This window comes from Mytilus galloprovincialis, chromosome 7 (genome assembly GCF_965363235.1).
Source record: "Mytilus galloprovincialis chromosome 7, xbMytGall1.hap1.1, whole genome shotgun sequence".
Classification (NCBI taxonomy): domain Eukaryota; kingdom Metazoa; phylum Mollusca; class Bivalvia; order Mytilida; family Mytilidae; genus Mytilus; species Mytilus galloprovincialis.
The window spans coordinates 40,634,020-40,752,562 of NC_134844.1; the positions used below are offsets into that span (position 1 = coordinate 40,634,020).

A 118,543-nucleotide genomic window follows, 5' to 3' on the forward strand; every position below is an offset into this window, starting at 1 on the left:
GGAGTTCCGAATGCTATACCAGATATATTCATACTCCAAAATCAACGATTAAGCAAGCCCAGCTAGCTTTGATATCCGATTAGTCTAGTTTTACTATTCAACTGTTTTCTTTGTAGAGTTCATGGAAAATATGTGCGCGATTCTACAGTGGCATAATAATCCACTGTTTAGAATGAGTGTTTTCTTGTCAAATACATTTAGACTACAATTCTATATAATGAAATTTCAATTTGATTAACAGGGGCATAATAATCCCCGTCGACTGCAGTGTGTTGCTTTATTATTGGAAATAACATCTTCATTGGATATGTGGTTTATTAGTTTCACTTGTGCATTAGAAACATATCTGCATGCTATGACGGGACACAGTAATCCCCTTTCTATGAGCTTGAAGATACTCATCATTGGAGCTTAACAATCCATAGTTATATAATATGTTACTGAACTAAAAAAGTGGTGTACTTTTCCTGATATGATTTGAATATATTCTATTTTGAGCATCATGATAGCGTAGTATGATCATGTATATACTTCAGATTGTCAAAGTCATATGCTTTTTATTTTTTTAAACTATACTTCGTGTTAAGACTAGTTATTACCTTTAATGAGTTATAATTTTCTTACTTGAAAACTGAATATTATGAATATGAAATTACTGACAACATCGAGAACAATTTCTTTAACAGTCAAAGAACTTCTTATATGCTATTCTTGCTGTTTTTGGTTCCAAAAACACTTTAATCGGAAGTGCTGGCAACTTCATTTCATAGTTACCATAATCTTATTTTTCATACTCCCTTCAATTTGGGGTCCATCTGTCTCATCAGCCTAATCAAAATATTCAACATCTGTTTTTGGGGTCATTTCGAGTTTTCACTCAAATCACAAATTTACGGGGTATTCAGTGGTCACTTACATCCTAACTTTAGCATAAGTCTTGCCAATATTTTCTGGCTAGAAAGCTCAGACAAAGGCTTATGCTAATTGTTTCGCAGATCGGCTCTCTCTGGCTTTCTACTATATCTTTGGCTACTTATCTGAATCACAGTTCAGATGCTTATCAATCACATGCTTTGGAACCAGGAGAGCGAAATTGTGCATAATATAGTGTTTCTGTAGTAGCTTTAAACTAGATTAGACACTGGGCACTAACCAGCCGATCTGACTACTTTAAAGTTATGTTTGCAAGCAAACCGCAGTTTGCCTACAACTACACTATTTCTATTTGTTTTTCAAAAGATTCGGATAAAGTGACCATGCACGCTAAATTGCTGAGACAGCCGTACGCCAAAAAAAAAAGAAAAAAAAAAAATATTGTATGTAATTGTATATTATATTAGTTAATATGTTTTGTAGTTTAGCAATAAAATTATATTCCTAGCTTGTCTTGTGTATAAATGAAGAAAAATGTAAAATTACTAAAATACTGAACTCACATAAAATACAAAACGGATTGTCCGTACTCAAATGGCAAAGTCAAAAGTTAAAACACATCAAACGAATGAACAACAACTGTCGTATTTCTGACCTGGAACAGGCATTTTTAAAGTAGAAAAGGTTAAACAAATCTGGTTTTATAGCTAACTAAAGATCTAACTTGTATAACAGTTGCATAAAATCCATTATATTGACAGCGACGTGTGAACAAAACAAACAGACATAATAGGAAGACATATCAAAAAAAGAGATACATACCAACTATAATGAAATGAATGCCGGTTTTATTTCTTTACCATTTTGCTGCAGTAATGATTAACTCTTTATTTAGTCTAATACTTAAATAAGACATGACATTGATAAAACATGGATTTTGAATGCATCTACAGTATTGAATAACAGAATAGAAGATGTCAGGAGAGTCTTACAGACTGAGAAAATGTGTCAATACAATTTACACTGTAGGTAACTCATGTTTGATAATGCTGTTTTTCGCTTACTCGACTTTTTGGGTAGTACTTGTCTTTTTTTCTGAGCTTTGGTCATTTATAGTTTTGCAGATCAAGTGAATACAATAATGTGGTCCATAACTAGAATATAAAGCATTAACTAAAGACTGCTGTGCCCATATTTTGACTATTTACCTATTATGCCTATTTTGTTCACGCAACGTTGTAAATATAATGGAATTTGATGCGACTGTCATACAGGTGAGAGGTTTAGCGCTATAGAACAATGTTCAATCCACCATTTTCTACATTTGTAAATGCCTGTTCTAAGTCAGGAATATGACAGTTTTTGTCCATTCGTTTGATGTGTTTTATCATCTGATTTTGCCATTTCTCTAGGGACTTTCCGTTTTGAATTTTCCTTGGAGTTGAATATTTTTGTGATTTTACTTTTTATCAAAACAAATAAGTGAAATTGGTTAGGTATACAAATTATTTAACCTTATTCAATTCGCTATCTTCTAGTAATAAGTTCATTAGACATTGGTAAAGTAATAGTCCCCTTTATGCATAGCTTTAAATCATGGACGTCTTCATATATATTTTTTTGCGATTTGTGTGTAATGAAAGGGAGGCGGAGGATCACAAAAGAACATTTATACTCATACAAGGAAGCCAAACAAAAAAAAAACATCATGATAAATTAAGTGCAGGATCAAGACACAAGACCTGACTAATCATTAAACTCTTTTGTACAAATCATGCATATTCTTTCTATTGTATCCGTTTATATATACTTGTAGTATTATACATACTATAGTCGCTTAGAAAATTGACAAAAGTTCATTATAACGTATCCAGTCTTTAAAATGTGTTTAATCTTTTAGGTTTTGTCCAATGACTGTGTAGAACGTTCAATGCATTTTAATGTGTAACATATCAAATCTGCTCTCTGATGCTTCTTGTTTTACTGTTTTAACCTTTGAAATTCAGTTTAATCGTTTTCTGAGTAAGTTGAATTATTTCATCAATCATCCTTCATTTAGGTCAAATTTTACATTTTATAGGCATACATAATTATTGTAGTTTTTGTTAACTTTAAAAAAATTGTTTTTGTAATGATTCTTAGTCAACTGTGATATCATACATGTATATGTTGGTTTTTTCCAAACTGCATTATGATAAACTTTATGGTATATTTGTGTTCACATATAACTGAAACTGAAACTTGAAAATAAATTGTTTTAAAATATCTACTTATACTTTTGTACAATGTATTCTTAAATTGATCTTCAAACGATAATGAGTTCGGTATATGAAAAGTAAATGCATCCATATTATATATATATATATTTGTATAGCGTGTGTCAGTAAATTGTATCCTACTGTAATTTGATCAGGCAAATTTCGAAGTAAATATAATATTACATTTTTTTTGGAAGGATCCCATATTTTTTTAATTTTGTTTGTGTATCAAAATATGTTCTTTTCAATAGTGGTGTCAGGTAGTCATTCAATTGGGACTATAACATTTTTTTTTTATAAATATTCCTTCAAACGACAACACCTGATTATATCTCCTACCTGCACGAAGGCGCCAAATTCAAAGAAACTATTTCTTTTACATGCACATTGCTAAACATTAAGTGTACCATTCAAATGACACGACAAATCGAACAAGGGATGGTTTTCATTTCCAATGTATGTGGAAAACATTTAATGTCAAATGGATAATTTAAATTTTGTTTCTTGAAATGCCTGAAAACGGAGTCAGTTTGAATCTATCGAATCAGAAAAAGTTGAATGTCATTTTGACTCCTATGAAATCAAATCATGTATTCTATATATTATAAAATTTAATCAAAAAAAAAAAATTGAAGCATATATACCAACTGTTGTTTACGGACTAAACTACTCCATATTTACTTTAATTATAGATAACTAATTCATAAAGTGTATAATAGAATAGAAAGATTAGACATACTATTTGCAATAATGGAAAAAAAGTATGAAGATGACTTGATTTGTCATCAAACAATTATATCGGCTTAAAAATTACGCCTCGCTGCAAATGATATTCAAACTATCAACCTTATAGCCCCATACACACATCGTTATAATCCAGATAAACGCCATGCATTACAGTTATGTTATAATGAAATTAATGAACCAGATAACATTAAACAATTATAAAATATCATGACAAGAACTATTTCAGCTATACGATTGACAGTGGTAAACAGGAATTTTGTAAAATAGTTAGGAAACACACATTTGGGGAATCTTATGATGATGTCAAAACGTTGTGAGTTTGTTACTTAATGCATATTTAATTACTTAGACTTCATAAAACAGAACATATTAAAAAAAATTGCGGACAATGAGGAAAAACACCTGATCTGCACATTACATGTTTTACAGTAACCATCACGGATTACTTGAACAGTTCAAAACATATGTGTGTCCGAAAATACGAAATACATGTAGACTAAGTATAATATCTGATGATACTACTGTAATGGGATATTAATAGACCAAATCCACGCTGAAATTCTTATATACTTTGACAATATAGGACCATTATCTCCTTGCTTATATTATTGTTATATATAACCCATTATTTCAAGAATAATGTTTAAATTTTCTATGGAGAAGAAATTGAAATGCTACAATGTAAAATAGCACTTGATAACTTCGTGCGCTTATGATTTACCTCCATAAGGAACTCTAAAATCTAAATATTTGAACGACAAGAATTTATAATTACTTGAATGCGGTATATACAATATAAGCAAAAGGGATATACAAAGAACATCAATATCGATCTCTGATCAGTTTTACTTTAGGAAGTCAAATTCCTATTTCTTAAAGTCATATGAAACGAGTGACTGGTGAAAACAAATGTTTATCTAATTCTTGAACCAATGCATGTATATATCATAAACTTAGTCATCTTTGCACGACTTTATTATTTTTTTACGCAAACATATCGTATAATCGTCAATGATTTTTTCTCTCTATCTGTTATAATGTGAAAATATGGCAGCTCATCTATTGTCGTGTTTTGAAGAATTAGTTTACCGATTGTCACGTGCACCTTATAGTAAACAATCAACAAAGAAGCATGGCTATTGAGCACGTTTATAACATGTACAATCAGATAATAGTTTATTTCACTGACAGATCCATGTGTATTGCGATCACCGGATTTTCACGAAAAGAGTCACGCTAAGGTTACTTGCATACGGAAAATATTTCGGCGAATTGCTTCCAGGAAGCAAGCAATTAAAAAAGAGTAAACTTCTTCTAAATGTGGACAAATTGAAGTATTTTCTTCAGAAAAATGTATATGTACATAAGTTAAATAATGAAAACTATCCATTTTGTAATAAAAAAAACATATGTATCATTTTTTTTTAATTTGAGGTTTCATATGACTTTAATGATTTCTCCTTTTATCGAAGAATTCATGAACGGTATGTTAAAAATCAAGAATATAATGAAACAACATGCAACTGTCATTAAAGTGAGAGGTTTAGACACCTATAAAACGAACATGAGTCCACTATTTTCTGCAGAAGGAAATGCCTGTACCAGGTTAGGAATATGATAATTGTTTTCAATTCGTTTAACATGTTTCAGCTTTTGACTTTGCAATTGAAGAAGGTGCTTTCCTTTGTGACAGATTTTGGTGTTCAATTTTGAAAAAAAAACAACTGAAAGGACAAGGTATGATAAGGGGCATTTTTGACCCCCTCTTCGAATGACTTCATATTCAATCTATCATTAATCTATGCATAGTGACTTAAAAAAATGTTGAACATTTTGTGTTTATGTGATTATTTAGTTGCCTAGCAACGGGTTATATAAAACGAACTATAATATCAATCTTTATTGCAATTGCCCTAGGAAAAGACTTCCGAATCTATCAAAATGAATGGTAATGTGTTACCAAACACTTGAATATTTACTATTGTTGGGTCTATCATTTTAAAAAGTTCTTAATAGTAACCTAGTAACCACAATGTTGCCTAGTGACCACACAAAAGTACTTTTTTATCCAATGTTATCCATAAAAAAATGAAAAATTCAAATGTTTTCATACAACGCATATTAAGTCGACTCCTATATTGATATATTAAGAAACAATGAAAAAAAAAACAATTTGATTTTGTATCTATATAATCCGCCAAATCAACCCGAGTTGTCCTTAGCAACGCATAGTTAGTTTTAAGTTAACAGTTGAAGAACATTTAAAAAGATGTTTAGTATCACTGAGTGTAATTTTTAAGCTTGAAACGTGGAACTAAAGGATATTTATGAGTACCTTTAGTGCAGATGTGCAATTCTAATACAATTCTTAATTCAGTGTTTCCATTATTACACAGGAACGTATCCATGATATAATATTTTGCTTAGCAACCATCGCAAATCAGATAAAATAATTTTTATGCATATCTCAGTATGTATTTTCCTATAATAAACTCATCATAGATACTAAGACTAAATTTAGTATATACGCCAGACGCGGGTTTCGTCTACAAAAGACTCATCAGTGACGCTCGAATATAAAAGAGAGACAGCAGATACATATCTTTTTAGTTTTGCATACTGTATAATAATCTAATATTCTTTGCTGCTAACAACAGCCTTATGACATGTACCCCTCCCCCGTTTTCACAATGTTTATTTTTTTCTCTATTGTTATTTTCAAAACAAAATCAATTGTGAATGAACTGATGAATAGACAATGTTATTTATGACTAAAAGGTTTCAATTAATTTCTATATTTTTTCTCTTCGAACAAGGATTCAATAAGATAACTTAGATAAATGGAGAATATGTCCATTGGCATAGGGACTCAGTTGATTCCCCCGCTAACATATAATCATATCTAACATACAGCGACATATCTCAAGAACTTTAAAAGTGACGCTACTAAAATTTGAACTTAAAATGAGTTTTGTGGGAGTAATCATTGTGTATGCATTTCATAACATTGAATTGAGACAAACTCAAGTTAGAGATCATAAACAAAATATCAGCATTTTTTTTTCATTTGTAAAGGAGCATCACCCTAGAACAGAAAAAAGAAATCACAAAAAAATTCGTACTGGGCCTGTATTTTGTGGTAATAAGCATTGTTTATAAGTTTCATAACATTTGGTTGAAGCAAACTAAAGTTAGAGATCGGAAACGAACAATTCAGCAATTTTGCTTTTTGTGCAGGGGCATAACTCCTGAACTGGAAAAATGGCGCCAACAACATTCAAACTCTATCTGTATTTTGTGGTAATCAACAGTGTATAAGTTTTATATCATTGTCAGTTATGAAAGGCCCAAAATAACAATGTCAAACGATTCAAACGAGATAACCAACGGCCTAATCTATGCAGACAAAAAATAACCAAAAACAAATATGCAACACATAAGCAAACGATAACCACTAAATTAATACAGGAGTCGGTCACAAAAAAACGTACGACTAAGAATGATCGTAAGTATACTGAATTGTTCATGACTTACGATCATTCTTACTCGTAAGTTTTTTTTGTGAAACTGACTCCATGCTCCTAACTTGGGACAGGCACATATATAGAGAATGTGGCAGGTTTAACATGTTAGCGGGATCTGAAATCTCACCATAACCTTGGACAGTGGTGTAACAGTAAAACATAAGAACGAACTTTAAAAATAAGTTTAAAAAAGGCTAAGATCAATAAAAATACAAATAAGTGGACGTGGCCGGGTACTTGTACATTCCAAAAACAAAATGACACTGAATCATTTTGTTTCTCATTATCTAGCAGGTACAAGGTGTGCTTCTCCTGAGTAAGGAAATGTCTTTTCTACATCCCTTGAGAAGATACACAAAATACAAGTGTAATATGCATGTCTAAAATTGGAATGGAATGTGTCAAAAAGACAATTTATTTCTTTAACATAAATTAGTTATGTTATCCTTGTATCGATTAACTAGTCGCACACATAAAATTGAAAATGGAAATGGGGAATGTGTCAAAGAGACAACAACCCAACCATAGAGCAGACAACACCAGAAGGTCACCAACAGGTCTTCAATGGAAGAGAAATTCTCGCACCCGGAGGCGTCCTTCAGCTGGCCCCTAAACAAATATATACTGGTTCAGTGATAATGAACACCATACTAAACTCCAAATTGTACACAAAAAACTAAAAGTTAAAATAATACAAGACTAACAAAGTCCAGAGGCTCCTGACTTGGGACAGGCGGAGAAATGCGGCGGGGTTAAACATGTTTGTGAGATCTCAACCCTCACCCTATACCTCTAGCCAATGCAGAAAAGTAAACGCATAACAATACGCACATTGAAATTCAGTTCAAAAGAAGTCCGAGTCTGATGTCAGAAGATGTAACCAAAGAAAATAAACTAAATGACAATAATACATAAATAACATCAGACTTCTAGCAGTTAACTGACATGCCAGCTCCGGACCTCAATTAAACTGATTGAAAAATTATGTCTTCATCATATGAATATCAGGCACAATCCTCCCCGTGTATCATACCATCATAACATATATGAGAAGGACATAACCCGTGTCATGCCAACAGCATAGCAGCTTCTCTTCTAATTTTGTTTCCACGTGAAATCGATTTAAATTTCCAGTTGCCATTTACGTACTATGTACACGGATAAAAAGGGTTATAATTTTGTAGGATCTTTATTCATTTAGTGTTGTTGGATGAACAGTTTGTTGGTTGTTCTTTGACAACACTGCCACTGTCACTTTAAAAAAAATGGTGCAAAATCACATGTTCCTTTATTTTGCCGACTTAACAAAACCGTAAACATGATAAAGAACGAAAAAGTTTATTTCCTTCCCAGCATTGAAGTTTTGTAACTCAATCAAGATCACCTGAGTCAAAATAAGATACTCGAGCAGATTCGGAAAAGCAAGTTCGTTTCGGTCCTTGGTTCACATAATATTATCGACGTTTCCGTAAAAACAAGCAATTTTCAGTGTAGAAATTTTGAATTTTTAACATGAGCGGACGCGAGTACACGAATATATTTATAACAGTGAATTATTTCCTTACAACAAACAACACATTGAAACATATTCGTGGTACTCGCTTCCGATCATAGTTAAAAATTGCTCAAACGGACGGGAAAACTTCGGATTTTCATAAAATGTACGTTTTTCATGAGAAAGAGAGAGGTATTTAATAATTTTTTCACACGGAAAAAGAAATGTTATATTGATTTTTTGTTAGATGAGACACTATTCTCTTTAGAAATAGCTATGTTTCTTGGATATTATGCATTATAATGTCAACGAGAATAGGGGACCAGTTGCAATAGCTTATCGTAGCATTGATTAGTAGTTTTGAAAATAAGTGAAAAACTGTATGAACAAGAGGGTGCAAAAAGGAATAGCCTACACCATTTATTGTTTGATGTTATGTTCCTTATTCGAATGTACCAGACTTTTAACGAAAGCCACTATTTGAAAGGATATTAAATAGATCTTTCCTAACCAAATCAAGCATGAAGACAAAAACACAATATTACTTTTATTCAGTTTTTTGTACATTCTCAGGTGATAAATTAGGAATTATTTAAAAAAAAAAACACTCAAGTAGCAACTCTCAGCCAAAGTTGATCTTTAATGGAAGAATTTTGCTTTTTTGTTTTCTCTTTCGGTCGTATACTCTTCACATGTTTAGGTTTCATAAATAAATCATTTGCTTTGAAATGTTGTTGTTTGAGCGATTTATATGATTGATAATAAAAGCGCTTATAACAAACACGATTAATGGTTGTTTTTTTAGGGCCTCGGTGGTCGTGTTTTCTAAGTATTCAACTACTATATCACTAGCCAGTCAACACTGAGGTTGTCAGTTCTCGTACAGGGCAGTGCGTTTGACTTAAATATTAGTTACTAAGATTGTAAGTTTTCCTATCGAAGGTCGGTGGTTCTCTCCGGGCACTCCGGCTTGCTCCATCAATAAAATCTTACCGTCACCAAATAGCACAATAGTGTTGAAAGAGGCGTTAAACACCGATCAATTAATCAACCAATTACGTAAATAGCAATCATCAAGTCTTCTTTGATGTGTATGTAAACAAAAGATATATTTTTATACATTGCACTTATCAGCATGTAATTGGTTTATAGCGATTAAAACTAGAAAACAAAAGTTTTGTTGGCAAACTATTTCGTACGTTTTAAGAATTGTCATTATTGATCATTATTTTCTTCTTTTGTATTGCTTGTTCACATCTTTTTATTCGACAGAAAGAACTTATGAATAATTAAACTAATTCAGCGTAAACAAATTGCGTGTTAAATTATGTTTTATTTTGAAATTTATTCAAATGACCATAGATGCCTAAAACGTCCTTTATGTAGTATCGGAAATATTAGAAAAACAAAATTAGACTTTTCTCTTCAATTCTGTAAAACACGCTATTTTGTTAATTTCGCACAGTGATTTCTATAAATATTGTAATGAAAACGTGTCATTTAACAACCTATAGAACACAGACGCAGGAGAACACATCGAAATGAACTTCAATTTTGAAAAAGGTAAAGTTGAGGATTCTAGCAAAGATATCAGTTATTGCTCTTTAAATGTTAAGTAATAATGAATCTAACCAACATGAGCATTGCAATTTATTTCTATAAGAACATGTATGATATGTATGAATGTTGGAATAACAAACTTTATCATCGTTTCACTTAAGGGCATACGATACAGTTTTGAACCTGTATTTACAAGTTGATGAAAATTTGCATATAGGCTATTTTTTACCTGATTAAATCAAATATGTCATAAAAAATATACCTTCATGTGCTACTTTTTTAGTAAAATGAGGTCGAAATTTTGTATATTTGCTCAAAATTCAGATTTGTGTCCGTATTTTCTTTTTCGAAAGAACGACGTTACTTTTTTGTTTTAAAAGATAAACACAAATTGTTTTTTGTTAAATAATTGGTAATTTCTGTATTTTATAACTCTTATTACAAATTATGCAATTTTTATTCCGAAATAACTCTATATTTATCAAATGTTCATGAATAGAGGAAAACACGTCATTTTTTGCTGCATGTTTATTAAAATTAAAAAAATTGCGCTATTTACAGTTTTATAAAATTTGGGTCACATAATCTCCTTGCAAAATGAAACAAATTGCTATTTTACAAAATAGGGGTCCATGCACTCGTTTTCAAATTAAATCAGTTTGAATGATAAAAATCAGTCGAAAAATGCATCTTTTCCCGATATGTCATAGTTTGACGTCGCGAAAATAACATTTTACGTTAGCAACGTCATGACCTCCCCTGTAACTGTATCGTATGCCCTTAATGCCTCACACGATATCCCGGTCACAAAAAGGAGTCTTTCGTTGGAAAGGTCATTAATTAACATATTATGTTAACTGAACAACAACTACTGTGTAGCGTCATGAAATGAGGTTTTCATTAATTCAAATGTGTCTTTTTAAAAACGTCCAGTCAGATATTCATAAAAAGTAACATATTTTTTTTGCCTGTATACTTAGATTTTTGCATTCAAATCAACCATCGAAAACAAACATTGATAGTTTGGATATTCTTCTGAATCAGCAATTTCTACCTGAACAAAAAAGCATGAAACCATTACACTGGATGTTAAGCGAACACAAATCATTCAAATATAAATTTGAGAAATAAATGGTGATTATAGACTTATTGACCAGAAGCTGATTTAATCGATTTATCAGGAATAAACTTGTTTTAGGTATGTGTCATACTATGGACTAAGCATATAATGATCGAGAAAATAAAACTTAAACAACTTTTTGCCCAATCAACTTAATAACAGTTAACAGTATTCTCGATGTTGGCAACAATTAGGTATAGAGATATACATGAATCCAATCTTCAAAATTACTTGATTCTAGAACAAAAATGATGTCTTCAAACTTTTGGCAGGAAATTGATTGTTCATATACTTATCTTACTAGCCGTATTTGGCACAACTTTGTTGGAATTTTGGGTCCTCAATGCACTTCAACTTTTTACTTGTTTGGCTTTGAATTTATTTTGATATGAGTGATATTGATGAGTCTAATGTAGAAGATCGCGAAACACGTGTCTGGCGTATCAAATTATAAGCCTGGTAACTTTGATAACTATTAAATCTGCACAGTTTTATTATGAAAAATATGAAAAATAGCAAGGATTTTATCAGATTTTTAAAAATGGCACTACAGAATAAATAAAAAATAAAATAAAGAAATAGGGGAAAACTTTGTAACAGCATTACCTGAATATAACAAGTTGATTCCGACGTCCAATGTCTGACAAAAAGTTATAAATAGACTCAAAGAATAATATGAATTCGACTAAATGAATAGAAAAAATACCAGTGATTGATAGATATATTAGAACAACTATGAATATTTTTAAACTTGTAGTGTAATGTGTGTTACTTGGGAATGCAATTCGTTGAAGAAGTTATAATTCAGTAGTCGTTGGTTTATCCGAGGTTTACCTATAAGTGCACGCTCGGAAAATAGAATCTCAAAAGTATACCCATCATACTTATTTTGGTCGTTTTCAAATGGTGTAAAATATGTTTTTACTTTTATCAGATAAAAGTCCAAGAAATTTATACCATAATTGATAGAGCTCACAAACATATTAACCTCAACCACATTAGTTTTGTCATTGTCCAAATAATGAGCCTATAGTTCAGTTGTTGTCGTTGGTACTTGTCTGTCAAATTTGTGTGTGGTAAATTGTTTAGTCATTAATTAGGCCGTTAGTTTTCTCAATGAAATTTGTAGCTAATTTTATGGTATGCTCTTTTCTCATTGTTAAAGGCCTAACTATTGCTAATAATAGCTTACATTTAATTCATAAGTACTTTGGTGGATAGCTGTCTCATTGTCAAACATACCTCATCTTTTTTTATATTGATGCAAAGCAGAAAACCTGCCAGGTGGTTGCTCAGCAAGCACAACCAAATCAAAATTGTCAGTCTAAACACACCAAACTTTACATTCAAAGTAAAACCTCCTACACAATATTGAAATGAAGACATGTGTCGCGTACAGTAATTTTAAAGATTACTGTAGATCTTCTCCAGAACTCTCATCAACAAAATATGTTTGATGTTTATGTCCCATTAAATAACGTATTGTTAAAATGTAAAATATAATCATTTCAATCCGAATTAATGGGAACGTTTTCATAAAAGGAAGCCGGAATATTTCAAATGTTACATTCAAAACACAACATAGAATACGAGCAAAATCAAAGTGATTTCGGAAATTTTGGGTGCTCAATACTCTTCAATTTTGTACATGTTTGGCTTTATAACTTTTTTTATCTGAGCGTCACTGAGAAGTCTTATGTAGACGAAACGCGCGTCTGGCGTATTAAATTATAATCCTGGTACCTTTGATAACTTTTAGGAATGGTACGCACATCGGTGAAAATATGTTGCACCCTTCGTGTTGTTTGTGTAAGAGACAATTCAGTGACCAGTTCAATTCGATGATGTCACATGGAAAAAGACGGATTTGTGACTACGACAGTTATATAGTAATTGGAACATATCCGTTGTCAACTACGGAAAAACATTCAATAACGGTCAACAATCTCGTGATTGCGTCCGTAAAATTTTTAAAGGGATGACCTTAACCTCACTACTTGGAACCCTATTTTTAATCAATTATGACATGTGTATGCAAAGACCAATTTAGTTTTTTTTTATAATTTTCTGTATCAACGACCTGAAAGCTTCAACCCTTTGTGAAAAAGTATTGCCGTTTTCTCTCTCGCGTTTAGTCCATTGAGTTTTATAATCCTCTATTTAATTCATCAGTATTCTAAAGGTTGCACTTTGTAAATACAGCTGTTTCTGACAATACGCCTCTTTTGGGGAGAAATTGAATATTCATAGAAAATTAATTTTGTTTACATACTGGTTCCCAGTTATGCTCTCTGTGTTCCATATCGCAGAGACAGAACTTGGGAATGTTACCAGTAAATAAACACGTGCATATTGTTTACATTGAAATCTGTGGTAACCTTTCATTCGAGGTAGGGGTAGTTAAGAAAGTTAGTGTAAGTTTAAACTCTGAGAAGTTCAGGGCATATAAACGTTGAAAATATGCCGCACAGCCCTATATTTTGACCTTTGAAAAAAATTGTGGTGCAAATGAACTTTCAATTCTAGGATAAGATTTTTTTCAAAACTTCATAGTAAAAATGGTACAGTTTTAGCCGTAAAAGGAGTTCCTATGGGAAATTGCATTGTCAATATTTACAGAAATGCAACCTATAGATGATTTTTCAATTGATGGACGAAGGCCGTGTTCATATTGACCTAAACTCAGTGTTGTGTTAATTTAATTCACACGTAGACTAAACGCAATTACGTTTAAATGATAAAACCCAATGTTTACTTATAGGTTAGACAATACGTGGTCATGTTGTATTTGTATTGTATTGTCTGACCAATTTAGAACAAATTCATACTTTCGAGTGACCTGCCATATTATCCTTTTCATTGTAATATTCAATTTGTTTAATGATATAAATGTAAAACATAGGTAATGATCATTTCAATGGATGGAATGAAAAAGCACTTTTTCTTCAGGTAAAATGTAATATTAGATATCTTTTTCTTTTTAAAAAAAAAACCATTCGATGTTATGCATGTTATGTAAATCCCCGTTTTGAAATTTGATTTATTTCTATAATTATCAAACTCACTGTATAAATATTCGAATTCAGACAATTGAACACCAGATGTTAACTTTTTATTGATAATTGTACATATATTGTGTTTTTCGAAAAGAAAAAAAAATCCTTTGCTCTTATATCAGCAGTCTTGCTTTGTTTTCTTGAAAGAAAGAAAAAAAGAATTCACTCAGATGTCATGTATATAAATTAGATATATATTAATTTATCTACATCTTTACCCCCATTTCATTTTTTGTTTATTCTATATATGTGTACCATTACAAAATGTATGAACATTTGCATAATTGAAAATGATTTGTTTTTAATCTTTTGTCTTTCATCTTTAAATGAACGGCTATTCCCAAGGATAATGCCTCAGGGGATTGTACACTTCCTTAGTGCAGTTATTAAGAGTTCCCTTTCAAAATTAATCTACAATGAAAAGTCGTTCATGTATATCATTTAATACTGCATGGAAAGTCATGTACTATGAAAATTAGAAAAAAACTCATTTGGTAGCTTTATTAACCCCTTATCAAGACTCAAATGATCATCATTGCCAAACACATAATTCCTTTGAAAATTTCTCCCTGATTCAAGTGGACATAAACAGAAATATGGGTTGGCTAGTATCTCAGACCTGGTAAAATGCAATTAGTAATAAAACAAAACCTATTTAGCCAAAATCGTAGTTGTTAAGAAGGATCTGCATGGTAGTATTTAGTTATTGCTCTTGTTTCAAACTCGTGACCGTTTTGATTAAGCAAACCTAATGAATTGAGAAAAACGCAAATATGTTTAACAAATGATCAAAGGGGCCTAAATAGTTACTACTGTAATCACTAGCCAATCAACACTGATGTTGTAAGTTCGAACCCCACTTGTGCGGGTCCATTCGACTCCAATCTTAATTGACTAGGATTGTTAATTTTCCTATCGATGGTCGGTTGTTTTTTCTAAGCACTCCGGCTTACTCCACCAATAAAGACTGGCCGCCACGAAATAGCCAACAAAGTTGTGCTTAAAAGTGGCGTTAACAAAATCAAAAATCAAAATCAAACCAAATGATCAACTCGCTATAATACATATCTTTTCAAATATTGCGTCTATCCTATGTATATATGCGATATTTGCAACGACTACTTGCGCAAAACCGTTGATTCGTCGAAATCTTTAAAAAAAAAAAAAAAAAAAAAAAGACGTATTCGTATACACGTCGGCATAAAATGATCAATTCTAATATTTTGTATTGTTTAATCGAGACATCTTTGAAAAACTAAAACTCATCAAAATGGCTTTCATAACTGCTAAAAACAGTTGGACGAGAAATTTTAATTTAATTTTATGTAATGAGCATTTAAACGACATATAGTTTACAATTGTGAACAAATCTCATGTACATGAAATTGAACCAGGTGTATGTGAAACCGGTGTACATTACATAAAACTATTTGTAAACATGTTTACTGTACATGGCGTTCAGTGTGAACACGACCTAAGACTCCCTATATTTCGGGCCTTTTTTAAGAGTTTTTTCAGCGAAGGAATTTTGACAATGCTCCTGTCACCAGTAATAAAGTGATCAGACGCATTATATATGAATGGGAAACATGCGCAGATGCATTTTTTTTCCATTTACACTTGAAGTGGTCAATATAGAGATTTAAAAACACGTAAAAAGAAAATTCACAAATATACTGAACTCCGAGGAAAATTTAAAAAGGAAAATCTCTAATTAAATGTCAAAATCAAACGATCAAACGAATGAATAACAACTGTCATATTCCTGACATTGTGCAGGCATTTTCTTATGTAGGCAATGATGGATTAAGGGTTTTATAGCTAACTAAACCTCTCACTTGTATGACAGTTGCATACAATTCCATTATACTGACAATGATGTTTGAACAAAAACGACAGACTTAATAGGTATAAATGTTAAAAAAACCCAGGAGTACAGCAGTAAACATTGTGTTATTATCTTAATCACTATAAAAACAAACAAAAATACTAACACACAATTACATTTAACAATAACACAATGACGGGATGTATGAGTAAAAAGCCACGTAATATGTAATAAAGAAACACAAAAGGGCATATAGACAAAGCATATTATCAAAATTGAAAGATAATTGTTACAAAAATTATAATAGAATATGACGCGATGAATAATTACAGAGCCATGTTATTGGAATAAGAGACACCGAAAGGCATATAGACAAGGCATATCAACAAAAATGAATGACAGTATTTAAGAAATGATCAAAAACAATATCACAATGACGAGATGTATAAGTACCAAGCCACGTTAAATTGACATAACCACCAAAAACAGTTACAGTAATATTCACAAAGACAAATAAAAGAATACTAAACACGTTTTTAGGATGATAATAAAACGTCAGTACCAAGAATCTATAAGGACCATCGTGTATCATTTGTGAAGTTGAAATGGAATATTTATCAACATGATCTTGATACCTTTCCATGAACTGCTTTTAGAATAGGACGAGACGTTCTTTGACATCATACCCCTGGTTCATTAACTTTCTGCTCTTACTGGTGACGTTTTAAAAAATATCTTCCTTTGACTTAAATGTTTACTCAAATGGCTATATATAATCCATGTGCTTATATATAAATTGATGTTGAGAAAACATAATCGCAATTAAGGGTCATTCCTTGTGGGAGAGATTTCTTCTCGAGGTATGGAAAAAAATAACGTCTCATTTAAACGCAAATTGTTTTAATCTACTGCACCATGACATTATTTATCAGAATGGCATTTCATTTTTTAGAAATTCCTGAACTTTATCACTAGATGAAACTGTTGTCTTGAACCTTAGGGTATTAATTGATATTTACTGTATGGCTTCAATAACATTATTTCTATCCCAGTCACGAGAGCAAAATCTTTGAAGGTGTAATAAAATAGTTCTAAAACCATTGGAGAGTAACTATCAGTACAAATTAGTACATATAAATCTTGAAATATTAGACAAAAACATTGTGCATTGAAATTTTTACACTGAATAGATTATATGCACCGTAACACTTACAATTCTAAATTTAATAGTTATTTTCAAGAAACAAATGCTTACCTTTCTTTGTTTGTGTGATGTAATCAGTTGGTTAATTGTAATTTTTATTGTCTGTACACATGTTCGTTGTTGATAATTTTTCAAGTTTGTTTTATAGATGTGGAAGTTAGTTTGCTTTTGAATATAAATACATACTTGTGGTCTAATCATAAACAGGATTGAACAAGCTATAATTAACAGTAAATTATTTTTAAATTTTCAAACAGTAAGGAATACTTTTATTGAATAAAACAATGATTTATTTATCTAACTTATAATATATATATTAACAAAATTGTAATAGGTGTAAGCATGAGGGATCCCTCCTAATCAATGTGTTGAAAACTATCAGGAAACATAAATGCTATTTGTGTTTTGCTTTATCAATTTTTGCTATCATACAAATATTTCTGCATTATAAAATACCAAAGAAATACGTTTGAAAATGCTTTTTGAAAAATCACTTAGGAATAATACCTGGCAATGAAAAAAAATCAAAGCATTATGTCAACACATGTTTTGTCATATGTTTAATAAAATAGTATCAATTTCTTTCTACATTAAAGGAGCTTTAGCTGCTATTTAGACGGAGAATCAAAATTTTATTTGTGTTTTGTTTTAACAGTTATAAAAGTGGAATAATGAAATGATATTTCGCTGGAAACAGTCAGTATGATCAAAAATAAGATCAAAAACATCACAAATCTACGATTGCCTTGCAAGTCAATAATTCGACCTAAATTTAAGGCGAATTTATGTATCTCTAGCTTGAGCCTAAAGATGGGAAAACTCTTTGTTTTTGACTTAATGAACTCATTATCATTTAAGATAATCACTTCATAATTACAACATACACTTGTTGCGTGTTCAATTTCATATTTGGAAATACATTCAAATGTCCATGGTTTCCTATCACGTCCTTTATGTAGTATCGGAAATATTACAAACACGAAAATAAGACTTTCTCTTCAATTTTGTAAAACACGCTATGTTGTTAATTTATAACATGGATTACTATGAATATAAGAATAACGTGTCATTTAACAATTTATAGAATACAGAGTCAGAAGAACTAAATCGAAATGAATCTCAATACGGAAAAAGAGTGAAGTTGAAAATGCTCATAAAATTTAAATATCGCCTATTGTCTTTTAATTTTTCTATAAATAAAGAATGCAACTAAATAAGATGCACATTGCATTTGAGGTCTGTGAAAATATTAATGCATTGTAACAAATACAAACCTTGTAATAGTTTCCCTTTTTGTCCTAGAATATATCCAATATTAGCAAATGTTTAATAAAAACATATGTTTACACCTTTTATTGTTTGTACAACTGGAATCATTTTAAAATATGCAATGAAGCAAAAGTGTAGTTACAAAATATATGTAGATGAAAAACAGGTTAAAGAAACTAAAATTAAATACTAATTAACAAGCTAGCAGAAAGAATGAACTACTAGTACATAAATCCTGCCAGCTGTCGTGACTACAATTTCGTCCTATATATTTATTTCGAATCCAACATAACCAAACGTAACTATTTACTTTCAATGCGACACCTGCACGTCATCTGTCACTAGAAGAACCGGAACTACTTACTTCAAAGAGCACATTTGCTCACACCTGGAATCTTTACTTGCTTTGTTCCGTTTTGTTGTCATTTTTTGTCTTTCTTTTGACAGGGATCTTGGCTGTGTTATTGGACTTACTGTGGATTCATTAATATTCGTGGGATACCCATTTTCGTGGATTTCGTGATAACATGTGAACCACGAACTTAAATGTTCAACGCAGTCTAAAATTTATTCTGGGTTGTGTGTAGACTTCGGATATAACACGCAATCAAATATCAACGAAAATACAATTATTCCCGAATATTAGTACCCACGAAACCAAATGATTCAACAGTAATATAAAAAAGAAGATGTGGTATAATTACAAACTATATTGAAAAATAATTGTCATTATCATAACCATGAAAGGTGACTCAAATTTAAGTAGGATAGGTTGGGCGTACGTTAGTTTATACGTTATCTTATGTAATTGTGAACAATTATTGTGAAGCTGTCTATTTTAGAGATGGTGTGAATCAGATGTGGATACTAATAAAAAAAAATAGATATTTACGAGAACATACAATTTAAAACTCCTTCATCTTGCAATATTTGTAAAACATTTGATTTTTTTTTTCATTCTACACAAGTATTCCCCATTCCAAACTCAAAGACAAATTGAAAGAATTGGTTTTGCTTTGTTTCATAAAAAAAATGACCAAACGCTGAACAAGTATCTTGTCTTACGAAGGAATTATTCTTGCTTTATAAAGAATCACTTTGATTCAAACAAAAAAATCTATGAAACTGACAATATAAAGATGCTTGATTTCTTGATTGACAACATATTTGTTACGTTTGGAGGACGTGTTTTTCAACAGACTGCCGACAAGATCATGTATTATTATGAGACTGACTCATACAGGAACTCCTTAGGAAAAAGATAGGAAGTTATCAATATCCTTTAACTTTACTTTCCGCTGTAAAGATGATGTTACTCAAAACTTGGTAACTATGTTCAACGCATCTATACCATCGAACTAAATATGAAGGATACAACAGATATAATTAAGTCTGCCTCATATCTCGACTTACTGTGAATTCATTATTATTCGTTGGATACCAGTTTTCGTGGATTTCGTGGGTCCTAGTGAACCACGAAATCGAATGTTAAACGAATGTCATATTTTATATAGGCTTGTATGCAGACATCCACAAAACCACGAAATTAAATATCCACGAACATGCAGGTTTTCCATAATGCACGAAAATTGGTACCCACGAAAATAAATGAATCCACAGTACATCTAGAAATTGACAATGAGGGTCGGTTGAAATCAAAACTTTTCACAAAAGATATGATTTCAGCTTTCAAATTGTGAACTTTCCATTTTTATGTAGCAACATTCCAGCAGCGCCTGAATATGTGAGTATTTATCTCCCAAATGATACGATATTCCCGGGCTTGTATTTCATATCATGTATTTCTGAGATGAACCCCAGTTTTTGGTGGGGTTCGTGTTGTTTAGTCTTTAGTTTTCTATTTTGTGTCTTGTGTACTATTATTTTTCTGTTTGTCTTTTTCGTTTTTACAATAAACTCATCATAGATACCAGGACTAAATTTAGTATATACGCCAGACGCGCGTTTCGTCTACAAAAGACTCATCAGTGACGCTCGAATCCAAAAAAGTTAAAAAGGCCAAATAAAGTACGAAGTTGAAGAGCATTGAGAACCAAAACTCCTAAAAGTTTTACAAATGACATTGTCAGTTTATTTTCGATATATGTGTTTATCTGTCCCTCTGGCATATTTCGCGCCTCTTGTATGTCAGTGGAAATAATGGGGGAGGATTTTTTTCATTTTTCGTCAAGATAAAACTATTTTATATCGGCGTAATTTCAAATGTTGTTTTTTAGATTTATAGTCCTGGGATACTTTGTTATGACTTGAACGACGTTTTATAATAAAAACGTTCAATTGTTGAAAACAACAAGTCCCACTAGGTCCGTACATCAACGTATGTCATTATATTGGAAATATCTAGTGACAGACACTGCTTACCCTTCATTTACACCTGAGTTCAAATTAAGTTTTTTGGGGGACTCGTGTTGCACACATTTGTTACTAATGTTTGACCTGTTGGTTTTATGTTTGATCATGGTGCTATCTGTGTTCAAGTGACACATGATTGTTGAATACCTCATTAGTAAATTCACTCTCTCTTTTAGTTACCCCTAGTTTTTGGCGGGGTTCGTGTGGCATATTCTTTAGTTTTCTGTGTTGTGGACTACTATTTGTTTGTTTGTCTGTTTCACTTTTAGAAATGGCGTTGCCAGTTTATTTTTGATCTATGAGTTTAACTGTCCCTCAGGATCTTTCGCCATCTTTTACAACCGGAATACGCATGAGGGTTCAAATGACAATTATTTTCGGATAACTCTGCAAAAGCGTACACTGCATATCAAAAAACAATTAAAATATAACACACATAGAGAGATAACAACAACGTGTGAATCAAAAGTAAAATAATAAACCAATCTGTAAAGCATGAACAGAATATTTTAGTAGAATTCTTTTTAAATCTTGTTTACTGTTAGTAACTTATCTTTATAGTGTAAATACATGTGTATACGACTGATTAAGAGAACTAATATTGACTTAAAAAGCATAACTGGCGATGACAATAAACAAGGCATAACTTAGTACTATATAAACAAAACATGAGTCTTCAGCTAAACATCGTTCAATTTTAGGATTTTTATTTCCGAAATCAGATCATATATTGTTTGTCGTATCTTTTTGTTTTCTTCATAGATCTCTTAATGGACGGCAGGTATGTGTCTGAAATTAAAACAAACAGCATAAGGAAATAATTTTAAAATTACTAACTGAGATAAGTCATTCCCTTCAACCTCAAATTCGTTGTTTTTATTCATATTTATTAACATATACTGAAATATTTGTTTTTAGATAATTGATATTTTGATTTTTTCATGTATTATTTATTGGTTCCAATTTACTTCTTTGTGATCTTATGTTATTTCTAAAAGTAATGTATTATTGGTTCTATTTGGCATTTTCAAACTTTTTATTTTAAAAATGAATTTCAATTTACTCTAATTATATTTCAATTATGTAGTATACACTTACAATGTGTCTCTTGCAAACAAAAACCGATTTATATTTACACATCCCATCAATCCATTTCCCATTATATTTTTTATAGATCGCGGCACAATTTTCTTTTGTGTAACCATTAGGTTCAGAACTGTGCCAATTAGAATATTTAATAGGTGCAAATGTTGACGACCATATCCATTTGTCCGAATCACAATCGGTTGCACCTATCCATGCACTCATAACATTGTTGGCTGAAAAATATGGTATTATAAAATTATTCCATCAAACTAAATTAAAAATTAAAAATAACAAAACAGCTGTACTAATTACAACATAACTACATGTACATAGCAAACAAACTATGATATCTGAAACAAAAGTATTTATTATGGTTCGTTTGTGCTTCCATAGGTTTGTGGGGAGAGAAATAGAGAGTAATTCAAGTTACCTTTCAACTTTGACATTAACCAGTTGTTCTCATTATCATCATTGATGGTGACGAGTGATGAGTATTCTGTTCGGCAATACCTCTGTAAATTTAAAATAGAAAACTGTTAATCAAAAACATGATACAACATGCCAAAATATATATAAGTTATTATTAATTAACTACTCAGTCATTGGACTATATATGATGAAAACTGTCAATGCAATACAAATGAAGAAACTCGGCCGATACAAATTAACTCGGGCAATATTATTTTTTTCTGAATGCTGATCCAGCCAATTCAAGCTTCGAAACGTCGCGAGTTTTTAGATCGAGAGTCAGGAGAAATAAAAACTTTTTAAAATTTCGTTTAAAGATGCTGGGTTTTTTTTTATTATTATAATCAATATTTAAGGCTGACATTCATTTGTAAGCAGACTTTGGGACCATTTCAGGTTTGTGCAATGAATAGGAGAAAAAGTTTTCAAATCGATTAACTTTTCACCAAAAGAAAGATACCAGAGGGACAGACAAACACACAGATAGCCATGGCTAAAAATGATAAGACAAACAGACATATTAAAGTATACAAAAGCAACATAAACAACTGAAGACTAAGCAACACGAAACCCAATAAAAACTGGAAGTGATCTTAGTAGCTCCGGAAAGGTAAGCATATTATAAGTGTAATTATTTACAACCTGCACCATGCATATGAAATGTTGAACGTTGAACTGTAATTGTTTAGTTTTCGTTCTTCGGTATGTGTATTTTTCGAAAAACTAAGGATTTTCTTATACCAGGCATAGATTACCTTAGCATTTTTGGAATTTTGGATCCCCAATGCTCTTCAACTTTGTACTTGTTTGGCTTTATAAATATTTTGATACGAGCGTCACTGAGAAGTCTTATGTAGACGAAACGCGCGTCTGGCGTACTAAATTATAATCCTGGTACCTTTGATAACTATTATGAGTGTATATTGACATACCTCAGCTTCAAACCAACTTTTCTTTTCTTTACTCAAATAGTAACAGTGATCTTTAAATCTGTACCAGTCCTTTTTACATCCACCATCACTGATTACATGTTTCTCTGGAAATATTCAAGCGAGAAAAATCATTCATGGTCTAGTTTTCCTTATCTAAACTAGTAATTTTAATGAATTTCATTCATTTCATTTACACATTCTCATCCATTTCGGACCTATTAGCTATGTGTTGGTTTTCAGTGTCAATCTGTGTCAATTAAGATTGGAGTCAAACGCATCTGCAACGTCCGTAGCATACGTTTTAACTAACATAGATGTCAACAAAATAGGTATTAAATAAAATTGAGAATGGAAATGGGGAATCTGTCAAAGAGACAACAATCCGACCATAGAAAAGACAACAACAGAGGGTCACCAATAGGTCTTCAATGCAGCGAGAAATTCCCGCACCCGGAGGCGTCCTTCAACTGGCCCTTAAATAAACATAAATACTAGTTCAGTGATACTGAACGCCAAACTTAACTCAAAGATTAAAGACGAAATTTTAAAATGTGTCAGCCAACGTGTAGTTTTCTTGTTTCTTTTTTTTTTTTTTTATTTATTTATTTTTGTTAAAATGCAAGATTTTTATTATTCCTACAGAGTTACAAGAACTAACCCTTGAGTCCCTTTTCCAAGTCACTGATTGTCTTTTCGATTCTTTTCAACTGGTTTCTTAAGATAGTAAAACGATTCTCTTCCTTTTTGGCTAGACATATATCTTTTCCACTAACCTCAGTATACGTAGCCATCAAAATAATCACCAGAGCTATATGTATCATTCTAAATTGAATTTATTGAAAAAAAAAGTAAATCATAGGAATGGGGAATAGTGAGTAAGTAATAATCTTTGAACAAAAAAATATGCCTGAAAATGCAAGTTATATGGTATCAACAGGTGGAAGAAAAGTATGAGACGAATATATGTTTTCTGTTGGCTTTCGTTCATGTATTCGATATCCACACAGATTTTTAAAATTACTACAAAACTATAATCTCAATTATAATCGGATGCACTTATTTTAAAAAGTGCCTGTATTCTGAAGACGCAAATCATATATAAATGAAATATGAACCGAAAGTCCCTGGAAAAACCAGAATGATTTTACGAACAAATATTAACAAATTATTTTAGAGAATATACACAAATGTATCTCATTTAGGAAAATGAAACGATTAGTGATAATTATTTTCGTTTTATTTTTTTAGCGAATTTTGCATTTAAAGAAAAGTGTTATGTTTAGTCTGATTATTTTAATTTGTATTACAAATTTTACCATTGAAATAATTATCTAGAACAAATAACAAAGTTCTGACCATTTTGCGTTTCTGATCGAACTGTATTTATATCTACATTGTATTACTATTGAAAATAAGTTTTTAAAATCCATTCCTTCGTACTTGATAAATATGTGTATCATAAAGTCATGCATATGTTTTAAGATATATGGAGGAAAAACAATATTCATAGCTTCAGTTAAGATTAACTATTTCTTACCTTGATTTTCTAGCAAATAACTATGAATGTCATTGCATTTGGCGCAAACAAAGTATTTTATGTCTACAGTTTAATACATCTGTTGCATGGCATTTTCTTTTTGTGCGAATGCCAATTTTGCAATAGGTATACAATTTCAGTAACCATGACATGTTACATATTGTTAATATCGTTGTATTCGGAACAAACTTGTATTAATTTTAAGATATACGAAAACACCATTATTAATTTTTAAAACCTGTGCATATAGCTGAATCTTATAAACAAATTGGTGTACTAGACTTGTCTCTTCTATTGATTTTTATCTTTACAATTTTGTGTTATTGTATTTAGAGTCAAACTTGTGACATTGGCTTAAAACTGTATGTATAGTAAATATTTCGGCATTTTTCATTGTTTAACTGCAACACTATTCACCATTCAGGACTGTACACTTGTCCTAAATTAGGAGCATGTAGTTCAGTGGTTGTCAAACGGTTTTCCGGTTTTTATTGTGTGTTTCTTTTAGTACCTGAACAGTGGTGAAAGATATAAAAGTCGAACATTAACTAACAACGTCATTGAAAAAAAAAAAAGACCAAAAGACAAATAACTGTATACAAAACACAAAAAAGAAATCTAAAGATCGAGCAACAATCACGCAACCGAAAACTTCTATTTTAGATACGATCTGTTTTTGACTAAATCGTTGATTTGCGTAATAGGGTATATCTCCCGTTAATGGAATCATTCTAACTGTATGACAGGCCGAGATAGTTCACTCCAGTAAGACATAGCTTCAAGTTCGAAAATAGAATACACATAACGTACTGCAAGCCGTATGTGCATTTTCAACCAACTGATCATGAACAAAGGGAAACAACTGTGCTATTCCTGACTAAGTACCGGTATTTGTTGAGGATAATGGTGGATTAAACCTTGTCTAATAGCCAGTTAAAATCATCCATTATAAAGAAAAACAGATATCGAATATACAAAAAAACAATGAAACGACCCTTAGACAAACCTCTCTTCAGAATCTTGACGTTCCATCAGATGCGCCAACATTACTATCGCCTAGAAATAGTAAATAAGTATATTCATTTATTAGTTACAATTGATTTTTAACTAGCGTTCAGTAACTGTGCGAATACGTATTTGGATGTCCGTTATTTTGTTTCTTGTTTTTGTGCTATGTGTCTATTTTGGTACATTACGCCTCTCTTTTGTATTATTGGCAATCATAAGATCTTCTTATTTTCCTATGACTTTATAATCTTCTCTTCTGTCTGCATATTTACAATTTCCACATGTTAAATTTAGTTTGATGTGGATTAAAAAGGAAGACAAATGTCAAATTTAATCCCTATTGAGCTTCATTTTTAGTACGAGATGATCTCTCAAGTATAATGAATACACTTTTTATCTGTCTGATTTGGAAAAAAATATGTTCAGCTTCTGTGCCATGAAATTATTTATCAGAATGGCATTTCATTCTTCAAACATTCCCTAATTCTCTAACTAGATGAAACTGTTGTATTTAACCTTAGGGTATTAATTGATATTTATTTATAGTTTCAATGACATTATTTTTAGCCTAGTTACATGATAAAAAGCTTTGAATGTGTAATAAAATAATCCTAAAATCATCGGAGAATGACATTAGTTTCAACCAGTACATAAAAGTCTTGAAATGCAAGACAAAACAATATTCATTGACATTTTTGAACTAAAGAAATTCGATACCAAGTAACACCAAAACCTTAGAAGAAGCTTAAATATTTGTTCCAATCATAAAACGATAAGCTTACTTGTTATGTCTGATCTTACCCGTTTTTAAATAATCTTCAAACAATAATGAATATTTATATATCAAGAAAAATAATATTCACTGAATTTACTTTCTAATCTGTATTAAGAAATAGATATATAAGCTAAACGGAATCAGCGATGCTTGAACCAATACAAAACCTGTCACAATAAATAAAAATGTCAAAATTAGGGGTACATCAGTCAACATTGTGCAATCATCTTAATCACTATAAAAACAAACAAAAAAGAAGCACAACAAACGCATACTTCAAATTAAACAACCTCATTTTGCTTTTTTATTATACGGTTTTATATAATATATGTAAAATCCACACACAAAAGATTGACAGACTTTAAGTACAGGGACCGAATCCTTATCCTACGTCTTCTTTTAACATTGCTTTGCGAAATGGTTTCCAATGATCGCCTTCAATCCTGCTCCAATTCTAAATATTAAAAAGATTGTTTTAAACGTTGCGTAATGCATGCCTTTAGTGTGTTTAGTTATTAAAAACAAAAGACTGTGAACATTGCAAAAAGTAAATGAAGGGAGCTACCATAAAATAATCTGAACACTAGAAAATGTTTTTAAATCTATGAAATGAAATCAAACAGACTGTGAAAAATCGTTATATCACAACTCCACGTGATTCTCATCCCTATAAATATGCATTAATGGTTTTATCGGGTCGAACGACTATCGGAAGTCCTTTTGTTGGATGGAGTCCATTCTAAAAAACGAATATCAAAAATGTTGTTACACTTTAATGAGTCCATAAAATTGAAAATGGAAATGGGGAATGTGCCATATAGACAACAACATGACCAAAGAGCAGAAATCAGCTAGTTTTGTTTGAACATGTTGTATCTCTCAAAAATGACAAATGGATTAGACACAAGTGTTTCAACAGCTAAAGGCTGCAGTTGGTGTAACATACATTATTAATTATTTCTTTTGGATTTTTTGTTTTTGTTTAATTTTTTAATAAATTATGAATCAAATATGAGAATGAAAGTCAAATCGGTGATCATGAAATGGACATATTTCAGATGCCCCTTTAATGTGAATAGTACCAAATGCAAAGAAACTCCTTGTAAACAACACTGACAGGAAACTCTCAGCTTGTCGATAGTTCAAACAATTTATGGCGAAAGGAAAATGCACTGAGCGCCAGCCATTTGTTACATGTTTTAAAAAATATAATATTCAAATAACTTGCTCTGTCTTTTTATCCTTTTTATCCATTTGCTTTCATCTGTCTGAACCAACTCATATTCATTTCAAAGTCACATCATCAAATAGTACTGAGAAATGCATTCAAATGTTTATGGTTTTCTATGATAGTCTTTATGTGGTATCGGAAACATAAAAAATACAAAAATTAGACTACTCTCTGCAATTTTGTAAAACACGCTATCTTGTTAATTTCGAACATTGATTACTATATATAAAAGAATACCGTGTTATTGAACAATCTAGAGAACACAAAAACAAAGAAAATACAGAAAATAAGTGAAGTTGAAGATACCAGAAAGGTTCAATATCGGTTATTGCCCTTTAGGTATTATTAAAATAATAATATAACTCAAAAATGCACACTGCAGTTAATTTCTGAAATTATCATTCATGCTTTTTATGCAGGCTACAAAAACAATCTTTTTTTGTCTCACAATATGTCCAAATTTAGTCAATGTTTAGGATAACGAAATTTCATAACTGTTTCCCCTTTGCACAACTGGAATAATTTCAAAACATTCAGTGATGCAAAAGGATATGTATAAAACAAACAGATAAGAGACCTTAATCAGGAGCCTGTAAATCAGTGGTTGTCGTTTGTTTATGTGTCACATATTTGTTTTTCGTTCATTTTTTTTATACATAAATAACGCTGTTAGTTTTCTCGTTTGGATTGTTTTACATTGTCTTATCGGGGCCTTTTATAGCTGCCTATACGGTATGGGCTTTGCTCATTGTCGAAGGTCGTACGGTGACCTATAGTTGTTAATGTCTGTGTGATTTTGGTCTTTTGTGGATAGTTGTCTCATTAGCAATCATACCACATCTTCTTTTTTATATTAAAAAAAAACAAATAAAACAAACTTGCATGAACAATTGAACATTATGAAAACTTTCAAATATCGTTACTACAATTCCGTCCTCTTTTCGGTGTACGTGGCGTTACCAAATGCAACTTATTACTGTATTTTCTTACTTTAAATGAGTAACACGCACGTCATATGTCATTAGCGAAGTCAGAACTACTCATTTTCTTGAGCACTGTTTGTTCAATCCTTGGTTTTTCTGGGGGTTTCAATTTGGGCTTTCTGTGAAAGGTTTTGTTATTTTTGTGTGTCTAGTCTTTTGACCGTGTTCTTGCTTTTATGTTTTTGAAAATTGGAAATATTTCATTGGAAGAAATGATTAACAAAAGTGTACAGCTCAGTAAAAGCATCTTAAAGATAACAAAGGAATTTATATTTATTAAGTTAAGTAATTTAGCTAAGAAAAACGTCCATTCGCGGCAATTGTAAGTTTATGTATTATTTTCTATTTTATATGCAACAAAATCGTTTAAATCAAATAGCAAATAGTTTATTACATAACTTGGATTTATAGATTGATTGATTAATGTTAAACATAAATGAGAGCAACAGTAGTATACCGCTCTTCGAAAGTCATAAACGACACTTTCATCAACATTGTTTTTTTGGCTTTAATTGTTGAATAAAAAGTCTAGGTGCCTGAAGATAACCACACACTTTTCGGCAGAAAAACTACGAAAACCTTGTCAAATAATAATGGTGTCGGGTAAAACCTTCCAGATTAGAAGTATTTAGACCACTCGGCCACTGAGGGCCCTGCACTAGATTTGAGTATTATTGCATATTTAAGAGTGGATATTTATAAGCAGATGTTGTACACCGTAAGACTATATTGTAAGGGTGTATACAGTTGTTGAGTGCATTACAGATTTTTTGAAAAAAAGCGATATCCAGATAGAATAATCAAGAACTTGTATTCCTTCACCATAGTTCTTCAAGCATCGCATGTAAACAAACAAAAAATAAAAGATAAAATTATTCCAATGTAGCACACATTTACTGTCAGTTGGACATCAATTCAAAGTGCCATCTGAAATATTCAAATATAATACCTCAGAATGTATACATAAAGGTAAATAAAAAGTTGCTCATAACTGTTTTCCTTGAAAGCATAAAGTTTTTGTCAGAAGATAATTCTGCAAGATAAGCACCAAATTATTTCGGTTTTTCGCGTAACTTTTCTCATAAAAACATGACGTAGAATGTCAGAATAAAATGGTTTTGCAAGATAAACAACACATGCTTTCGCGAATTCGGTTTTCATTGTCTGATATAAGTTAATGAACAAAGTTATTATGTATGACCACATTCGTTAACATGCTTAATATAATTATATAATACAGATTTGTCATTTGAATCAAATTGATCCAGATAATGTTTCATCCAAAAATAACAGTAGAGTGTAACTAAAGCTATCTATTTGCAGTAAATACTTTTAACTTAATATGTTTCAATAATTTGATTTAAATGTGGAGTATATAATGTGCGGGGGAGTTTGGGTTATTGCAGTTTTATTTATATTTCAGAAGATTAAGTCAAATTTACTGTTCTAATTAGGTTATAAAGACATACAATATTTAGTTTTGGTTCATTCAAATTGTAAATATCGTCTAATATATCTTTATACGTTTTGTTGTCGTATTTACAAATAATTAGGCAATTAGCTTAAATAAGGAATATTTTTTCTCTAGTTTATTAACTCTGCATTGCCAATATCAAGTTAACACTGTTTACAATTACAGAAATTAATCCTTCACCATTGCTGTTTAAAACATGCAAAATAAGTGGCAATTATAGTTACCTATGTCCAAAATTCTAACATCTATTTGAAATAAAAAGATAAATACTATGATTGAGAGAATATTTGTATTCCAAAATGAACAACCACGAGACAATTTACTTCTGAATGAAGAAATACATACCCACTATAACTAAATGAATGCCGGTTTTATTTTATTTTATTTTTTTATCATTTTGCTGCAGTAATTATTAGATCTTTATTTTGTCTGATACTTAAATTAGATATGACATTGATATCGGTTAACAGAAAAGGATCCATTTGTCAATTATAGATCAACCCATTACTTTGGAATGTACCTACAGTTCTGTAGAATATGATAGAAGATGTCAGGGAAGTCCTATATACTTAAAAACGTGTAAATACAATTTGTATTGAAGTTAACTCATGGTTTTACTCTATGTTCCATTCCTTGAAATTTTAGGGAGTTCTTGTCTTAATGACGAACATTTTCATTTATGTCGAAAAAAATACGATAAAGCGATTCAACTTCAGATTACAAGAATGCACAGCATTAACTTGATTTTTTAAAATCATGGACGTCTTAAAATATAATTCTTGGTGATTTGTATGTAGTGATAGTTAGGCGGAAAGCTCCAAAGGTAAACTTAAGGATGTTCGCTTATCATGTTTTGGAATTTTTGTCATATTTTCGGAATCCTCTGGTCTTATCAATTGAATGCGTTAAAAAATGCTCATAGACCCCCATTTTTCTTTTTATATATCCTTTACAAGTATAATGACTAGCCATCTGTTAAAGTCTTATTCAAGCTGTCAAAATTTCAATCACTAGTATCTCGAAAACAAGCACATTGACCTATATATTGTTTGATTTTTTTATATCAATATGAACTAGTGTTTTGAAAAGCTTATTATTTTAAAACTGAGAAACAAACTCCCTTAAACCAAATTAAAAACGTCATAGTAAGTCAGACGCAAGATCAAGACTCAAGACATTAAGTGTAAATGAACTCTTTTCTACAAATCATGTATTGTAAATGTTTCTATTTGTGACCTTTCAAGTATGCATACGTATATACATATGTTTTGTTTGCAGTATTAAAGGCGTTGAGAAAATTGACGGTAGTTTGTTTTAGAAACGTTTACGCATCCCATCTTCAAAATGTGTTTAATCATAAAGTTTTTATCCAATGACTGCGTTGAACGTTCAATGTATTTTGATATAAAATATAAAAAATCTACTCTCTGATGTTTCTTGTTTTATTGTTTTAACCTTTTGAATTCAGTCTAATCGTTTTCGGAGTAAGTTTATTTATTTTACAACATTTCACATTCCTCCTATTCCCAGTATACCTTTACAATCGTAAAATTACAAAATCAAAATACAATGTTATTAAATTACAATTCCCTCATTGATCCTATTGTTATATAAAGTATTTAAAAATATTCACTCGACTGGATAAAATGAAAAAAATAGTACTGGTTGATAAATAGATTTGAATAACTATGATGATCTATAAAAGTGTAATAGGAAATGGGTTTTATACTTTGATATAATGCCTATAGATGTCCCACAGTAGGGAAATACATTCAAATATAGAACACTAGGATGTAATTAGTATCATATACTGCTAGAAAATAGAGAAAATGCACTAAATAGGAAATACTTTCTCAAACTAAAACATTTATAAATGATCAGATATTTATTAAGTTCTTCCTTAATTTTGCATAAGCTGAAATCAATAATGATGTGATTATGCCTTTTCAAAGCTTACACACCCTGAACTTAGATATTTTTAATTCAACTCTGATAATTGTTGTCCTATTTGTTTTGTAAATGTTTTAATATCTAATGTGCAACGCAAACTATATTCAAATGGTGCTGAAAAAAATAAGCCAGAACTTTTATTTCGATTAAATCAAACTTATGAACCATATTTAAATATATTGAAAAGCTATATAAATATTTGAATTGGACCTTGCATGATCACAAAAGTCATGTTTTTGTACTGACGTCTTATGCAATACCGCGATGTCCTTCTAGTCGTCCATCAGTCTGACTACATGTTCTGATACATCAAGTACACTTTCTTCAAACAATATTTGATTCCATTGTGCTTTCATGGTGCTCTCTCGTTATCAAACAGCATGAATTTCCTTTAAAACATAGAAAAAAACAAAGAGACGGGGCCAAAGTGTTTCAATTAAACACCTAATTGCTCTGCTTGAAATTTTTAATAGATTCCATGTTTATTCTGTACTTTAATGTTCTTTCTATTACAATGAAGATAGTACATTTTCTATAGAATGTATTTTGTCGCGCACAACACTATCTATATAAAAAACATTGTATTGAAAGTGTTATGAACCGCTCAAAACATTATACACAGCTACTTTTGCATAGGTACTTTTTCTGCACTAAAAATTTGTAGTACTGAAAATCTAGTTTTAATACTGAGTACTATTTTGTTACTCTAAAATTATTGTAATGTTTAGGTACCTGTATTTTACAGTACTTTATTTGTACTTGAAATTTAGGTACTACAGATTTTTGGTTACTACCGTTACATTTTCAGCATTTTGAAAGTTTGTCTATTTCAAATCTCTTAAAGTTATGATTTTCAAACATGGAATATTGTATTATTTCTGTACCAAAATATTTAGTACAAATCAAGTACTGTTAAATACAAGTACCTACATATTACAATAGTTTTAAAGTAAAGAAATAGTACTAAATATCAAAAGTTAATTTCCTGTACTGCATTTTGTTAGTACAGAAATAGTACCTATGCAAAAGTAGATGTGTAACTAAACATTTCCAAATAAACATGGAATTTATTAAAAATTTCAAGCACAATAAATTATGCAAATCCCATAATAAAAAATAATTCCAAGTTCAAATAATAGTCTGTTATGTGCTTCTTCTTTGTTTAAAACACAATGAAAAAATAACAAGGATTTTCGAAAAATTGCTGTTTTAACTATATTAAAAAAAAAATACGAAAAGAAAAGTAGATGATAATGTGCAAAAGAGGGACGAAAGATACCAAAAGGAAATTCAAACTCATCAATCAAAAACAAACTGACAACACCATGGCTAAAAATAAAAAGACAAACAGACAAATAATAGTACACAAGACACAACATAGGTGACTAAAAACTAAGCAACACGAACCCCACCAAAAACTTGGGGTGTTCTCAGGTGCTCAGGAAGGGTAGACCAAATGACACAGAAATTGAATACAGTAAAAAAAAATAGAACATTTATCTTGATAATGGAATATGTAGCTCTCTCACAACAGAAAATCCCCTAAGTTAACTGTGAAAGTATAAGGGCATACACTACAGGCACTGGGACACATTATATTGCATCCACACTGCACGAGTAACAAACTCTGCAGTAAATATAAAAAAAAGGATGTTGTCTTTTATATATTTTTTATTTTTGTGATTGTGCTTTTTATCGATCTGATGAACTGTCAACTGTTTGTCCTTTAAGTTAGATTTTACTGTTATGCTGTCATTCTATAATCCCGGATTTGGAGAGGTTTTGGCTCCCTCAATCATTTTCTGTATGAATACAAATAACAAGATGTGGTTTAATAGCCATAGGGACAACCTTCCACCTGTCCTACAATTTGACCTGTATTTATTTTTTGGCATAACTCAGGTGTTTGTTGGTTTTTTTTTTCTTGAATTTTCCATGGTGTGACCAATTCTTTGAGCATCATATGCGATATGTGTTTCGTTCATTGATGAAACCAGTACAGTAATTTATAGTTGCAAACTTCTATGTCATTTGATGTAAAAGTTTCTCAACGACAGTGATACCATATTTTCTTATTTCAACCAACTAAAAGGGAAAGTGAGTTTTTCGCATCAAGTGATAATCCAGATATAACATGTATAATATGTTTTCTTTTATAATAAATGCTTTATATCAGATACGTACACTTGATCAATCATGCTAAGCGTATTTGGAGCCAATAATGTTGCCTTTTTATATGTATATAAAGGCAACCGTAGTATACCGCTGTTCGAAAGTCATAAAACGTTTGAGAGAAAACAAAGCAAGGTTACAAATTGATATCGAGGAAAACACATCAAACTATAAGAAGATAACAACTGAACTACAAAAAGTGCAACAAAACCAAACGCCAACAAACATAAAAACAATCTATTTGATAACAACTGCCATATTTCTAACTTGGTACAGGACATTTTAGAGAACCAACATGGTGGGTTGAGCCTTGTTTTATGTCTAACCAAACATAATATTTTGATATTTCACGTTTGAAAGAAAAAAACACATTAACATTACATGTAAAACATTTAAGAGCAGCATACTATGCATGATTCTAACTGGTAACAGTATGACTTCAATAATTTTACTTATCAAGGATATATTTTTCCTTTTGAAAATATAAACTGATATCTTTAAAGAATTATTATTACCTTTCTTGCATTAATCATTACATCATTTGCACTTTAATGAAGGAATATACTAAAAGCCTCTTCTATAAACTTATTCTAAAAGGTTAAAAATTCAACAGTGTAATAAGATCTTTGAATATCGTATTTATTGCTATTAATATTGGTAAAATCACGGTATTAACGAATGATATTACGATAATGGCATCACAGTTTTTTAATGTATGTGTTGATGTCATGCATTTTGGATTGTGTAACTGTACACACGCTTCACGTTTTATCGTCGTGTTTCTTTAAATCCGATTGCAACAGTACTAATGAGTTAAAAAAAATGTTAACGACGATTCAAGTTGACAGGAAAAATGATGACATTGTGAAATCCCAACTGATTATTTTCCTTTTTCGACAACTAAATATACATGATTTTTTTTTTGTACTGTATAAGTACATTCTAAAAGTACATGTCACAAGTGATCGGATGAGTTTTAATGTTTCCCGCTTGTATGCATCCGATTTCAACACGTGCTGGTAATATTGGATTACAACACGAATCTGCAAGTAAACTAATAGTACTGTAGTGTAATGGGTAGAAACATTAAAAATACGGATGTGATTACCGTCATAATTTTATACATGTTTTTTTTCTAAATTATATTACCAATTATAGTCATTTACCTTCATGACATCTTTTTAACAAATGTATTTACTGCTGTCGTTTTTTTTTTATCTGTAGAGTTTATTCATCTTATTAAGTTGTTCTTCCATTATTTTTTAGTGCAAAGTCGCTTAATAATATCTTCTAATTCTCTCCGATTATCTTAATATGTCAATATAAGGTATATAACTATTCGTGACTCCAATGAAAATTGCAATGAACACCAAATTGGATGACTTACCTTGTTTGTATTGGATACCTAAGCTTCACAAACTTCCGTACAAACAATGGTGCATTGCTGGCACATCTGCATGTTTGACTTAATAATTAGATTGAGGGCTTTTAGAAATACTATGAAACTGTTTACTCGAATAGTGGAGTTAACTATATGTGGATCCATAAATATATCTCTATAACTAGAAATTAAAGAAACAACAGACACGGCTTCCTCCGCCTTATTTTTAGACTTATACTTCGAGTTCGACATATATGGTCATCTCAGTACCAGAAAGACAAAAGAGACGATTTCAGTATCAATATACCACCTTCACCTACATATGGGATATTCATTTCCCAACGTATTCGGTATTCAAGAGCTTACAGCTCCTACTCAGACTTTGTAAAACGTCCCCAGTATCTGGGCAGAAAGCTGATGAACCAGGGGTATGTCAAGTAACATACCGTCCTTTTTTTAGTAACAACATTCATTGAAAGGTACCGAGACCTTGTTGATAAATATTCCGTATCAACTTCACAAATGATGCACAATGGTCTTGAAGTATAGATTCTGGGTACTGACGTTGTTTATCAACTTAATAACGTGTTATAGTATTCTTTTATTTATCTTTATGAATATTAATTTTACTGTTTAATAAGTCTATTTGATACATATGACGTGGCTGTGTACATCCCGTCAATGTGTTATTGTTCTATGATAATTTTTGTATTCTTGCCTGTAATATTTGCTAATGTTCTTTGTCTATATGCCTTTTTGTGGTTCGTTGATCGTATGGCATCATGGCTCTCTACTTATGAATCCTGTCATTGTGTTATTGTGCTATTGTAAAACATTTTGTATTCTTGTCTTTCATTTTTGCTAATGTGCTTTGTTTCTATGCCTTTTTGTGTTTCTTTGATACATTGTCGTGTCTTTATACATCCCGCCATTATGTTATCGTGCAATGGTACATTTTTGTATTCTTATCTTTAATTTTTGTTAATGTGCTTTGTCTATATTCCTTTTTGTGTTTCGTTGTTACATATTTGTTTGTTTTTAAAGTTATTAAGATTGTAACACAATGTTGACTGCTGTATCCCTATTTTTGACTCTTTTACGTATCATGCTTGTTTCTTTTGTTCATACATCGTTGTCAATATAATGAAATTTGATGCGACTGACATACAAGTGAGAGGTCTAGCTAGGTTTAATCCAGTTTTTCTACAACGCAAATGCCTTTACCAAGTCAGGAATATGACAGTTGCTATCCAATCGTTTGATGTGTATGAGCTTTATTTTTTGCCATTGATTAGGGCATTTCCTTTTAGAATTTTCCTCGGAGTTCAGTATTTTTTACCCATCTGACAAAGTGTCCAGTTCTACTTCTTCTCGTTTAGCCATGCTCTGGCTAAGTTCTCAATAGAATCCATAATTATTTTGTTAAGTTATGGTTCCAACTGATGTGTTGGGGTTTTCTAGATTTAGGATTAATGCTTGTTTATTAATATATACAGTCTGCAAAAAGTTAAGCACCACCTAAATATAACTATCAATATTTTTATGAAGAAAATATGTATGTTTTGTTTTGTGAATTGCTATAACATACACTAAGAAAATTCATCAGGGCAAAAAAAAATAAACTCTGATAAACCCGCCAAGAAACTGTTTATTTAATAAGGTCATGTGCACTTTTACAAATTTACTATTTCGATGCCTTTGAATCATCTTTTACTGTCCCGCGTACAGGTGAAATTTGACCTTCACCAAGTGACTGTGAAATATGGCAAGGTGTAAGTTATCTGTTAATGAACATTGACAAGCAATTGACATGTCAAATGCCGGTAAATAAACTCATCATTGATACCAGGACTAAATTTTGTATATACGCCAGACGCGCGTTTCGTCTATAAAAGACTCATCAGTGTGCACTAGGAACATTGGTAAGCATTTCAATGTTAATTGCACCGTTATTGTCAAGTTTTTACAACGTCATAATGACAAAGGAACTGTAAATGATAGACCTACGCCCGGAAGAACTTGTTTTACTACCTATCGTGATGACATACCGTTTATTGGTTGTGCTAAAGCCAACCCATTTACTCCTGCTCCACAGCTTAGAAACCACTGGCCTCCAGGTGATCGTATTGGTGCTCGAACATTTGTTTTTCGACTTCATAGAGGCTACCTAAGAGCACGTCGTGTCGTCAAGATACCTGCCGTAACAGCCAGGCACCGTATAATCAGGTTTCGTGAATCAGATGTGGATACTTAAAAATTCCAAAGATCTTTTAGAGTACATATAATATAACTCTCGTTTATCTTGCAATAGTATTAAAACATTTGACTTTTCTTCACTTTACACAAGTATTCCACATTCAAAACTAAAAGACAAATTCAAAGAACTGGTATTGCTTTGTTTCATACAAGAAGAATGGCCAACGTAGATACAAGTATCTTGTCTTAGAGAGGGATAAATCCTACTTTGTAAAGGATCACTCTGATTCAAACAAAAAAATCTCTGAAACTGACATTATCCAGATGCTTGATTTCTTGATCGACAACATATTTGTTACGTTCGGAAGACGTGTATTTCAACAGACTGTCGGCATTTCAATGAGAACCAATTGTGTCCCTCTTCTTGACGACTTGTTTCTTCATTATTATGAGGCAGACTTCATACAGGAACTTCTTAGGAAGAAAGATAAGAAGTTAGCAATATCCTGTAACTTTACTTTCCGCTATATAAATGATGTTCTCTCACTAAATAATTCAAAATTTGATGACTATGTTGAACGCATCTATCCCATCGAACTAGAGATAAAGGATACAACAGATACAGTTAAGTCGGCCTCATAACTTGACTTACATTTAGAAATTGACAATGAGGGTCGGTTGAAAACAAAACTTTACGATAAATGAGAGGATTTCGGCTTTCCAATTGTGAATTTTCAATTTCTAAGTAAAAACATTCCACCTGCATACGGGGTATATATCTCCCAATTAATACGATGTTCCCGTGCTTATCAAGAGTTTCTTGATAGAGGGTTGCTGCTCACAAGGAAGCTATTAAACCAAGAGTTCCAAATGGTGAAGTTGAAATCATCCCTTCTTAAATTTTACGGACGCCATGCATATCGTGTTGGTTGACCGTTATGGAATAACCGTTTCACAGATGATATCGGATTTGTTCCTTACGTCGTAACTACAATCCCCTTCCCTTTCATATGTTTATTATATGAAAGGGAAACAACAACAAAAATAGTAGACTGTATCTACGATTCCTAATTTTGTGTCTTCCTTGTGTTGTAACTACAATCCCGTTCCCTTTTCACAAACGTGACGATTATTTACCGTGTTAGCTATAACATGAGCAACATGACGGGTGTCACATGTGGAGCATGATCTGCTTAACCTTCCGGAGAACCTGAGATCACCCCAATTTGTTGGTGAGAAATGAGACGATGAATTCGATCTTTAAATTGAACATGGAGAATAGTACTTTTAATCGTAAGAATAACTATGTTTTGGTATTTCTTTAAAATTGAAAAGAATGTGATTTTACAGTCGATTTTTATAATTTTAAGGAACCGCAACTGATAGACACCGATGTTTGAATACACATTATCACAATATGATATATGTTTTAAATGTCATGGTTTACGATAGAATGGAGGGTAGTAAGCTTGGGCTTTCGAAAATGTTTAGTGGAATATCTTGACGACCCGATTTATTAGATTATTTTAGTAGAATCTTCGTAGAATTTTTTGTGAGTAGGTATCCAGTCAATCTTACAAGTTAACAACGGGTAATTTTCGTCGTCCTTTTTTCGTTTAATATCAACGGATAAATGGACGAATTTGTGAACTTAAATGTTAGATGAAGGGTTATAAAATAAACAGGTATATGCATGCAGACTTCTAATACGTTCAGGTATTTCACATCCAATTTTTTATGGAAGTATTCTTTATAAAGCACAAAGGTGTCAGTATTCACCTCAGAAACTTACAAAACCTTTGAATAGACTTATTAAGATGGGATATAATTACGATACTGTTGTCAAGTCATTAAAGATTGCATATTTTGGCGTTAATATTGAGTCACTGATAAGGTCTTTGCATCGGAACTAAACACATTATTCTAAAAACAGTTGTTGGCATGACACGGGTTATGTTCTTCTCATATATGTTATGATGGTATGATACTAAACCCCTAACGGGAATGATTGTGCCTGATGTTCATATGATGAAATCATAATCTTTCAGTCAGTTTGATTGAAGTCTGGAGCTGGCATGTCAGTTAACTGCTAGTAATCTGTTGTTATTTATATATTATTGTCATTTTGTTTATTTTCTTTGGTTACATCTTCTGACATCAGACTCGGACTTCTTTTGAACTGAATTTTAATGTGCGTATTGTTATACGTTTAATTTTCTACATTGGTTAGAGGTATAGGGGGAGGGTTGAGATCTCACAAACATTTTAACCCCGCCGTATTTTTGCGCCTGTCCCAAGTCAGGAGCCTCTGGCCTTTGTTAGTCTTGTATTATTTTAATTTTAGTTTCTTGTGTACAATTTGGAAATTAGTATGGCGTTCATTATCACTGGACTAGTATATATTTGTTCAGGGGCCAGCTGAAGGACGCCTCCGGGTGCGGGAATTTCTCGCTACATTGAAGACCTGTTGGTGACCCTCTGCTGTTGTTTTTTATTTGGTCGGGTTGTTGTCTCTTTGACACATTCCCCATTTCCATTCTCAATTTTAGGTATATATATGTGGAATAGAACGCTAGAATTTACCACGTGTTATATCAGACTCCCACCGTTCGCAGTGTTTTAAAGTTGTGTAGAAAAATATAACAGATACCATTATAAAAATTCTCCCAACCGGATATTTTATTATTATTATTTCAATCTTTTCATTTCAAACCCCATAACAATTATCAAAAATAGAGCATTTGATAAAAGAAATAACAAATAGAAAACGTTCTTGCTGGGTTTGGTGGTCTTTCAATGAAAAAAATATACGATTATTATTGTTTCCTGTGTTTTGTCAGTATTGATATGAAATTCATTATTAGATTTTCCATGATACAAATGAAAAGAAGTTGAAAGTACATGTATCTGTCAAATATGTTAGAATCTGATTCACCATAAAATAATGAGAAATCGGTTACGTAAGTAAACTACTGGTGCTTTTAAAAATTTACAGCACACATACTGAACAAGGAAGTCTATTTAGAAATTGACGCTGACACCCTGGATAATTACCATTTAGTGGATAAAATTTGATAAAATTACATGTTAAATAAATAATAATTAAAGTTCATGTAACGTTTATAGAATGACACAGTAACAAATTTGCATAAATGAAATGAAATAAATAAGTCAAACTATGAATGAAAAAAAAATCCTATGTGCGGTTTATCGAGGAGCTAAACTGGTAGACATACAGTAGTATATCGAGTAAAAAAATGGCGGCGGAATGATATGAGTAATAAAATATAAAATAATCACCGAAATATTTTTTTTTGGAAATTGATGCAATTTTGAAATGACATACTGTAACTGACAAATAACGAACTAATATGTCTAGGGGGAAAAGCACAGTGCTTGACCAACAGAAGTATACTCATATACTTTTCTCCGTGTCTTTTCGCCAAAAAATATATAAAAATAATCTTCAATCTGATAAATGATTGCAGGTGACTTACGACTTCCACATCAAATTTTTATATTTTTAACAAATTTAAGTAATCTTTTATGAGAATTATATACGTACTGCCACAGTTTTAGAAGTCTTTAAATTCAAATATGATAAGTAATCGCAAACAAACGCATATTATTTCAATTGAAAAATATTTATTTCGGTCATGCAGTTGTCATACCTTGTTTTGTAGCTGAGTCTCATTACTTGTCTTTCAAAAATATACTTGGTGGACATTTTTTTCTAGCAACTGTTTCTCAAAGGCGAGGGAGGCGATTTAGCTAATTAGATTTCCCTGTGTCGTGGCACTGTCATGTTTCTTTGGCAATCTTTGAGAATATGTTTACATCACATGTTCATCGCGATGACCTTGAGGTCATTCTGATGTATTGCTATCGCCTAGATTTCCATTATGTAAATTAGTTTTGGGATTGTAACCGATCTATAAAGACGATAAATACGCGCACATAAACGACTGCAAAATAACATTCCTTATCGTTTGATATAAATACATCTCTTCAATGAATACTGATAAAAATATTTTTGTTTACAACCTAAATTAATAATATAAAAATGTTTTGTAGTTAGATATAAGTAAAATATAATTGATAACATCAATGCACACGTACCGAAAAATTGTATTAAAGCATGTCTCAATGAATGTTTTGCGACAATACCGGCAAGGACCCGTCACTCTGTAACTGTTTTTGCGGGAAAATGTGAATGCCTACTCATATCCAATATTTTAGAAAAATCGATTTTTTATAGAAAAGTATCCATCATGCACTAGCATTGTACTATTATTATAATAGTAGAATAGAATGGAATACAAATGGATGGAAATCATATATACATGTAAATGTTATTTTAATATAATATATAACAACAAATATAACAGTCATTACGGTGAAGTTGAATTTCCTGTCATTCATTCATCATCCACGCACGAACTTGTTTCAGAAAAAAAAATATATCTCTGTACATTAACCTAAGTTTCAGATTCTTTTTTCTGAGACAAGTGCTTTTGACCATCCACAAGAACTTGTGGTCACCTGATGTTCAGTACTTCAGTACTTTGATTATATATCTATAATCAACCGTTCAATGCCATAAGATGTATCAAAAATAGAGTCAATTAGAAAATTGTTTTATTCATGTATATAGTAAAAACATTTCTTACGGTTTATTGAGACAAAAATAGATGTTTTATAGTAAAACTAAATATGTCCCATAGCTTTCAGTTAAATTAACACATTTAATGGGATTTGATTAACGTTAATTCTGTTGTTGATATCAATACGTATTTTTAGAAGAAATAAAAAGATATAATAGATAGATGCTCATGCTCATATTCGAGAGGCAAACTTACTTTTATTATTGTTTTGTGTGTACTGGTGCTTTTCATTTGGGTTTGTTTTTATCTATATTACAAGGCGAAGCTTGTGCTTTTCGGATTAATTATTCAAAGTAATATCATGTATAAACTATCCCTTAATAGAGATTACAAATGGGAAGGTGAATATCTAAAATAGTCGAATTAAACCCTTTTGCACGTGTATGTGCCTTTCTCAAGTCAGGATCATCGTCAGCGGGTTTTTTAAATTATATATTTTGTCTTTTGATGAAATTATTAAATATTATCTAGTGCTTTACATGTGGAATAGAAAACTTACATTTACCACGTGTTGAAGACTGACTGTATGTTGACGAGTGGAATTCTGTTTTTATGTGTGTCGACTCGTCATCCTCGTTCGATTGATGAATACCTACCTCACCGTTTATTTAAAGTGTATGGACTTAGAAAAGTCTGCAGTATGATATAAAACAAAAGGATATGGGGTATTCATTATATTTCTTTATTTTATAAATATATATATAAACATAATATATAATTCGTCTAAATATCAGCCCAACAATGTTATATCTGTAAATTTGCGGAAGCAAATTGTTTGTTCTTTCATGGCCGAGATTCAAACTCATTCTACTGAGATATCGTGGCACCAAATATATATATTTATCTTACTTCCTATACATTCCTAGGAATATGATTGGTTAAAAGCAACCGCGTGGAGACCGTGTATATTCAATATTAGGTTAGTAGGTGGTGCTTATTTCAATGCACGGTTAGTAGTTGTAGTATGTCCCTTTATAAACACAAAACGGTACTGAAAAAAAAATATTTAAAGGTTTCAACAGACGAAAGAATTGATGATTAAAGATTGAAATAAATTCTTTAAACACATTTAAAGCTAACAAGTTATTATTGTTGGCATTTGTTTTTGTATGACCAATGGAAATTTTTTTTTTTAATGCTAACGGTATTTAAGACTTCCTCACTTTGATATGTCACTAGTCTAAATACCACATGTAAAGACAGTCCGTAAGACAAATTCGCCCTATATGGAATTTACTGACCCCATATATACCGTATAAGGTCACTAGCGCACTATTATGACTATGCAACAATTATTACCTCAAGCTCGTGCTTTTCTGAATTACGCGTGTGCTCTTCTGATGATTATTCTATGTTCTTTTATGTATACCGTATCTTCTAATCGAGACTACAAATAGGAGTTAAAAAATTATTAAAACATTTTACATGTGTATTAGCTGCGAAAACGTAGCTCTTAAGGTCCTTTTGATGATTTTGATATTTGCAGACTCAAAGGACAATAGAGCTACGTTTTTGCAGCTAACATGTGTATGTGCCTTTCTTAAGTCGGGATATACAATATCTTTAGTCATATATTGTTTTGTCGTTTCTTTTTAAAGACTGCTATGTTGATGGCAGTTTTTGTTGTGGTCTCGGTTAAAATGTGGAAAAAACTACCTAGTGTTGAAGACCGTATGTTGACGAGTGTAATTTTTCTTTTTATGTGTGTCGTCGGGCTGCTGTTTCATTGACGTAGTACATACCTCATCGTTACCTCACCTGTAAAGTGTGTTCATTTACTTATTTAATCCTCTTCATGTTCTTGAACACATAAGGCATCAACATCATACCCTTTACACCAAACATAAAATATCAGTTTAAATAGGTTTCCATTTATAAATTTGAGAATGGAAATGGGAAATATGCCAAAGGAAAACAAATCGACTAATGAACAGATAACAGCCAAAGGCCACCAATGGGTCTTCAATGCGGCGACATTGGATCTTGGAGTCAATTGGGTCAATGAAGCTACGTATAGGTCTTCAACGCAGCAACATATCTACATTCATTAAAAATGGGATTTCAAAAATTAGGTCTTCAATACGAGACTTCAACGCAGCGATACAGTTACTCTTAAACGAATATTTTTGGAATCAAATAAAACAATATCAATCAAATCATTATCAATTGTAATATTGTTGTCACAAATTATCGTAGATGTGTATATTCTTCTATGCGTTCCATCCATTTATTCATAGTATTTTACTGATTTTATTTGTTTAACATATAATGCGTCACAACAGTCAAACAAGACGTCGTTTTTAACACTGTTTAATTAGCATACTTTATCACTTACCTATTTCAAAAGATATTGCATTGTAAAACAAATGAAGAATCCTATTGTAGGGGAGATAACACTGAATCATTAATATAAAGAATTGGTAAAACCACCTTTATCTTTTCAAATGACTATATTTGGAAGATTTTTTTCTAAACAGTAAACATTCTTATTAAAAAGAAATACCATAATCCGCAGTAGAAACACAAGTTGTATGTTTATTTCATCATAAATAGCACCAACAAATCTATCAAAGCGTGTCTTAAATTGTTATATTTTTTTGTATATAAGGCGAAGTTTCAAATAAAATAAAGTTTGAATATTTATGATTTATGTAGTCAGTGGAACTAAAATATATCCAGAAATTATTCCGTTATAGGTCATCATCCAAAAATTGTTTTGGTGTTTGTAATCTAATGTTTATTTATGCAAAATAAAACTAATTGTCATGAACTGAAAGTGTCAATATCGAAAACCAGAAAGTATCTTAACAATTCGACGAAAGCTTATGATAAATGTACTATACCTAATATGTTAACTTAAATTATTTATAATATAAAACAGTACAAATGCATGTAGTATCCTTATACCAACATCTTGGACTACTGTTGACACAATGTCTTGCATGATTATGATGGAAGCAAGGTCTGTAAGTCATGGACTTATCCTATTTATTGTGAAAAGTTAAGCACATTATGAATTTAAAAGTTAACACATTGTATTTACAAAGTGATATGTGGAAAAACAAACTAGATGTGGCGTCCATTTTTTAAAAACAGAGTCAGTGCGTATAATAATTATTTTAAAAGTCTCTCATAATTCTTAATAAAATGGAACTTGTGAATATTATTTGACAGCTATGATATAACAAGTTTACAATTTTTATAAATACTATCATGTGTTATATATGTGAATGTTTTATGCTATATATAAACAAGTGGCGTGAATGTCCAGTGAAATATATTTACCTTTTCGTAATATTTTATTTGATCCCAAGCTGTTTGTGTTGTTTTTTTTTTGTTTTTTTTTAGGTACTTTGCTTTTGCACCAATCGGCACTTTATTTGGGCCAAATTAATCTTTTATTTGCGCCAAAATAAAACATTTCATTTGAGCCAATAATACAGATAGATAAATACAGGTAAATAAATACAGATAAATAGTATAAAAAATAGTTCAAAAGAGACTTTTAATGAAACTTTTAAACAAAGTATTTGATTGCATAATAATACATATTCCTCCGAAATCGGTGATTAGGAGGAATATGTTTTAGGAAAGCACAGTGACTATACACTGGTCATGAAAAATTACAGATTTATTACCTCTATAAATAAATTAAGAGATGTGGTATGATTTCCAATGAGACATCTATCCACCAAAGTCCAATTGAAGTGGATGAAATAACATTAACGGTACCAATTTTCTGCACCAGATGCGCATTTCGACAAATAATGTCTCTTCATTGATGCTCGTGGCCAAAATATGTAAAATCCAAAGCTTATATAAAAGATGAGCTATAATCCAAAAGTTCCAAAAAGTATAGCCAAATCCGTGAAAGGAATCAAAGCTTTGCATGAGGGAGATACATTCCTTAATTTATAATAATTTTTTATCATTTTGTAACAGCAAATTTAATAACACAAAAAATCCGTATTTTCATGCCAGTACCGGAGTACTGGCTACTGGGCTGGTGATACCCTCGGGGACTAACAGTCCACCAGCAGTGAAAGTTATCAATGACAACCGTACAGCCTTGCCGTTTTCATGAATCAGATTCAGATTGACAAAAGAATAACAAACAGCATTAATATCCTCAATTATCTGAAATGTCCTTTTCATTGCTGTTTTTCTACCGATTGAATCCACATTGGATCCAGATCTTGTCGATTGCGAACCGTTTTTGCCGCAACCGTTCCGGAACAGTCCCGTTATTAGTACGAAATTCGTAAATGATACCAATGTCAGAGTCCCGACAATTACAGAATACAATACGACTGAGACCAGACAAAGCCGTTTGCTATGCGATAGAGCGGACCGTGATAGGATTACGTTCCGACAGTACCTGATCATTCCGAGTATGCCGACAATTTTCGAACGGATAATTCCGTCAGCGTCGTCTCACTGTCTGGTCAATGTTTGATCTCTGTCGGATTACATTATGTAGAATCGGGACGCACTCGTGACAGATTCGGTCGAATTTTACCAGGCGAAAAATACGAATTGGAAAAGAAGCGGATTGATAACGGGATTCTCGGGATAAATTCGCTTGGAAACGGTTGAATATCGACGCTTCCTGAACAATATCTGATTGTTGTCGTGATTAAATTATTTGTTTTACAAATTTTAATAAAAAATTTGAATTTCCATCCACGATTCACTGGATCTTGATCAGACTTTTGACATATTTTAATCGGGAATGGTCCTGTCAAAGACGGCAGTAAAAATCATGAATGTGTGACCCCAGCTTAGCATGATATGATATTATACATTTACAAGTTTACTTGTAAAAGATTTTTCTTTACTCTTTACAACCAAATGACATAAAATACTGTTTCTTCTCAAAACAATATTGTTGCAGTTTTTGCTCTTTAAAGAAGTAACACTTTTATTATTGAATAAAACTTGTCTCGCTAACTGATAACATTTGAAAACTAAAATGTTCACTGACGCTTACAATTTCAATATCATGATTTGCATTGGATCTATTAATCATTTTAAAATGATATGAAATACAGCTTCTATAAGACTGAGAATGGCAGGTTAAACTTTTATTTTCTCTTGCGTTTATGCAGGAAAAGACATGTATCATTCTCTTGGTGCAGTGTGTTTGGTAAATTCTAAATTTAATCATTGCTAATTTTTTTCATTAATGCTAAACTACTGTTAACAAATGTACCTGTTCAATGGTATTGACAAGGGATTTTGTAATAAATAATCAAATATTGATACCCTTTACTCGTTATAAGTAATATGTTCGTAATGAATGTCTTAACTATAGGCATTGTTCATTCCACGATAGTCCAATCAATTATGTATGAATGCTGTGGTTGATTTGTGTTACTATTTGAATGTCAACAATTTGAGATAATTTCACGTAATTGATGTAATTGTAGAAAATTTGACTGGTGACGCGAGTTATTAATTGGTCATTGATTATAAATAAATTAAAAGTTATCAAGTTCAATAAACTATGAAATGTGATACAGTACTCTATTATGATGGAATGTATCGAATGACGATTTCTATAGTAAAACATTATTAATAAAGAAGTCACTGCAAGCAGATTCAAGACAAGACAAATAAACTTCAATAAAACCGACTGTTTCAATACTACGCATAGAAATGAAAGCGTTTAAAAAACAAATACATAATCTCATTTATATTTTATCATTCTTTGGAGATGTAGGAGTACTATGTAATATGAGTAGGATAATTCATCGAATATTCTATTATTACGATATCTTACATCATATTATTTTTAATATCTATTACATAGTTTTCGATTTTAAACTTAGCCAATCTGTTCTTGAATTCATCTTGATAATTAGCAACATTCATGTTTTTTCAAACAGACCTAATAAGTACAGTTGTTAAATTAGTAATTATTTTTTTTTTTAAATATTCTGCCGATAAAATCGTCTATTGTGTGTTAGATTTAGTGTTGTCTCGTGAAGAATCATATGAATTCTCCAGATCTTTATACTAACGACCTGTTGCTGAACATAAAACACGCCTTTTGTACTTTTTTAAAATGATACACCAAACATTCCTGTGGAATAAAATATGCACAAATAAATTCTCAATCATTTGTATCACTTGTGATTGTGTTATCAAAATAAAATTAGATTGTTTCCTTTGTTGTTTGTGTTGTGTAATGTTGAAACTGGAGGAAGAAAATTAAAATAAATTGCAATTTAAGGTGGTACCTAACACTACAGGGAGATAACTCTGTAAAATCAGCCAAACGTTTTAATAACGTTGTGTTGTAAAGGGAATATTAAGCTTCTCAATGATCAAAATTGGTGTTTGTCAATCTGCTATATAACCAGTGTAATTTTTCTGATAAAATGGTTGGTTCAAAATTTTTGAAATTTATGTATTTTGGTTAAAGGTTCAAAGTAAATACTTTGTCAAAATTTCATGAAAATTAAACGAGCCAAATTAATTTTAGTGAAAGTGTTGGGTACCACCTTAATTGCCCGAACAAATAAAATATTTAAAACGTTCCTTGATTGTTTAAATATATCTCATTTATCCAATAGAAAACCAATATTAGACACGTGTCAAGGTCTTTGAGTTTCTATACCACAAACTGTACAAATTTTCCTGCACCAGATGTGCATTTCGTTTATCAGTTTCCCTCCAGTGATGCTCCAGACCAACATGTGTAAAAAGAACTACTAACACCTAACACAAAAAGCTGATCAAATCTCACAATAGAGTCAGATCCGGGTATGGAATCAGAGCTTTGGTTGAGGGAGGTTTATATGATTTAATTTCCGAAAATTGATATAGGCAACAGCAAATTTATGTATGCATTTTCGATGTTGAGATCCAATTGGCAACTTAAAAACCAATCAAATCTTTGAAGATACATTTGCCTTCAACTAGTTTTTTGCACCCCAAAAGTAATACTTATAAATTTGGGGAAAAAGGTTTAGCGGTATATATGTTTATTTATAAAATATAGATATAAGTGATACTCATAAAGCATTATGATAACCAAAATCACAAAATCACAAAATCACAAAATTACAAGCTTGTTTGTACTTACCGTTAGTGGGGAAATCGTGCTTGGCTGATAAAAAGATTGCGTTTTCTAAAATGAGACTCTTTTCTCCATAGTAACAAAATCAAAGCTAAATTGTGTTATGAACAGAACTACATTATAAATTAATGAGCTTTACTACAAGTACTGTGTAAAAATAGTTCGTACTTTAAGACATGAAAAACAAGCACAAACACGAACTATTGAAAATACACATGATACACTTTATGCACATTTATCGAAGTGCACAAAGTATATCCGAGATGCGTTTTGTAATAGAAAAGAGTAAATAGTGCATTAATTTAAGATACAAACTGCTTAAACGCAAATCCTGTTCTGCATTTTAAAGTCACAATGAGGGATTCAACTGCGCGCGAACACTTGTACCTCACAAGACGTTCAAGATCATTGTATGGTAGACATTAAAGACGCTGCTTGAATCACGGAGATTTGCCTTGAAATCTCAATAAAGCAATATTAAACATTTATACTAGATGAAAAAGAAACAGTTATTACAAATATATTTATTGACAAAAAAACAGAAATAATACGCAAAAAATATATTAAAAAAACCAGAAATAATAGAAACAAATGAATCTATTTTCAGATACACAGAAGCGTCGTTTAGGCATTGTTTTGAAATGTTTTAAATAGAAACACGGAAAAAATGATTGATATACAAAATAAATAGCAATTAACAAACTAATAAAATATTTTTTATGCAGAGGGATGTGGTTAATTCTTTCTTTTGAAGATATACGTGTGTGTGCTCGTTTTATTTCAATACTGCAAGCGTTATCTTTCACTCATTATTAAAAGTGTTGTACTTAAAAAAACGATATTAAGGATAGTTAAGTGAAGTTTTATTCCAATAAATCTATCTGAGCAAATATACTCAACTTTTAATAAACTTAGAATAAATGTCAAAGCTAAAACAAATACTTATGTTCTTAATTAAGTTCAACGAAAAAAATCACGAAAATCAAATATATCAAATCGAGGATTGCAGAATGTCGCGTGCATTGAGCTCGTCTGCTTTCGTTGACGAGTGTCGATGTAAATTTCAGTATCTGTTGCATTTACCTTTAAAGTCAGATTAAGCAGATCAATACTGGCCTATTGTTATTACAACGCTCTCTTGAGAATATAATGATAGTGGAATACATTGAAAAACTCATCGCAAACTAAATCAGCTTAGAAAGAACCGTTCCTCCCACTGCAGGAATTGCCTCTGTGAAATTTAATTTACTAATGGACCCACGGGAGTTATATTGTTTTCTACCAATATCCACGAACCGTTTGATTGAATTCCTCTATTTGTGTGAACTAAAAGAAAATAACTATTTTACGAAAACGAATGTAGCGCATGAATATTTTAAAGGTTTTCTCGCATTTTGATTGGATAATTTTCATCGGACTGGAATCATCTTCTCAAATAGAACCAGTAACACCTACAGCGGCGGAAGTTGAATAATTTGATTTTCACTACATCACAAGAGGACTTTATCTGTGACGACATACGTTTGTTTCTTCTTTTTCACATTTTAGCATTTGCTTGCAACTTTTCCTGCTTATAATTATTTGTTATAAAGTTGTGAATATATGAAGTGATGCCGTTTGGAAACTTTCAAACACTCAAGGAAAGAATCATCTACCCAGCAAGAGATGCCGCGTCCTCCGCAAAATCTTCTATTTCGAGGTAAGTCTTTTTTTTTCTTGAATTATTTATTCATGCTAATTTGTAGTTTTTGTGAAAGATACTGCTACTTTGTCCAAAAGAAGTAAGAAAAAAGAAAATATTCGTGGTAATACACTTGATACTATTGAAAACAATATAAACTAACATTTTAATTTTTAATATCCATCATCAAAATCATGGATAATTTGAATTGAATTTAGTTTTGAAGGATGATACAAATGCATCAAAATAAATTTAATATACATACAATGTATATATTGTTTTATTAAAGTGTAACCTGTTATACTATATACTATCACCCAGCTTATGATGGACTATACTTCTTAAGTTATCATAATCACCTGTTGTAATTATCAAATATCAATTCAATTGTACAATAAATAGGTCGTTTTTTCTCCTCAAGATGGTATATGTGGTTTTTTCCCCCAAAAAAATACATATGTATAATAATTTTGAAAATCAATTAAGTTTTTTTTTATTCTTGATTACAAAATAAGAAACAGATGGTTTGAATTTAATCAGTTTAAGATGATAGTATTGAATTTGTAATAATAAATATATGAAATTATTCACCTACGTATTTTTTCTGTGTTTAGATCTTTTTGTAAGTTTTTTTAAACTGCATCCATTCTGAAAGAATGATTGATTATTTGGAATATTGTCATCACTCCCTTATGTTCACATTGTTGTATAAAGAAAAATTAACGAAAATGTAATTGCTTTATCTATTAATTTGCCGTTGATCAACGGAAAAGAAGGGAGCCTGATTTTGTTGTTGTATCATAATTTTTTTTTAATTTTTTTTTGTTGGTTATTTGAAAAATTCGCTTTTTAGTTGCCAGATGATTTAGAGTTTGGTATTAGTTGTTGATATATTTTATAGACATCTATCCATTGTTGAAGACTGCATATTGACCTCTATATATCTTTTTCGTTATTTGTTCTGTTAGGTTGCTGTTAAAATGACGTATACCATCAGTTTGTTTTCATATCAGTTGTTGAATTCCTGCCACTCTTTCACACACAAAATAAAATACATAGTAAACTAAAGAATCATTCAATAGTCACAATGATCCTTAAAATTATGCAAACCTTTACACCTAATTTTAAATTCAAAACGGCCGCCAGGAACGATTTTGGCGCGCTGTGTTAGATGTTACAACGCTACATCTGTGCGTCGACAACACACACAGATTTGGGATAATATGAATAAATTGCAAATCATAATCGCCAAGCACACTTCTGTTTGGTGAAAACATGATATTGTTCAACTTTATAATCAAGTCAAATCAAATCAAATTGTATTTGTGTAACTGAAATCCAAAGATCAAGTTGTTACGAAGACAAACATGACATCAAAGTTAGCCAACATTCATATTATACAAACATTTTTTACATAAATTAGGCCGTCAGTTTTCTCCTTTGAATTGTTTAACATTTGTTATTTCGGGGCCTTGATAGCTGATTATGTTAAACCAGTCTTGCGTGCCCACAAACGCACTCCTTCGCCTATCTAGACCACATGATTGGTTGATTTTTGTACTATATCATAAAGTAACAACTAATAGAGTAATAAATAAAATTTGTAATGAAAAAAAAATATTTAAATTTTTGCTGATCTTTTTTGCACCTTCGAGTCTCCTTAAACCAGTTTTACGTGCACACAAACGCGCTCCTTCTCATTTCCTTAACCACATGAACATACAACTTAGTCTCATGTCAGATATATACAAAAGATTTACAGTGTGTTCCCATTTTGAACCGCCTCTATGTTATAATGTTTTTCCCTATTACATTTTTTCTCATATATAACAGCCTTTTATGAGTAATTGGAGAGACATGTAATCGTCTAAATAAATCAAATTCTTCTGGAAGCTGGTGTTTTGAAAATTATACAATTAATATCCAATGAAAAGCAATACTAGCATTATTCTTTGTTTTATATCTTTGTTGTACAAAAATGTATAAGGAATTGATGTGTAGCATAGTTATGCAAATTTAAGGTTTTGTATTTGATTAAGGATGGCAGTAAGATTAAGTATACTGTCTGATCATAGGGCGAATCAACTTTAAGCCATACCAAACGTTTGTTTTGAAAAAAAAAACATACACTCCTACTGCTGTTTGAAAACTTTAAGAGAAGTGTAGATGCACATCGTAATTATTTAATCCTTGTTTATGTTTTTTCTTCTTACGCAACAATTTGTTGCATGTTATCCCTGCGATGCGTCTTATTGGAGATTCCAACTGTGCTTTACTTTATCACACTTTCTGCTGTGAATAAAACCTTTCAAGATCTTAGACATTCAGTACTTTATAGTCTTTTATACTTTGTACCACCCAGTTCTTCATATTTCACGTCGATTTGAAACTAAAAAGTATTGGGAAAACCATGATTTTGATGTGAAGTTTATCTTTCAACAATATCAATGCATTATTGAAAATAGAGTAGGATTATAAAAAGATTATTGATGTTTTTAAAATCCTCTTTTCAAACACGACGTAAATGTATCTACCCGAGATTTATAAAATCGATCTATTTGTTTAAAACGTGAAGGCGTGAGAGAAGAGTATTATTTCACAATGCATCGACAAATAAGCCGCGGTGGAAAGCTTTTTATCAAGCGCGCATCGATACTTTTACATCTAATTGACTGAGAGAAAAAAATATTTATTAGACACTCAAAAGCTTCTATTATGTAAAAGACATTCTACGTTTTCTCTATATCCGCAGCTTTGTTCTTACAAAAAGTTCAAATGTTTCCGACATTGATAATTTTAACGAATTGATATACGGATTGTGTTCGCACGTTTCTCGTTAATGGTTCTCTATTTTAAGTTAACCGTCCAGTGAATTCTGGCATAAAATGACACATTTCAAATCGATGGAAACATGTATTTTTTATCAGGTAGATTTCATTCTATGTCTGTTCTATTGATTGTTTAAATGATAGATGAGCTAAATCAGGCAGGCTGGAACTCATTAATCGACCAGAGAAGTTAGGTACAACAAGTTAATGACGGTTTATGGGTGTTTTGCCTGTAGCCAGTAATCATCCACGCGCTCTTCAACATGCTCAAGCTAATACGAACACCAGAACCAACATAAAGATGGCACATTAAAATAAATTTGAAACTTTTATTATCTTTTTTTGGCTAAGTTTCCTACAAATTGTTTTAACTGCATCGCTAAAGTGTATGAATTTTAACAGTTCTTTCCTTAAAAAAAGCAGGATGATATAAGTATATGGTGAATAGTTTTATATATCTGTACTACTAGTCGTCGTTCAATAGATAAAAATGTTGTAACAAATAATGATAGATCAAGGTTAAGATTATGATCGAGTGAAGATATAAAATAGAACTTCTCAATGTTTCGAGAATTGTAATGATCAGATAACGTTGTTGTCAAAACACTTATGCAATGCAAAAACAAATTAGATATGTAGAGCCTGTAGTCTGTATTAAAAGCTGTCAATACCATTGTTAAACAATTTCTTCTGAACGAACACTTGTTTTTCTAATTTATTCTTCTTTTCCCCATGGGCAGAGTGAAATCTGATCTAAATATATTTTTTATACAGTCTATTCTGTATGCACAACTGCTTCAGACGCATAATTCTTTAGAAAAGTCAAAGTCGGTACGCATTTTGCGTTGATTGATAAGCTTAGCGTGTATGCCCTTAAACCCATATATGAACATACAAGTTGCACTCGGTATACTGTCCTCTTAGTTTTTGTTTATTAAACTCTTGAGACGTGTCTTCTATTATTGCATATTTATTGTTAGTTATTACTTTTCATACTATTCTAGGTTTTAAATTTTTAAATGCGTACACCGGTCATGTTCAGTTAGTTACAATTAATTTTATTATGAATGCTTAAACAAAAAGACACATTCATGTAGAAACTGTATGTTTATTCACTGATGTGCTCAACCAAATAATAGGAATTTAAGCTTAAAGGATATGCAGAGCAATCACACCAAATATATAACGCAATATATATAATATATTTATAACACCAATAGAAAACAAAAACCAAAAAAACACAAAATAGTACGCAAAAACATAAATATAACACCAAATAGAACGCAAAAAAAAGTGAAAAATTACAAAATTGGATGAAAAACGTAAATTACATTAAATAGTTTTTTTTTCTGTTTCAATATAAAGTTGTATCTAAATTATTTTCTGGTTTCCAGTACATGATTAGTAATAGCTATAAAGGGGCTTGACATCTTTATCTGCAACTTCATGATCATTTCATAGGATTTTTCTTACAACATGACAGTGTTGTTTCCTAGTCTATCATATTTTTTTAAGTTTTAGCTCAGAAAGGTTTAGGCTTTTCATATTTATACAATTCAAATTGGGTAGAATTGGGTTGACTTTCTAAGCCTTATTTTATATAATTTCTCTAGATTAGCTTGTGTCTGTAATTTCATGTTAATTCGTATCTTTTTCAACTGATTTCTTCCCTTTTTCTTCCCCATTTGTTCATTGCTTTTTCTTTGTTCTATTGTGTTTTATGTCCTTTTTTATACTACATTATCCAAAAGAATGCATTTACTTTGTGCATGTTGTGTCATGGTATGTTTTTAAAAGACCTCCAAGACATTGGTCCTCAAGGGTCCTCAATGTCTCATACTGTGTCACCTTTAAATACATTGTCTGTACATTAGCTCTCATTAAATAGTAATTATAAAACTGACAACCAATTATAACTGCTAAAAGATCAAGACCTTTCAATTAAAATGGCAAACTTCGCGACAACACATTGTTAACTAAAGACCAAACTGCGAGATGACTGTCTGAAACCGACAAAGAAATGAATGCTAAATGATTGTAATTCTCAAAGCATCCCTAAGGCACCATATCAACTATGATCTTGAAAAGCAAAATAACTTGGAGGCTTGAATAGGTCTCAGGAGGGTATCTTAATACATCTATTGGTTTCTACATTTAAAAGAAAGCCATTCTGTCACTGGAAATCAATTTCAGGGATCCCTTGTTGAAATAACTATGACATGTTTATTAAGACTAAACAATGGGTTATATGAAGTAATTTCAATACCATCGATGCTAGAGTTTACAAATTTTTGCCAAGTTATTCCCATAAGATGAATTTTTTATACTGCATCCATTTGCACTTTCAAAATTCCGTTTTCGCTTACGTTTATTTCTTCGAAGATTGCTTCCTGAAAATTGATTAGTTGAGTAAGAAAGCTATAAAAGGATAAACAGATTGGCATTAAGTACCGAATAATGCATTAAATTTATTTGATGTATTTTCAGATAGAATGTAAACAAAATTAAATATAAGGCATTGGACTTAATGGGTTAACAAAATTAAATGAAACCATTAATTGTTAAATCTTGTTTCCCGTCTCATTCACGATACAGAGCATTCCAGTCTTAGATACAATGTACAATTATACGATATCGATATTTCGTTAATTTATTCAATGACCAAGCTCTGTAAGAATGTGTCACTGCTCCTAAGACATATGTCGAGTTTGTTGAAACACATGTCACTGTTTCCCAAGACACAAACCATGGTTTTTGAGACACATTGTCGCTGTTCCTTAAGACTCGTGTTTGATTGTTTCTAAGATATTTACCACCATTTAATAGCGATTAGTATCTAAAATAAACATTACTCCCTACTTATTCTTTATTGCAGTTGAATGAATGTGAAAGTATATGATTTTTAAGTTTAAAGTCGAGACAATTTCAAACTTCACAATTGTCCTTCTTCTCATATTTTTTTTCCAAGTTGTATTTCATTTAAATCATTTAAATCTATATCAAATTATTGTCTGCCTAATGTATTTTCATAAGTTCATTAGGATAGTTATGCGCATGATTTTTGATATTCGAGAACTCCGGATTAATAAACAACAGAAGAGCTTTTTAATTTGACACAGCCTTTTTATTTGATTCATTTAATGTTTTTTGATGTCAAAAATTAAATTCATTTAAAAAAAAATAATTTTTTGAAGATTACAATTAAAACAAAATAACAAAAAATATTCTATAAAAACAATAATTTTAGGTTAATTCTGGAAATTTAAGGAAAACAATTTCAAGCCATGAGTACTGTGTATTTTCTGCATTTGTTTTTAACATGAATAAAATATAAGATGTGGTTGTGAACCAGGAAAGATTGTTCCACATGGTTAATTGTGAATTAAAATTTGTGTGACTTTTTTGGATAGAAGGTTGAATACCATTTCCAATTGGTGCCATTCTTAAATATGACAAAACAATTCTAGAATGTAAGAATTATATAATGATGTTGAATACTTTTGATCAAAGCTTACCAACAACAGAGAAATGATAAACTTCAACATATCGATCAAATTGAGGCAATGGTGCATAACCCATACACATACTTAGCATTATACTCTAGGTAATTAACTTTTTACCATTACTCTTAAATACTTGTTGAGTTGTTTCGATGAGCGATGACATTGTAGCGAGACTAGCTCCCAAAAGACTCCAGTTTTGCTTTTTTTCATTTTAATACGTATCATATTTTATTATCTCAGACTTGTATTAATATTCTGAAAACTAATGATCATAAAGTATTGCTTCGAGATATATATTATCATAGCAGAAAAAAAATCAATGAATTTATGAAGCAGCAATATGCATTTAAAAGCATGGAATTTAACTCTTAAACGGAACCGTTAACATTAGTTTACATTTCATTTAACATGAAATTTAACACAACATTTTCTGTTTCATAAAATGTGGACAAATATTAATTTCATGTTTAAAACAGTTCTGTTTCATGAACATTTCCAATTTGCACGATTATTTTATGTTCAAAAATGGCATTTTTTGTTGTGAACTGAATTATAATAATTGTAATAGTGATTGCTCAACAGGGGGTGTTCAGAGCATTCAATAATATTGATAAAATCACTTTATTGCTGAATTAATTGTTCAATATCGATTTCAACGTTTATTAGGTTGTAGTAATTATATAAACCACATGCAATAAATTAGGTTTTTTGAAAGTTTGAAAGATAGGGATCAGGAAAAAGTAACTAATAGTGTTATAAAATGGAGAACACAGAATTACAGAAAATGTAATTTCAAACCGGTACAAGACCCATTATGTCAGATTGATAAATTACAGAATTTAAATTGATCGGAAAGAATACATGAAGCGTTTACATTTACAGTATTGCGTAATTCTATCCGAACGACATATATTTTACAAATTTGTCATAAAAAAACTAGTACAAAATGCACGAGTTATATTAATTTGTCATGATTACTTTGGTACTTATTTGAAAAGGACAGAAATAACCTGTTTACTGTCAATTTCTAGAATAACTTTGACTTTTATAAATAACGACACTGAAACCATAAGACTTGTTTTCTTATTCTTTTTATGGGCTTCGAATAATGTACAGACATGTTATTGCTAATATTGTACTAGTGAGACATCTATTGATTAATAAACGTTCGTCTCCTTTTGAGGAATATATATATATTAAGTTAAGAAATTTGAAAAATAACACAACCAATGAAGTCGTTCGAAATGATTCACATCATTTTATTTTGTAGATTTTTTAAACATTTTAATTAAAATTGATTGGTGTTTACTTTATACAAGTCCAGTTACATGCATGTTCAGAACGAGGTCAAATTTACAGTTTATTCAATATGTGATTTCTGTAAAAGGAGATTGACTGGGAAAATGACAGTCAAATTTGGAATTCAATCGGAAACTGAAGAAATATTGAGAAATAAAATAGATATCATGAGGCTTATCCATGAGGAGGATTGTAATATGGGGAAGCTTTAAATTTCAAATTTAACAAAATAAAGTCTATTCGATAAATACATCAAGTCCAATATATATACCAGACATATATAATATCATGTATTTAAGTAACCCGACAAAGTTTGTCTCTCCCCGTAAAAGATCTCGCCACAACGAGGATTTGTTAATATTGTTATAATAGAGGGCAACGAAATTGAACGACTGAATTATTTGGGATTATATTAAGCAGATATGTGAATTTGAAGATGAACTGACCAAAAAAAATTAGAGATGTCTACCTTAGAGCTGAAAGTTTAAATCTAACAGGCCATGCGATGTCCAGTCTGTTTGTGGTTCTTAATGTTGCATTTAAAGTGGAGAGTTTGCCGTATTTTTTTATATAGATATAGGAAGAAGTGGTATGAGTGCCAATGAGACAACTCTCCATCCAAATAACAATTTATAAGAGTAAACCATTATAGGTCAAGGTACAGCCTTCAACACGGAGCCTTGACTCACACCGAACAACAAGCTATAAATTTAAAATTACTATTGTAAAACCATTCAAACGGGGAAACCAACGGTCTAATACTTATTTAGTCCAATTTAGAAAAAGTCATTAAAAGAACTGCCTGTTCGGGATAATTGTTGCAAAGGTATCAACATAGGACTGATCATGATGAGAAAGGGAAAGTTTTAACACAATGTGTTTTATTAAGACAAATTAAAGTCGTGAAAATGCTTTGTTTCAATTTTAAATGATGGTTTAAATATGTCCCTTTAAAATTTTGTATCCACAATTAATTGTTTTGACAGTGCCCTAGTTATTTTCATCGTGTTCATGACGTCATGCAAAAGTTGTGTAATTTCAGAACTTAACCGGATTGCAATAAATAGCTATATTGTCTATAAGCTGGTTCTCGGCTAAACATCACACTTATGTAATCGTTAAATACAAGCGGATTCCAGTTTTAATGTCTACTTATAATTTGATAACTCCCACATGCATGCATGCACGATTGTAATTGTGTATTCGGTAACACTTTTCATTTTCTGTCATCATTTAAAGCAGATTATTTTGTGTTATTTTCTCATTATTTGTTTTCGTTGACATACTGTATCATGTTTATGAACGAACTGTTTTCTATGACCTTTATATACAAATAAGTGTGATACTTATTTTGCTTATAGCTGTATCAGAACTTTAAATTCCGACATAAGGATGATAAATGATTCAACACTTTTAATCAAATTCTTTTCTGTATTTAAAAAAAAATGCAATTTTATAGATTTTTCTAATTTTGACATTTCATGGCATTGCTTATAAAACTCTTGATAAATATTCAGATGCTTCTGAATTTTAGGCATTTGTTTTACGAATGAGGTAATAAAACAAATACTTCATGTTAAAAATGTTGTCTTGAATATTTCTTGTAATAAGTTATTGATGCTCGTTCTTTAGTTTTCTATGTTATGATTTGTGTGTACAATTGTTTGTCTGATTTCTATTTAGCCATGGCCTTGTCAGTATATTTTTGACTTGTTAGTTTGAACTGATGTCCTTCTGGTATTGGTCGCCTCTCTTTTGGCTAACTAACACCTTCATGTTGCTGATATATCTTCAGAATCGAACTGTAAGACTAATTCATTACTACTCTATAAGCCCCCCCCTTTTTTTCCCTTTATCATGGAATCGATATTCTTCTTCTTTTGAAAGATATTTTTGCAAGATCATGTCTTTCTAATAAAATCCCATCACTTCTTGCAAATTTTGTTTATTAATTTTTTATGACGACCATCATATTAGCTTGAGAGTGTTTGATGTCCAGGGCGACGACGGATATTGTAATTGAATAAGTTCTTATTTGCATAGAAATGTCCTCGTAAAAACGTCTTATCACATAAAATTACCTGATAATTTGGATAGTCCATTAATGGACAAGAAAACACATCTTTTTTCCAGGAAGTACTGTAATATTAATGGAAAGAATGGCTTTAGTAACATCTAAAATAAAGAGAATTAATACCAGGGCTGGTATAGTATGTTTAATGCGTCTATTTTGAGAAAAAGATATATTTTACCAAAACTAAAAGCTAAATACAATCTTGTAATAGTTTTGTGTACTTTTACATTTTGCCAAAAAAAAAAAAATGTTTGTTATTTTCAACCTTGCTGTATGTAATAGTGTGTGTATTGTTAAGGAGTACTTTGTGTTAGTAATTGTCTCTTCTTGGGTTTATTCCCGCCACTTTTCCTTTTATTCATATTGGTAGTGAATGCCATTTAGAAGCCTCAAATGAAAACTGTGTACTTTTTATGACTATGAGTTAACGAAATAAGAAGATGGAGGCTTCGTGAGAAAAAGGATAAAAATAATTAAACCTGATGACTTTTAAATAAGAGTGATCGAACATGAAAATGTTGCGGAAATTGTAATTAAATTAACACTATATGCAAGGGCAATCCCTTAAGACTGCGTCTTGATAAGATATATAGGATAATTTTAGATAGAGCAATTCATTATAGAAAGTTCCATTAAAAGGAAGAATAATTTCTTGTAACGATCAGAGTGTAAACATATATTAATTAGATAGCACTTAAATAAACATTAGAGAGATAGAATGATTCGGATAATAAATTAATCTAGAAGGTCTAACCAGACACCATCATCTTCAAGTGCTACTAACATAAAATTTGGCGGTTATTTCTCATCGATTCTTACAAAAATTGAAATACAAATCATGGCTGATATAAATAAATGAAATTAGTAAAAGTCATAATTATTAAACACTTTTGGAATCACTTGTAACTGTTGATGATTTTACTCGGTATGTGTCCATCTTCTCATACAAGTTTGGTGTTTTGCTATAAAAATCGTCTAAAATAACGTTTTATCTAATAAATATTGCAGAATAAGCATAATGGACACTCCACTCTCCGAATCCAATTAAACTGGGATAGTCCATGTATTTTTTATTATTCCCATATTGCATGTGAACCCACATAAACGTTTATTTATGCAAAAAATCGACAAAAAGACATCAAAAGAATGATGAACGGTATCCCAACTGAACACCTCACCATCTTTTTTTTAACAAAAGCATCAATATAAATTTCTGTTTTCTAACAATTACACATGAGAAAACTTAATATGGCGTCATTATCAATACATTTCTTTATTGTCGATGTTTTGTCATCAGTGGGAAAATTTATTAAACAACGTACAATTCACGCATAGAACTATTAGAATTCGTGCCGATTATTAAAGCTTCGATGCATTTGAAAATTCATTTATAATTCATTAACTTTTAATGCTCAGAGAAGTATTAATTTGTGTAGATGACTTATTATGTTTGTACAAAGATACCAAGAGAATAGATTGAATGACAGAAAGCAAAGAATATTGTCAATCAGTAAACGACATTCGCACATTTAAAAGCAAAACATAATTTGGTCTTTATTAAAATGGTGAATGACACAACAATCAGAATCATATCTGCGCTTTAAATGAACAATATTTCCGGTAGAACATCTTCTCTATTCAGAGTCATAGATAAGCTTTGTTTTGGATTTCTGGCACGTATATTATTTCCCCGTCATTGATGAGTCCATATCAATTTCAACAGAATAAGTCGAATGTAATTGATTTGTTGTCAGTTTCATCCACTGGCCACCGGTCATATTAACATCAATGTTTTTTCACATTGTAATCACGATGCGACATTATTTAAGTAATATCTATGACCAAAAGAGTCAGTCAGTTCGAATGAGAAACAGCCTTATTTATACTGAAAACTTGCCCAGAATATAAGTCAAATGAATTTTATCTTATGTTAGATTATAAGAATTAAAAATGTCAGTTCTAATAAGAAACAGCCTTATTGATACTGAAAGCTTGCCCAGAAAAGAAGTCACTTGAATGAATCTTATCTTAATATCAGATTAAAAGAATTGAAAAGGTCAATTTAAATAAGAAACAGCCTTATTTATACCGAAAACTTGCCCAGAAAAGAAGTTAAATGAATTTTATCTAAATGTTAGATTATAAGAATTAAAAATGTCAGTTCAAATAAGAAACAACCTTATTTATACTGAAAACTTGCCCAGAAAAGAAGTCAAATGAATTTTATCTAAATGTTAGATTATAAGAATTGAAAATGTCAGTTCAAATGAGAAACAGCCTTATTTATACTGAAAGCTTGCCCAGAAAAAAAATCAAATGAATCTTATCTTAATGCTAGAATAAATTATAGTGTTATGCAATTTCCATGGAACTATTTCATCAAAACGTTTTATTAGATGGGTAATGGTCTTTCCTTCGAAGAAGTGTATCCTCAATAACATGTACGGTAATATTCCTGTAGCTTGCTGACACATTTCCTCTCTCAGTATCCTTCAACTATCATCATTTTCGATAAGGTGTTTTATACTATCAAATACTGTTTGTCCAAAAATAACAGCTCTGAATCATCATTGTTTTTTTTTATCAAAGTTTTCAAAAGAAAATGCAGAAAAGGAAGGTAATCGGTGTATTAGAATATGACACACTATTACTAAATACAATTGACACAACCTAAGGCAAGGAAACCGCTTTTTTTGCTGTTCGTCATCTGCATAGCACAGTGAGGTCTTTTTCATGGACATAAAAGGTTCTATGTCACTTCAAGTTAAGACAGCCGTTAATATCGTGTTTTGCTCCATGTTGATAATGGATAATTCTTTGCATTGAACCACTCAATTTTGAGGTCATATGCAAAATATCACCCTAAATGAATGAGCTGTGATTTCTTCTCTAATTTCTTTTTTCATTTAATACTGTAAAAACTAATAGAATACTGATGTAAAGAGAAATTAAAAACCAATTGTTCAGAGAACAATTGAAGGTCTTTCCACCAGTAAATATCTATTTTGATATTAAAATATTAAAAATCAGTCTAAAATGTCAGTTCCTATGGCTTTATGATGTATAGATATGAATTTTAAGCAAAGGTCATAATCTAGAACGTCAAATTTACCTCTGACCTTGACCTCAATTTCAAGGTCACAAACTGAGGATCTCAAATCAAAAGACCCTAGGTCTCTAATATGTATGGTAAATAAGTTATATCACTTTACGCATAATTTTAGATATGATAGGGGCTAAAACTCCTGTTTATTGACTACGCACCCTTTCAACCAAAATTATTAAGTAACGACATGTCGCAACTAACAATTTAGTAAAAATAATTTGTTGATATCTTATAAGGTTAATGAAAATTAGTGAAAATAAGCCAAAATCAAAAATTTAGAATATGACCTTGACCTTTGGCCTTGACCTAATTTTCATTTTTTTGGACCAAGGATCTATAATTGAAAGACCCTAGGTCTCTAATATTAATTTTAATTTTATTTTAATTTTATTAATTTTAATTTTATGGTTAATAAGTTATATCACTTTACGCATAATTTTAGATGTGATAGGGGCTAAAACTCCCATTTATTGTCTACGCACCCTTTCAACCAAAATTATTATGTTACAACATGTCGCAACTAACAATTTAGTAAAAATAATTTGTCGATATCTTATAAGGTTAATGAAAATGAGTGAAAATAAGCCAAAATCAAAATTTAGAATATGACCTTGACCTTTGACCTTGACCTAATTTTCATTTTTTTGGACCAAGGATCTCAAATCAAAAGACCCTAGGTCTCTATCACTTATGGTTTTCCAGTTTAAAATACATTTCAAAATTTCAAATACAAAAGGGGAACTAACTCTCATATGGAATCTCTATACGGCTTCGGTCAAAATGAAACAGAACATTCTGAGGATATAACGAGCAATTTGGTAAAATAAATTTGTCGTAATCTTTTACGGTTGCGAAGGAGAAGTGGACACAAGAAAAACAGATAACTCTTATAAGGGAAAGTATTCAGTTAAGCAGAGTTGGTTTCAAAAGCGTATACCTGTTTGATATCATATTCCAAATATCAAAGCGACATCTTGCGAAACAAAAAAACAGTGAAGGAAAAAAATTAGGCGGAAGAAAAAAAAATAATAATAATCAGAAGAAATCCAATAGGTCTTTCCACGGAAAAGTGGAAAGACCTAATTAAACAATTTCAGGGCGAAAAAAGTCTTCACTAATTTACCTTTTCAGAACATCAATCGAACGCTACCCCTTTATTTCTAAATCTTAATTGTATTTGACTACATGATACATCAATGAACTGACCAAACACTGATATCATCTGAATCATAAATCTATACCAAGCAAACAAGGGTATCTATACTTTTCATTACATTTAACATCACATATAACGTTGAATTGATTCCCTATCCAATACATTTGATTTTCAATAATTAAGTATTGCCTTTTGGATGAACATTACAATCCTCTATCTATAGAGATACATAGAAATTGATACACTCTAAAATGAATCGCAAATAGAAACTCATTAGAAGTTATTTTAATTTTATAAATAAATTAAATGATGTTTCAGTTCTAATGTAATTCATTGATTTGATATTTTAAACCAACCGATTCCTATCCATTAGCAAACATTATGAAATTTATCAATTAAATCAACAGAATTGAACATTAGAAACGTTCATTGCAACTACCAACGTAAATCATGTACTTCCGTTTTCTGTTTCTAAAAACTTTACCTGCTAATGGACAGATTACATTATACATGATTGAAGAATGAAGATACAAATGTTTTAAGAACCAATCTATGAATGCAGGTAAACAATCCACCCACCAGGAAATATTTAAACCAACACAGGTCAGAAGAGTTCAAGGATAAGATTGGTCCATCACATGACAACAAAAGGGGTAACACTCCAGAGTTAACTCTGAGAGAAATGACGTAAGACGACCTCGGCTATTCCGTTTAACCCCATCTGGTAATTTAAACGGTTGTTCTCGAATCACATGTCTTACGCGTTCAAATCACATGTATGTTTATCTGGAAGAAATGTCTGTTAATTTAACATTTTTATTAATTCTGACTAAAGTGTTTCCCCCAATGGTTGTCATGGCATTTTAGAATTAGCATAAAATGTTTATGATTTCGTTTAATCATTTCTTTCACGACCAAAACCATATTATTATTTCAGACATATTAGTGACAAAATGCAAAGCACAAAAAAAATACCATCTTCATCATGTTCGAAAATAGCTGAAGATGTCCCCACATTATAATTCTATGATAATATCACATTGAATTCTGCCTACCTAAGAGGATTATTGCTTTCATTTTGTTTTGATCCCTTGATATGATGATAAGTCTTATATGCTGTCATTTTATATCTCCCAGACTGTATAGAAAGAACATTTTGAATCTTAGTATTCCAGGAGATTTTAATCAGATTGAGTGAACTTATAGTATATATTTGATAAGGTTATTCTTTTGATCAAATTTATCTTCACTTATTTGAGGAATTTGGAACAGTTATCATTAATTATTTTACCTGTATAGCTTTTTCATATATATGTAGTAAAAGAAAACAAAATGAGTTTTGGGTTAATTCAGTGTTTGTACAATTTTGGTCAGGCATTCGAGTCAATAGTTATCAAAGGTACCAGGATTATAATGTAGTACGCCAGACGCGCGTTTTGTCTACACAAGACTCATCAGTGACGCTCATATCAAAATATTTATATGCCACAAAAGTACAAATTTAAAGAGCATTGAGGATTTAAACTTCCAAAAAGTTGTGCCAAATACGGCTAAGGTAATCTATGACTGGGATAAGGAAATCCTTAGTTTTTCGAAAAATTCAGTTTTGTAAACAGGAAATTTATAACAATGACCACCGTATTGATATTCATGTAAACACCGAAGTGTTGACTACTGGGCTGGTGATACCCTCCTGGACTAAACGTCCACCAGCAGTGGCATCGACCCAGTCAATTTAGATCTGTTCATTTTGAGTCCAGACTGCTCAGTAGATGTTATTTACCTGTACACATCAAAATCCTACTGCAATGTCTGAAACGCTTATAAAATTGAGATTGTCTGAATTTACCGCAGTGAATAAGTCTGAAAATTTACTGAAAGGATGAAATATTGATTAGCTGATGATAAAATGAAAATTTCCATTTAAGACTTAATATTTTCTGATTGTGAAAATAATAGAAAAAGAGGGTTTCAACAGGAAAGGATCTTCTGTCCAATGATGCAGGGTATATACAATTCAAAACATTGTTTTATTCTATGCGAATGTCTTACAAGTGAGAGGTTTCGTTAGATACAAAACCAGGTTTAAACCACCATTTTCTACGTAAGGAAATAATTATAGCAAGTCAGGAGTATGAAAGTTATTTTCCATTCGTTTCATGTGATTAAGTTTTCATTTTGTCTTTTGATAAGGGATTATCAGTTTTGAATTTTCCTTTTAGTTCGGGTTTTTGTTATTTTGCTTTTTCATATGTGAATGTGTGTGTAAAACATATTACATCGTTCATTTTTAGAAAAGTAGCTTATTTTCTATAGTAGGCATTATTTTTAAATTTTGAGAAATGGGGATCATTTCGTATTTGAAGAACAATGGCAAATGTTTATGTTATACTGATCACTTATTGCATGTAATAAGTTGTTTGATTTTTTAGGGAAATTTAACAATTTTAACATATTCTATCATATTAGTCTGATTTATAATAACCATAAACAGCTAAACGATCGATATTAAGGACCTCTTGCTAGTTCACTAGTTCCAATTTGCTTAGGGAAATTCAAATGGGAGATTACTTTACATTTGGATGTTTTGAAACACTTTGAATTTACAATAATTATAATTTTCTATACTCCTTCTATCTTACTTTTGTAATAAAAAAAATTGTAAATATACATACATGAAAATACGGATGTTTTGTTTGGTATTTAAGGGGGTAGACCTTGGTTCAGGGAGATAACTCTTTAAATCAGTTAAGCGTTTGTAAAAGTCAAGTTCATCCATGTATTTTAAGCATTTACCTGAAACAGATTTAAAATAATCTATGTAACCTAGAAGCTTAGAATATATTCTTAAAAAATGGTTGACATAAACGTACTGATGATTTTAAGAGTTATTTCCCTTAACCTAGGTCTACCTCCTTAATTCGATTGGTGAATATATGTATAAAGTAAAATAACAAAAATACAAAATTTCAAAAAGGAAAGGTCATTTCCTAAATGACAAAATCAAAAGCTCAAACATATCTAAGAAATGGAAAAACAACTGTCATAATCTTTACTTGGTATAGGTATTTCCTTTTAAGAATGTAGATTCAACTTAGTTTTATTTAATCTAGCTAAGGCCACACCAATTTGATTAATAGTTCTTTGGACAAAAGCTCCAAAAAATATGGGGCGAGCGAGCGAAATATTTTTGGTTGTAATAAATTCTTGAAAATGAGTTTTGTTGAGGCGGGTGCTCTAGTAGTGGAGCGAGCGGTATAATTTTTTTTAAATGTGCATTATAGAAATTTATGTTAAAAGTGGGTAACTTCAAAGAAAAAAGAGCAGAAACATGCTCTTACGCATATAATTTGATGTGTTTGTGCCTGCAGTACAGTCTATACCATACCAAACTTTCTGGTTTGCTTTGGTTTAGTATAATTTTGATTATTTTCGTCAAATAAGCTTAAACTGCGTGAATTTCTATTTAAAATCACACATGTGTATATATTAAGGAGGCAAAGCGGATAAAGTTTAGCTGGAGTAATTATGTTAGTTAGGTAAATATATTGTATGGAATAAAATTAAGCTATGTGTATATATAAAAAAAAGCCCTTTAAAAATATTCAATATCTTTGATACAGTTGTTTTCGTATATACTAGTGATTGTTTATTGGCTGCTTGGCATCTAGTTGGAACTATTTCTCCATAACAGGATCAACATAATGAGCGACTGAGGTGAATATTTCAACAACATCTTGAGTAAAATAGTTATATTGCTATGCATGTAGATCTCAGTGTAATGAAACATTCCCTTAAAATATATTGTACATTAAGTCATTAATCCACATTCACATGCATTATTTTGATTTGGCAAAATACATTTTCCTTTTGCCCCAGTAACCTGAAATGTATCTCAAACTGGAAGTGGTTGGACCAATAATACATGCCTTATTATTATTTGCAGGCCACCACCTCTTTGGTTTTGAATATCGGAACTCTTAAATTGTCCATTACAAAAGAGTTCTGAGTGTATGTCAATAAACTAACAAGGGGATATGGATTTTCAACAAAATTGGATTAATATGTCATTTTTTTTAAATCGTGTGAATATTAATATCAATTTCATCCAAGACAGATAGCTCTATCTTTGTCTGTTATAGTCCGAGATTACTCTGACGTCAAGCTGCTGTTTTGTCTGACAAGCTGGGACCGTTGGACAAAAACACCATATCTTGTCTGGCTAAACAGCCGTTGTACATCAGATTAATCTCGGACTATGTCTGTTGAAATAATGATCGGGAATGACAATGAGCAGTTCTAACGAGTACTGTTGTGATCGTGGTCGTCTAACAAAAGATTTTTTTATTTTGTCTTTTAGAACAGGTGAAATGAAATCTATTTCAAATAACTGTGTGTTTAATAACTACTTGTCCTATGCAATGATCTGACACAACTTCATGTTGTCATCACGATTTTTGACCTTTTATTAACAAATCGATTTATCACACGTGCGTTTGAATCAATCGGAGCAATATATGCACAAGAAAACGTCTATGAGAAAAAAAAATGTCAAGGATAAACTAATTTTTGAGCGGCATGCGGCCCAAAAATTTGCGGAAGTGGTAATATTTTTTTTTATTGAAAAGTCAATTTCTCCAAAACAGGAGCGGGAAAATCCAAAGAACTATTAATCAAATTGGTGTGGCCTAATCTCTCTCTTGTATGACAGAAAATGCACAACTTTTGTTTGATATTGAGGTCGATTGGTATATATATGTATGTATAAATGATGATTTTTGTGTATGCTATGCTGATATATTATTAAATTTAATGACTTGTGATTGATATTGAGTTCGATGTATGTATACATGATGATTTCCAGAACTGCCAAAGTGCTATGAATGTTATAACTATTCATCCCTTGGTTCTCCACAAAAGGTAACAAATCAATCGTAATTATATTAAGTGTCTACAATAATTATTGTAATATTATTTCCTCCTGAGAATCAAAGGAGTCTGCTGCAATTAGAATGGTACAAATATACATCAAATATCATCAATTTGACGGCAAATAGCACAAGGATTGCTTATTAATTTAGCCTATGCTGTTTTAATTAAATTGTTCTACCGGATGAAACAAAATAGAGATAAGACCTGTCTTTTATTTCGACAACACGATACCGTTTATGACGACAAATAGGTTTTCTTTGGTTTTCTAATAATATTAAGAGATTCTGAACAATCATCACAGTGATAGAGAGACAAAAAGATAACAAAAGGACATTCAAACTGATAAATTAAAAACCCAACGCAATGGCAAAAATTGAAATACGATGAAAAGCCAAACAAGTGAGATTCATATCAATATAAAAAAGAGTAGATGTTGTATTGTTGCCAATGAGACAACTATTCACCAGGGTCAAATATTGTGAATATAAGAATTTGAAGGTCATCGTACGGTCATCAAAAATGCTACAACAACTATACCGTATATTCGTCTTATAAGGGCCTTGCATGAAAAACGAAAACAATCAAACCTAAAAACTATCGCTGTAATTTATAACAATACAATTTATAAAAAATAAATACGACAGACCTGACCCAACGACAACAATTGAACCACAGGCTTCTCATGATCATATGATAATAATATCTTTTTTACTAAATTTGGAGTTCTGATATGGTTTCGAACAACGAATTTTTATAAAATTTTATGAAAGAGTTGTATATTTTTATGCGGTAATTGCAAATTTGAGACCATTCACAAAAAAGAAAAAAAACACAAAGAAAAGAAAACGTAAAATGGCAAAAACAAATAATTATAATTCATTATTATTAACTTTCATTTGCTTATATTCTCAGCTGAAATCAAATGTGCAAATATTTAATTTCATGCCATTTTACAACAAAACTAAGAGCAATCTAAACAATATAAAACGCACATTTTTGAAGGCCTACCTGAATAACATATTTGCAATATATTTCATGAAATATTCCCTTCATTTTCAACAAATACGACCATACGTACTTGCTAAATGGTATTCGTTGTTGCTTATCAGCATTAATATACCTAGATACATTAATGTTTATCAAATATTTTATATAATAATTTAGATAACATATTTCTTTTATTGAGATATTTTATCAAATTGTTATCTAAGATTCAATACATAAAGCTGGTATGAGCCTTGGTTAGCCATTACAACGGAAAGCTGTAACTCACCGCATTGTTTTTTGTGTAAATTGTATTGCCCGATCTTAATATTATGTGTTAAGGACGGCCTTTCTTTAATTCATGGTTTTTATTTGGACATTGTTGTCTCGCCTCGATTTTAAAATGTGTTCCTAGTACTGACTCTTGTGCACATAGAGAATACGTCAAAATCATCATACAAGATAAATGCAAACTTTACCTAGAGGTAGAAAACAACAGTGCTTCGATTAATTCAACAGTTTGTAAACCGCATTTTAAAATAAAATGAACACATCAGCGATATTTTATTTCAAAACAAAAAAAAAAGTTGGTGATATCCTTGGTGATTTGAAACGTCAACTAACACTGTCATCTATAAACTCATCAATGATACCATTTTTTATACTTTATACAGGTATGAGGTTTTTATTAACCGGATTTTTGTGACAAAAGTGTCGGTTATTGATTTGGGGGATGTACGGCGGGCGGGCGGTCGGTCGGGCGGGCGGGCATACGGGCGGCAATCAAATGTTGTCCGTGCATTAACTCATAAACCGTTCAACCAAAGCTTTTAAAATTTTAATATGTTGTTACTGACAACTAAATGAAGGTCAAGTTTAATAATGGCGATTTTGACTTTTACCGTTCAGGAGTTATGGTTCTTGAAAGATTGAAAAATGGAGTTTCCAGTCGTGTCCGTGCATTTACGCATGAACTGTTCTACCTTAGCTTCCCAAATTTTAATATGTTGTTACTGATGACAAAATGGAGGTCAAGTTCAATAATGGCGATTTTGACTTTTACCGTTCAGGAGTTATGGTTCTTGAAAGATTGTGAAATGGCGTTTCCATTCACGTTGTTGCATTTACTTATGAACCATTCAATCTAAGCTTTTCAAATTTTAAGATGTTGATACTGATGATAAAATGGGGGTCAAATTTGATATTGACGATTTTCACTTTCACCATTCATCAGTAATGGTTCTTGTGATATTGCCAGGACACAAATAAATATTAATAAATCCGGTTTGCTGTCGTTGTGACAGCCTCTTGTTTACTCTCATTTTAAAGTACTGACATCATTTACATTCTGTCTGTATACATTTCTATATTCATACATACAGAACGGCTGATTTCTTTTATTTTTGATTGTTGTATGTGGTGGTATGTTATTTGATACAAATTTGATGCCAGATTTTGAAGAAATGAATCTGTTGCTAAAATCTAATTTGTTCAGTTTGTCGGTACAAGTAATTAAAAGAGACAGAATTTACACAGCGTCTTTACAAATCTTTGTACATACCGTGGGCATTGTTATTGGAATATACGTTTACTTGCGCATGTTATAAGACAATATAGCCTACGGATGATTTAGATTAAAACTGACGATGTTCTAGATTAACGGAAATATTACTAGATAGAAAGTCCCTGTAGGTTCGGGTAGATTGATTAAGTTTTCCTATGCTATGCAGAGAAGACTGATTTCCTTTGAATTAGGTCTCTCGGGTCCCAGAGAGCTTAGTAACGACATAAAGAATTACAGTTTAAGAAGAAATATGTGCGAAACTAAAAGCGATAAATATCTTGTAATAATGCATTCACACAAAATATATGGAGTATGCAAGTTTGTCTTGTAGGCAATAGCAACAGACTGCTTACGTCATCATCAATATATCTTTCTTATTCAAATTAACAGTTGTTTAAAAACAATGCAACAAATTTGTGTCGACGCGTTAATAAGTTTTTTTGTTAATAGTGATTAAACGAAGAGGTACTTTAACCTTTTGGCAGCATACTTCTCCTTAGAAGTCATATTCACTGTAAATGATATTTTTCTTCAACGTTTAAAAACACTAAATAATTTTCATATATAAGGTAATAATTTAATTTTGGATGTAACGCGTCTGCTGATTGGCTGACGTTATTTTGTTATGAGCCCATAGACATAATTTAGTCATGTGACCGTGACGTCATCAACGTTTTTTCATGGTTTTCTACGGTTTAAAATGGAATTTAGAATTAAATTATAAGAAATGACTGTAATATTTTTTCTGTCTATTCGAAATAACATACGCGCGTTATTCAGTGTGCACCAAATTTTTTATGTTATTTCTTCATAGACAGAAAAAATATTACAGTCATTCCTTAATTGTAATTTCTCATTTACGTCCATGTCTGAGCCATAGCTAAACAAATTGTTTAAAAGTTTCAACAAGTGAACAGAGAGTTAATTCATTTGATGACTTTTGTAGAAAATTATTCTGATCTGGCATACGAAATTGTTAGCCTGGTATCTTAGATGTGTTTTTTTTTTTTTTATTATTTTTAATTTAATTATTCATTCAATGTAATATTATTAATGATACAATTTGTAGTCTTCGTGTATATTTTCTATTCTCTTGTGAATATCGCTTCACATCAGAACTGAAGGATGAAGTATTGATATGGTTATAAAGCATCCTTTTGTAAAATAGGCTTTTACTCTAAGTCAGTAAAAACCCAATGAGATGTATAACAAAACATAAACCATTTCATAAACGGGTCATTGTAAGGCTTTTAAACCCCATCAATAATAATCATGACTACATAAGATCATGATAGGATCAGAACAATACCGATTTGCAGCTTGGAATGTGATGAGTACTAGATATATTGGTAAAACTATTTTGTAGTCGATATACAGACGAACACTTAATTGATCTGGATGGTGTTGACAAGGAAAACATTATTTTATTTAGTCCGACATTATACGCATGTACCTTTCTTATTAATGACTTAATAGGACGTAGAACACGCCGTATATAGAAACATTTTAAGATGCATTAGGAACTAATCAAAATGTATTTGATGTCTGATAGAAAAATATTTTCATAGATGTTTACATTGATCTCAGAAGCAAATATAAAGCTTAATACTTGTTTTTTTTCTATTTTCAATGTATTGATGAGTGCAAACAACGTAATAGAAATTCTATGATTCTATGTTTTAAATTTGCTATTTTTCAACGATTATTGCACAACTTTTGCATATAATTTTCCTTAAGTTATTCAGAACCATTTATGTGGTCTGGGGATCCGTGCTAGACTCGAGTGCGTAGGTGGACTTTCTGACTGAAAAGTGATTGTTCCTTTATGACATATAGCACGACATTTTGGAAGTAACGGAAAAGTCTTGTTGGCTTGATGTAAAAATAATGTTTCCATGTAAGGTGACATAATTTCCTTAACAAGCATTTAAAATCAAACTAAACCGTTCTCCATTTAGAATGTCGTCCTGACTATGAATATTTCCCAATGCATTTAAACGTAAACTATCCATCCATTATCTTAAAACTATTCCCAAGTGATTTATCTTACATCGTACTAGCATATTTGTATCTAGTTTTAGTCTTGTTATAACTAGAACAAACAATAAAACCAACCTTCACATTGTGTATAAAAACCTTTAATGTAGTTTAATTAAGCAGGTATGTAGTCGAGTTATGTAAGCTAATGAAATAAACTTTAAACAAACTCCGATAAAGTTCCTGGTATATATGATGAGTTTATTCTACTCTCTTACTTTATACAGTGGTTTATATGAGCTTATCCACCTGTTCTGAGTAAAATAGCAATCTGAAACTTTAAGAATATAAATGGAGTGTTCAATAGTGGAAAATCACTCAAAAAAAACAAACGGACTATTATATATCTAGAAATCATCATAATCTTAAACAATAGAAACATGTCTAATCGTATGAGAATCTTTAAATCATCTTTAGTTTGAATAAGACAAAGACTTTCCAAAATCAACCGTTAATGCCAAATTCCCTGAGTACTAACAGATTATGATACAAGAAAAAAAGCACTGATCAGGTACTCATTTTTCAATTTTGTACTTGGGTAACACTTGTATTAGAGCACTCAATCCATCTATTTTATTCACGATCAATCGAATGATAAAAGTACGTTCAATTGAAAAATCCATTAGGGAAACCCCTCAATTGTTTAATTTCCTTTTTTCCGAAATATGTATAAATTTTTCCATTTTAATTGATAATTTCTCGACAAAATTAGCATATCTTCCTACGTTTTTAGATAATATTAAAAACGGGATTTCGTTTTATAACATACACAAAATAGACGTGTTGTAGGAATATTCGATATACATATCCCGGTAGTAATCAATTATGTGTTGAGATGCTTTATCTTTGATATTGTTATATTTATTGAAACTGTATACATACTTTTTTGAAACTGTATACATAATTTTGAATTGTATGACATATTCAAAGTGTTGTGTACTAAGAATAGATAACCATAGCTGTTTTTTGCAAAACCGTTCGGAATCTATTTTAGTCCTCGATGTACCTCAAACTTGCTTTATTGTCCCTTAACCTTTTTTATTTGAACGTCTCAGATGAGACGTACTTCCTTTTTTTAGCTGGGCATCGTAGATGAGTCTGTGTAGATGAAACGTTCGTCTAACATACAAGAATATTAGCCTCGTGTCCTCAATTGTTTTTTGTTTTGTTTTCATAGTATACGTATATGTACAAATGATTCTTTTTAAATCATTATTCAATATCTATACGTTTCTAATTAGTTTTTTTTTCTATTTCTATCTTTATCCACGTAACTTTTAAGTAAAACATTTAATTTACCTTTGACATATTTTGACAGATATTTTACATTAACACATTAAGAGATTATAGTAACGTGATGCAAAGATGAATCGGAAATATTAGTAGTACAGTTCCTTTTGAAATGTTTACAATGCAGTTGTATCTCGACGTTGAAATCTTTTCAATGTAAACTATATAATGGTTATATTCGTGTCAATCTGTGGTATTCTATAGGTGCTAGATAATTAAAGGATTTGTTTCTTTCCTGTTGTTTAAAGCAAAATGAACTAATGATTTGTGTTGATAAACGTCTTGCTGAGCAGACGTCCTTAACGAGACAGAGCGCAACGTGATTGACATGGTTATATTAAGGAAAATAGCGTGAATGTTACAATATAGAACTTATATATCCACTCTTGACTCCGTAGTACATTAACCGCCATTATTTAAATAAAATATAAACCAGGCTGGATATCGGTCAATTAAGATAAAAATGCACGTATAATACTGAGGGTTTGTGATTCGTGACTTCTTCCATTCGGAAGTAAAAATCATATCACGTGTTATTTTTCTATGCATCTGTATAGTCTTTTGCACAAGCGAATTATACACTGATTTTTTTTTAAATTGTTGAACATTCAGAATAAAACTTATTCGTTTTTATTTTATTACTGTTTTATTCTCATTCTCTTAAGCTTTGTACTTGATTTGACCTTTCTAAATTTTATGAACATTTGCATTTTTATAAACGATGAAACGACTGTAATAGTAAAACAAAATTAACATACCCAGTGTTGTTCTTAAGACACACTCTATTTCTTGACCACAGTTTAATGGTAGGTCATTAAATTTGAATAAACCATAATAAAACTTTTTTTTATTTAAAAAGTATAAGATAGGAAAATGGCAATTTCAAGGTAGGTAGTGCACATTCGATTTAATTTTCTTTTTTAAAAGATATGTTTTATCAAACGATTGCCATGGACACAAATGCATGTTTTATTCACTTTATTACCTCACAAATAAGTAGCCAATGTGGATTAATTGTCTGGAAATTCAAACAGGAAATTGCCTTTGATTACTGATTGATCAAATATTGTTGCTTTTTCTAATTACGGTTTGGATCAATTTACTCAGTCTACTTTTGTTTGATCAACATAAATTATGCTCTTATGTAATATTGAATGTTGACTTCATTTTTCAAATGTATCCATTAAGAGCAGACAAAGAAGCTTTTAGCGCTAAAGTGCACATAAAAATTTATAATAGCACTATATATTTTTTGTATATTTTACAGGTCAATGATTTATTTAATACTTTTTCACTAATTTATAGAGTAATACCAAACAATGCCATAGATAAAGTCAGGCATTACATACATGGATAGTATTTAATTGTTTCTTGAGTATATTTATTTTTAAAGAAGTATTGTATAGAAGCTTGCGTGGTAGACAGCATATTTACGGTATGAAAATATTAGATGTTGAAGGATTTTTAATTAGGCAACAATTCATTATAGATGTAAAGGATACATATTATTCAAGATTGTATCGGGACACAATTTCGACGCAGCCGGTGTCGCTCCAATTTGAGTTCACATAATTTTCTCTGTTTTATTCATGTTTTTTTTTTTAACCTTTTTGTGCTTCATTGGTACATATTGGTTTGTTTTTATGTAATAAAGATTATAACACTATGTCGACTGCTGTATCTCTATGTTTGACATTAATACCTTTTATAAAATTGAGAATGGAAATGGGAAATGTGCCAAAGAGACAACAACCCGACCATAGAGCAGACAACAGCAGAAGGTCACCAACAAGTCTTCAATGTATGTCTGTTTGTTTTCTTCACACATCTTTGTCAATATAATTAAAGTTGATGCGACTCTCATACAAGGGACAGGTTTAGCGCTAGCTATAAACCAGTTTTAATCTACCGTTTTCTACATAAGAAAATGCCTGAACCAAGTAAGGAATATGACAGTTGTTATCTATTCGTTTGAGCTTTTGATTTTGCCATTTGATTGGGGATTTTATGTTTTGAATTTTCCTCGGAGTTCGGTATTTTTGTGATTTTACTTATTATTAATTGTATATTCTGAATGGATTTTTTTCTGATTTGAACTACTGTCGCCTCCAATATATTACTTGTTATAAATTTTGAATTTTTGTGACTCGACAATGATAATTGTATTTGAATCTTTATAGTATGAGCGTTTAGTGTTCATGCAACACAGATGTTTAGGTTGCTTTTTATGCTTAAGTAAAGTTTCCTGTGTAGTGTTTTTGATGATTTTTGTCATTCGTTTCATCGTTTCCATTTGATCCGTTATTGTATGTTTTGGTTTGACTTATTATTTTTGTTGATTTCCCTTTGTTTATTTTTTTTTTTTTTTTAATAGCCGCGTATTAAAGAATTCGTTAATGAAAATGAAAATTGCAGGATTCGAGCGCCTAAGATTTGATTGTATAACCAACTTTATTTCCTTATTGGGTAAATTTTAAATCATTTTCCTAGAAAACATACCTTGCTAGTATTCTTTTATTTGTCTCACTCTTGTCAATTCATTTTTTTCCCATAACATAAATCCTTCTACATTTATGTTTTCCATGGATTCAACAATATGTAATATAAATGTCAACAAAGATTTTCTGGAACTTAAGAAATGGCATCCTGTAGAGTTATGTCGGTCTTTAAAAGTTATTGATTTTCTACATTTCTTGACATATTAATGTAATAAAGCTATATATTTTGACAATACGATGACAGGGGGAATTTTTGTCTCAATCAATTTTCAATTGACTGTCAGCAGACGTGTCATTACGGCAAAACCTTCGATAAAATGATTGTCATAATGGTTATTGTTTTCTCTCAATAGATGATTAAGCGCTTTGTATTAATCTTCAAGTTGACGTAGAAAATTGGCCAGCTGGTACATTCTCTTAAAACGACCAATTGATAAAAACTGTTGCTTTCAAAATAGTCTAGCATATCTTGAAACAATATATTACTTCAATAATTTATTTGTTTGTAATGTTACTGTTTTTGTTAATTTAAGTATTTCTGTTTAATATCGATTCCTGAAATCAAAACGATTCTTCAAACCAACAGTTCTATCTTTTGATCGTTTAAAGAGAATGCTACTATTTTGTTTTTGTTTTTCTTCTTTTTCCAGGTAGTTGGACTCTTTTATCTTTCCTTCTGCAGTAAACGAAAAGAACATCTCCAAATTGATTATGAGTGTATGAATATCCAGTGATCTGTTTTTCTCCTTAGCAACACTGCTGCCAACCATCTTTGAAGAATGATTCAAAAATTCTGTTATTCCTCCGAGTTTCCTTTTTCATATGTCACTTTGGATTATTTTTCCAGGATTGCAATCAGCATCATGATTAATCAACTGCAAGGGAATACATATAGTGTAAATTTAAAATGAAATTATATTTCGACTGTTTATTTGAACTTCTGGAGTCATTATTTGGTGCTTCATTCTATTTGTCTGATGTCGGAGTAAGAAAAATACTATAATACGATATTCAACATTTCTAAAAAGATAAAGCTCTAAATATGTGGTCCTGCAGTCCATATACCTCAAGTTTTAGCTCGAGTAGAAAAATATTTACGTTTTCATTCGCACGTTGGGTTTATTTATAGTCATGATTGTGTTCTTGTTTGACAGAATTTTATCGCGTGTGTGCTCCCATTAATGCCTTTAATTTCAAAAAACAAATTAACTTTGCTGTGTTTTCAATTTTGAAATACTTCTATGTGTGTTTTGTGGTAATTGTAGTATGAAATACAACACCCTTCACGCTACATGAGTAATGTGCTTTGAAAGAGAACATTTGTATTGCGTTTTTATTATTGTGTTTATAAATAAATTGCACCTTCGTTATCTAGCTAGAAAAGCATTATGAATATGCACATCTTTTAAAACAAAATGAAAAATGTGATAACATATAATCATGATTTCTAATGATAACAAATATGACATTCATTTCAATGTTATATGTTAAGTTTTATTTCATTGGTAAAGTCATGACAACATAAAAGTTTAAATGCGGATAAACTGCGATGACGTCACGAGTTATAATTCCTACACAAGCGAACTGCTTCTTCAAGTGTTCTTAAAATGTTTAATCTGGGAATAATTTACATTGCATTTATTGGAATTGTAGGTTATGAATATTATTTTTACATTGATTTTAGACGAACAAAGAGGCAACACTGCTTTAAACTCACAAACTTAACAAAAAGTGTTTTGGGCTATTGTTGCTGCATCGGTTGTGAATCAAAGCATCCTTCAAGTAACCTTACAAATCTCTAATGGATAGCTGTATTATTGACGATGATGAAACATCTCCTTATTTTATATTGATCACAATAATTAACAAAAAAAAATTAAAAAACTTATGAGAACTAAAATTGCAATTGTTTTTCACCAAGCAATGAATTTGTTCAAAACTTTTTACTAGCATTTTGCAACGCATTAAATGAATGCATTTGAACAGCTGTAGCATTTACAAACCTTAATTGAGAAGGTCCTATTATTTTCAGAAGTTGTTACGATTAACCGTTTCGCCATCAACAATAAGGAAAGGCCCATACTGTAAAGAAAATATCAAATATTGCTGAAAATAAAGTATTACACAATTAAAGTTTAGTATGGCGTTCATTATCACTGAACTAGTATATATATTTGTTTAGGGGCCAGCTGAAGGACGCCTCCGGGTGCGGAAATTTCTAGCTGCATTGAAGACATGTTGGTGACCTTCTGCTGTTGTCTGTTATATGGTCGGGTTGTTGTCTCTTTGACACATTCCCCATTTTCATTCGCAATTCTAAAGGTACTGCAAACTTTAAACCCATTTCAACAACAAGCATAAAAGGCTAGATTTTGAAAAATAATTTTGTCGTCCCAACCGAGACCTCAATTTTTTCTGAAAATGTTGTTGCTGAATTTCAGAAGAAAGTAATACTTTATGAACGTGCGTGCGTCTGGCAAAGTTTTTTATATTTATCTTCACCGGGAACTCTTAAACTCAAAGCATTTATTAGTCATGCATAAATACCTTAAACAAGAGGAGCTATATAACCAAAAATGGACATAAAAGTACAACCATGTTCATGTAAGATCAACTTTGTTAGAACCTTATCTCTTCACTTTATTGTTAAACAGCAATAACTGCGTGTTTTAGACATAAAATTATATAAATTTTCACCTTTATCCACTCTACAGATATTCTTGATATTCTTTTGTTAATGTCAAACGTTAACGATTATATTTTTGTTTTGTCTGAAACAGTGATTAGAAGTTAATTGAAATGCAATGAGTCACATTTGAAATTTTCACTCTATGCCAGTTCCAGCGTACTCTGAATAGATATTAAACACTACTTAGGCTTAATTCCTGCTTTAAAACGAAATTGATGTATTTGTCAATTATATTTCATAAATATTCTATTATTTTAGTTTGTAATTAAAAATCAATGTTATAAAGCAGTTTGATGCTTTGTTTGCAGCTGAACAAGTTTCATTTCATGGTTGAGGTTCGCAATATTGAAAGCATCTTGCTATGGCTACGAATCGTAACGTAACTGTTTATGGACAAGTTAAGTACAAATGATCTTTCTCATAAATAGGAATAAAGATATTTGATAAATTAGCCCTGAATCCGTATGGCGTCTTTAAGACTACTTCTTGGACAAATCTTATTGTCTTCATAAACAACAACTTTTACCTGGAAAAGGTGCTAAATAACACTGTGATATTAATTTCAAATTCAATGGAATTAGATGGATCTTGTGATCGTGCATTGAATATAATGAGATAGAATCGAAAACGACCATTCTCTCGTATTCAATGAAAACCAGTGTTATGTGACAAGGCAATTATTTTGTTGAAATTTTTTTTGTTCTAGACGTTACAGTGTAAAGTAAAACTGCATTAATTTAATTGTTTTCATATGAAATAAAACAAAAGGATATGACTGTGTTAACAAATAATATTTACGTTTGACATTGGAAATAAAGACCATTTTCTGAAGAATTGAAAGTTAAGGTAGTTTAAAGTTGTGTGAATACATTGAATTCTATAATATAGACAGAAATCAATTCATCATGCATAGAAAGCCAAAAGATGTATTAAGAAACCTTGTAACTTTTCATTGAGTAGGCTTTGAAAATGTCAAGCTTTATTGATAGCAAAGTCATTTACCGGTAACAAATTAGATTGGCGAAGTCCAATGTTCAATGACAGTATATTCAATAACAACAAAAGCTAACATCAATCGTTTACCTGAATAAAGACTGGTATGGGAAGTCTACTTAGAGAAGTTCTACGGTTGACGGATTTCAAGTAAGTTCTGAAAGAATCTTATTCTTTGAAGTTCCATTTACAATGATGTTCTTCTGTTGTCAATTTCCGGACGCCATGTCATGTTCTTCCCGTTTTTTATTTGATTTTTATTATATCTTTTTCATTGATGGCCACAATGAAAGAAAACAAGCAGCATTAAGAAAGAAAATTAGGTTGCAATTTATTCAAATTTTATCAAGCATTGTTATATATTGTAAATGAAACTAAAACACATTTTCAAAGATGAATTAAAATCTAGCCTTCTTCGTCTTCAAATTTTTTCTTGTTTTCATTTCAAACTGTAGATAATTCATATGATAATTGAAGTTTTTTATTACAAGCTAATTTAAAATTTTGACCCTATTTTATTGTTTGGCAAGAATTATTTACACAGTTAATGAAGTGTGGTGCTTCGTAATCACAGGATGTGCAATCCTTTGAAATAACCCTTTTGTTTCGTGATATTCGTGCTGTTCAAACTTTAAGTTAGTTTTCTGTTTAATGGTTTGTGAACTATTTTTTGTCTTTTAATATTTTTCTCGTGGGATTGTTTTTTTCCATGAAATGTTAATAATTAAACAAATAAAATTTTGAAGACACACTTGTATTTATGTCTTCAGTATGAAGAATGCAAATTACACTTTGGTATTTCTTTGTTTACCGAAAAGCCGATTATATAAAATACTCTAATTGAGCATGACTTTTAAAAGTTACTGGGAACTAAAGTACAGATAATCAAACATCAGTATATTGTATGCATAGTTTTTTTTTTCAAATTGTTTACCTTTTCTCAAATACTTTAAACTTGAATGAATGAGAAAACGTGTTATGAAAACATTGGATTATGTTACGGACAATATTATGTTGTGCGTTGGGTGTCTTTTTCTTGTGACATTTTGTTGTTGAGGTGTATGTTCATATTTCCTCGTAAGCAATATCCTACAACTGCTTTTATCCAAATAATTCATAAGGTACATATCATATATAACATCCAAAATAAGTAACTTTGACATTTCCCCGTTTCCATTCTCAATTCTATTTCATATAAATTGTGTCTACATACTTCAAGGGTTCATTTCAATGCAATTTGTTTTGTATGTTATTGCATTGGTCTCCATACCAATAACATTAACCTTGCAAGCTCAACGCCCCATTATTTTTATTTTATTTTCAGTTTTTATTCTCCATATTTTCTAATTAAAAATCGTTTGGTCACCACAGACAAGTATTTATGAGTACTCTTGCAATCTGAAAGACTATACATAATTAATAATAAATGTATAAATTGCATGATTATAAAGTATTAAGTGAATATCAATTGATTAGAAGCGTCAGTATGACTGTTGATAAGAAGATTCCTGTTCAAACCACATTATTAACAGGATGTTGTTGTCTCTCTGCCTTCTTTAACATGCATTATTTTTCTTCATTATATAAAAAATATCCTGTAATAAAGCACATTTCAATAAGTAATAAAATGAAAAGGCACGGGGATAAATCCATTTTATTGGGTTGGGTTTTTTTTTTTGTTTTCAAAACTTGTGTCCTTGAAAATATGTTTTATTTCAAATCTAAAATTTCACATCATAGTTATAAAAAATTATGAGAGGAAAATGTAAATCTCATTTTACAGCATCGATAAATGTATATAAATTTCACAATCATCTTGTATTTTATATACATTGTTTATAAGTTCATCTCCCTCATACTGAACTATTATCAGGAATATTATCAATTATAAAATTCTATTCGAATATCTTACACGTGAGATGATTAGTTGGCTATAAAACTAGGTTTAAACTACTTTTTACTACAGAAGGAAATGTGTGTAGCAAGTCAGGTATATGACAGTTGTTTTCCATTCGTTTAATGTGTTTTAGCTTTTGATTTCGCCATTTGATAAAGGACTTTCCGTTTAAAAATTATCCTTGGAGTTCGGTTGTTTTTCTATCTTATTATTTAATCTTTGTTTTTGTTTCTTTTACTCTTATATTTCTTTCCGTAAAAAATAACACAACTCTATCTTGAAATAAAACAAAGTAAAATCTAACGCTTTTCATAACTTATCAAGATATTTATATAAAGCTGAAAATGATTACTCAAAATAAAGCTCTTCTTAGTGGATTTTAACTGCGATTTAGAAGGAGACAATGCCACTATCGAAATAAAAGAGACATTTGCAATAAATAGTGCATTGTAAATCCTTGCAATCCGCTTGTCATACGTTGATTACAGCTATGAAACGCAATCTTATTCAACTCTTTAAGAATTATTACTCTACGTAAAACTGTTTAAATATTGTCTAGAAACGCTTCGCTGGAACTGCATTGAGAAAAGCGACAATTTAACAACATTAAATTAGCAAAGACTTAGTAGGGTTGTTCTTAAGCGCTTAACGGAAATTGACAATTTAAGACCAGAAATAGATTTATGGATAAGGTTTGTTTCTGTCGCATCGAATTTTGATACGTTTGTAACTTGGGAAATTTATAGTGACAAGTTCTGAATCAAACCAGGCATTTGAGGTGACATTTTACTAAGTTTAATAATTAATACTTTTGTTATATCACAGTTTTCTATCTTAGTTTAGTCGAGTATTAGAACGTTAAGCATATAGATTTATGAGGTTATTGTTGTTGGCATGTACAACGCTTCACAATGCTTTTCAAATGAATAATGGTTTTTTAAAAGTAGAACATATCTACATCAATAAACACTAATGTCAAATAAAATATATCTTAACATTGCAAAATAACATTTTTGCAGTTTTTTCCTATGTTGTACTGTTGTCCATCATGTTAGAAGAGGGTAGAGCGCGCTCGAACACGTTAAACTCTACTGGCATCTTTAAAAATGCCTACCTCAAGTTAAGAGCCTGTAATCAAGTGGTATACGTAGTAGTTAGGTGCTTTCTGTAATATTTTTTTTTGTTTAATGTTTGCGTAATTCATTAGCGATGGTTTTTATCATTTTGCTTGCTTCAATAGCTTACTTATTATATAGTATGATAATTTCTCATTGTTCATGTTCATTGTATGGTGACCTGCAGTTTTTTTTAAACATCCTGCTACTTTCGACTTTTGAAACATTCGATTCGTTTGATGTGTAAGTGATACATAGTTTATCAACTATGTTTTTTTTATATAATGTTTACCAGTAATGACACACTGACAACAAGATAAATGAACATATTTATATATAAGAAAAATAGCCATAAATTAATTTTCTATTTTGTAATCTTGGTTATCAAATCTGCAATGACTATTGAGCAGATCATACTGTTAAATTAAGTGGCAAAGTGGGTCAAATGCATCGCTTATATTATTTCAATCGGATTGGTTGATGTAAAGCACGGATATTTTTTTTAAATTTTATTCAATAAAATAACTAGTTTGTCTTTTTCCTTTTTAGCAATGGCATTGTCAGTTTATTTTCGATCTATGACTTTGAATATTCCTGTGGTATCTTTCGCCCCTCTTTTAAGAAATAGTATTAATCTCTTCTTTTTTTAAATATATTTGCAAACGTAATAGTAAAACTTATAGAAAATATAAGCACATGTTGATCTATTTTTAGATGCATATATTGAAAAATTCCATTTTTTAAATTACAAATATAGCGCATACAGGAAATCTATAACCACTAAAATCATACAATTTCTTTTGGAATTTGTCGAATAAAGTGTAAAATGCGGCATTCTTACCCATCCTGAACAATTTGTACCTGAACATTGTGCACTCCCTAAACTGTTTAATTAAGAACCTTTTGCTGTACTGCGACTGTCATTTTCTAATTAATGATAGCTGTATCTTAAACAGTGGATAGACTTTCAACTTTTTAATTTATTTACCATATGTTATATCTTCCTTGTGTAACATTTACATTCCCTTCAGCAGAGTTAAAACATATTTTGATGATTACTTCCTTATTAAAAATTTTTCGTCGTTATTATTTTTTTCCTTTTGAAAATTAGAAAACTCGTGTATTATAAACATGTGCTGTTGACAAGATATATGAGTTAAGTACAAAAATCATTTTAACCTTAGTTATACCTGAACGGCATACTGTAAAGAAAAAGTAAAATCTGAGTTATTTTTGATAATTGCTGTTTTTTTTTGTGTGTTTCATATGTCTTGAAAAGTAAAAATATTGCATGTATATCAGCTGGTCAGCATAAAAACGAACACTCACGTCTAGTGACGACATAGATAAAGAACTAGCATGCCTAGATCCACTAAAGAATAATTTTCTAATATGGTTTCTCGTGCAAATCAGTTCAGTAAATATCTAATTTCCAAAGACAGCGGACCTCAACGACCTTTCTCCACTTCTGACCTTTAAAATTCATCACACTATCAAAGATCTATATTGCTTAAAAGGAGAAATGTCGTTCATGGATATCATTGGTTGGAGAGGTATTTTCCACGTTCTATCATATTACTTTCAGTTCCTTAGATTATCGTGAGAATTGCTATACAAAATTAATGTTAGTATCCCGTCCGACTGATCGTTAGATGGTTAGTAACCTATTCTAATTGTCTTTTCTATGTATTTGTTATGTGTTTGCTTTGTTATTATTACATGACTTAAGGTCCCAATATAGCTTGATCCCGTCACATTCTCTGTCTTTATATTAAGAGAAAATGACAAGATATATCTGTCGCTGAAATCAATAAGATTTATAAAGACAATCAAAACATATCATTACAAGTGGGAATGGATTGTTGAGGGATGCGATGGGAAAAATTGGCTATTGAAATAATATTGAATTTCATTTAAACAAATTTACGGGGGTAGTATCTCTTCCACATAATGTAACTAAATATTTTAACCTTTTAACAACTCTGGAAATATTTGAGCATTATTGTTCTAAAATTCGTGATGTCACGTACAGTATCGTTTATGTATATGGCTACAATATACCGATATGACCTTTTGAATATATTGAAAAATGGCTCAGAATCAAAGTTACAAAATAACGTTGTTCAAACAGAATCAATCAACATTGATAATACCTACTCAAAAAAGTAATAAGAAGGGATATGGAGAATACATACAAATTACCAAATCCCTTCATGTCTGAGACAAAACTAAAAGCAAAGGAACATTTTTTTTATTTCTTTATGCCAAATTCACTAACGTAAGGTCTTAACATTGGATAAAACTCACACTACACCTCATATTGAAGATGGCCTGAATGTGTTACTATTTGTCGGTACGTTGCCAAGTTTATACGCTGTCATGAAAGTGCAGCTAACCACACCATTGATTTTTGCTGCTCATGGGAAACATTGCACCTATTTATCAATCAGTAAAAGAAATTTGTATAAAGCGAAGCTAGCATATGAGGTTGAATTCACCTTTTAACTGTATATAGGTGTGATGTTCCTGTTTCTACTTTTCTAAGAAATTCAGATTTTCAAAACGGCAAACTTTTCCTGCTTGTGCCTTCAGATATCAAAATGTTGCGAACCCAATGTTTAATTAATAGTGAGAAGATTATATTTGCTCATGATAGCAGAGATCCGTGCAATTGTTTGTCGTCTACAATAATTCCCACCAAAGTGGATTTTCAATCTGGTTGTCACTTATGTCAATATAGATGGCAATAAAATCTCATTTGGATTTAATCAAACGAACATATAACGGAGATTGGTGATAAATGGATACATTATAAGGATACAAAAAAACTAATGAAAGCAAACAAAACAGGTTCCTGTATTTCAATCAAAACAATCATCATTTAAGTTTTCGCTGAGGGCGATTCGAATTACTTTATGCGATACGTTATTTTATCATTTTGCATGCACTAATAACTACGATTTTTATATTTTTTATGATTAAAATGGTAAAAGTACAGTTTGTTGCTGATTAAATTTCGAGAAAACCAGATGTGACACGAATAGAACAGAAACTAATCTAGATGATCAAAAAATGAAAAATTCAGTCCTTGCATAAATTTGCGCATATTCAAATTCAAAAACATTTCTTCTGATCATATCACATTAACGTTGTTGTAAATGAATGAACACATTCACTTTGTTATGCATGCTGCTGTTAGTTTTAAGACAATATGTAATAATTCACAGATATAGATGTCAAATGTTGCTGTTACAGTGAAAAAAGTAATGGGAGACAATAAAAAACTTAATAGTCGTCCATACCGCGGGCCTTTTGCAAGTCTTGAATGTTTGTTTTTTATTATTTTGGTTCATTTATATGTTTTGGAGTTTAGTGTGGCGCCTTAAAAATGCCAAACATTGATTAATTTTAATATATATTAGTGAGCAGGGAATATAAAATGCATTCAAGAACCAAGGGATTGTTCACAAGAGAAATGTTCATAATGACAAATGCTGTAGAATGGTGATTCGAAAACCAAATATGTTAATGTTTTAGGTATTCTTAATTTCTCGTGAATCGCGTATCCTATAAGCTAAACTGTATTTAGTTTTATATTAAGGATTTTGAAGACCCATTAATAGATTTCGGCTGTTTTCTGCTCTTTTGTCCAGTTGTTGTCTTTTTGACATATTCAACATTTCCATTATCAATTGTATTGCATGTTTGTTATCAATAAATATATTTTCCTACGTATATACTGATTCAATAAAATATGATTTTTCACAATACCAAAAATTTTTATCAGCATATTCATTTTTGTTTGCAGGGTTATGCGGAAGGATGCCGATGAAAAATCCTTTGTTAAATATGACGAACTTGACGAAGCGTATATGGATGAAGAGGAGGCCCCAAAGTCAAAACCATTCCATTTTAAATGTGACTGCTGTCGTTGTGTTTCCCAACGCTACCTTATCGCATTTCTTAGCAGTATAGGATTTATCATATCATTTGGAATACGATGTAATATGGGAGTGGCTATTGTTACAATGACTAAAGATTTGGAATCTAGTAGTGAAAGTGATAGTAACTTATCTATATTTTCTAACAGCTCTCAACATAATAAAACTCATCCTTTTTTAGTAAGTGTCAAAATAATTAGTTATTATACTTGTATCAATATATATAATTAAAATGAATGGAAAGGAATAATTCATATTTCGTACAGTAGATTAACTACAATACTAAGCATTGTATATTGCTAAAAAGTAAAATCACAAAACTACTGAACTCCGAGAAAAATTTAAAAAGAAACGTCCCTAATCAAATGACAAAATTAAAAGTTCAAACACACCAAACGAATGGATAACAACTGTCCTATTCCTGACTTGGTACAGGCATTTTCGTATAAAGAAAATTGTGAATTAAACCTGGTTTTATAGCTAGCCAAACTTCTCACTTGTACGACAATCGCATCAAATTTCTAAGTAGTTCTGACTGAAATAACCATAGTTTTATAGAACAAATGACACAGATGTATATGATTGAATTTATTTCCAAGCTAATAATACACACTTTGTACAGATCTTAGAATACGAGACAAAACACAGAGACAAACAACTAAATTTGTGCATATTTTGTTATTTAAGTCTATGGACAGTAGTGTCATTGTCTATCATGTAACATCTCCTTATTCTTATTAAAACGAAGACCCCCAAAAAACATATAAGAAACTACTTTAATTCACCATATTTATTCAATTAAAAAGTCCTTATCTATAAAATAAATCTTGATATAACAAAAAAATACATAAAAGCAAAAAAAAAAAAGAACTTTTCTGCTTTAATTTTAGCGTTTACCTGAATTTACATGGACACCAGAAACAATAGGTGCAGTGGACAGCTCTTTCTTCTGGGGTTATATTATAACGCAGATACCGGGAGGGTATCTAGCATCCAGACTGCCTGCTAACAGGTAATACGGCTATTCTCATTTATGTATTTTATTGTTCTGTTTCTGTTGTGTCGTAGTTCTCTTATATTTGATGCGTTTCCCTCAGTTTTAGTTTGTAATTAGGATTTGATTTTTTCTCTATCGATTTATGAATTTCGAACAGCAGTATACTACTGTTGCATTTATTTATTACCCTAATATATAATTTTAATGTTATATAGTGTGGGGAGAACAAGACTTTTCAGAAACCGTTTCTCTTCTGCAAAGTGCAAAGTTTTCTTAAATCGCGTTTACTAACAATCTCATAATATAGTTTGTATTTGTGTGATCGTCTTTGCTTTATAATATCTAAATTTAACGTCACACCTTCCTGTTTTTTTCCACCCGCGAAGCTTGTGTACTACCTGCACTCTAAGAAAAAAAATAGCTGAGCTTTGACCGAACAATTTGTGTTTAATAATTTTCTTTATTTGGCAAACACTTTTTTTAAACAAGAAAGGGCTTTTAGAAATTACATATATTTCAGTTAAAATCTATTTCTTGATGAAATATTAATGTGGCATAAAAACTTCTGCCCACAACAATTCATTTATATCTGCTCACATAATTCATTAAAATGTTTTAAAAAAATAACAGCTTGTATCAATATCGGCTCCATTACTGGTGGGAATCAAAAACCGAATTGTTACCTTAGAAATGGAAACTTAATCCAAATTTGAAATTCAGATTGTCTGCTAACAGGTAATTATTCTATTCTTATATATTACCCTAATATAAAATTTAATTTTATATAGTGTGGGGAGAACCAGTCTTTTCAGAAACCGTTTTTCTTCTGCAAAGTGCAAAATTTTCTTAAATCGCGTTAACTAACAATCTCATAATATAGCTTGTATCGGTATGATCTTCTTCTTTACTTTAATAATATCTAAATTAAACGTCACACCTTCATACATTTTTTTACCCGCGAAGCTTGTGTCCTTCCTGCACTCTAAGAAAAAAAATGTATCAAATGTTACTGAGCTTTGACCTAACAATTTGTGTTTAATAATTTTCTTAATTTGGCACACACCTAATTTTTAAGATAAGAAAGGGCATTTAGAAATAACTTATGTTTTAGTTAAAAGCTATCTCTTGATGAAATATTTATGTGACATAAAAACTTCTGCACACAACAATTTTTTTTAAATCTGCTCACATAATTCATTAAAATGTTTAAAACAAATTACAGCGTGTATCAATATCGGCTTCATTACTGGTGGGATTAAAAACCCGAATTGTTACCTAAGAAATGAAAACTTAATCCAAATTAGCTATTCCTTCTGTTAAAGATGGTCATGGAGGTTTTTGTTAATTCTGTTTAGCTTTTTGTATACTTATCAAAGGTTTTATGCATTTTTCCTCCTGAAGGAACCAGTCTTGAAAGCAGAATTTAAAATCTGTTCCACGACATATATTATAGAAGTTTTTTCTCTTTTTCTTTGTTTGAGGCAATGGTGTTTATCCTGTTTTATTCTATTAATTCTATGTGAAACTTTTATGTATTTCCTTATATAAATTATAAGTGAGCTTCAAATGAAATGTAAATGAATCTAGTATGCTTTCAACTTGCATTTCAAAGGGAAACAAAAACAAATAAAAGGATAACCATGCTTATTATCATCATACATTGACAATTGTCAGATATATTCACATATTACTACAAAAAGATATAGGAATAAACTGGAATCGATGTCATAGTCATCCCTGTATATTTAAATAGAAAATAAATGTATAGGTTATCACATTTTTGTCATTTTAGTGCTAGATTTCAGATTGAAAGATGTACATACAAATGGGTTGTTTTAAGCAGAAAACAAGATAACATAAAATGAAAGACATTTTATTTATGAACGACATTTTAATTTATCTTGTTTTGCAAACTTTTAGGCTTTTTTTAAACTGAGGAGAAAGATTTCAATCAACCATCTATAATACTAAAATAACGATGTCCAATTTGTCAGCCGTCATGGGGTAAAAAACGACAAATCGAAGAATTCAACTTTATATATAGCTAATATATGACAATGGTGTTGATTAGAAATTACACCACCCCAGACCCTTTTGTTTTCCACAAAATTATTATTGCCAATAATTAACAAGTTCTTGGTCGAATCCGATACCGATACCAATAGTATATTCAACTGTTACCTATTTTCTTATCTGTACGTTCCGCATCTGACAGGCGTACCACCAAACGGTGTATTTTGAATTTTGCTATACACGGTTCATAATCACAGGGTTGACACTACTAAATTCAATCATTGTCACATTGTTCCCTATTGTAGTATTTTAATCAGTATGACATTATGACAATATGAATACTAAAAATGTGGACTTAAGGTACAGTTTTCAATTTGTAAGCCGGCATGACGTAAAAAAAGCGAATTAAAGGATTCAACTTTATTTATAAACTAATATAGGACAATGCTGTTGATTAAAAAATACTTCATTCCAGGCCTTTTTTTTCCAAATAATTAATATTACCAATAATTGATGAGTTGCAGGTTCAAACAGAAAAATTTTGAAAGCAGAGAAAACTGTGCATTTTAATCAGATGACAATACAAATACTAAAATAAGACTTACGCATAGTTATATACTTTAGTTCAGTCAAGGACCCGCGATATCACGGGTGTGTTCTGGTTTGGACTAGAGTTGTCTCATTTTCTATCATAACACATCTTCTTATTTATATATTAAAGTGTTCAAGTGTTCACTTTTAAGAACCTTCTTCAATTGGTCTGCAGTATAAAAAAAATAATGCAAACAATAACTATTTATTATCAACAACCTTGATATAACAATATTAAACAGAACTTTCAATACTTTTAAATAATCAAACAGAACCAAAGTCGTAAATCCACTACTAACCGTGTATTGAATTAAGCCCGACTCCCTACTAACCTATTATTGAATATACACGGTCTTCACGCGGACGCTTTTAACCAATCATATTTCTAGAAATGTATAGGAGGTAAGATAAATGAGTATATATTGTTTAGGGGTGGGGATCTCGATTATTTCCAAGTTCTCAAACAGTAGGGTGTACAGTGACCACATGGACTCCCCTATATTCCATTTCATTTGTTATATTGTCCCATACTTAAATATATATGGTTTAGGGATGGGGATCCCAACCGTTTCAAAGTTCCCAAACAGGAGGTTGTGGTTGACCTCAGGAACTCCCCTATATTTCATTTGATTAGTTATATTGTCCCATACATGAATAAATATGGTTTAGGGATGGGGATCTCGAAGTTCTTAAACATTTGGAAGGTCGGTGTGGGTTGACTCCAGGGACTCCACCTATTTGTCTTTGATTTGTTATATTGTCCCATTACTTAAGACCATATGTGTCTATCACTTACTGTTTTTGAAATAATACTCATTAGAAAATTAAAAAAAAAAATAAACCAAAAAAAATGGGTTCTACAGTAAATCTCTCTCTTCTTTAGGCCCCTAAAAATACCCCAAAATGGACCCCAATGCACAAACGAAAGATTGATGGCTCCGCTAGACATGTTAGTCGAACATTTTATAAAATCCTAAGTAAATCTGACAAGCGGTCTGTGCTGTCTTCTAAGACGGTCCGACTTGTTTGTATAACGATGATAGATTTGGCCATCACCATCTGATGAATCGATATATCACATATATCGTCAACTTTTTTTATCTTTTCAAAATCAGATCTTTTATTTCACTCTGAAAAAAAAGTAAACAAAAACCATTTGTGTCTTTTCAATTCTGAAAATAGGTATTACAAAATAGTTACAACATCAGGTCGACAAAAAACTTGTTACAATTCGTCGTTTCAGAATCAAATGAAGTATGGGTAATCTCATTATTCGTACACCAAAATGGAAATAACGTCACGTCATTGGTTGAATTTCCATTGTTTAGAACGGTTTAAACCAATGGCAACGTTTTGGTGTACACTTTTGAAAATATTACACAGAATGCATTAAATTCTGACACGGCGAATTAAGTTGTAGCTCACGATGAATAGACGATATTAAACTTGAATTCAATTTTCACATTTATCAATCACTTACAAACAAAGTTATCAAGATATGCCATATGCCATGTAAGTTTTATTAAGTGAACAATTATTATAAGTTTTTAGTTTAAATCAAACAAGATTGTTTACATCTTTTTATTGAATTAACAAACTTCTGAACATTTCTAAATGATAACGTTTCTTTCAGGATATTTGGTCTTGCAATAGGAACATCTGCTTTCTTAAATTTACTATTACCGGGTGCTGCACAGGTGCATTTTGGTCTTGTAATGGCGGTTAGAATTTTACAAGGAATAGTCGAGGTATGTATGATATTTAATATAAAAACTAAAAGATGTATAATTGGCAATGGAACAACCCTCCACCAAAGACCAAACGACATAGAAGTTACTGTAGTCTGGTTATGTTTCATTTAGGAACTAACATTATCAGTAACATACCTTTCTTAAGTTCTCCATGTATAGAAGTTATTGTGAAATTCCTCCACCAACGTTGAAAATAGTTTAGCTTTTATTTCAAAATCCAATTTGGTTATGATATCCTTGTAGTTTTTCACGTGTTCGATTCCTTCACAAATATATGTCTTTGAGCGTTCCAGATGAAGGTTAAACCTAAAAAGCGCTTCGGAAGCATAACATTCATAAGCGATATTTTCATTTTTATTAACATCTTGTATTATCCAAATGAAAATAACGCAATATTTACATTATTGAAGAATATTACTGGTAGCCATTTCAGACGCAAAATAAATGTTCTTATCTCACTAACCACTTGCAAATATCAATTATTTGTTCTTGTTAACAGTATAAGCATCACAAAAGTGCTATAAAGATGTAGATACACATTTCGTGCTTAAATATCTTTATAGTGTTAGCATAACATGTGTATTACATCTTTCTACATCTTTATAGCACTCTTGTGGGACATCTACAGTGAACAAAGAACAAGATTTGCTTATACACGTGATATTAGTGGAACAGAAAATACATGTCTGATTGGAATGGTTATAATTCTAGTGTAGCTAAATTGCAGCACTTCATTTAATTTCCTACTTTAAACAAAAATTGGTATATCTGAAGTTTTACACAAAACAGACGTGCTTAATCGTAACTGAATAAAAAGGTGTAAGGTTTGTGTAAACGAAACAGTAGCCTAAGAACATATACAATCAAAATCACACCAGGCATACAAGTATATTGACAGTATGTAAAACGAACAAATACTGTTACACTGCATATACATCTCCCTTAAGTTATTCTTTCCCGTCCTTATCCCATTCAAATAATGATTGATGCCATTCATGTGTCAACGAAATGTGAAAATATGAAAATAATGTGAGATAATTTGAAAAGTCATACAAGATCATCCAAGGTTTTGTTGGGCTTGTGTTGCTAAGCCTTAACTTTTCTAGTATGTTATGTTTCTTAATAGGTGTTTACCTTTTCTTCTAGTTTTGTGTTTTGCCATTCGACTTATGAATTTAAATATTTCGATGGGAATTTTACGCCTCAGTTTCACTGCAATCTCTTACAATTAAATTTTAAAAAAAGACATGTAGAATTCAACTCATGATCTTCACTAACCGAAAAACTTAGGACAATCTATGAAATCAATGCATAAAAGTACACATAAGAAAGTTGCAAAAAAACACTTAACCCTAAAAAATGGTTTTGAGACTGGTTTTTAATATTTATATACAGTTTTACTCTAATTCGTCTATTATGTATTTATTTCAATTAATAAAATATGGTTGTCCCTTTACCTCATTCGTGCTGCGCTTTAATATCTTTGTTGTTCCATGATTTAAAAGACCAACAACGTGTACAAAGGAGAAATGCTGACGGTTTCTTTCCATTTCTGATATATTGTTATTCATTCTAGTATAAAGGCTTAAAAGGGATATTAAAAATACATTTTTCACTTCTGTTATGTATTCCATCTGAATGCTTGATGCTTTCCCATTAGAAAAGTGTGTTCAGTTTATTGTATGAATAAGAGCAAGATTAATTTGCAGCAATCCATCTTACCTTTGAGAGACAACTCATTTCGGATTAGGATTACAAAGATTATATTAAAATCCAGGAATGCTATATACATTCGAGCATTATTATAATCAATTATTAGTTTGCTTCTTCCTTCAGCAGCTTTGTAACAGTTTGGTAAAATTAATTTCAATGTAAAACGAGCGGGATACTACATTTATTGTTGTTGTGTCACGTGATTTCCTTTAGTTCTATTGAAAATGTTGCTACTACTGTTTTTATCGTTTCAAATTATTTTAACTGTGTGTCAGTTTGACGTTATTTGAAAACAGTGTTCCAGCTTGATTGCATTTTAATTCAATTTTAATTAACTACAGACATGTCAGTTGTAATTTAGTCTTCATTAAAGCGACGCGTTAAATTAACACTGCGAATAAAATGATGCATCTTTTATCGCTATTGGATATCATGCCCTGAATTATAAAAGGGCCAAATCGTATTAGAGACAATTCAATTTTCATTATGTAATATCTTAATCTATTTTCCCATTATAATTTAACTCAAATTCATTTATTTGTTACCACGTTCAGCAAAAAAGATAGAGTTGCACAATAGATTAATCTTGGAATTTAAAGTTTAAAAGGAAAGAAATCTAAAGGGATTCATGTGATTTAGAAAACAAATTATCCTTTTTCATCATGATTTTTCTAAAAAGTTTCATAGAAATGCAACAACATATCATTAATTACGATGCAAATTTCATTTCTACTATACAAGGTTGACTCTACGATTAACGTTTATTTTCATATGCGATGCAGAAAAATAAATTTTATATGCTCACATCCAGCTTTAAACTAATTCACAAATAACATTGCAGCAATTTAGAAGTGTGGTGTAAATTGTAGAAGTGAACTGTTGTTCATTGAATTTACATTTCCAGTTGAAATTTACAATAAATAAACTTTTTATAAAACTCAATCTGTTCATTTCTGCATTTGAATAATTGTATTTTAATAGGGAGTAACTTATCCTGCATGCCATGGTATTTGGCGGCATTGGGCTCCTCCACTTGAACGTTCTAAACTAGCAACCATATCATTCTGTGGTAAGTTTATCATTATAATAATATTATATGTATCACAAGTAAGTAAATATGCATGAACTTAGAGTCTGTTTGGATAATTGATATGCATACATAATCGAACACGCGAAACAAACACTAGAAGATGAAGTGGGTCTTAAATATGACTCATCAAATGAAAATAGACGAAAATACAACACGAACCTGATTCCAAATGACATGTTTATAAACGATTGCTGCAAACACACATTGCTGAATTTAGTGGTGCATTTAAAACTTCTGCGTAATGATATTTCATATCGTCAATTCGTAGACATTTAGAACGAGGAAATGGAAGATTTGGAGAATATTTGCCTCATAAGTACAGACAGGCTAAACTAGACTCAAATAAAAAAGCAGATTATACAGTCTTCTTGGAACAATGAATCGCAAAAAAAGACATTTGAGTGGGAAAATCATACTTCGGGAACAAGAGTACACGTATTGGACTTTGATGAATATTCCAGTCGAATAGGAGCAACTTTTATAAAAGACCTCGTAAACGCTGAACTGAGAAACAAAAATACGTTACCATAGAAAACAAAGATTTGATAGTGTTAAAATATAGAACGTTTGAACGTGTCTTTTGATAACCATGGCATATAAGAACAATGACGAAAAAAAATTCATAGTTTTTATCATCAAATATGATGGAGTTAAGTGCAAATCTATTAGAAAATCTGGAACAATTAAATGCCGAAATGTAGACAGAATTCCTGAACCTGGATTTAACTAAATGAGGTGATCAGCGTAGACAAAAATGGCCACGATCATCCCTAGTTTAGGAAAACCAGTTGTGGTTGATTATTTTCCGTACGATACTCTTCTAGACCAGAATTTAGTCATTTTACCAACCTATTTGAATTGACTACCGCGATCTGTATGGTGTAGGAGCATCAAGTCATCTGTAGCTAAATTATTCAACTCGAGGATGAGTAAGAGATTCGCGAAGGATTTCGAGAAAGAATGAATTCTTGTAAGGATCAAAATGGTGTTTTTGAAAATTCATAGCATACGATTCTACGAAACTTAAAAATAAGCTTCAAGTTGACACATTTCCAGGAGGTTGCAGATTTATCGAAGGCTTTCAACTCTATGGATCATTCAGTTGTATGGTATAAGTTGAGAACTCTTGGAATTAGAAGAATGCTTCAAGTGATTCAAAGTATTTAATCCGGATTAAAGTGTTGAATTCGAATCAACGAAAAATTCACAGACTGGTTTTCAATCTGCAAAGGGGTCAGATAATCATGCGACCACATTGTTTGATATACTTATCAAGAACCTTTCCCCTCAGATTCTATCAACCGGATAACGGTCAGTGAACTGGACTTTTAAGGTAATCATTGATAAGACCAAGCTCTTTCACGTCAGAAAATCGTCACTAGTGCGTAGTGACTTTGGTTTTAAGCTAAAAGGGTACGCTATATGCTACCTATATCAGAGATTATCACAAGTAGACACATTTGATTATTCCGTTAGTGTTAACGAACAATTCACAGAAGGTATTATTGGTTCCAAAGATTTTCAAACTGAATATTATGGATTATGAAACCTACACTAAACTCTTCAACTGTAGTGTATATGTCATAATGATGTACATCAACTCAAACCAACGATTATGCTGTCGGTGAATAGAGCTTAAACAATTCTAGAGCATATGATTAAACTTGGAATTTTATAAAGGCTTGAACCTCCTTCCCTGTCCAATCTTTTTTTTTAAATGTGCATTTCTCAACAATTAAGAACGCCCATTTGCCTGTATAAGATGCGACGTGTTCCCGCTTAAAATTGAAACGATAACACGGAATTCTTGCAGAAAGACACTCGCTTGAGTATAAGACTCAATTATACTCCACTGCTCAACATAACAATTTACCATGTTTATAGACTACTACACCATATATAATTAATATCTTACATTTCCATCCAATAGAGACAAACTTTTAAAAAATTGTCTTGTACAGGAATAAAAGTAATTGCCGAGTTCTGTATTTCTAATTTTAAGGTTCGTACACAAAATTTACCACTAAATTTAAATAACTAAAATACTAACTAAAAATGACATTAACAAATATTATTCTTTGCATTATATCTGTTTTATTTTTGTAGAACAAAGTGCGCAATAAGTTTTGGATGTTAGCCTCAAAAGAAAAGTTTAAACACAAAGATTATTTCTATTTTTATGCAGTTAAACAACAAGTGATCGATATTCAAAGATACTATAATTAGTTAATCTATAAACTTGTTACTAAATGTTTTTAATAAAAAAAAATATGTCAATACTTTTATCTACAGGTTCATATGCTGGTGCAGTTTTGGGAATGCCCCTGTCTGGTATATTGACAAAGAATTTTGGTTGGCAGTCTGGATTCTATGTTTTTGGTAACTATTTGTTTTGATAATATTGTTTGATTTTTATTATAATTATTTTAATAATAATGATACTCACTTGTTATAATAATTATTATCATTGTTTAAATAACTTTTTTGTTTGATCTTATAAAACGTTTGAGTTTTAATCTCCTTTCTGAAATACGTCGAGACAATGATTATCAAAAGAACGTTCAATATCCAAAGTACACTGTATGTTTAGTGCGCATCAAAAACCTGTCAAACTCTATGAGAATAACAAGTTTTATCAAATTCCAAATAAGCTTAAAGCACTGCTATTCATATAAAACCCTTCTTTTTGGAGAGCAATACGGAGGTAGTTGCCGATTACGAAGTCATTAAATATTTTTTTAGGCAAATGAAATTTGTAATCAAAATACACTATTTAAAGCACCCAACTGCAAGGTACTAAATCACAAGGCAGATGTCCAAACACTTCATGTATCTTCAATTATGAAAATGAAGCGAAATACTGCATATAATATTTTCATGACCGGTTCATTGATTTCTTGTAAATGACCAATAAAATTATATTTTTAATCGTATTGGTATGTAAGTATTTTCTTGAAATTTTTAAGATTGCAAACAATCGATCGTGTCTTTTGGATATTATTAGCTTTAAACTAGAAATGTTGCTTGGTGTATTTTACAGTTGCTAAGAATTTTATAAAGGCTTTTTAATTTTGATCTTTTTTAACATGTGTTATTGGTATCAAATTGGATTGTATGATTTTTTTCTTTCTTTCTTTTACAGGTGCTATGGGTATCATATGGGCTATAATTTTTTGGTTCTTTTCTTTTGAAAGACCAGCGTGCAATCCTTATATATCTCAAGAAGAACTTATTTATATAGAAACATCAATAGGTGAAAACACATCACTAACAAACAAAGTAAGTCTAAGAACTTAGATCAATTCTCACATCTTATTTTTGTTTTATACTTTACGAGCTTTGACAAGATTTGTCTATCGTTTAATCTTTAGGGAACTCTAATATAATCTGAATAACAAGACATTTATCTTTCCTGTTCTTTAAAACAGAGCTGACACGACAACAACCTACTGTAAAAATTGAACATTACATATTCCAGTTCTCAGATGTTTTGTTATAGAATTTCTATCTTTCGAATCGATTGATAATTAAATAATCCCGTTCTTTTCCGATTTTATCACTCGGTGTCTGGCAAATATCTAGGAATACAATGAGTTAGTATAATGTCTATTCATGACATTAAAGAGTTTTATGTTGCCATCAATAGTATTTTGATTTGATTAGGTTCCACCATTAGGAAAGTCGTCCAATACATTTTGCTTTAAACACAATCGAGAACACTCCACAACAAAGAAGGACACATATGGAATTGTTCGTCAAGTTGATTTAATTAATTAAGTCTTATCTTCTGTAAAGTATATGAATAATATTCAATTGGAGACTTTTTGGATTTTTTTCATACTCGGATTGTCTGTTTTCTTTTGATAAGAGTTTACAATACATGTTATATTGGACATGAAATTCCCATCTATAACCGCATGATTTAGAACAAAATTTTAGATTACTATAAAAAAAAAATGAAACAGGATACAAGCTATTGATTTCAAATACAAACAAGACGTTTTGAATTTCTTGTTTTCACAAATGAATGCAAAAAATATATTAAGTGCATGCTATAATATTTTTTTTTTCAATATTTTCGTAATATTATGAAGACTGCTACGATATATCTACATATCTGGGTACAAACAACATCCAATTCTATAAAATTTCTTCTTATCAAAGATATCAGATTAAAGATTTGGTTACTAGTCGCGCGTTTCGTTTACACAACAAGTAAAAGGGCGAGGAAAATTCTAAACGAAAAGTCCCTAGCAAATGTCAAATTCATAAGCTCGAACACATAAAACGATTGGAATAAAACTGTCATATTCCTGATTTAGAATAAGAGTTATCAGTGACGCAATTTAGTTAAGTCAAAAACAGTTAAAAGATTAAAAGGTTAAGGTAAATAAGAAAAAGTTGAAAAGCATTAAAACAAAAAGTTCATAAAAATTGTGCCAAATACAACAAATGCATTAACCCCATTTTTTGCTAGAATTGATTTGATGTCAGTAGAATAATTTGTATATTCATATTTTCAAAAATGGTTTTAACAATGGCATTGGTAACCTTATATAGTCTTTAGATTCAGTTCTAAGAAAAATAAATTGGATCTCAATAAAGAATCTTCGTGTGACATTATTAAAAATCTAAGCTTTTTAGCAAACATTAGTATGGCTTTTTGCAAATTTGCTTGTTTTGTATTATGGTTTTTAAAATGACAATAATTCTAACGACATTATACCAGATAATTGCTTTTGACAAATTTGAAGTCTAAAAAGTGCAAAATTCAATTACATTATAAATGAATTTCGCAATTATACTACACTGCTTAGCAATTATTTCAAATGATAGCAAGAGGTTTCATTCGTGATAAAATTAAATTTGAAAATTATATCACGCATGACAAGGGATATATTCGAGATTCAAGAAATATCGTAAATACATTATCTATAAGAAACATAGTTTTAAAAGAAGGGTGAAAGATACCAGACCAGTCAAACTCAAAATCAAAAAATAAACTGACAACGCCATGACTGAAAATGAAAAAGACAAACAGACAAATAATAGTACACATAAAACAACATAAAAACTAAAGAATGAGCAACACGAACCCCACCAAAAACTGGGGGTGATCTCAGGTGCTCTGGAAGGGCGAGCAGATTCTGCCCCACATGTGTAAAAATATGAAAAAGGACCACTTTTTTTATTAAATTGACATCAATGAGATGCATGAAAAAAATAACGTCTGAACACTTTTCGCAAATTTACTCTAGCTAGTTGTTTTAAAAGGCCATTTGATATCTTTCGCCTCTCTTGAAGATGATATTGTTTAAACGTAAGGTAAACTGATATATATGTAACACTCCCAAACGTGTCCTGTCCCCCAAACGTGTCCGATTCCCCTAAACGTGTCTATTCTCCCTAAACGTGTCCGTAATATCCAATATTCCCCAAACGTGTCTGATTTTATAACCCCTAAACGTGTCCGATAATTGTTATTCGCCAAAACGTGTCCACTATTTAACGCCAGGACGTCTCACGTCTTTTAGCGCTAATACATGAATAAAATCAATAACGTTTACGGCAATTCTATAATGGGGGACACAGTTGATGAAGTGATCATTTATTAGTATTAGTTGGTTCAATGCCGGTTGTTATTGCAAATTTAATCTGCAACATATAAATCGACTTTTGACTGAAATTGCTTATAGTCCAGTTGCAAGTATTATGCTCGTTTAGAGCGCACAAACATGTACAAACAATTCTAGTTCAGTTGGATTAAGCGTTTACCATAGGATAACACCAAATTAAATTCAAATATAATATATTCAGGTTAAACTATGCCTATACATATTGTTTAAAGATGTCAATCTTATTTACAAAGCTTGTATTAACAATTACACAAACAAAGCAAGCAAGCCAAACAAAGTTTTACTTTGCAAGCATTAGGAAATCAGCTGTAATCCGCGAATACTGCACGGTAGGATTTTAAAAGAATTGACTTCCTTTTTTTCAACAGTTCTGATATTTTAAAAGATATTCAAATCATAAACTGGTTATCAGGTATTTTAATAAATTTTAGATTTCCAGCATCACTACTAAAGTGAAGACATACAAACAAGAGTCATACATTGTAAGTCCAGTGCCAAATATTTCATGCATTATTGGAACGATATCATATTAACAATAAATACTATACATAAGTTTTATTATAATACCGGGGATTTAGGATTGGGCCTAAATTTGTTTACGATTATTCGGGATAAACCTTAGTTAAACTTAAAAATCTAAAGAGCCAGTAAAGACCGATTTTTTTTAAAACTTCACTAAGAAACTATTTGATTCTCTCAAAAAATGAAAAAAAAGCTCTAAAAATTATAAACTGGTAGTAAGGTTTTATATTATGAACTTTTAGTTTCGAACATCACTTAAATACACGCAATCAAGAGACATTACGTCCAGTGGCAAATATTTCATGCATGGACAGGACGACAACATACTTTGGATAAGTTATGTAATGAGATGCGGAAGAATATTTGCCAGAACTCTTGGATTGTACCTTAATTATTCCGGGAATTTGGGATTAGGCCTAAATGAATTGTGTTATAAGAATTTACACTTTACGGTTTTTAGGAATCTACACTAATCGTAACTCGGAATTAAATAATATTTTTTTGGAGCGAAAAAGGACAGTTTTATTTTTACGGAATATCAGTGTAACAATCTTTTAGTTCCCTTTATATTATAGGACAAGTTTGGGGGATTGCGCACGTTTGACGGATTGGGCACGTTTGGGTGTTTATTAAAAAATGGACACGTTTAGGCGTTTAAATAATACAAATGACACGCTTTGACGCCCTTTTTACAACTAGGACATGTTTTGCAATTCAGTGACGTCGATGTGGACACGTTTGGGAGTATCGGACACGTTTGGGGGGAAGGACACGTTTCTGAGTGTTACATATATATATAATTATATATAAGAAATGACAGGCAAAAGTCAGTGAAAAATTAACCTTTCCTTTTCGAAAACAGTTAACCGTTAAGTTTTATTAAGTTGAAGGTAAGAATTACTGTGAAACAAGTTAAAAAAAAAAGCAAATGTGTGTGGTACAAAACATTTTATTGTATTTTTTTTTTTTTTACAGAATATGAGAACGCCATGGTTAAGCTTTTTTACATCTATGCCAGTATATGCTATAAACGTAGCTAATTTCTGTAGAAGCTGGACATTTTATCTGCTTATTATTAGTCAGCCTATGTATTTCAAAGAAGTTTTTCATGACGATGTTGCCAAGGTAAATGTAATAAAATTGCACAGGTAACACTATAAAATTGTTAAAGCTTCACAAAGAAAAGAACGATCACAATCCGATAGATATGACTTCAACATTTTATGCTTTGAAGATGATGAAAGGCATACACACAAAAGAATACCGATCGCATGTACATTGTCTAAACGGTATATACTTTACATACACTTATAATTATTATATTTGGTCAATATCTATGCTCTAGTTTCATCATCGAAGCACGTCAATTGTATTGTCATTAAACTATATGTCAGCAATACTATATAGGTTACTTTTCTGTAAATGTCACATGTGATATTAAAAGACTTTGAATACTGAATTACTCCTGCACATGCTCATTTGAAGGATGAGTATGTCAATTTTGAGAATTTCTTTATTGGCACCTCATTTATCATTCTATGTATTGTTCTAAAATCAATCTTAATATTTTATAACTTTTGTTACCAGTTTTAAGAGCAAAATTACCGGAACCTAATCAGTCTACCATTTATTTGATTAAAATTCCATTTCGCCAGCACCTAATCAGTTTATAACCTTGTCTGTTTTCATTTGCTTGTCATATAAAATTAAACTCACCTATTAATCACTATATCAAGAACGTAATACGTGCAATAGCATAACGAAAATTAATGCCATCATTACATTTTTTCTCCTAATCCGATTCCGGAGCTTATTGTTTTACCCCTAATCCGATTCTAGAGCTTATGTGTTAAGCTTTCTCGCACTACTGTACTTATGAATGTAGATGAATACAAATGCTACATCCTTTTTACTAATTAATAAGTAATTAGCCGAAAGTACCTGTTGACTCGGCTCGTGCGTTAAGTTTAGTTTAGCCTCAATGCATAACCGATTCATCTATTGTAATAAAAGTGTATTGTAGCTTCTACATATATAACCAAGAGAAAATAAGCAGAACTGATTAGAAATATTTGGATTCGTTTATTTTCATGGATATTAATTTTCGTGGAGTGCTGAAAACTTGCATATTCGTGGATATTTGATTCCGTGGTTTTAACAATCACTGTATACAAAGCCTATTCAAAATATTCTATTTGTTGGACATTTTAATTCATGGTTCAGCAGTACCAACGAAACCCACGAAAATTAGTATCCAACGAATATAAATGATTCCACAGTACCAATGATTCATTTCTTTATTTTGAAAATGGTATCTCAAAACAACAATTATTTGGGATTCTTTGTTTAGGTCTTTGTTTTGTTCTGATGCAATTAAACATCTCATCCTTTTTTGCCTTATAATACTTCTTTACCAATCATCGATTTTGTTTTTAATTTTTACACAGATGTTTTTACAAAACCATAACTCAATTGTTTTTTTTTTTTTTTTTTTTTTTTTTTTTCATTTATGATAAAAGAAACTTAAGAAACTTTCAGATGATGTATGATCTTTCGCCTTTCAAATTTATTTTAGTATGATCATTTGAATAGTAAAAAGAATACAAAAATACTATAACTAACGGAAGATCCAATACAAAAACATAAACATAGGTTTTGTATTGTAGCACATGTTACTTTTTTTTTATTATGTTTGAAATATTTTTCAGACATCTAAAAGTAAAAACTAATCCTTTCCTTTTAGATTCGACAAACTTAAACTATAATAGCCTAGTATTGTACGAACTCAAACTTCTTAAACAATACACCTTTATATATTTTTTTCTTGTCTTTTAGAGTGGCATTCTGTCGGCACTACCTCATCTAGTTATGGCTATTATTGTGCCTATTGGTGGACAAATAGCGGATAATCTACGACAAAGACATCTTACCACTACTACTGTTAGAAAAATATTCAATTGTGGAGGTAAGACTATTTTAACGAAAAGAAATTTTCTCTAATTCTTATCCGATTATCATGACTTATTGTTCATTTTGATTTAATCAACGCGTGATTCATTTGAACTCAGTTGTCCATTGGTCAAAATTTCATTATGACGTCAAATATTCTTTAAACTCCCATTGTGAAGACATCACAAAGGCGACAATGCCTGATGACGCCAAGTAGAAAGAACAGGTCGTTCGACACAATGATTAAGATTGTCTGTATATCGTATAAAATCTTTTAAAAACAGATTCCACAACCATGTCTCGTGCAATACGATATCTATCCTCTCTCGACAGTTAAATTTTAAATTTGAAAAGATAACTGTTTCGAGTTGATAATTATCGTTTCACACTCTATGCAGTGGTAGCATCTGTTTTTATATATAATGATAGACATTAGATGCTATCTATGTATAGAAAGCTTCATATTTGTGCAGTCATTGTATTTAATGGAAACATTTTCAGATAGAGAATTATGAAAACTTTCACCCAAAACTGCATTTTGCCAGTTCATTATTTAAAATTAAGTTGAAACTAGAGGAGTATATATAATGGTTTTCGACGTGAATACAGTTCATACTGGTGTGTTATTTTCTCTTCTTCACTTTTTGATGATGAAGTCATTTTAAATACGTAAATGCAAATATGACGGTAGGCCAGTAATGTGAAGAAAAATATATTAAGGTTTTGATAATGTTCACAGTTATTGAATAGTATGTTCAATACTTCATGAGGGGCGATCTGTATATTCGGCAAAATATTTGGACGGTCACAGAATAAGGATGTGTTGTAATGACTCTTGGACACAGCATTTGACTTTCCATATACATGACAACGGGCTTATATACAGTAGTTGTCGTTTGTTTATGTAATTTATACGTGTTTCTCGTTTCTCGTTTTTTAAATAGATTAGACCGTTGGTTTTCCCGTTTAAATGGTTTTAAATTTTTGAACCCTTTATAGCTTGTTGTTCGGTGTGAGCCAAGGCTCCGTGTTGAAGGCCGTACATTGACCTATAATGGTTTACTTTTATAAATTGTTATTTGGATGAAGAGTTGTCTCATTGGCACTCACACCACATCTTCCTATATATATTTACAATTTACATTTCCATCGTTGATTGCGCATCTATAAACAAGAAAAGGGCATTAGAAATATGTATTATAATGCCAATTGATAGCATATTAAGGATTATGGCTAATATGGAAAAATCGTTTCCGTTTGAGCCGAATTATATATAAAGGTGAAATGTTTGATAGAAATTAATGTATCTGAGACTCAGACAGATAATTGAATTACTTTTCTCCTCTTAATGTAAAAACCTTTATGATAGATTTTGTAAAAAAAAACTTCAAAGTATTTTTTATAGCATTAATATAAAGTTGGAGATTACTTACCTTTTCAGGCTTTGGGCTAGAAGCTTGTTTTCTATTGGGTGTTGCTTTTGCACGTGATAAAACTGCAGCAATGGTGTGTTTGACATTAGCAGTTGGATCAAGTGGTTTTGCCATTTCAGGTATGCATGTCACATAGTCAGAATGATTTATCATTTTTGCAACGGACTTTAGTCTTATTTAAAAGCATTTGCCACAAACGTATTGATTCCAGCAAATAATGACTTCATAGAATTGTATAATTGATTTTCACAGAATCGAGTATTTAATGTCTTTTTAATTGGAAACAAAGCAATAAAAGTTCATATCATTGTGAAATATGATGGCTATAAAAGTATATTATAACATTTTAAAACAGTATGGGATTTAATAACCGAGTGTGCTCCGTGAGATTTTTATCAGATGATATAATGATGACACTGCATTTTATTTTCCAAAACAAAACTGGTTTTAATAATTAAAACAGACAATGGTAATAGTTATGTCTTTTTTGTAAGTTTGACAGGTTTTATACAAAGATTAAAAAAAGATGTGGTATGATTGCTAATGAGACAACTCTCCTCAAGAGACCAAATGACACAGAAATTAAAACTATAGATAAAGGCAACAGTAGTATACCGCTGTTCGAAATTCATAAATCGATAGAGAAAAAAACAAATCCTGGTTACAAGCTAAAACTGAGGGAAACGTATCAAATATAAGAGAACTACGACACAACAGAAACATAACACCAAAATGTAACATATAGGTCACGTACGGAACAAAGCTTCTACCGCATAGTCTGCTATAAAAGGCCTTGAAATGACAATGTAAAACAATTGAAACGAGAACACGAACAGAGTTTATTTTGTCTCAGTATAACGAAGAATTCCGTTACTACCCAAAAAAATGCATCACGTCTCAATATCGATTTCTATAGTATGTATAACCGTACTAGAAAAAACAACATTGAATAAATTGAATTACTAGTAAGACAATAACAATCAAAACCAAGGAGTAAACAAAGACTAAAAAAAACCAAAGGCCAAAAATCAACAGTTATAAATAATAAATAAGAAACAACACGAACTCCACTAAAAACCGGGAATGAAATCAGGTGCTCCGGAAGGGTAAGCTTTTCCTGCAAGGATACGGCACCCGTCTTGTTATTTCTTTGTTCAGTTCGGTAATGATGGAATTCTGTAATTTCGACAATTGTTTATTCATTGCATGAATTAGAGCAACATTAGTCAATTGATTTTCAAATCTCGAAATCGAATAACAAGAGACAAATCAAAACAACAAACACAGGGGCGGATCCAGCCATTTACAAAAGGGGGGGGGGTCCTAACCCAGGACAAAGGGGGGGGGTTCCAATTACATGTCTCCATTCAAATGCATTGATCGTCCAAAAAAAGGGGGGGTTCCAACCCCCGGAACCCCCCTCTGGATCCGCGCCCGAAACACAAACTCAGGGAATCACATGAACCCTAAAAAGATCTTGCATACTGAATATCCTGGACTGGTAATAACTGAAAACAAAATATTGCATAAGATAGGTTTAAATAAATGTTTACCCTCACAAAATATAGGAAGCAATTATGTTCTAAACCGAAATCAATATGGCGGCCCAGCAACAGGGACAAATGAATATTTCGTCTGCAAAAAACGAATATGATGCAACTTCACTATGAAATGTAATATCCTGACCTTACTTGTACTGTATTTTTCAGGTTTCAACGTTAACCACCTTGACTTAGCACCACGTTATGCTTCCATTTTGATGGGTCTATCAAATGGGATTGGTACACTTGCAGGAATGTTGTGTCCAGTTGTTACCGAGTTGTTAACTAAAAAAGGGGTAAGAATTTTAAACCATTCACACAAGAAAAACAACGGTCCGATTTGTGACAAAACAATCAACATTAACAAATATATCAGGTAGCAAGCATCAACTACAACTCAAAAACAGACTCCTGGCTTGTAATTGGAACATACTCAACGTGGCGGGGAATTAATTGTCAAAAATGTGAAATATCAAGAATACCAAACTCCGATGAAACATTAAAATGCGAACTCCCTAAGCAATTGAAAATAATAAAACTCTCAAACACATAAAACGAATGGATAACAACAGTTATATTCCTGACGTGTTACACGTATTTTCTTCTGTAGAAAATGGTAGATTGAACCTGCTTTTAAATCTAGCTAAAACTCTCACTAGTATGACAGTCGCATAAGATTCCATTATTTTGAGAATGATATGTGATAAAACAAATATCATAAGTAAAAATGTCAAAAATAGGGTATATTAGTCAAAAGACTTTTTTTGTTTTGTTCAACATTTTCGGTTCCTGAAGGCGTGTGCAAAATTCTTTTCGAAGGTACATAGAGTTGAGTGGTCTGTGCCATTTTTAATTTTGCGTCGGTAGGATTATACCTTTTATAGCAAACTGTTTTTACATTTGTCATGCATCACCACTTTGACACGTTAATGATATAAGGATACATACATTCTTTGATGACTGTTAGTTACTAAAAGTTTATGCTGTGAATTCATTTATTTTCGTGGGTACCAATTTTCGTGGAATTTAGAAACTTGCATTTTCTTTGATATATGATTTCTTGGTTTTACCAATCTCTGCATGCAAAGCCTTTAGAAAAATTGCAATTTGTTGAGCATTTGAATTCATATTTCACCTGTACCTATGAAACCCACGAAAATTGTTATTCAACTAATTAAAATGAATTCACAGAGGTTAAAAATTCGTAAGGCACTGTTGACCTTAAGTTATGATGTTTTGATATGCTCATACTCTACAAATACACCCATGCATATTTGTATAATCTTTGGAATAAGAATATGGTCGATGTGGTAGTATTTGTATTTATTTGGATGACAAAGATTTTTCACATTACTATTCCTGGTGAAGTAAGCTCTAAAGTGCGCTATCATCGCACAATGTAGTGTTTGTGACTGTATAACTGTCAGGGAAAAGAAACGACTAAATGTTTTAATGTATGAAATGCAATGTAATCAAACAAAATAACTGATTTAATCTCAAAGTTAAATTCTTCTTAACCCAATAAATGTTAGCTTAACCATACGTCACACTTGTCCAGGAATTCTTTGTAAAACCGGACATTTACATATGACAACTACGGATGCTTTTGAATGGACATTATTAAATATAATGACCGCGACTATATTTTTTTATGAATATAAATGGACCTTGATGAAGTCAATTAGGTAAGTTCATCAAAACAATTAGTCCAGACTGATGTTGATCATTTTATAATAAAGAACTCATTATTCATTGATTAACCCATCAGAGATTCGAGGACAAGTCAAAATGCGTCAATAAGCGTTGTGTCACGTCTCTTTCTTGTCTATAATTTAATTAATTGTTGGTCAGATTCAGCCTAAAGTTCAATGATTCTTTGATGATGTTCTATTAAAATGTTATTCAGTAAACTGGAATGTTTTTTTTTTTTTTTTCTGTCCACATATTTCAATACATGAAGAAATGTGATCCAGACTAACTGTAACAAAAGCATCTTATTAGTTTTGTTCTCAAGTTAATTACTGTACGGCCATTTACCTCAAATAATGTAGATATTAAAAATACAAATGCAAAATAACATAAGCAATAAAACTTATAGTAACATTGATTAAATGTTTTACTTCAAATAACCAAGCGCTCTTCAAGCATACTTGGGATATTTACTTGAATAAATCTATTAATTTAATTAACAGCAATAACATCCATTTACCTAGATTTGGGCATTTTAGTTTTACGCGGAAAACTCTTATACAAACAACGAGCGAAGGTGAAATTTTTGTTCCCTATTGTCAATTTTCCTCTTCTTTTTGGACGACGTCAATATGAAGTCAGGACATTCGCTACCACACATTACTTATAAACTTTATATCATTCTTTCATAGATTCAAAGACGTTGTTTTTTTTAAAGGGATAAAGATTATAACACAATGTTGACTGCTGTATATTTGATATATTTGTCTTTTATGTCTGTTTGTTTTGTTCACGCATCGTTGTCAATAAAACGGAATTTAATGCAACTGTCATACAAGTGAGAGGTTTTGCTAGATATAAAACCAGGTTCAATCCACCATTTTATACATAAGAAAATGCCTGTACCAAGTCAGGAATATGACAGTTGTTATCCATTCGTTTGATGTGTTTGAGCTTTTAATTTTGCCATTTGATAAGGGACTTTCCGTTTTAAGGGTTCCTCAGAGTTCAGTATTTTTGTGATTTTACTTGTTTGTTTTGTTTTGTTTTTTTTTTTGGGGGGGGAGGGGGTAATTTGGTTGTACTGTTTTATGATTTATGTTAAAACTTTGGTTTTACAAAAAATGAATTAAAATCAAATCATTCAAACAACGACTGTATGCTACAGATTTCTTATAAACAGTTCTGTTTATTGCTACACGTGTAGTCGATTTTGAATGAGCAATAAGCACTATCAATCAATTATCAGTCTAGTGAATCAAATGCTTTCTTTGATTTTTGTCGGAAGTGATGTTACGACGTTCGAGTAAGTTCCAAAGAATGAAATATTCAAACATTGTTTACATATTTGTTCTATCAGCAAGCTAATATCTTACAAAATGATATGATTGTAATTTCAGACTGCAGATGAGTGGCAGAATGTCTTCATTATAGCCAGCGTAGTTCATTTTCTTGGAATAACATTCTATGGAATATTTGCATCCGGGGAACAACAACACTGGGCAGAACCACATGGAGAGGATACATGGAGACCGGAAGATACACTAAAACCGGATACAACCGGAAAGTTTTTGTCTTACGGTGCGTTCCAAGAACAAACATCTGATTACAAAGGACCAAACAATGGAGTTATAGCAATGAATGGAAACGTCGCAAATGGGCATACAGGCTTCAATTCGTCAAATTATTCAAAAGGACCACGTGATCGAAATGACGATCCATCACAGTCTTCATTTGGACAATATTCATTCGATGGACCAATGTATGAAACGAAAGAAGAATTAGTACAAGTTCAATCTAGGGACAGATATTTAAATGAGGACCGTGATTTATGAAAAAAACTTCTCTTAGGAATATTACGGAATTAAAAAAAAAACATTTCACGTTTTCTCTGATAGTTTATTATTATTATCATTATTATTAACAACGATGCTTGCTATGTATTGTTTATGTTCAATCTAAATGTTTCAATGTTTAAAACACTCTTAGTTATAATTTCTTTCCGAGTATATGACAATAACACTCTAGAATACAGAAAAGATCGCACGGTAGTAGGATATATGGTAAGTACGTAGAACTTGCTCATTGTTGAAGGCTGTACGGTGACCTATAGTTGCTAATGTATGTCATTTTGGTCTCTTGTGGAGAGTTGTCTCATTGGCAATCATACCACATCTTCTTGTTTTATATTTGTTACGACCATCAGATAATTGGAAATAGAATTAGGCTGCATTTTTTTAATAACGAGTATCAAGAAAAGAAATGTAACTAAACCATAAATACTATGAAAACCCAAAAGTTGCAGTCAATTAAGGTATATATCTTAATTTGGCAAAAAGAGAAATTACATACTAAATCTACACACTTGGGTTTGATAAGAAACTGTTCACCCTCTTGATAAACTTGATCATATACAGAACTTTTCTCAGTCATAATATAAAGGATCATAAAGAGGTCGCCGCTTACATTTTGTCACTTCTGATAATAACTAACATTAGTTCAAATCACATCAAAACAGTTAAGTGACATTCATGTGGATCCAAATCTGCTTAATTTTGTTGGTCTAGATATAGTAAGTAGACCTACATGTAGTTTGTTTAACGATATCATTTTATAGATTGACCAAGATGAGCCTACCTGCGGTTGCATGTTCATGATTGAAGATAATATGTCCGGTGTTTGTAGTCTGTTTTTTAATCAGTTGCGGATCTAGAGGGGGGTCTGGGGATTAGAAAATGCATTTGAATGGGGATATATGGTTGGAACCCCTTTTATATCCTGGTTTTGGAACAATCCCCAACCCCCTTTTTTAATGGCTGGATCCGCCCCTGCAGTAGTAAGTGAAGATTGGGAATGGTTATGAAGGAAACGAGTGTTCCAATCTAGAACTCTTATGGTGTTCTAACTTTAATTCTTTTGGAGACAAGATATTTTTCTTGAAATGTATCTTCGATAGTGATTTACAATGTATATTGTTATGTTTACAGTTGTTTTTAAGTATTATAAAGTATTGTTCTTCGCGAAATGTAATAACTTGCTATAGTCATGCTCGAATTATACAATTGTTATAATTTTGTTAATTCTTGAGGGCCCTCATGGGGTTTTTGATTATGTGATTACTTGGCCGTTTTTTTAATGATTATTTGATTATTAAGCCAAATATTTCATGATTATTTGATTACTTAGGACTGTATTTTTAGTTTATGATTATTTGATTACTAAAGATAAGCAAATATTTAATGATTATGTGATTATATTGGCAAAAAAATGGTGATTATGTGATTACTAGGACCCCCCCCCCCCCCCCCATGAGGGGCCTCATTTTTCTTCTTATTCTTGTTGACGTTTGATATGATATTCTAGTCATGTTTATTTATTATTGTTTTAGGTACTTTGTAGATTTTTATCATTGTTACTGTTTTGTTAAATGTAAATAAATATACATAATGAAATATATCATATACAGTTTATCTACACAAGTCGTATGATTTACGTTTAAATGGAATGGAGTACATCACATTTTCATACTAATATACATATGGATTTTTTTTTTCATAGAAGAAAACATTCTTGAAAAATTTCGTTATTTGGCATTTTTTATCTTGGGTAATTTTGCGTTGTGAACATACTAACTAAATATTAGAAATTTTTCGTCAATACATGCATAACTTATAATACGCCAATTAAAAGGTATTTGATATATTTACCGGTATCGTATTGAGAAATGTAGAATTATGCAAATAAATCTTTTACAAATCTGAAGTCTTAAACTTTTTAACAAGCAATCATTATTTCTTGTCTTTCGTGCAACAATAGAAAGTTCTTAATATACGTTTGTAAAATCACAAAGATTATTTGATATCTATTTCATAGACATGAAATACAAAAGAACAACTGTGATATTCAGTTTATAGTTTTTTTTTTTTTTTTTTTCCTTCAAGGTAGCAATACACAGTTTTGCATTTTGGCCACGGTGGATTTTTAAATATGAAAGTTATTGTGCAATCAAATTCATGTTTAGACAGCTGAGTACTAATTTGGCTTTCAAAGGTGGATTATAAGAAAATCAAGATTATTTTTTACATGTTTTATGGCCTATTTTCTGTTTGACTCTATGTATTTTCATAGCTAGACCGGCCAGGTCCAGAAATTGATGTCATGTTTACAAATGAGTGAAAGACATATGAATTTTCTGAATTTCTTGATAGATATATGTAAACAGTTTCAGAAAATGTATTGCTTCAAGCGATTGAAATTCTACTTCTGGCAAAAATTATGGGAAATATGTAACATCTTTTCTCCCCTTTTTGCAATATATTATAACAAATGAATGCAGATTAATTTTGTTAGCATGGATTAAACCCCCCCCCCCCCCCCCCCTCAAAAAAAATTATATTTTATCATTTTTACTTCTGGATATAAAATCTATGGAAGATTCTAATTACAAACATATGCACATACATGACACAAACAGTAAGCTTAATTTGCAAGAAAGCAATGAAAACGGAATGGTAAAATTTATTAGGGTAAATTTTAATATTTTTTCCTAACTGTTTATTTGCTAACCAAAATGATATCTGGTGAGTAGCCGTCTCATACACGAAGTTGCCATCTTTCTGAATTACAGAGGGATAATGCGCTTTTTTAAAACCAATTCAGAAATGGTTTAAACTATATTTCTGAACAAAGTCGAACCTATTTTCAGTACAAAAACATATTTATTACTACTGTTTTGAAATTAATTGCAAACTCCCAGTGAAACAACCATGGAATCTAGTGACAAGGTGACACTACTTGTATACAAAATATGATAAAAGACATGTAAGTATTCGTCTAATAAGGTCCGCTGGGAGCTCATTAAATTCACATCAAAATGTGAGCTGTGATATATAGAATTCACAAGAGCATTGTAAAGATCATTGTTCGGTCATATCTAAAAGGAATTATAAGTAGTGTTATACGTCAATTTTCACAAAGTAATCTGTATTTTATTATATGAGTATTATTTTGAAAAAAGTGGGAAATTAGCATACAAGCTGAAACCTATTTTCTATAAGAGTATTGATGATGTAGAAGTTTACACCAAGGAGGTTGTACGAGACAACATTGTTTAAACTAATGGAACAAGTTCATAAAAAATTGTTTAATAAACAGAATAATCTTCAGTAAATGGATTTTTGGTTGGTAAATAAACATGAAACAGACATTTTTATTTCTGTGTCGTTTGGTCTCTTGTGGGATGTTGTCTCATTTGCAATCATACCACATCTTTTGTTTTTGATTACCATGACAACCACTTAAAACATCAGAATGAATTAAACCGAGTTCTTATGTTGTACTGTTATACCACTGTCCCAGGTTAATAGGGGAGGGTTGGGATCCCGCTAACATGTTTAACCCCGCCACATTATTTATGTATGTGCCTGTCCCAAGTCAGGAGCCTGTAGTTCAGTGGTTGTCGTTTGTTTATGTGTAACATATTTGTTTTTCGTTCATTTTTTTACATAAATAAGGCCGTTAGTTTTCTCGTTTGAATTGTTCTATATAGTCTTATCGGGGCCTTTTATAGCTGACTATGCGGTATGGCCTTTGCTCATTGTCGAAGGACGTACGGTGACCTATAATTGTTAATGTCTGTGTCATTTTGGTCTTTTGTGGAAAGTTGTCTCATTGGCAATCATACCACATCTTCTTTTTTATATTAACCAAATTCTAAACAACAAAAGACTGAAAGAGAAAGAAAATTATTACAAAAGAGAATAGTTTGCCACATTTTATTATAGATAGTAGTATATTTTCATCTTATAACCTCTGTACATGTTTGCGTTAAGCCCCCGTCATACTAGACCACGATCGCACAACGCTCTCGGCCGTAATCTAAAATGTAAATTTTCACGTTTTTTCAACGATCTCGCTACGATTATACCACGTTCTATAGTCGGAGAGACAACGCTACCATCTCACAGCGTCGTTACTACGACATGACTTCGACCATAGCGTCCCCACCGCGACCCAAAACGCTTCTACTACGACTATACCACGTTTATGGCATACGATATAGTTACAGGGGAGGTCATGATGTTGCTAATGTAAATTGTTATTTTCGCGAACTATGACTAATATCGGGAAAAGATTCAGTTTTCGACTGATTTTTATCATTTAAACGTATTTAACTTAAAAATTCAAGAGTTCATGAATCCCTCTTTTTTTAAAATGCAATTTGGTTTGATTACTCGAGAAGTTTATGTGTGCCAATTTTCATGAACACGTAAATAGTGCATTTTTTTTTTAATTTGATTAATATACAGCAAAAAATTATGCTTTATTCTACATTCATTCATATTTGATAAATATAAGTGATTTCTGAATAAAAAATGTATAACTTTTTAGGATACTTGTAAAACACATAAATTACAAATTATTTAACAAAAAACAATTTGTGTTTATCTTTTAAATAAAAAAAGTTATTCTTTCGAAATGAAAAATAAGGTGACAAATCTGAATTTTGAGTAAATATACAAAATTCCGACCTCATTTTACTCAAAAAGTAGCACATGAAGGTATATTTTATATTACATATTTGATTCAATCAGGTAAAAAATAGTCTATGTGGAAATTTTTATCAAAATGTAAATACGGGATCTAAACTGTATCGTATGCCCTTAAGACCATAGTTCGATATTACCGTCACTATCACGCTCTTCTTACGACCTGACTACGTTCATACTACGACCATTTCGAGTTCTAGTCATGCTCATTGTGGTTGTCACATAAAATATATAG

The 118,543-nt window shown here is 31.1% G+C and overlaps 2 protein-coding genes across 3 annotated transcripts; one reads left to right on the plus strand and one right to left on the minus strand.

Moving 5' to 3' along the window:
* Positions 1 to 21,989: 21,989 nt before the first annotated feature.
* Positions 21,990 to 24,609, minus strand: LOC143082989 (perlucin-like protein). Its single transcript, XM_076259067.1, has 5 exons — positions 24,452 to 24,609; positions 23,794 to 23,897; positions 22,824 to 22,905; positions 22,406 to 22,626; positions 21,990 to 22,096 (listed from the first exon to the last, which is right to left on the minus strand). Exons 1-5 carry the CDS (start codon positions 24,582 to 24,584, stop codon positions 22,064 to 22,066), a joined length of 573 nt encoding a protein of 190 aa, XP_076115182.1. The 5' UTR covers positions 24,585 to 24,609; the 3' UTR covers positions 21,990 to 22,063.
* Positions 24,610 to 51,421: 26,812 nt separating this feature from the next.
* LOC143082990 (vesicular glutamate transporter 1-like) lies at positions 51,422 to 115,518 on the plus strand. Of its 2 annotated transcripts, XM_076259069.1 has the most exons (13): positions 51,853 to 51,947; positions 77,562 to 77,589; positions 89,703 to 90,015; positions 90,726 to 90,847; positions 95,070 to 95,184; positions 97,882 to 97,969; positions 100,283 to 100,369; positions 101,133 to 101,269; positions 105,124 to 105,273; positions 106,984 to 107,113; positions 108,539 to 108,649; positions 110,240 to 110,367; positions 113,161 to 115,518. In XM_076259069.1, exons 2-13 carry the CDS (start codon positions 77,576 to 77,578, stop codon positions 113,593 to 113,595), a joined length of 1,830 nt encoding a protein of 609 aa, XP_076115184.1. In that variant the 5' UTR covers positions 51,853 to 51,947; positions 77,562 to 77,575; the 3' UTR covers positions 113,596 to 115,518. The 2 variants fall into 2 exon arrangements, with proteins under 2 accessions (XP_076115183.1, XP_076115184.1); XM_076259068.1 differs by lacking the exon at positions 77,562 to 77,589 and having other exon boundaries at positions 51,422 to 51,947.
* Positions 115,519 to 118,543: the final 3,025 nt, after the last annotated feature.

Bases quoted from the DNA above. Each gene is read 5' to 3' on its own strand.
- LOC143082989 (XM_076259067.1), bottom strand. From the start codon at position 24,584: ATGGCTACGTATACTGAGGTTAGTGGAAAAGATATATGTCTAGCCAAA. The intron at 23,898-24,451 runs GTTAGTTCTTGT...GAATATTTCCAG, and splicing joins CTTGGAAAAGGGACTCAAGG to AGAAACATGTAATCAGTGAT. The intron at 22,097-22,405 runs GTAAGTGTATAC...TTTTAATTTCAG, and splicing joins TTGTTTGCAAGAGACACATT to ACACATACCTGCCGTCCATT.
- LOC143082990 (XM_076259068.1), top strand. From the start codon at position 51,859: ATGCCGTTTGGAAACTTTCAAACACTCAAGGAAAGAATCATCTACCCA. The intron at 90,016-90,725 runs GTAAGTGTCAAA...CTTTAATTTTAG, and splicing joins ATAAAACTCATCCTTTTTTA to CGTTTACCTGAATTTACATG. The intron at 107,114-108,538 runs GTAAGACTATTT...TTACCTTTTCAG, and splicing joins AAAAATATTCAATTGTGGAG to GCTTTGGGCTAGAAGCTTGT.